Source organism: Bufo gargarizans, chromosome 8, assembly GCF_014858855.1.
Source record: "Bufo gargarizans isolate SCDJY-AF-19 chromosome 8, ASM1485885v1, whole genome shotgun sequence".
NCBI classification, from domain to species: Eukaryota; Metazoa; Chordata; class Amphibia; order Anura; family Bufonidae; genus Bufo; species Bufo gargarizans.
Genome location: NC_058087.1, coordinates 129,465,767 through 129,609,945, shown reverse-complemented (window position 1 = coordinate 129,609,945; position 144,179 = coordinate 129,465,767). Strand labels below are relative to the sequence as shown.

The window sequence follows — 144,179 nt, the reverse complement described above, 5'->3', positions numbered from 1 at the left end:
AGGTCCAAGACATATGCCAATTAGAAGAACTAACGAGTTGGGAATCGCTGTCACATGATAAATATTAATTGCATGGGGAAAATGGTTTGACTGGTATAAAAAATTCACTAGCTAGCAGTTTCTATATGTACTTATCTATAGATAAATTCACATTCTATGTTACCTGATCTACCGGGAAGAGTGGGTGGGATACGAATGCTTTACATCCACTATTGCTGTATCTAACCATGTACACAACAATAGACCTCACAATAAGTTAAGTCAGACATGAGGCTGGCCACATGCTTGCTTAAAAACAGAATTGTATATGTACGCTTGCTTATGAAAATGGACACTTACTCAACTGTGACCTTTAATGTACTTGGAGTAGTTTATTGTTACTTGTTACTATTTGAATAAGAGATGACATTTGCTAAAAATAATCAGTCAAAATTAAAATAAAGATTTGACAAAAAAAAAAGGGGGCTGATGCTGTGGAGGTCACTGTTAAAGGGGCAGACACTGTTGAGGTCACTGTTAAAGGGGCGGGCACTGTGGAGGTCACTGTTAAAGGGGCGGGAATTGTAGAGGTCACTGTTACAGGGGTCAGCGCTGTGGAGGTCACTATTAAAGGGGCGGGCACTGTGGATGTTACTGTTAAAGGTGCAGGGCGCTGTGGAGGTCACTGTTAAAGGGGCGGACACTGTGGCGGTCACTGTTTAAGGGGCGGGCACTGTGGAGGTCACTGTTAAAGAGGTGGGCATTGTGGAGGTCACTGTTAAAAGGGCAGGTACTGTGGAGGTCACTGTTAAAGAGGCTGGCACTGTGAAGGTCACTGTTAAAGGGGCAGGCCCCTGAGGAGGTTACTGTCAAGGAAGTAGGGTGCTGTGAAATTCACTGTTAAAGGGGCGGGCTGCTGTGAAGGCCAAAGTTAAGGGGATGGGCTGCTGTGTAGGTCCCATTTAAAAGTGATGGGGCACTGTGGGGGGTCAGTGTTAAGAGGTGGGGTACTGTGGAGTTCACTGTTAAAGGGGCGGGGTGCTGTAGAGGTTACTATTATGGGGGATACATTCAATATCTTTTAACGACACACACAAACATTAAATTAAATAGATTAATATACCCGTGCAAAGCCACGACCTTCTGCTAGTATATATATATAAAAATGAATTGCTGTCTGTTCTTTATGCGCGGCCAAACATCTGGACCGATCTCCAGCAAATTTGGCACACAGGTACATCAGGTGTCTGGGAAAGTTTTAGGCCGGTTCCCAGCTCTATAGGACACGCCGTTCCTGAGATATTCCCCAAAAAATGCAAATATGGCGCCATAACATGACCTGCATTAGCCAATTGAAGCCCAGAGGTCTTTCACTGATATTCCAACTGCCATACACACGGTCACATGACCCTTAGCCAATAGAAGCTCAAAGATCCTTCAGTCTTGACATGCGCACAGTTTTATACCAGGTTTCCATAACAACCCAGCCATTTTTCTTCACTGCTATAGGTCAACTTTAAAGGGGCAGGGCACTGTGGATGACACTAAAGGGAGCGGAGAGATGTAGAGGTCACAGTTAAGGGAACTGTCTGCTATGGAGGTTGATTGTTAAGGAGTAGGGTGCTGTAGAGGTCACTGTTAAGGGGATGTGTTATTGTGGAAATCACTGTTAAGGGGCAGGGTACTGTGGAGGTCACAAATAAAAGGGCGGCTGCTGTGGAGGTCACAAATAAAAGGGTGGCTGCTGTGGTGGTCGCTGTTAAAGAGGCAGGCGCTGTGGAGGTCACTGTTAAGGGGCAGGTCACTGTGGAGGTCACTGTTAAGGATGCATTACAACACTTTTCACAAGTCTCATACTATAAGTTAAACACTACCAAATCACAACTTCTGCCTTTGTTTATACCAGAGCAAACCAGGGGCCAAATACCGAACTCCTTCTGATTTCAGTGGGTTATTGACTCTATGAAATACTTGGGTATCCTGATAACTCCCCTCTATAAAGTCTATAGTAAAAGTCAACTGTAAAACCTTGCTTACAGAATTACAGAGGGATTATGAGGCATGCACTTCTCAACACTTGTCCTGGATTGCAAGGATCAATATAGCCAAGATGATGATTCTACACAAAATCCTATATACAGTAGATTCCGCTGCATACCATTAAAATTCCCTCTTCATGCCATGGGACAGCTTCAATCTGATATGCTTAGATTTATTTGGACCCAATCAGATCTAGGGTTTACAGGTCACCTCTATACCCACCGATGACTAAAGGAGGATTGCAAGTGCCAGATTTAAGATCCTATAATTGGGCAAATCTAATGGACCAGGTTAAAGAATGGTGGATCCCCTCAGAACCCAAAAGGTGGCTGCAAATATAAAATTCCCTCACTAAGAATTCCTCCCTTAGGCATTTTCTAGCTGCCCAGATATCGAAACATTCAATTACCCACTGCTCCTAGACACCAGGGGCACTGCAGTAGACAGCTGGAGATGGCTAAAACACACGTCCAGGCTCACTGAGGTAACTCAACTAATGGATCAACATAAGCAGCATAAGTTAATCTATCTACTTCGCAGTCCAGGATTAATGCACATAATCATGTGGTTACCGTGGATCTCTAGACCACATGCTTCTCCACTTCTGGGCTCAGTATGGTAAGCGATACCTATAGATTCCATGTTCATATGTGGGTAGACTATATGGTCTAAGGGAAAGGAGGTACAGGCAGAGACAGGGCATCACCATATCTTACTTTATTTAGCTTGTAAACTAGGCCCATGATTGGTAGAACTATACACTGTGTACCTTTATATGCTGTATATCTCCACGTCTACCCTTGTGTACTAATAAAAACTCAATAAAAATGTTATTGAAAAAAATATATATAAACATAATTGGCATCCGCAATGTCTCAATCGATTAAAATATCTCATTATTTAAACTGCATGGTGCAGACTATCCAAAATTATCCATAATGACAGAATTGTTAGTCACTTTGCCTCCTGAACAAAAATAGAATAAAATGATCAAAAGTTCCCATGAACAGTCGCGCATCCCAGCTGGCGTAGAGGCATGACGTAGGTTTGCCGCGCTCCTCCCCCGGCCGTCCTCTCCCTCCCTGCCTCGTTCCTTGATGTAGCCGAAGCTGCAGGAGATTGCCGCCCCCTGCCCAGACATGGTGAGCCGAACCCGGATGGAGTAGATGGGAGGTGGCTGGATCCTTACTCTCCGGCCTCCGGCGAATATCGGGCGAATATCGGGCGAATAACCGGGCGAATAACTGGGCGAATAACTGGTGAATATCCGGCGAATATCTGGTGGACTTTCATGCGCCGTGTTCCCTGTGTCCTGGCCTGATCCCCTGCTCTTGGTCGGCTGCAGGTGGGACTTGCTGTTTTCAAGCTGAATGGCGATTCGCTGTCCTGGAGGTGCTGGGCGTTGGGCCTAAGAACTGGTAAGCCACTTGGTAGATTGCGGCCCTGGCTTTATCCTGCTGCCTGATGTTTGCGGATATCTGGGGACCTGCTCTACACTGCCTGCTCTGTCATGTTTGCTCCGTCATCCGATGCTCATTTCTCTGATGTGATCTACTTCATGCTATCTGTGATGTGCTGGATGTCGGTGCTAAAGTAAGGCCTAGATAATTGGGCTACAACTTGTATGGATGGAGTAGGGGTTCGGTGCCAGATGCTTTGCGGATGAATTGGATGTCCTACTCCGAATGCGAATCTGCGAACCTGCGAAATTGCTGATATTATTGGTGATTGCTGGTGGATACCTCTGAGCCCTGGGGCTATCGTCTGTTTTATTTTCTGGTCGTTGGAATTTGAGGTTGTGTCTTCAGGGGAACTGCCCCCCCTCCCTCTTTCTATGGGATACGACAGGGTATGACGGAAAATTCAACAACTACCCTCTGTGCTCTACAAGCCTCATTGGCCCCTGCTTCCTTTTTTAGATGAACTGGCCCTCCTACAGCCAAAGTGTCAGTTGGAAAATCCTTGGGGCGCTCCGATATTGCTTCTGAGAGGGGAAAAATCCAAACTTTGGTGTCTGCAGACTGAACTTTAGAAGATGTGCTTATTGGGCATCCAGCAGGAAATATACTCTTCAAAGCAGAGTCTTGATAATATGTCTGGACTGTAACTGGGGTGTGCTCTATCTATACTTGTATTACCGCTATATATCGGTTGGTAATTATATTTTACTCTGTTGCCTGGGGGGAGTAACCAGATAGTTTGTACGGCCCAAGGGCTCCGGCTTTTTGCACTGTCTTGGCACTCATTTCTCTGTCTGTCCTGTATAGTTGATAAGTATCTGACCCTCCTAACTTTGAAGGGTGGGGCTCTGTAATTATATATATGAGATATTGCTGTTTGGGAATTCTCTATGTGGTAGCAATATATTGTCAGAGATAGAAATGCCGCCAAAATATCGTAAATCTGCTGGACTGACCTCCCCAAAAGGTGGATCTGGGGGGAGCCCACAGGCTCGATTAGATAAATTTTTGAAGTCACCACCACCCAAAACTAGAGGAGGGGTACAGAGATCGGTTCCTCAGGTGGAGGCAGGTCAGACAATACGGATCGGTCAGAACAGGTATTATTAAAGACCAGCTCCCCCCATAGTGAAGGCTTTGAGAGCATTAATAATAAATTGCAGGATATACTGGGAGTGGTAAACGCTACTAGTACTTCGGTTGCAGACCTGGCCTCTTCCCTCGCAGTGGTACAAGGGGACGTCACTATAATAAGAGACGAAATGACGAAGCTGAGGTTAAAGGTTAAGGAATTGGAAACTACAGTTAACTCTGTTACTGTAGAGAATGGGGTATTAAAGAACAGACTAGAAGAGGTTGATGAAGACCGTGCTTGGTTAAGAAGGAAAGTGGTAGAGCTGGAGGATAGGTCTCGTAGATATAATCTGAGATTAGTAGGCTTCCCAGAAGGGGTAGAACAGGATAACCCGCCGAACTTTGTTCAGAAGTGGTTGGTAGAAAGTTTGGGTTCAGACTATGACGTATCCTCCTTTTGTGTAGAAAGGGCCCATAGAATTCCTTTTAAAAAAAAAAACCCAGGTGCCCCCGCTAGAGCAATTTTAGCAAAATTTGTTTGTTCTAAGGATCGTGATTGGGTTCTTAGACGCAAAAGAGAAATTTCAGAATTGTTTTTTGATAGTAATCTGATATCAATATTTCCGGACTTCTCCCGAGAGACCCAAAACAAAAGAAGAACCTTCTTTGAAGTTAAAAAAAGATTGATTTCAGCTAAGATTAAGTATTCAATGTTATATCCTGCTAAATTAAGAGTGGTACACAATGATACTGTTCACTTTTTTATTACACAGGCGGAGGTGGCGCAATGGTTGGATTCTAGGGGTCTATGAAATAGTAGGAAGAGGGGGGGAGGAGGGGGGGTAGTGGGGGGAGGTGGTGGGGGGGAGGTTTGGTGGTAGGTGAGAGGTTGATGGGTATTGTAAAATGCCTTGTCAACCATGCAGGGGGGGGTTTGGGGGTGGGTTTTAGGGAGGGATTGGCTGCTGTTCTCTGTTATGTGGTTTTGCGTGCCTCTCCGCTGAGATTAGCGATACCTCTACTCATATCATATGCCGTGTAATATCTTATGTTGGAATGTGAGAGGGCTGGGAGACAGAGTGAAGAGGACGGTGGTCTTTGACCTTGTGGTCCGCCATCTGCCCGCAATTGTGGCACTAATAGAGACTCATGCAACAGCTGATAGGATTTATACATTGAAAAGGAAATGGGCCTCTTTGGAGTACCACGCTTGTTATTCCTCTTATGCAAGAGGTGTTAGTGTGTATATTCATCGAGGGATGGAGTTCCAGCCGCTAGATAGTTCCATTGATAAAGAAGGGCGATATGTATTTTTTACATGGGTATTGGAAAAGACAGGAGGTAATATTGGCGTTTATTAACATCCCCCCTCCATTTAAAGCAACGGTCTTTTCCCATTTAGGTCAATATATATCTACCAAAAATCAATGTTCTTTATTGGTGGTGGGGGATTTTAATGCAGTCCCGGACCCTGAGTTGGATCGGTTCTCTTCACTCTCTGGGCACGGTCGCAGTGGGTCCCCGTTAACTGCTGTGTGCCAGGAGCTGGCGCTGGTAGATATCTGGCGCTACCTATATGGCAATAAGAATTTTTTTTCATGTTTTAGCCAGTCATACGGGTCTATGTCCCGTATTGATTTGGCTTTTGCAAGCCGGGACCTGTGCGGTCGGATCCAGAGGATGAGGTATGAACCCCATGGAATCTCGGATCATTCCCCAGTTTTGATTGTGTTTGTGGAGGCTCCATCCGTAGGAAGAACTTTTAAATTGAATTCGCATTGGCTTGAGGTGATTGGGGAGCAATCCCGAATAGACCAGGATATTCAGGAATTTTGGGGCTTCAACGTAGGTTCAACTCATATTCATCATGTATGGGACGCGTTGAAGGCCCATATTAGGGGGTTGTATTTTAACAAAATTCATAGATTCAGAAAGGAAACACGACAGAGGGAAAATCAATTGACAGACACAGTAAGGAGTTTACGGGGCGCACTGATTGACAGTCATAATGAACATTTCATCACTCAATTAAAGGAGGCTAACTCTCAGCTTAAGACACTTTTATATAAAAAAGCACACCACAAGTTGTTATTTCAGGGCCAGAATCGTTTTTGCGAGTCTGGTAAAACGGGTAGGTTTTTGGCTCGTTTGGTGGCCAACCAGAGAGAGGATACTAGTATAAAAGAAATTAGGAACCTACAGGGAATTGGAGTGAGATCTGCAGAAGAGATTAGAGAAGAATTTGTGAAATATTACTCTACCCTCTATGAATCTGAGTCTATGTTTAGTCGTACTGATATGGATCAATATCTTCAACAACTGGCGCTTCCCCAATTAACTATTCAGGATAGAGAAATACTGGACTCCCCCATCCTTCTGGAGGAACTCCAAGCGGTTCTTCCGTCCTTAAAGTATAGTTCCTCTCCAGGACTAGATGGATTACCTTTCGAAATCTATAGGTACCATGCCAGGTCTCTCCTTCCAATCCTTCTTCGGGTCTTCAATGAATCCTGCGTACTTGGCTCTCTACCGCCATCATTCAGAGAGGCAGTGATGGTTTTGGTCCTAAAGAAGGATAAGGATCCATGCGATGTGGGGTCATATAGACCTATATCGCTTTTAAATACGGACTACAAGATTTTCGCCAAAATTCTTGCTTGTCGATTGAAGAGGGTTATAGCTGATCTGGTCCATCCTGACCAGACGGGCTTTATCCCGGGCCGCCATATCCAGTCCAGTATATATAGGGTGTTTTTGAATTTGTCTGTGGGGGGTGGTGTGGACCACTCCATCCTGTCATTAGACGCCGCGAAGGCGTTTGACAGGATGGAGTGGTCTTTTCTGTGGGCTACAATGTCTCATTTTGGTCTTGGGAACTCATTCTTGGGAATGACTCAAATGTTATATGAACAGCCGGCTGCATATATTAATATCAATGGTATTACTACTTCTCCTGTCATGATGCGGAGAGGGATGAGACAGGGTTGTCCCCTGTCTCCCCTCCTCTTCGCCCTCTTTATAGAACCGTTGGCTTGTCAGATCCGATTAGAGAGGGGTATAGACGGCTTTGGGGTGGCGGGAGTCAGCGATAAAATAAGCCTTTATGCAGATGACGTGATCCTGTTTTTAGATCAGGGTTGGAAAATCCTTCCGTATGTTATGGAGGTAATAGAATACTATGGTAAATTATCAGGATATATGATTAACTGGGCAAAGTCATCGCTCCTCCCGCTGAATCGGAAAGCTGTAGATGTAGAGAGCCGAGTTCGTGTTTTGGCCCCCAATGATACCTTAGATTATTTGGGGATTAAGATAGGGGTTCCCATAAGTAGATATTGTGAGCTCAATCTGGCCCCAGCGCTGGATAGGGTGAGGACTAAGGTTGGTGCCTGGCGGAAATTGATACTGGCACAGATAGACCGAATCGCACTGATCAGGATGGTTATTTTGCCCATGGTTTTGTTTCCGATGTGTGCTTCTCCCATTTGGATAGAGGATATTTTCTTTTATAGATTGGAGACTTTGATTAATGATCTAATTTGGGGCAGGAAGAGGGTGCGTATAAAGCAGAGATATCTATGGTTGTCGGAGGCAGATGGTGGGCTGTCACTTCCTTTTTTTCAAGGTTATTATTTTTGCACACAGATTCAGCGGTGTTGTAACTGGAAAGAGAGTTTACTTTTACGGTATTTGAATAAAGTCATGGACAAACCAATAGAAAATATTTTTTCATGTTTAGAAACTGGGTTTATGGGAATGAGAAAAACCTTGTTGATCCCTCTCTCAATACAGAGGGTGTGGAATAGGCTGAAGGAGCTTCTTAAAGTTTCCGGCCCATTTGTTTTCACCCCTCTGTGGGGGAATGGGGAGCTGGAGGAATTTTCAAAAATTACAGAGTTTGGTTATTGGACACGTAATGGCATCAATAGGGTGTCTCACCTATTTTATTTAGGTCGATTTAAATCACCTTCGGAATTTGGGTTGGTTGATGCTTCACCATTAGATTTATTCATGTATGCACGTTTGAAACATGTATTTGAAGCCTCTAGGAATAGGGGCCGTATATTTCCACAAGAGAATATTTTTTTTGATTATTGTGACGCTCAGAAGGACCAGAAGGTGAAACTATCTCGATTATATGCTAAACTCCGAATGGCACTGGCTACTGTAACACCTTTTAAGGCCCCAGGTAAATGGGAGCAAGAGTTGAATTGCCCCTCTTTACAGTGGCCTACTATCTACAGGAATGTGAGAAAGGCGTCAGTATCCAGTGCTCATAGATTGATCCAATTTAAGATCCTTCATAGACTGTATTATACGCCCAAAACCCAAGGAAAGTTCCCCCAAAATAGGGATCGGGACTGTTGTTGCCCTAAATGTGGTTACGTGAACGCTGATTTTGCACATATGCTTTGGAGTTGTAGTAAAATAAGAAAATATTGGGAAGAGGTTTTCTTTGCTTTACAAAAGGAATCCTCTATGAACTATAATCCGGGGATCCTGATAGTGATCTTTGGAGACTATACTTCGGAAACGGAAGTTCCCCATCAGGTTAGGCGGATTTGGATGAGGGGATTGATGGTAGCGAAAGCTATAGTGGTCAGGTATTGGGGCTCTGCTTCCCAGCCCTCGTCTAAGGAGTGGGGTTCATACCTTCAACAAATTAAAATTTACGAGGATAGTGAAAGGAATCGGAGAGTTGCACGCAGAGCCACATAGAAATATCTAATGTATGTGTTGTATGTTGTATTTTACTGAATTGAGGGGAACAGCAGCCAATGGGGGGGGGGGAAGGTTATTTATGATTCGTATATTCTATACATAGATGCGATGGATATGATGTTTATTGGTATAATTTTTATACTAGTGTGATTGATATTGGTCTATGTATTAACCTTATGTTTTTGTAAAACAAAATAAAGATTAATTTAAAAAAAAAAAAAAAAAAGTTCCCATGTAACCCAAAATGGCATCAATAAAAACTGTAGCTTGCCCTACAAAAAATGAGTCCAAGCATAGGTCCGTCAGTAGAAAAATAAAAATAAAATTATTGATATCAAAACTAAAATACTCAATAGTATTCTTCCCATATATATACACATGTGCAATGTACTGGTATCTACAGATATATCTCTGTATACACCAGGAAAAAAAAGAATAAAAGAAAAAGTTTTATTGCTTAGCAATTTTATGGTGCAAAATAGGTGATGCAGAATGCTAAGCTATTCTGTCCTGTGAATTTTTTATGAATTCAGTTTTTATTAATTGATTTTAAACACTATAAACAATTGTACACTCCAAAGAACATCAGTATACAATAGAAGAAGGTAATTAAATGTCACAGACAGCGTATAGGGATCCCTAAAGTCCTTCTAGAGACTTGTAAGCAAGAAAAAAAGAATTATTGGGGAGACCAAATTAGGAGAGAACGTATAGGGTTGTGTCCTCCCAAGATAAGCTGTCTTGGGCATTACAGTGACAAACAGAGTTAGTTAAGAAGTTAGGGTAGGGGAAAGATATAAAAGAGACTGAAGAAAATGGAGAAGATAGAGAGAAAGGGGAGGGTTGCACAAAGTGTTAATGTGATATTAATGTGATATCTGAAAATATCTAAAATACATGTGTGCTGGGTTTTCACATCTACATGGATATGATTAATGAAGAGTAAAAAACTAAAGATTGAAAACAAAGAATTAAAAGTGAAAAGCATGTCAAATGAGGGCAAGTTAAGTCAACTCAAAGTCATTCTCTAGGTATAAAGCTTCTTCTTGAAAGAAATTTCACATGAAGGACCCTGATCTGATCTGAAGTACAGTACATTAGGAACACATTTGAAACCCCTATATTCCTGCCACTTTCTTCAGACCTCCAGGAATTTGGAGCAGGAATCAAGTTCCCAGAGGGCTAATTCTTCAAAGCAGTAGATTTGATCTATCTTATCTATCCAAGATTGTATTGTAGGAGAGTGTGGGGATTTTAAAAGTAAAGTGTGACTAATGCAGGGGATCTAAATGCGAAGCTATACGGGGGTCCATGCAATCCACTGGATGCAGTTTAGTGGCTATTGGGGATTTTAGGAGAGGATGGGGGGCTAAAGCATGAGGAAGAGTAAAGATGGCACTGGGTACGAGCAAAGGGCGTGGCTTTAGGCAAAGGCCTTTTTCAGGACAAAAGGTCGAAGTTTAGGTGGGAAAACTAGTGTGGGGGTAGGTGACTATAAGGTGTGCAAAGGGGGCGGTTTAGGTGTATAAAAAGAGCAGGCCAGGTAAGGGAATTCAGATTAGTTTTTTGCAGCTTGCCCACCCTTTCTTCCTAAAGAAAAATTGATTTGTGCAACGATGTGTACTTATAATTGTGCAACGAAAATCGCAATCTCACTCGGTGCTCAGGCCGTTGGTTTCGGGGGCTTGTGGTAGTTAGAGCCCTGTTGTGCAATAGTTTGGTGGACTCGACTGGAAGCCAGGTGCAGGCATGGTCTGGCTGGAGGCGTGTTTTTAGCTGGATGGGGGGAGGGCATGATATTTTTGCATTGCTCCTTGATGAATTACAACTTTATGTTTCTAATAAATTGGTGGCCACAAAATGTTTACCAAGAAAATTATGTTGTCTTTTATTGGGTTTTAGTAAAATCAGACCTGATTTATCAGTTTCCCAATCTCTTGTCAAAATGTGTTTTTTTTCTGTACATGTCCACCTGTAGCTTGCCAGCTAAGACCTGTCCTAGGTTGCTAACATAGCTTATATGTTTATACAGCTAGACCTGCCAATAGCCTTAATACAGTTCCTATGTTTGTGTGTTAAAGACAAAAGCAGAGTTAGTGACTTCATGTATGGATGTCATATAACTGTTATATACAGTGGGATGATAAAGTTTGGGCAACCTTGTTAATTGTCATGATTTTCCTGTATAAATCGTTGGTTGTTACGATAAAAAATCATATAGGAGACACACACAGTGATATTTGAGAAGTGAAATGAAGTTTATTGGATTTACAGAAAGTGTGCTATAATTTTTGAAACAAAATTAGGCAGGTGCATAAATGTGGGCACTGTTGTCATTTTATTGATTCCAAAACCTTTAGAACTAATTATTGGAACTCAAATTGGCTTGGTAAGCTCAGTAACCCCTGACCTACATACACAGGTGAATCCAATGACTTAATGGGATGGAAGAACCCTTAAGGCTACCCCACACCTTTCCCGCAACCCCCTCTTCCAATAAGACTCCACCACCATCTTGTTGGTAAAATATGGCCGTAAAAGGCCACCTTTATTACTTAACCACTTCAGCCCCGCTAGGTGAAACCCCCTTCATGACCAGAGCACTTTTTACACTTCGGCACTACACTCCTTTCACCGTTTATCGCTCGGTCATGCAACTTACCACCCAAATGAATTGTGTCACACTTTTTTGCTGCCAAGGTGGGCAAAGGGGCACATATTCCAAAGTGCACCTTTCAGATTTTGCAGGCCATTTTTTACACATTTTGATTGCAAGGTACTTCTCACACATTTGGGCCCCTAAATTGCCAGGGCAGTATAACTACGCCACAAGTGACCCCATTTTGGAAAGAAGACACCCCCAAGGTATTCCGTGAGGGGCATGGCGAGTTCCTAGAATTTTTTATTTTTTGTCACAAGTTAGCGGAATATGATGATTTTTTTTTTTTCTCTTTTTTCCTTACAAAGTCTCATATTCCACTAACTTGCGACAAAAAATTAAAAATTCTAGGAACTCGCCATGCCCCTCACGGAATACCTTGGGGTGTCTTCTTTCCAAAATGGGGTCACTTGTGGCGTAGTTATACTGCCCTGGCAATTTAGGGGCCCAAATGTGTGAGAAGTACCTTGCAATCAAAATGTGTAAAAAATGGCCTGCAAAATCTGAAAGGTGCACTTTGGAATATGTGCCCCTTTGCCCACCTTGGCAGCAAAAAAGTGTGACACATCTGGTATCGCCGTACTCAGGAGAAGTTGGGGAATGTGTTTTGGGGTGTCATTTTACATATACCCATGCTGGATGAGAGAAATATCTTGGCAAAAGACAACTTTTCCCATTTTTTTTATACAAAGTTGGCATTTGACCAAGATATTTTTCTCACCCAGCATGGGTATATGTAAAATGACACCCCAAAACACATTCCCCAACTTCTCCTGAGTACGGCGATACCAGATGTGTGACACTTTTTTGCTGCCAAGGTGGGCAAAGGGGCACATATTCCAAAGTGCACCTTTTGGATTTCAGCCGGTCATTTTTTACACATTTTGATTGCAAAGTTACTTCTCACACATTTGGGCCCCTAAATTGCCAGGGCAGTATAACTACGCCACAAGTGACCCCATTTTGGGAAGAAGACACCCCAAGGTATTCCGTGAGGGGCATGGCGAGTTCCTAGAATCTTTTATTTTTTGTCGCAAGTTAGTGGAATATGAGACTTTGTAAGGAAAAAAAATGAAAAATCATCATTTTCCGCTAACTTGTGACAAAAAATAAAAAATTCTAGGAACTCGCCGTGCCCCTCACGGAATACCTTGGGGTGTTTTCTTTCCAAAATGGGGTCACTTGTGGCGTAGTTATACTGCCCTGGCAATTTAGGGGCCCAAATGTGTAAGAAGTACCTTGCAATCAAAATCTGTAAAAAATGGCCTGTGAAATCCGAAAGGTGCACTTTGGAATGTGTGCCCCTTTGCCCACCTTGGCTGCAAAAAAGTGTCACACATCTGGTATTGCCGTACTCAGGAGAAGTTGGGGAATGTGTTTTGGGGTGCCATTTTACATATAACCATGCTGGGTGAGAGAAATATCTTGGCAAACGACAACTTTTCCTATTTTTTTATACAAAGTTGGCATTTGACCATAATATTTTTCTCACCCAGCATGGGTATATGTAAAATGACACCCCAAAACACATTCCCCAACTTCTCCTGAGTACGGCGATACCAGATGTGTGACACTTTTTTGCAGCCTAGATGCGCAAAGGGGCCCAAATTCCTTTTAGATGGGCATTTTTAGACATTTGGATCCCAGACTTCTTCTCACACTTTCGGGCCCCTAAAAAGCCAGGGCAGTATAAATACCCCACATGTGACCCCACTTTGGAAAGAAGACACCCCAAGGTATTCAATGAGGGGCCTGGCGAGTTCCTAGAAATTTTTTATTTTTTGCATAAGTTAGCGGAAATTGATTTTTTTGTTTTTTTTCTCACAAAGTCTCACTTTCCGCTAACTTAGGACAAAAATTTCAATCTTTCATGGACTCAATATGCCCCTCAGCGAATACCTTGGGGTGTCTTCTTTCCGAAATGGGGTCACATGTGGGGTATTTATACTGCCCTGGCTTTTTAGGGGCCCTAAAGCGTGAGAAGAAGTCTGGAATATAAATGTCTAAAAATGTTTACGCATTTGGATTCCGTGAGGGGTATGCTGAGTTCATGTGAGATTTTATTTTTTGACACAAGTTAGTGGAATATGAGACTTAGTAAGAAAAAACAAAAACAAAAACAAACAAAAAATTTCCGCTAACTTGTGCCAAAAAAAATGTCTGGGGGGGGTGATCAATGACAGGGGGGTGATCAATGACAGGGGGGTGATCACCCATATAGACTCCCTGATCACCCCCCTGTCATTGATCACCCCCCTGGTAAGGCTCCATTCAGACGTCCGTATAATTTTTACGGATCCATGGATCGGATCCGCAAAACACATGCGGACGTCTGAATGGAGCCTTACAGGGGGGGTTATCAATGACAGAGGGTGATCAGGGTGATCACCCCCCTGTCACTGATCACCCCCCCTGTAAGGCTCCATTCAGACATCCGCATGATTTTTTACGGATCCATGGATACATGGATCGGATCCACAAAACACATGCGGACGTCTGAATGGAGCCTTACAGGGGGGTTATCAATGACAGGGGGTGATCAGGGTGATCAGGGTGATCACCCCCCTGTCACTGATCACCCCCCCTGTAAGGCTCCATTCAGACATCCGCATGATTTTTTACGGATCCATGGATACATGGATCGGATCCACAAAACACATGCGGACGTCTGAATGGAGCCTTACAGGGGGGTTATCAATGACAGGGGTGATCAGGGTGATCACCCCCCTGTCACTGATCACCCCCCCTGTAAGGCTCCATTCAGACATCCGCATGATTTTTTACGGATCCATGGATACATGGATCGGATCCACAAAACACATGCGGACGTCTGAATGGAGCCTTACAGGGGGGTTATCAATGACAGGGGGTGATCAGGGTGATCACCCCCCTGTCACTGATCACCCCCCCTGTAAGGCTCCATTCAGACATCCGCATGATTTTTTACGGATACATGGATACATGGATCGGGTCCACAAAACACATGCGGACGTCTGAATGGAGCCTTACACGGGGGTTATCAATGACAGGGGGTGATCAGGGTGATCACCCCCCTGTCACTGATCACCCCCCCCTGTAAGGCTCCATTCAGACATCCGCATGATTTTTTACGGATCCATGGATACATGGATCGGATCCACAAAACACATGCGGACGTCTGAATGGAGCCTTACAGGGGGGTTATCAATGACAGGGGGTGATCAGGGTGATCAGGGTGATCACCCCCCTGTCACTGATCACCCCCCCTGTAAGGCTCCATTCAGACATCCGCATGATTTTTTACGGATCCATGGATACATGGATCGGATCCACAAAACACATGCGGACGTCTGAATGGAGCCTTACAGGGGGGTGATCAATGACAGGGGGGTGATCAGGGAGTGTATATGGGTGATCACCCGCCTGTCATTGATCACCCCCTGTAAGGCTCCATTCAGACGTCCGCATGTGTTTTGCGGATCCGATCCATGTATCCATGGATCCGTAAAAATCATGCGGACTTCTGAATGGAGCCTTACAGGGGGGTGATCAATGACAGGGGGGTGATCAATGACAGGGGGTGATCAGGGAGTGTATATGGGTGATCACCCGCCTGTCATTGATCACCCCCCTGTAAGGCTCCATTTAGACGTCCGTATGCGTTTTGCGGATCCGATCCATGTATCCGTGGATCCGTAAAAATCATACGGACGTCTGAACGGAGCCTGACAGGGGGGTGATCAATGACAGGGCGGTGATCAATGACAGGGGGGTGATCAGGGAGTTTATATGGGGTGATCATGGGTGATCAGGGGTTTATAAGGGGTTAATAAGTGACGGGGGGGGGGGTGTAGTGTAGTGTGGTGTTTGGTGCGACTGTACTGACCTACCTGAGTCCTCTGGTGGTCGATCCTAACAAAAGGGACCACCAGAGGACCAGGTAGGAGGTATATTAGACGCTGTTATGAAAACAGCGTCTAATATACCTGTTAGGGGTTAAAAAATTCGGATCTCTAGCCTGCCAGCGAGCGATCGCCGCTGGCAGGCTGGAGATCCACTCGCTTACCTTCCGTTCCTGTGAGCGCGCGCGCCTGTGTGCGTGCGTTCACAGGAAATCCCGGCCCTCGCGAGATGACGCATATACGCGTAACTCTGCGCAGGGCCGCCACCTCCGGACCGCAGATCTGCGTTAGGCGGTCCGGAGGTGGTTAAACATGTAACTTAAAACCTTTCTTCCAAACATGCATATTATTACAACAATAATATCATAACATTATCTTCACATTTTCTTAACATTTTCCCGCTGTTAACCCTCCAAGAGATCCTGGGAGGCAACCCCAAAACACGTCTTATTCCCGATCTCCTTTTCTCATGACTTTCCTTGCCCTTGGCCGCGTTCGCCGACCCAAGGACACCAAATCCCCCAATTCCAAGTATACAGCTCCCCTAGGCCAACTTAGGCCGAACAGGAGGCGCATTAACCAGCTTTTAAAACTCCAATAGACGCGCATTCCACCATCTAACGCATCTCTTAACCATGAATTGCCCCCCAGGATCCCGCATCAGAAACTGCCACCGACGACCACCGGTGGCACCTCACCTGTGGGAGTCACGCCACACCTTGAAAGCCAATTCTAAACCGTCTCGGATCCCCAGAGCCCACATATCACTCCCCAGATCATTAAGATGGACTCCATCCGACCGCAGAAATTGAGGAGAAGCCGCCTCCAACTCCTGGTGCCGAACCACTAAGCCACCCTGACGCCGCACAAAACGCCCCACCTCCTTATTTAATTTTGCCCGGGCCTTATTAATTCGGTCCACTGACCACGCAAACCGCCATGATCTCCTGGCCACCACATCGGACCAGACCACAATCAGATCCGGGAACTGTGACAGCAATCGGAGCAGATCCAGCTTAATGTCTCTGATAACATCCCGTGACCTACGTACGCCCAAGTCGTTCCCCCCCACATGTATCACAACAATGTCAGTAGCCCGATCCAAGGCAACCTGCACCTGAAATTCCGGCAGCACACGACCCCACATGAGGCCGCGCAGCCCAATCCACCGTACTTGCAACTGCTCCGGGGGAAAACCCAAGCGACGGCCATTCCGCCGCACGTCCGCCCGCAAGGCGCCCCAGTAGACATAAGAGTGCCCGAAAATCCACGCCAAGCCCGTCACCGGTCCTGCAAAACAAAACAAACAACACACCGCGTACATTAAACAACCTGAACAGAAAATTCCTAAGGCTACATCTATCTAGCACCTCCTCATAACAAATGCGGTCGAACGTAAGACCGAAAACATGACGACTCCCACCGGCCAATCCTTTTGATAACAGTATCCCCCAAGCCCCACCGGGCCGCCTCTGTCGCAGCACCAATACGAAACGAATGCGACGCATACTCCAGGGCCGGCAACCCAGCCGCCCGCAAACAAGACCGAAACACCGCCACAAACTGAAAAACCGACAAACTAGAACCGTCCTGGTGCACCAGCAAAGGAGCGGAACCTCGCGGACGCACTGCCAAAAAATCCTCCACACAGCGAACCGGACAAAGCACAGACCCCGTCAACGGCCGCAACCACAACACCGCCCCTTTACCAACCTGATCCGTCTTGGACCTACGCAACCTACACCGCAATACCTCATCCCAAATACTAACATCCTCCCTCAACAAACCCCCGGACCCCTTCCGAGTAGCTGACACCAACTTTGAGATCCTAAACGCCCCAAAGAAAGCCAGAGAAAAAGTCACCCTAAACAACACAACCTCAAACGCCGAAACACAAATCACCCCGGCTTTCTCCCATAACTGCAACAAAACTTCAAACGACACTGGCCGCCGCGAATCCCTGCGAACCGCCCCGCGACGTTAAAGCCTGCCGCACCAAAAAAGTCTTGGTCACGTCCACCAAACCGCGCAAACGCAACCAAAAAGACACCGCAGCTAACCTCTTGTAAGCCACCGAAAAGGACACCCCCTCACTGAACGACACCCCTAACCAATACACCAACACGGACTGCCACTCCTCCACCGAATCACCCACCCCTACTTGCTCCAACAAACCTTCCCAAAGCGACCACACTGCCGAGTAAGACGACCACGTCCCTTTACTCACAGACCGCCGAATCAAGTCAGCCGAGACCCCAAGGCCACGCTCCAGAGCCACTGGGGACAGGACAGCCCGCGAACCTCCGCTTCCGGCGCCAATCCTCGAAAACGCTCCCACTGGAAACGAGAAAGAGAATCAGCTATGGAGTTCTCCACCCCTGGCAGGTGAACAGAAACAAAACAAGCGTTCAACCGCAAACCCTGTAACACCAGAAACCTGAGCAATCTCAACACCGGGGGCGACGAGGCCGATTGACTATTAATCACCTGCACCACCCCCAAGTTGTCACAGAAAAAACGTACCCGCTTGTTCCGAAACCTGTCCCCCCACAGAACCGTGGCCAACACAATCGGAAACAGCTCCAACAAGGCCAAGTTCCCAAGAAAACAAGCCTCCCGCCATTCCACCGGCCAAGGCCCCGCACTCCACTGTCCACCGCAATACACCCCATAACCTCCGGAACCAGATGCATCCGAAAATAACTCCAAGTCCACATTAGAGACAGGCGCCTCCATCCCAGCCCCAACGGCGACACCCAAAAATCCGGCAACGGCTGACAAGCAAAAGGACCAAGAACCCTACCCGCAGCAACCTCCTTAGCAATCTTCTCAGTCACCACCCCTGGACAACGCAACGCCGAGGACAGATTCCGCGGAACGGTCCCATCCCCAACCGACAGACACGGAATTTTGAAAACCTGCCAACAACAAAGCAGCCGCCTCCTTATTTGGGTACCTCTCTAAATACGGCGCCATCTCTCCCACCATCACCGGCGTCACCCCTCTTCGGCGCAACCTCAGGTCCCTTGCCTCTCCCCCTCTTGAAGCATTTGGACAAACTATGGGCGCCTCCGCAACCGGAGCACTCGTGTCTGAACCGACACTCGGCTATGAACCGACAATGGCCTTCATTGTATTGCCAGAAACAGCCCTTCCTCCCAACACCGTGCCCCTCACCGGCCGAGGATCCCCCGGCCCCCCCACGAAAGGGCATAGACCCCCCTTTTGGAGCCGTCATCAACTTCATCCAAAGACTAATGTCTTTATGATCCCATCGTATGCTCGGCCTGACCGCCTTCCTCTGCCTAAACTGCTCATCATATCTGAGCCACGCCACACCCCCATAAACCCGATGAGCCTCCCCGATGGAATCCATATAACCGAACAACGCCGAACAATGTTCCGGAGCCTTCTCCCCGACCACACTAGCAAAAATGGCAAAGGCCTGTAGCCAATTCTGAAACGTACGCGGAATGAGCCTATACCTCCGCTTCTCCTCCTCCTCCCGCTTACTGTCGTCTGGTTTCCCCCTATCCAAATTAAACTTCTCCAACGGAAGAAGGGAAAAAATCTCCACATACTCGTCCCTCCGTATCTTGTCCTTAACCTCCTGCTTCAAGTGCGCCCCCAACGGACCCTCGAAGCACACGTACACTTCACCCTTAGCCGCATCCGCCAACCGCACACCATCACCCAACACACTCCCCTGCCTAGCGGACTCCCCCACCGAAGGTCCAACAGACACCCCAGGCTGAGATCCCGCGCACTCCGCCCCAGCAACTGCCCCCGGACCACCGACACCCTGCACAGGCCCCCACACCGACCCTGGCGACACAGCCGTACCCTGCCCCCCTCTCGACAACAGAGCCAGCATCCCGGATAACAGTTCCTGCGCCAAAGCCATAGAACCCCCCCCACCACCTGACTAGGCCCAGCATCCCCAATCCCCGCCCCCACCGCAACATGTCCAGACGTCCTCTCACCTGGCCGTCCCTGGGAAGAAGACCCAGCAGCCGCCGCTCCACCAACCTGCGTCACCGATAGGCCTCCACCTGAAAATGGCACAGCGTCCGGCACCGCCACATCCTCCAAGACACCTGCCGCCTGGGAAGGATCCGCCTCCAACTCTCCCTCCTCCATCCCGATGAGGACCCACCGCTGGGACTTCTGGCGAGGGTGTGTGAACAGGACCCCCGGTTCCTGCCTCCACGTCGATCCGGTGAAACCGCTGGCCTCCTGGCCCCAGCCACCGCAGCCGCCTCTGTCCCACACGCAGCCGGCACCCTCTCCTCACCCGCTGAACCATCCCTGCCACACCGCCGCACAGGGGGAGGAAGCAACTCCGGCCCACTAGTCGGCGCTCCGTGCTCCAGTCGCCGGCCCACCTCCAGGGGCCGCGACGCGCTCCTCTCACTCCGGGACCCCGCCGCCGGACCTGGCGCACGTCCCCTCCTCCCGGCCTCCACTCGCGATCCAGCCACCGCCACCGCATCAAGCAAGGCCGCCGCTCCGCTCTCCGTCAGGACTCCCCCCACGTCCGCAGGTGAGTCCGTCACTCTCCGTCCATCCCTCCGTGGTCTCGACCCGCCGCGCGCCTCTCTCGCGGACCTGGGGGCAGGCTCAGCAGACGCCAGAGCCCCCCCCCGCCGACCCGGCCCGAGCCGCCACTGACCTGCCACTGCGCCGGGGCACCGAGCCAGACATCAAAGGGCCACGGGAAGGACTCCGCACCCGCCTCCTGACCCTCGGGGTCGCCTCAGGGCTGAGCCGCTCCGGGGGGACCGAACGACGGGTTCTGGTCCTCACCTCCACCGCCGCACTCGGAACAGGAACCCCCCACAGCGCTCCGGTAAGATGATCCTGCAGCCACGCCGTCCCGTGCTGCCGCGCCGCGTCCCTCACTGCCGACACCAAAGCCTCCAGGTCCGCCATAACTGCCTCGATCTCTGCAACTCCCCTAAGCTCCTCCTTTCCCTTTCTTTTATACTGCCCGCCAAAACCGTTCTCCAACTCCACCCCCTAACTGCTACCTCTCCTTCCCACACTCCCAATCTCTTAACCCTTACCTGCCTTAAGTCTCCCCCCCAAGTCAAGACGCATTCCGCTAGGTCTGCGCCCCCGCTGCATTGCTATTCTTATGAGAAAGAGTATTTAAGGGGGTCAATTGTAAGTTTCTCTCCTCTTTTAATTTCCTCTGAAGAGTAGCAACATGGGGGTCTCAAAACAACTCTCAAATGACCGGAAGACAAAGATTGTTCACCATCATGGTTTAGGGGAAGGATACAGAAAGCTGTCTCAGAGATTTCAACTGTCTGTTTCCACAGTTAGGAACATATTGAGGAAATGGAAGACCACAGGCTCAGTTCAAGTTAAGGCTCGAAGTGGCAGACCAATTAAAATCTCGGATAGACAGAAGCGACGAATGGTGAAAACAGTCAGAGACCAGCACCAACGACCTACAACATCATCTTGCTGCAGATGGAGTCACTGTGCATCGTTCAACCATTCGGCGCACTTTACACAAGGAGATGCTGTATGCGAGAGTGATGCAGAGAAAGCCTTTTCTCCGCCCACAGCACAAAAAGTGCCGCTTGAGGTGGGCTAAAGCACATTTGGACAAGCCAGCTTCATTTTGAAATAAGGTGCTGTGAACTAATGAAACTAAAATTGAGTTATTTGGCCATAACAAGGGGCGTTATGCATGGAGGAAAAAGAACACAGCATTCCAAGAAAAACACCTGCTACCTACAGTAAAATATGGTGGTGGTTCCATCATGCTGTGGGGCTGTGTGGCCAGTGCAGGGACTGGGAATCTTGTCAAAGTTGAGAGACGCATGGATTCCACTCAGTATCAGCAGATTCTGGAGACTAATGTCCAGGAATCAGTGACAAAGCTGAAGCTGCGCTGGAGCTGGATCTTTCAACAAGACAACGACCCTAAACACTGCTCAAAATCCACTAAGGCATTTATGCAGAGGAACAAGTACAACATTCTGGAATGGCCATCTCAGTCCCCAGATCTGAATGTAATTTAAAATCTGTGGTGTGACTTAAAGAGAGCTGTCCATGCTCGGAAGCCATCAAACCTGAATGAACTAAAGATGTTTTGTAAAGAGGAATGGTCCAAAATACCTTCAACCAGAATCCAGACTCTCATTGGAACCTACAGGAAGCGTTTAAAGGCTGTAATTTCTGCAAAAGGAGGATGTACTAAATATTGATTTCATTTCTTTTTTGTGGTGCCCAAATTTATGCACCTGCCTAATTTTGTTTAAACAATTATAGCACACTTTCTGTAAATCCAATTTACAGAACCAACTTCATTTCACTTCTCAAATATCACTGTGTGTGTCTCCTATATGATATATTTAACTGACATTTATTTATCGTAACATCCAACGATTTATACAGGAAAATCATGACGATTAACAAGGTTGCCCAAACTTTTGCATCCCACTGTATTATGTTCACAGAAGCAGAAAAGATAATATGTCTTTAAGATTTATTATATGGATGTGAGGTAAGCTCAATGACAAAGCAAAAACCACAGAAAGCATAGAGTTAAACTGTTGTTGCTGGGCAGGAGTCTTGACCAATCACAGCCAGCCTTACATAGCAGAAGTTTTGACCAATCACAGCCAGCCTCATGCACAGCCTGTGTGGGAAATCCCCCTAGCAGGAGCTGCTAGCATGATTACACCAGAGGAGAGAAGCCAAACAGACATTCACTCCACTACGAGCTGTTATGGAAGCAGAGAGGCCAAAATAGGTATTTAAAACAGTTATATAATGTTCCTACTGTTAATATAGTGATTAGAACTGTATACTGAACTAGTTATATATGCGTTTACTTACAGTTCCACCAATTGAAAACTACAAAGTTCACAATCCAAATTCCATATTGCAATCCAAATTGCATACAACCATACCAGATCATACTCAATCTGCAAATAGTTATTGCTAACTGCATACTGCACATTGCGACCAAATTCAGCAAGTAGAACTATTAGTTAGACCTCAGATATACCTCTCAGAGAGATCATAAAGTGCTTAAATAACTTAAAGTGCGAGTACATATACTGAAGAGAGAAATATATCCACCATTTTATGGTTGAATAACAAGATTGAACAGTTGAACCACCATCTTATGCATACTGCCATTTTATGAATCTTTATGCAACATGTGTTTTTTACATGGACTATCTGCTACGGAGGCGGCAGTGTTATATGAAGAAAAGTTGAAGTTAATAAAGAAGTTATTTCAAGCATTTGGTGTGCTCTTTAAACCTACTGTTTACATAGAACGGCGCTAGAGAAATTACAGAGTAATAGACAGTCTGGTTAGACTAAAAAGTCAGAGATATCAAAATTCTTCTAATGCCACAGCGCAAAAGGCACTTCATAGTGCTGCGCCTGCCACACCACCACATATGCAGGGATCTCAACTCTCCCGGAGGTTCAGGGAGTCTCCCGCTAGGCTCCCTGACACCTGCATGTGAAACAATATCTCCCGGAAAGGTTTATCTCAGTCAGATAGCAGAGCAGAGAGATAAGAGAAGTGACAGGACAGAGTTTAGATTACAGGTTGAATTAACCCTTTAGGGTCAAATTGGCTTCTCAAGGAGATATATATGTTAAAGGCATCCCTTCTGTCTCATTCAGTAGCTCTATAACTATTGAGAGAGATGCTTTTTTTTTTTTTTTTTTAATACATTTACACATTTAACCCTCCATTTTAATTATATTATTTACCCCAGTGTTAAATTCACACCTTATGGATGCTTTAATCATATATATAAATATGATAATTTGGGGCAGGGTAATGAGCCCGGTCCTCCACACCATAGAGAAAAGTGTGCAGATACTTCATATGTTTGGAAAATGTCATAAAAAGTTCGTGAAAAAAAACAAAAAAAAACCTCCCTGAAATGAGAAGTGCACCTCCCTGAAATGAGTTTTTGCAGGTTGGGATGTCTGCATATGTGAAAGTAAACCTTCCTCTAATTGTCATCTCCAACAGATACTTGAGATGTCTGGGTTAAGCATGTTCAGGAATGCAGGTGTCTTGATAATTTATAGGTGTTCTCTTGGATCCGTATGCAGTGGTTAAACCCAGCTTTCTATGACAAAAGTTTTTTCATCCTTAGGGCTGTTTCACACGAGCAGATGCCATGTGTGTCAACCGCAGCATGAATGACAGCCAAGCCGTGCTCTGGACAGCATGACTGATAATGCTCCATGCCTCTGTGTGATCTTTTTACTACAAAATCACAGAGATAAAGTTGTCACTGTGATTTTGTAGTAAAAAGATCACAGAGAGGCATGGAGCATTATAAATCATATTAATGCTCCGTGTCTCTGCTGTCCAGTGCAGGGCTTGGCTGTCATTCATGCTGTGGATAACATACACGGCATCCGCTTGTGTGAAATAACCCTTATACTGCCTGCTTCCCCCTGCACTTACCGCACCCACAGGCATCGCTCCCGGCGGCTGCTTCATTAGTCACCCGGGAGTGCAGGAGGAAAGCAGCACGCTGACAGCGCTGGCCACGCTGGTCAGTGAGTTTACAGAGCAAACAAGTGCATTATATTTAATAATAAGGGGAGCAGGCAGAAGCCCACAGCTCCCGCACAGCCTGTCTTTCCTATGCTAATAGAAGACGGATGGCCCTTAGCAACGCTCATTTGAGAGAGTGCTGCTAAGGGACATTTCAGCCCCAATTTCCTACTAAAAATAAACATTTCCCCCTAAATAAAGTATACTGTATTACAAAAATGTTTCCTGTCACTGTCCTTACACATTAGTAAAAAATAAATAAAAAGATATGTCAGTTATGCTTTAAATGGTAGTGAAAAGCATTGAAAATCTCAATGGGCAAGTTTTTGTAAAAGAGTAGCTGATTGAAAATGTCCCAATTGGGTGAATCTCCATTCTTAAAGGGGTTCTGCAGTTTTTTCAAGTGAACAGAGCTTAGTCCCGCCCAGGCCATTGATACTAGTCGTGAGGTCACTGTGCCTGCGGTAAACAGTGAGAAGGCCGCAGCACTACTGCCAGTGCCGCTGCCTTCTCAAGCAGCTGATCGGCGGGGGTCCTGGGTATCGGACCCTGACGATCAGATGCTGATGATCTATCCAGAGGATAGATCATTAGTTTAAAAAAACTGCAGAACCCCTTTAAGCCCCTGTCGCAGGGCGACCTCAAGGATATTAGACCAAATGGCAGTGATTTCCATAATCTGAGGGCTAAATATGTAGGAAGTAAGTTTCAAAGACGTTAAATTGTTTACAAAAGGAAGACCATATTGTTAGACAGGTGAAAAGCTCACTTTCAAGATCCATGCATATGGTTATTTTGGAGTTTGAGAGCAAGGAGACCCTGCAACCGAAATGAATGGCTTTTAATATACAGTAAATAATAATAATATAGAAGATTATGAAAAGTTTAATGTACTCCCTCTAATAAAAGAACTTAGAGCTAAAATACACATTTGGAAAAAATTACCAATGTCAATTCAGGGTCGGGTGAATTTAATAAAAATGATCTTTCTTCCAAAAATATTATACGTTCTACAAAATGCCCCAATATGGTTGCCAAAGAAAACTTTTAGGTTATTAGATAGTTTAATGGGGGATGTTTTTTTTTTATTATTTAATAACTCAATATAGCCAGATAAAAGGAAGTTTAAAAGGATTAGCGGGGAGGGAAGAATTAATAAAAATGGGGTGGATTGGCGACACAAATCACTTAGAGGTGTTGGAATCAGGAACACTGGGGAAAAATAGCACAGGAAATAGGATAATGAATTTAATGGAATATATATGGGTGGAATTGAAAAAAATACTGGAGATTAAAGGGTACTTGAAGCACACACCTATTTGAATTTAAAGGAAGTGCAAAATATTAGGCCTTATATAGACTGGGATAAAAAGGGAGTAAAATACTTAGCTCAAATATTTGCGGGAGACAAATTGAAGGACTTTGCTACCTTGGCAATGGAGTTCGGGATCCCCCAAAAGGATAGTTACAAATATTTCCAGCTTAAAAATGTTCTTCTTCACCTGGCGCCTGCGCTGCACTAAGTACTGGCACCGCACAGCTTTAGGACGTGATGTAGTGTGCATAGGAGCACACTATGACCTGATGCTTTGCAATATCAGGTAACAGTTAGTGCATGCCTCTGACACAGTATTGCCAGAAGACTGTAGGAGGAGAAGAGAGGTATTTAAAAAAAAAATTTTAGTCTGGTCTGAGGTCTGCATTAAGGGGTACGAGGGGGGAACTGTTCAAAAATTTGCTGTGGATCATAGTCAGTTCTAGGTACGGCACTGAAATGATGTAATAGAAGGTGAACCGAAAAGATTAATCAACACAGGCACTTTTGTGTCATGGTGTAGAACCGAATGGCTGGTGTTAATTCAGCAGTTAAAGGTTTTTTTTTCGAGATTTTAATACTGATGACCTATACTCTGGATAAGTCCTCACTATCCAGGGGCGAATTGGCAATGTACCCTACAGGGAAACTTCCCAGTGGGCTAATTGCCCACAGTATGCTCTGGACCAGCGGTGACCTTTTCTTTAAATATTATGGCATAATGATAAGATTACAGCAGGGCCAGCTGCGGCCCGGCGCCCTCACTACAACACACCTTGCCGGCTGTAGTAAGCCCTGATGCAATCTCATTATCATGCCACTGTCATAATAATGAGATTGCAGCAGGGCTACTGACGGCCACAATGTGTATTGTAGTGAGGGCTATGGCCACGTCTGGATCATCATGCCATAATGCGCCCACCCCTCCCCCTGATCACTGCCCGCCTGTACCTCAAGCTGTCAGGTCCTTTGACACTGGATTGCAGGACAAAATCACTACTCTGCTCTCCAGGTGCCAAAGGACCTATGGTTCTTTCCACTCCCAGCATCTAGATACCTCTGATGATGTGGTGTTCTCCATACCCCTCCTGTTCAGGGACTCAAACTGTAGGACAGAAGAGGCTGTGGCATGTATCACAGACTAATGCAGGGAGCGGTACTTTTTTCTTTACCAGCCACTTGACCATAGGGGGCACGGGGGGAGTGGCATTACTGTGGGCATTATAGTGACATTACTGGGGGAAGGGGGGCATTACTGTAGGCACTATTGGGACATTACTGGAAGCGGGGGGAATTACTCTGGGCACTTGGGGAACATTACTGGGGGCAGGGGGACATTACTCTGGGCACTATGGGGACATTTGGGGGGCAGAGGGGGTATGACTGTGGGCACTACTGGGACACTACTGTGGGCAGGAGGCACTATAGGGACATTATTGCAGGCAAGAGGGGCATTACTGTGGGCACTATAGCTACATTACTGGGGGCATTATAGGGACATTAATAGGGTTGAGGGGGATTACTGTGGGCATTATTTTTAATACTGGGGCATTATTAATACTGGGGGAACTGTGGAGACATTATTAATACTGGGGGCACTGTGGGGACATTATTATTACTGGGGGAATTTTGGGGGCATTATTATTATTACTGGGGGAATTATAGGGGCCACTATAGGGAGCATTATTATTACTGGAGGCAAAATACATAATATGATTATTACAGGGGGCATTATTATTGCTTGAAGCACTATTATTTAGGACATTATTATTACTGGGGGCACTAAGGTGGCATTTTTAACACTGGGGCATTGTTAATACTGACGGATTTTCTTTCTACAGTTTATTATTTGGGGGCATTGGTGTGCATAGTGGGCACAGTATTAAAGGTAGCAGCAGGATACCGATGTTGGAGTGCCATGTTGGGAAGGATGATGGAAATTTGAGGACTGTAAGATGTCTGTGTGTCAAACTCTGCAGAGACAGAACATGCCTAGAAGATGTCATCATGTGTTGTCTGGTCCTAATGCAGAAGATGAGGAAAAAGAACATTTACATCACTGAAAGAAGTCATCATGGCAGTTTGATCCGAATTAAATAGTTGAGGAAAGAGAACATCTACATCAGAGGTAACTGGAGGTAAGTGGAATGTTGTGCTGTATTTTCCTGTATGTATGGTAACGCTGAGAGACCAGGCAGAATATTGATGGTAGAGCTGGCCGTGAGCCTTTGTCTGTGTTTCACCTCCTCATTAGAGATGTTGTGAACATAAAATTTTCCGTTCGCGAACGGCGAACTCTAATTTCCACAAATGTTCGCGAACAGACGAACCGCAATAGACTTCAATAGGCAGGCGAATTTTAAAACCCACAGGGACTCTTTCTGGCCACAATAGTGATGGAAAAGTTGTTTCAATGTGACTAACACCTGGACTGTGGCATGCCGGAGGGGGATCCGTGGCAAAACTCCCATGGAAAATTACGTAGTTGACGCAGAGTCGGGTTTTAATCCATAAAGGGCTTAAATCACCTAACATTCCTAAATTGTTTGGAATAACGTGCTTTAAAACATCCAGTGTGTGTATACAATCAGGTATGATGTTGTATCGATCAGGTAGTGCAAGGGTTATGCCCGCTTCACAGTGACAGACCAAACTCTGACAGACCAAACTCCCCGTTTAATGCACCGCAAACAACCGCAAACAGTCCATTTGCACAACCGCAAACTCCATTTGCACAAGGTTGGATACCAAGCTATCCATGTCCCATTCCTTGTCCTCACTGATGTTATTGAAGGTCTCTTCCTCCACCCAGCCACGTACAACACCAAGGGTCCCCAAAAGGTGACAACAAGCGCCCTGGGATGCCTGCTGTGGTTGGTCTTCCACCTCCTCAAAGCCACCTTCCTCCTCTGACTCCTCTTCTTCAGACTCCTCTCTCTGCGTTGCCTCAGGTCCAGCAATCGACGACGACAAGGCTGCTTCTAGTGGTGATGGTGACCACAACTCTTCCTCTTCTTGCTCATCTTCGGCCTGATCCAGCACTCTTCGCAGGGCACGCTCCAGAAAAAACGCATATGGGATGAGGTCGATGATGTTGCCTTGGGTTTGACTGACCAGGTTTGTCACCTCCGCAAAAGGACGCATGAGCCTACAGCCATTGTGCATGAGCGCTCAGTAACGCGGCCAAAAAATACCCAGCTCCGCAGAGGCTGTCCGCTTTTTTTTTTATAATTATAAAAAAAAATCTGTTCTTACCAGTTTAATCTCTGTTTTGTCCCCTATCAGGGGCCGGTGTATGGAATAGATTTTAGGAACCGGGAGATGGAAAAAGATTTTTGGTCGTTCCTCTTACTTCAAATATAGGGCACGGCGCGTGCGCCGTGCAATGTATTGTGCCATCCCAATATGAGTGGTATGTTAAGTAGTACTATTCCTATCAGTTTAATCCCTGTTACGTCCCCTATCAGGGGACGTGTATCGAATAGATTTTAGACAACCGCAAAGAGTTGTCAATAGGTGACACACTCATGACATAAATTTTATTCCTCTATGCGTCAATCTTGGTGTAGTGATGACTGTGCTCGTGCACACGTTTGGGAGATTGCAGGTGATGGCGGTTTTTCAAAGCCTATGGTCGTGCTGAGGTAGTTCAGTGACAGTTAAGTGACCCAGAAAACAATGATTCTGCAGTGTGGGCCCATTGTTGGCCTAGTAGGCTTTAGTGATCACCTTAGATGATCACAAAGAAAATTAATGTTTGTCTATGCAAAATTATCCAGCCGATCACTTTTGGTCTGTTCACAATGAAGCAACGACCTTATCATCTGGGGTGTGCCAACATTGCCATTGCCAACACACTCATAGAGGCGATCGCTTCGTTGTGATATGCAAGCCCCTTCACCACAACAAGGTAACGATCACGAAGGGGAATTGACACATATATGTGCCTTTTTTTTGTTTTGTTTTTGCAGCCACAGTGCAGCACCAGAGGCCAGAAAAATTAGGCATGTACACATGCCTGAAAAATTAGGTATTGTTGCAGCCGCTGCTGTAGCATTGATGTTTTCCAGGCAGAAAGTGACTAATACATTGCGACTTGAACCCTAGTTGGTTGCGGAGAAGTCACGCAAGTCATCCGGCATGCAAAGATAAAATACAGCAGCGTGTGGACCATTTTTAGCCCAAGGCAGCTCATCTCATCAGGCCTTTTTTAGTCAAATGTATCGCCCACTGTCAGTCCCTTCAGGAGCCATCCCTCATTCATCTTAATAAAGGTGAGGTAATCTAGACTTTTTTGACCTAGGCAACTTCTTTTCTCAGTGACAATACCTCCTGCTGCACTGAAGGTCCTTTCTGACAGGACACTTGAAGCGGGGCAGGCCAGAAGTTCTATCGCAAATTGGGATAGCTCAGGCCACAGGTGAAGCCTGCACACCCAGTAGTCAAGGGGTTCATTGCTTTTCAGAGTGTCGATATCTGCAGTTAAGGCGAGGTAGTCTGCTACCTGTCGGTCAAGTCGTTCCCTGAGGGTGGACCCCGAAGGGCTGTGGCGATGCGTAGGACTTAAAAAGCTCTGCATGTCCTCCATCAACAACACGTCTGTAAAGCGTCCTGTCCTTGCCGGCGTGGTCGCGGTAGGAGGAGGATTACTTTCACCTCTTCTCCTGTTAGATTCCTGTTGTGCTGTGACATCACCCTTATACGCTGTGTAAAGCATACTTTTTAACTTGTTTTGGAAATGCTGCATCATTTCCGACTTACAGTAATTCGGTAACATTTCAGGCACTTTCTGCTTATACCAGGGGTCTAGTAGCGTGGCCGACCAGTACAGGTCGTTCTCCTTCAGCCTTTTTATACGAGGCACGACAGCATGAAAGACCCCATTTGCACAAGGTTGGATGCCGAGATACTCATGTCCCGTTCCTCGTCCTCACTGATCTCACTGAAGGTCTGTTCTTCCCCCCAGCCACGTACAACACCACGGGTACCAGATAGGTGACAACGAACACCCTGGGATGCCTGCTGTGGTTGGTCTTCCTCCTCCTCAAAGCCACATTCCTCCTCTGACTCCTCTTCCTCAGACTCCTCTTCCAGCATTGCCGCAGGTCCAGCAAGCGATGCTGATAAGGCTGTTTCTGGTGGTGATGGTGACCACAACTCTTCCTCTTCACGCTCATCTATGGCCTTATCCAGCACTCTTCGCAGGGCACGCTCCAGGAAGAAAACAAATGGGATGATGTCGCTGATGGTGCCTTCGGTGCGACTGACTAGGTTTGTCACCTCCTCAAAAGGACGCATGAGCCTACAGGCATTGCGCATGAGCGTCCAGTAACGTGGCAAAAAAATACCCAGCTCCGCAGAGGCTGTCCTAGCACCCCGGTCATACAAATACTCGTTGACGGCTTTTTCTTGTTGGAGCAGGCGGTCGAACATTAGGAGTGTTGAATTCCAACGTGTCGGGCTGTCGCAAATCAAGCGCCTCACTGGCATGTTGTTTCGCCGCTGAATATCTGAAGAGTGCGCCATGGCCGTGTAGGAACACCTGAAATGGCCACACACCTTCCTGGCCTGCTTGAGGTCGTCCTTTAAGCCTGGGTACTTATGCACAAAGCGTTGTACAATCAGATTACACACATGTGCCATGCACGGCACATGGGTCAAATTCAATGCCGCCAACAAATTGCTTTCGTTGTCACACACCACTTTGCCGATCTCCAGTTGGTGCGGAGTCAGCCACTGATCCACCTGTGCGTTCAGGGTGGACAGGAGTGCTGGTCCAGTGTGACTCTCTGCTTTCAGGCAAGTCAACCCCAAGACGGCGTGACGGCGTATCCGGGATGTGGAAAAGCCCCTGGGGACCTGGGGGGGTGCAGTTGATGTGGAGCAAGATGCAGCAGCAGAAGATGACTCAGCCGAGGAGGTTAGCGAAGAGGATGGAGTAGGAGGAGTAGAGGAGGTGGCAGCAGGCCTGCCTGCAAGTCGTGGCGGTGTCACCATCTCCTCTGCAGAGCCACGCATTCCATGATTGGCAGCCGTCAGAAGGTTTACCCAGTGCGCAGTGTACGTGATATACCTGCGCTGACCGTGCTTTGCAGGTATCAGTGGTCAGATGGACCCTTGCCCCAACACTGTGTGCCAGACATGCCATGACTTCCTTTTCCACAATAGAGTACAGGTTTGGGATTGCCTTTTGTGAAAAGACATTTCGACCGGGTACCTTCCACTGCGGTGTCCCAATAGCTACAAATTTTTTGAAGGCCTCAGACTCCACCAGCTTGTATGGTTAAAGCTGGCGGGCTAAGAGTTCCGACAAGCCAGCTGTCAGACGCCGGGCAAGGGGGTGACTCTGTGACATTGGCTTCTTACGCTCAAACATTTCCTTGACAGACACCTGACTGTGGGCAGCGAGAGGCGGAGTGGCGGGTGGTTGAGAGGGGGCAAGGAGGACAGCAGTGGTTGACGTGGCTGAAGATGCTGGACCAGGAGGAGGATGGTGGCTTTGAGTTTGTGTGCTGCTTGTACTCGTCATCATGTGTTGATCCCATAGGCGTTTGTGATGTTAGATCAAGTGCCTCCGCAAAGCAGTTGTACATAGGTGGGTGTTGGACTTCCCACAACTCAGTTTCTTTTGGCACAGGTTGCAAATGGCATCGATGTTATCAGAGGCAGACACACACAAAAAATGGCACACTGCTGAGCTTTGCAATGACGGCATTCTGGTGGTGGCAACAGCATGCGTTGATTGGCGTGCTGTCTGGCTGACTCTGGGTGCCGATACATGCTGTCTGACTGTGCCACTAGCTCCTTGCGACAACCTCCCCCTGCTTCCAACTCGTCTCCTTCTCTCTGTCTCCCCATTTGAACTTTTCCCCTGTTCTTCTTCTCTTCGAGTGAGCACCCACGTGACATCCACGGACACATCGTCATCATAAACCGCTTCACTTGTATCTGACAACTCAGCAAAGGAAACAGCAGCAGGTACAACAAGCTGTGGAAGATTGGGTGTCGTGTGTTAGCCAGTCAACTATGTCCTCAGAACTTTTCGAGTTCAGGGTACGTGGCCTCTGAACACTGGGCATTATTCTAGGGCCAAAGGAAATCACAGCACCACAACCACGACGGCCCCTGCGGGGTGGCCTACCTCTGCCTGTTATTTTTTTTAGATTTAGTAGATAAGCTACTGTGACACCAGATATGAGTGGTGGCACTGTGCACTGGCAGTAGTTGGCACAGTACACGCTGGCGCTGTAGGCCTGACACACACGCTTGCAGGCAACTAACTGCAATTATATTACAGTCAAAATTTTATTTTATTTTTTTATGTAATCTACTATGACACCAGATATGAGTGGCACTGGTGGCACTGTGCACTGGCAGTAGTTGGCACAGTACATGCTGTAGGCCTGACACACACGCTTGCAGACAACTAACTGCAATTATATTACAATCAAAATATATATATTTTTTTTTTTTTTATGTAATCTACTATGACACCAGATATGAGTGGCACTGGTGGCACTGTGCACTGGCAGTAGTTGGCACAGTACACGCTGTAGGCCTGACACGCACGCTTGCAGGCAACTAACTGCAATTATATTACAGTCAAAAAAGTTGTTGTTTTTTTAAAATGTAATCTACTGTGACACCAGATATGCGTGGCACTGTGCACTGGCTGTAGTTGGCACAGTACACACTGACGCTGTAGGTCTGACACACACACTTGCAGGCAACTAACTGCAATTATATTACAATAAAAAAGTATATATATTTTTTTAAACGCAAGCTACTGTGACACTGAATACACTGGCCTAGCTATCGATTCCCTATTAAATCAGCAGCAGCTGCACTGTCCCTCCTCTCACTAACAGTGCAGCTCCCGAATGAATCTAAGATGGGTGCTGTCCTTGCTTTTTGCTAGGAGGTGGGAGGGTCTGGGAGGGTATGCTGTGATTGGCTGGAATGTGTCTGCTGACTGTGATGTACAGGGTCAAAGTTTGCTCAATGATGACAAATAGGGGGCGGACCGAACATTGCATATGTTTCCCCGCCGCGGCGAACGCGAACAAGCGATGTTCGCCGGCGAATAGTTTGGGACATATCTACTGAGGGGTCTGTAGACAGCTTTATTACCACTAGGATAACAATAGGGGGGCCTTAGTTCTACTAGGGGCAAAGCAGGACTTTATTAATACCGGAGGGCTCTTCTACTCTTGGGGAGCACTATCACTGTTGGGGGCACTGTAGGGGGCAGTTTTACTAATGAGGGCATTCTAGAAGGGAATTACTATTGGTGGGACTATGAGTAGTATTATTACTATGAGGGGCACTCATTTTTCTTCAGGACAGTATTTGGGGGTAGAGAAAGATGAGCTAAGATGTCTATGTTTCACACTTTGCAGAGACGAGGCACCGCTGAAAGAAGTTGTCTGGACCGAATGGAGAAGATGATAACAGAGAAGATCTACATCAGAGTAGACATCACCTGGGAGGCACTGGATGTGAAAGGTATGTGCTGTTGTAAAGCTGTATAGTAAGTACAATAAAATGTCTAGTGTTTGCAGCAGGAGGGGTTGGGGGGGAGCGTTTGGTTGACTTCGAGAATTGGGCGATATTCATTGGGGCTTGGGCCCCCGGATCTTTTGAGACCCTAGCAACGCCCCTGGACAGTAGCGACATTATCTGCGCTACATCTCCTGTATAACGTTAACCGCTGTTGACTGCAGCAACATTACCTGCGCTACATTTTCTGTATAACGTTAGCCGCTGGTGACAGCAGCGACATTACCTGTGCTACATCTTCTGTATAACGTTTGCACATCCTAAATATCAGTAACATTCAGTTTAATTTATTTGCGCAGACACTTACAAAACCTGTGCTATTGTACGTGTGACATACTTGCAAGCATATATACCATTTAATATGCAGAAGGTGAGCAGTAAAGGATGGGGAAGTGGCCGTGCTGCTGATGCTGCACGCAGAGGCCATGGCCCTGGAGACGGTGAAACTGTGCCTGCTACCAGAGCACAATAAACACACTCATCCACAATACCTAGCTTCATGTCCCAGTTTGCAGGGCGGCGCAGGACACCACTCTCGAAGTCAGACCAGTGCGACCAGGTGGTCAGTTGGATTGCAGCAGATAATGCTTCCAGTCAGTTAAGCACCACCCTGTCTTCCACAAAGTCCAGTCTCAGTAGCCAAGAGTCTGGTCAACAGAATCCTCACCCTGATCCTCCTTCCTCCTACCAAGGAGAGTCTTGCCAAACAAGTGATCCCATACTTGGATATTCCGAGGAGCTCTTTTTATTGCCATTCCTTGATTTGGGCCTCTCCCCAAGCCTGCCTGAAGAGGAACATGAGGAGATCGTGTGCACTGATGCCAAAACTCTTGAGCATCCACAGTTACAAGAAGATGGCGGTGGGGAACGGCAATTAGTGTTTCACGAGGTGGATGATGATTATGGGACACAGTTGCCAATAAGTCAACGGCAAATAGTGTCTCAAGAGGTTGATTATGAGGATGAGACACAGTTGTCAATAAGTGAGGTTGTTGTTAGGTCAACAAGTCAGGAGGATGACCAGAGTGAGGAAGTGGAAGAGGAGGTGGTGGACGATGAAATCACTGACCCAACCTGGGAAGGTGGCAAGCCGAGTGATGACAGCAGTAAAGAGGGGAAGGGATCCACAGCACCACAACAGGCTGGAAGAGAAGGTGGGGTAGCAAAACGGGAGAAGGCGGGCCACACCAAACAGGCCCACAACTGTTCCCCGGAGCACCCCCTTGCGGCAATCTCCCTTGCCAAGGGGTAGGTTTTCCGCAGTCTGGCGCTTTTTTGAGGAAAGTGCAGACGATAAAAGATTTGTCATTTGCAACCTGTGTCATACCAAAATGAGCAGGGGTGTGAACACTAGCAATCTTACCACCACCAGCATGATCCGCCACATGGCATAAAAGCACCCTAATAGGTGGGCTGAACACCTGGGTCCACAATCAGTGTCTGCGGTTCACACCACTGCCTCCTCTTCCCCTGTTACGTGCTGGTGGTGGTAAGGTTGTCCAAGACGCAGGCTCGGATGCCTCCCACCCTGTACCTGGACCTTCGCAAACACCATCAGCTAGCACATCCACCTCTGTGTCCCAGCGCAGCGTACAGCTGTCCATACTCCAGGCCTTTGAACGAAAGCACAAATACCCAGCCGCACACCCACAGGCCATAGCACAAAATTTTCACCTTTCCAAATTGATGACTCTGGAAATGTTGCTATTTAGGCTTGTGCACACTGAAGCTTTCGCAGCCTGATGGCAGCAGCTGCCCCTCGTTACTCAGTCCCCAGCCACCACCATTTTTCCCGGTGTCCCGTCCCTGCCTTACACCAGCATGTGTCCCGTAACTTCACACGTGCCATGAATAACGCAGTTATTGGGAAGGTCCACTTAACGACATTGACGACACATGGACAAGTGCTTTTGGCCAGGGACGCTACATTTCCCTGACTGCACACTGGGTGAACGTTGTGGAGGCCGGGAGCGAGTCGTACCCTGGGATGGCACAGGTGCTACTGACGCCAAGGATTGCGGGCCCTAGTTCCATTAGGATTTCCGCCCACCACCTACATTAGTGGCTGCAACACCCCTTTCTCCTCCTCCACCTCCTCCTCCACTTCCACCTCTGAATTCTCATCTTGCAGTACCAGTCAGCCATCAATCGCTGGAAGCAGTGTAGCACTGCAGTGGGGAAGTGGCATCAGGCCTTGCTGAAACTAATTTGCTTAGGTGACAAACAGCACACTGCCGCAGAGCTTTGGCAGGGTATAAGGTACTAGACTGAGCTCTGGCTTTCGCCACTAAACCTACAACCAGGCATGGCTGTGTCTGATAATGGTCGTAACTTGGTGGCGGCTTTGGAGCCCGGCAAGCTCACACACATACCATTGCCTAGCCCAAGTTTCAACATAGTAGTTCAGCGGTTTCTCAAAACCTACCCAATTTGCCTGCGCTACTGGTGAGAGTGCGCCACCTGTGTGCCCATTTCCGAAAGTCATCTACAGCTGCCGCCGGTCTGGCAACGCTGCAGCAGCGCTTGCAATTGCCAGCTCACCGACTGCTGTGCGACGTGAGCACGCGCTGGAACTCCGCGTTCCACATGTTGGCCAGGCTTTGTTAGGGCTCTTTCACACTTGCGTTCTTTTCTTCCGGCATAGAGTTCCGTCGTCGGGGCTCTATGCCGGAAGAATCCTGATCAGTTTTATCCTAATGCATTCTAAATGGAGAGAAATCCGTTCAGGATGCATCAGGATGTCTTCAGTTACGGACCGGAACGTTTTTTGGCCGGAGAAAATACCGCAGCATGCTGCGCTTTTTGCTCCGGCCAAAAAACCTGAAGACTTGCTGCAAGGCCGGATCCGGAATTAATGCCCATTGAAAGGCATTGATCCGGACTTAAGCTAAACGTTGTTTCGGCGCATTCCCGGATACAACGTTTAGCTTTTTCTGAATGGTTACCATGGCTGCCGGGACGCTAAAGTCCTGGCAGCCATGGTAAAGTATAGTGGGGAGCGGGGGAGCAGTATACTTACCGTCCGTGCGGCTCCCGGGGCGCTCCAGAGTGACGTCAGGGCGCCCCAAGCGCATGGATCACGTGATCGCATGGCACGTCATCCATGCGCATGGGGCGGTCTGACGTCATTCTGGAGCGCCCCGGGAGCCGCACGGACTGTAAGTATGCTGCTCCCCCGCACCCCATTATTACTATGGCAACCAGGACTTTAATAGCGTCCTGGCTGCCATAGTAACACTGAAAGTTCACTTGCATTTTTCCGGATCCGGCGTGTAATTCCGGCAAGTGGAGTACACGCCGGATCCGGACAACGCAAGTGTGAAAGAGGCCTTAGCAGGAGAGAGCAATAGTGGAATACCAGCTGCAACATGGTTGTCGCCTTTCCAGTCAGCTTCCGCTCTTCACAAGCGGTGAGTGGGCATGGATGTCTGACCTCTGTGAGGATTTACGCAACTTTGAGGAATCAACACAGATGGTTAGCGGCGATGCCGCTATTATCAGTATAATTATTTCACGTCTGTGTCTACTGAACCGCTCGCTACTCACAATGAAGGTGGACACTTTGCATGTGGAAAAGGTGGAAATGGGGGAAGATAGTACACAGGGTTATAGCCAGACCACCCTCCGTTCGTCTTCTCAGCGCGAATTGGATGATGATGAGGAGGAGGAGGAGGAGGAGGAGGAGCAGGAGATGGTTACCTCCGCTACAAAGGGTAGCACCCACAGCAAGTTTATTCCATCTGTTCAGCGTGGATGGGCCGAAGAGGATGAGGAGATAGAGAGTCATCCTCCTGATGAGGACAGCGAAGTCTTGTATGTTGGGACACACATGGCTGACGTTAAGTTATGCTACCTTTGCCGTGACCCTCGAGTTATACGCATTTTGGCAAACACCGATTACTGGTTGTTCACCCTTCTCGACCCCCGCTACAAAGAAAACTTCTCATCTCTCATTCCTGTGGTGGAGAGGACTAGTAAAATGTTCCAATGCCAGAAGGTCTTCTTGGAAAAATTGCTCAAAAACTGACAGCGCTGGCAGCAGAGTATGTAGTTCCTTGGGCAACTGAGGAGGAGAGACGAGGGGAACACACAGCAGTTCCAACAGAGGAAAGGCAACACTCTCCAAGGCCTGGGACAGTTTCATGACACCCTACCAGCAACCTTACCCTGATGCGCGGCCTAGTGTCACAAGCAGAGAAAGTTTTAGAAGATGGTGAAGTAGTACATAGCAGACCATATTAGCGTCCTCAATGATCCCTCTGTGCCTTACAACTATTGGGTGTTTCAGCTGGACACGTAGAATATTGCATTTTTGGTAGGTGGGCCAGGACAAAGGAAGATGACAGTGCCCGTAGTTTAATAGACATAATACAGGAGACTAAAAAAGACGTAGTGGCATTTGAGTCTAGACTACGGACAGTGTGGACGGACATGGGTTGGGATACCACTGGACCTATGAGACAGAAGTTACTGACATCTGCTTCCATAGAGGGACTGAGACCTGCCCTCCAGGCAAAACTGAAGGCATGTGAGCCTGTATGGAGGGTGACAGCACTACCTCAGTTAGTTGCTGCTGCTAAGGGTTTGGAACTAGACAAGTCCACTACCAAATCCTCAAAAATCAATATGGTACAAGGACAAGAGAGACCATGGTCTGGTCAACAGGGACAGACCAGACAGAGGAGGGGTGACTTCAGGAGTTACAATTGTGGCAAACCTGCTCACATATGCAGAAATTGCCAGTTACCCCCTCAAGGACATAGTAACATAGTAACATAGTACATAAGGCCGAAAAAATACATTTGTCCATCCAGTTCGGCCTGTCATCCTGCAAGTTGATCCAGAGGAAGGTATAAAACCCCTGTGAGGTAGAAGCCAATTTTCCTCACTTTAGGGGAATAAAAATTCCTTCCCGACTCCAATCAGGCAATCAGAATAAATCCCTGGATCAACGACCCCTCTCTAGTAGCTATATCCTGTAATATTATTACACTCCAGAAATACATCCAGTCCCCTCTTGAATTCCTTTATTGTACTCACCATCACCACCTCCTCAGGCAGAGAGTTCCATATTCTCACTGCTCTTACCGTAAAGAATCCTCTTCTATGTTTGTGTACAAACCTTCTTTCCTCCAGTCGCAGAGGATGTCCCCTCGTCACAGTCACAGTCCTGGGAATGAATAGATGATGGGATAGATCTCTGTACTGACCCCTGATATATTTATACATATTAATTAGATCTCCTCTCAGTTGTCTTTTTTTCTAAAGTGAATAACCCTAATTTTGATAATCTTTCAGGGTACTGTAGTTGCCCCATTCCAGTTATTACTTTAGTTGCCCTCCTCTGGACCCTCTCCAGCTCTGCTATGTCTGCTTTGTTCACTGGAGCCCAGAACTGTACACAGTACTCCATGTGTGGTCTGACTAATGATTTGTAAAGTGGTAGGACTATGTTCTCATCACGGGCATCTATGCCCCTTTTGATGCAACCCATTATCTTATTGGCCTTGGCAGCAGCTGCCTGACACCGTTTTTTGCAGCTTAGTTTGCTGTTTATTAAAATTCCTAGATTCTTTTCCATGTCACTGTTACCGAGTGTTTTACCATTTAATAAGTACGGGTGACTTGCATTATTCCTTCCCATGTGCATAACTTTACATTTGTGGTCGGGACTACCCCTGAACTGGGACCCTAACCAGTAGTTAACTAAACGGTTTGATTTGTGCCGTAACCGCAACATCGTAGGGATGACTGAAGGAGGCCAAAAGAGCAAGCCACCAGAAACTTTATTTACGAACCGCATTTGTAGTACGAGATTCTGACAGGCGTGAGACATTTCAATGTTCGGGTGAGGTATGTATCGTGAATAACAGGAGGAGTGCCAGCACCCTAATTTCCTGATGACGTGAGCAGGAACTCTGTTCTTGGAAGCTGCAGAAGCGGCGCCAATCCGGAAGGAGTGGCCGGAGACAGATGCCGGGTCTAAGCCTAGGTTGGCCATCAGGGAGCGAACACGTGAAACAAGTTGGGAGCTTGTGAGGTGTGCGGCATTGAAAGGCAACAGTGGCCTCTGAGGTGACGAACTGTCAATACTACTTAACAACTGATGAAATACTTGAACGGGGCACCAGCGGTGAGTGGTTGGGTAGTACGTGACCTGGGTAGGAGGGCCTGTCTGTGAAGTTTTGGTGCACATGAGCGAGAGAATGAAATTATCTGTGTCAGTCTTCAGTTGTCCGACAGTCAGATACCTGCGGCTGCTACGGGCTGAGGTAAACTCTCCTGGTCTCAGGAAGCCGTAGAAAGCCAGGTATATGGCTGCTTTTATCACTAGACTTTGCTGGGCTCCGAAAGGGCTATGGTCTAACATGTCGGACAGCTGACAAAATATTTGCCCGGTGATGGCCTGGCGGCCCGGCCGCGTGTTAGGATTACATTTCTCAAGTCCCCTGAGTCCGCCTTGACTACGTGAATGGAGAACAGTGAGGGAGCTTGCGGTTGACTAGAGGCTCGGAAATGCTGTACACCGGCTAAGTAAGACTTGACTGTGGAGTACGACAAATTCAACTCAGAGTGACAATAACCAATGAAGGCCAGGATGTAGTTGGTAAAATTGAGGACGCCTTGGGGAAATTTGTCTTGAAATTTAAGAAATGCCCTCCATCCTGTTTGATAAGCCCTGGCCGTGTTGGGTGACAGGGACTTGGCCAGTAGAGAACGAGCTGTAGCTAAGTGAGAGTTTATGTCCAAACCAGTGAAGGGAACGGAGGGACTGTGGCTCCGCTCGCGTCTGCGTCGGGAAATACCTGCGAGAAAAGGCCAAAATTAGCTCTAGACAGCACATCAGCTGCGACATTTTCTGTCCTGATATATGTGAGCATGTGTAACGAAACTGGTATTGAAATGAAAAAAGCACTAGCCGTCTGAGGAATGGCAACACCTGCGGGGATTTAGATAATCCGTAATTTAGGATATCCATAACTGCTGCATTGTCGGAAATGAACAACACTGTGTGACCGGTCCACTCGCGACCCCACACATGAGCGGCTGCGACTAAGGGGTAAATCTCACAGGAAGCTGAAGACTGAAGAAACCCTGGCAGTATCTTGACTTCGTCAGGCCATACGTCCGCTAGCCAATGTGTGCCAAAAATGGCTGCGAATCCAGAACTGGGAGCTGCATAAGAAAAGACTATAGGGGAACTATTGGACACCACCGGGATAAGGAAAGAAATACCATTTCAGTTATAAGAAAATAATCCCACATGGCTAAGTCGGCAACTATTTGGTCGTCAAGGCATACGAGGCTGTCTTGGGAGGGAGCTGAAGGAAGGAGAGCTAGCAGTCGTGACACGAACGGCCTACCTTTGGGTATGACTCGCACGGCAAAATTTAACATGCCTAAAAGAGACTGTAATTACAATTTTTTTTTTTTTTTTTTTTTTTAACGGTCCTGGTCTGTGTGAAATTGTGGAGGGTGAACCTAACCCTGTCCAGTTTGTTTTCCGGTAATTTAGCGACCATGTTTACTGTGTCCAGAACGATACCTAAGAAAGTAATAACTGGGGACGGACCTTCCACCTTTTTAGGGGGCTGACAATAAATTCCTGCACTCATAAGACGATTCAGGCAAGGCGACTAGGCCAGTTTGGAAACCTGATCTAAACCCTGAAATGAGGAACTGAACGAAGCTAGGGTCGTGGTGGTTGCGTAGGAAGTGCAGCAGACAATCAACGTTACGGACACTGAGGTACGACTTATCCGCTTTTAATGTACAGACTAACTTGGGATGGGCTCTAAAACAATTCACACACACATGTAACAGCCTACACTGGCTATAATTGCAGGAGGAAAAGTTAAAATTATTGCAGATCTGTGATCTGCCGAGATATTGAAAGGGCCTTCCCAACTTGTCTACTAAACCAGGGGCATGCAGGGGATCAGGGTGCCTAGACGGCTGTGCGGGAGGGCTAATATCGGCACTAGAGGCGGCTTTGTGACACCATTCTGCTGTGTGGTAGATGGATTGACACAGAGAACAAGCAGGAGCCCTAAGACCAGCAAAGTGTCTGCAAAATATCTCAGTGTCGATATTAGCCCAGTTTGTGAGAAACTGAAATTGACTGAGGGCCGCCGCGGCTTTAGCTGAAAAGGAGCAGTGATAATCGTAAAATGAGCTACCACCATATTTGTACCCCAATTCGGTCACTCTAAACAAATAAAGATCTAGCTCTTCCCTGCGATCAGGCCGTATGGAACAAATTACGTCTCTATACAGGCTGAAAGCTAAAAGGAACTCCGGGATGGTAAGCTTCCTGTTTAGCCTGAGATCGCGGCCCCTGAGTACTACTGAGACATCGCCGCACGCGATGACTTTGCTGTCAGAGAAATCCCGAGTAGCAATCAACAGGGAAGCCAGGTTGACGTCCCTGCCTTCCAGAATATCTTTCCTGATGTTGGCTGGTATGAAATGAGCGGGGGTGATATTATGAACAGATACTGTCGTACCGGAACACCCCGCAGCGGATGTGGACGGGATGGCCAGCTCTGGACCCGAAGGAGTGAGAACGGCACCCCGGGATTCGACTGTGTCCAGTCTGGATTGGATGTCCGTGACAGATGACGTAAGATTATTTAGCATGAGGTGAATTTGAGCGAGCGAGGTCTGGACTGTGGCCATCGAGACTTTCTCCTGATGTTGAGGACTTGCAGAAGACATGAGTAGGCGGTATAATTCCGCTTTTCTGGCCGATGCTGTAAACGGGATACCCCTCTTGGACAGCTCTGCCATCAACCTTGGCACGGTCCAACTCCGTAGTGACGGGATGCTACCTGCTTCGGACAACCTGGCTGTATTTTCGTTGACCGAGGCCTCCATGATGTCAGAGGCGTGAGACATGATCCTGTAGATACAGTACGTGAGAATGAGGCACAGGCACGGGACCCGGGACTGGACACCAGTGACAACCCTACCACCGAACAATGTGGTGTGCGTGCGCATGCCATCATGGACAACGTCACCTCGTGATCAATGATTACCGCCACCGACAACTGAGCTGACTTACCCACAGCACGGAAGAAGCAAATAGCGGGAATGAGGAGAGTATCTAAATAAAACCGTGAGATTTTTTTAAACGACAAAATGAGAAGGTGAACTAGTACTGAAACGTTCCCTATACTACCTGTTGGATATGATACTGGGTCACTGAGAAACGATGGTAGACCTGAAAAGAAGTAACGTTCCTGGAGAGAAATGGAGAAAACATAAAACAGACAAGGAACGGCTATACACGACTTGAGATGTGGACGAGATTGACGAACAAATATGCGTATGATGCGTAAACTACGGAGGTTTGAAAATGAACTGACGTAGTGAATGCGTACTTGAGGCGACTGAACATGACCTGAAAAATGTGCAGGGCATTTCTTTCCCCTTTTTTCTTTTTGTTGAAACACACGCATATATATATATATATATATATATATATATATATATATACACCCCATCGTGTAGTGAGCTCCCCGTCCTGCATTCTCAGATGCGGCCACCGGGGGCGAATGGAGCCAGACAGGAAGGAGCCTGGGACGCCGAGTGAAGTGAAGCAAGCAGCCGGCAGCAGCAGGAGAAGACACAGAGGTAAGTACAGCAAATATAACCAAATAACCTGCCTCACTAATGGCACGGCGGCCCGTGCCAGACATTTGCGAACGATTTCGGGACCACGCTGACCCCTGCACCCTGCCTATACTGCCGTGTGGGATCCAATGCATCCAGGCAGTTCGCTCCGGTGCAGCGTGACTCCCCCTTACCTGGGGAGCCGGCGCTGCCGACCGGACTTTAAGCAACGGGCCGCTGACTGAGGCGGCAACTTACCTGGGAAGGCGGGCGAATGAGTTTGGATGTAGAAACGGTGGGCACAGCGCACGGTGCGAATAAGGAGCAGTAAGGCAACTGACCAGACGCACATGGATATGGCCACGATCTGTGTTGAGCAGACGTAGGATGTAGGGGAGGGGGAACAGAGCCTAAATAGCGTGGCATAGCCCCTCCCACAAATACAGGCCAATAAATCGGCCTTAAAACTTGTCAGTGTTAAACCTCATCTGCCACTTATCTGCCCAAGCCTCCAATCTATCCAGATCGCTCTGTAGTAGTATACTGTCCTCATCAGTGTTAATTACTTTACACAGTTTAGTGTCATCTGCGAAAATTGATATTTTACTATGCAAGCCTTCTACAAGATCATTAATAAATATATTGAAGAGAATAGGGCCCAATACTGACCCCTGAGGTGCTCCACTAGTGACTGTGACCCAATCTGAGTGTGTACCATTAATAACCACCCTCTGTTTTCTATCATTGAGCCAGTTACTTACCCACATACAGACGTTTTCTCCCAGTCCGACCATTCTCATTTTATATACTAACCTTTTATGTGGTACAGTGTCAAATGCTTTGGAGAACTCCAGATACACGACATCCATTGATTCGCCGCTGTCAAGTTTAGAACTTACCTCCTCATAGAAACTGATTAAATTTGTTTGACATGACCGATCCCTCACGAAGCCATGCTGATATGGCGTTATTTGCTTACTTCCGTTAAGATGCTCTAACATAGCATCTCTCAGAAAACCTTCAAACAGTTTACCCACAACAGATGTTAAACTTACCGGCCTATACAGTTGCAAGAAAAAGTATGTGAACCCTTTGGAATGATTTGGATTTCTACACAAATTGGTCATAAAATGTGATCTGATCTTCATCTAAGTCACAACAATAGACAATCACAGTCTGCTTAACTAATAACACACAAAGAGTTAAATGTTACCATGTTTTTATTGAACACACCATGTAAACATTTACAGTGCAGGTGGAAAAAGTATGTGAACCCTTGGACTTAATAACTGGTTGAACCTCCTTTGGCAGCAATAACTTCAGCCAAACGTTTTCTGTAGTTGCAGATCAGACGTGCACAACGGTCAGGAGTAATTCTTGACCATTCCTCTTTACAGAACTGTTTCAGTTCGGCAATACTCTTGGGATGTCTGGTGTGAATCGCTTTCTTGAGGTCCTGGCACAGCATCTCAATCGCGTTGAGGTCAGGACTCTGACTGGGCCACTCCAGAAGGCGTATTTTCTTCTGTTTAGGCCATTCTGTTGTTGATTTACTTCTATGCTTTGGGTCGTTGTCCTGTTGCAACACTCATCTTCTGTTGAGCTTCAGCTGGTGGACAGATGGCCTTATGTTCTCCTGCAAAATGTCTTGATAAACTTGGGAATTCATTTTTCCTTCGATGATAGCAATCCGTCCAGGCCCTGACACAGCAAAGCAGCCCCAAACCATGATGCCCCCACCACCATACGTCACAGTTGGGATGAGGTTTTGATGTTGGTGTGGTGTGCCTCTTTTTCTCCACACATAGTGTTGTGTGTTTCTTCCAAACAACTCAACTTTGGTTTCATCTGTCCACAGAATATTTTGCCAGTACTGCTGTGGAACATCCAGGTGCTCTTGTGCAATCTGTAAATGTGCAGCAATGTTTTTTTGGACAGCAGTGGCTTCCTCTGTGGTGTCCTCCCATGAGATCCATTCTTGTTTAGTGTTTCACGTATCGTAGCTCCGCTAACAGGGATGTTAGCATATGCCAGAGACTTCTGTAAGTCTTTAGCTGACACTCTAGGATTCTTCTTCACCTCATTGAGCAGTCTGCGCTGTGCTCTTGCAGTCATCTTTACAGGACGGACATTCATAGGGAGAGTAGCAGCAGTGCTGAACTTTCCCCATTTATAGACAGTTTGTCTTACCATGGACTGATAAACAGCAAGGATTTTGGAGATACTTTTATAACCCTTTCCAGCTTTATGCAAGTCAACAATTTTTAATCGTAGGTCTTCTAAAAGCTCGTTTGTGCGAGGCATCATTCACATCAGGCAATGCTTCTTGTGAAAAGCAAACCCAGAACTGGTGTGTGTTTTTTATAGGGAAGGGCAGCTGTAACCAACACCTCCAATCTCATCTCATTGATTGGACTCCAGTTGGCTGACACCTCACTCTAATTAGCTCTTGGAGGTGTTATTAGTCTAGGGGTTCACATACTTTTTCCACCTGCACTGTGAATGTTTACATGGTGTGTTCAATAAAAACATGGTAACATTTAATTCTTTGTGTGTTATTAGTTTAAGCAGACTGTGATTGTCTATTGTTGTGACTTAGATGAAGATCAGATCACATTTTATGACCAATTTGTGCAAAAATCCATATCATTCCAAAGGGTTCACATACTTTTTCTTGCAACTGTAGTTTCCAGGCTCTGTTTTTGTACCCTTTTTGAATATTGGCACCACATTTCCCATGCGCCAATCCTGTGGGACATTTCCTGTCAATATATAATCTGCAAATATCAGAAATAAGGGTCTCACAGAACCAGGGTTCAGTGCACACCCCTGGTCCGGTGACCTCACAATAGGAAGCTGTCAATCCCATGTCCTTATCTGCCATGACTGCAGCAGCCGTGGGCTGCCAAATTGACATACCAGTCCAGGTAGACAACCAACAAGTTCCTTTCCTAATAGACACGGGGGCAGCCAAGACAGTGATCAATCCAAACACATGCAATCTGCCATCTTAACTGACAAGTCCGGCGAGGCACAGGTAAGTCCTTACCTGTGCCTGTGCGCGAGCCGGTCTGAAATGAAATGCGGTGTCCGGGAGCAGGCTGTTCCGAGAACGGCACCCGGAGGCTGTTCTCGGAACTGCCTGCTCCCGGAGACCGCATTTCATTTCAGACCGGTTCGCTCACACGCACAGGTAAGGACTTACCTGTGCTTCACCGGACTTGTCAGTTAAGATGGCAGATAGCATGTGTTCGCAGGCGAACACTGCGAACTGGCCATCACTGATAAGCACACAGTGTGTCCCCGCATCAGGGTTTACAGGGGAAGTAGTCTTCATCCCAGAGACCATACCTATGAAGTTAAAAATCAAAGACAGTACAGTGGTGACTCAGTTGTTAGTAAAATAAAATATCCCATTCAATTTGTTGGGTACTGACGTCCTGCAGGCACTGGGGGCTCATATTCACTTTAATGAGGATGGTACCACACATGTAGATATTGACACCCCTGATGATGTTTTAACCCGGGTTCTAGCTTTACACCTGGAGCCGGACCAAACATCCTGTGTGGTACAATTGAAGCAGGACCTGCAGCCAGTCCCCAACAAATTGTGGGCAAAGGGTAAAACTGATATTGGCAGAATGGATGTCACTTTCATGGTACATTTAAAACCAGGATGTACACCACCCCGAGTCCATCAGTATCCCTTGAGTCATGCACAAGAACAATCTGTGGTCACTCAGATTGACCAGTATGTTCAAATGGGGGTACTGGTGGTGACTAATTCTTCTGCAAACACCCCCCTGTTTACGGTAAGAAAGAAAGCAGTAAAAGGCCAGCCTGTGACTTATAGGATGGTGCATGATTAAGGGAAGTCAATAAGGTCACTGTCCTGCAGACTCCAATTGTCCCGAACCCACACACCTTGTTGTCACAGGTCCCTCCGAGGGCATCGTGTTAGGCTTCATGCACACAACAGTTTCTTTTTGGGTCTGCAAAAACGTGTTGAGTAGTTCAGTGATCCGTGTCTATTTTTTTTTCCGTGGGTCTTCCTTGATTTTTGGAGGATCAACGTACATGAAGGAAAAAGTCGTTTTTGTGTCCGCCTGGCCGTGTGGAGCCAAACGGATCCGTCCTGACTTACAATGCAAGTCAATGGGGATGAATCAGTTTGACGTTGACACAATATGGTGCAATTGCAAACGGATCCGTCCCCCATTGCGGCACCTGAGGGGTTAATTGTGCATATCATAGCTCCCTGTAAGAGATCAGGGGCTGCCAGGCAGCAGGGGGCAGACCCCCTCCCTCCCTCCCCGGTATTACATTCATTGGTGGCCAGTGCGGCCCTCCCTCCCTTTACTGTATTAATTTCATTGGTGGCCAGTGCGCCCCCCCCCCCCCCCCCCCCCCCATTATTGCCCAGATAGCAAGTAATTGTGCTGCAAGTTTGAAAATGACTTGCTAAGCTATTGCCAGACTTGCAAGAGTCACAAGTATGTTGCAAACTTGCAGCAAGTCTGCTTTGCAAGTCTCTAGATTAACTTGCTTTTGCAAACTTGCTGCAAGTTCTCGTTAAGTTATGTGTGCAATAGTCATCCCACCACAGGGGTCACTGTGGCTGAATATTCTTTCCATGCTCCCTGCTGTAAGATTTTTCTTTCATTGGTCTTGGCAGCCATTTTACATTAACTTTGGCAGTCGTGTGAGGTAAGATGAGTGGAAACTGAGGTCTGATATAAAGTTCAGTGAGGTAGAAATCATGGATTTACTAAGCATGATATGATAGACTCAGACACACCCCCTCTACACAGAACTGCTGTCTGAGGAGAGAGACTGCAGCGTGCTGTCTGAGGAGAGAGACTGCAGCGTGCTGTCTGAGGAGAGAGACTGCAGCGTGCTGTCTGAGGAGAGAGACTGCAGCGTGCTGTCTGAGGAGAGAGACTGCAGAGTGCTGTCTGAGGAGAGAGACTGCAGCTTGCACCTTCCTGTCTCCTATTGCTGCCCTGCACAGACCTTCTGCCCCTACTTCTTATATGAATCCCCCTCAGGGCTCCTTCCACCTACTTGCTGTGTCCACCCTTCCTGTGCATCCAGGGCCCCCTGCCCCTGTCTCACTACTATGCCTGTTATTATGGGGGCATCTCAACCTTCTAATGTCACAGGGTCATGTGGGGGGACCCTGTACTGTGCCCCTTACCTTGTATTGTGTCCATTTACACCCTGCATTGTGCCCTCTTAACACACCTTGTACAGTGCCCCTATGGCGGTGTTATCACTGGATGGCAGTGGTATCCAATAACTGGATGGCCATAACTGCATCCCTTTCCCTGCCCACAACACCTTTATTAGACCTGGCATGAACAGGAAAAATATGCAAATTGCGGGGCTAAGGACCTTTGCTCGACAATTTGTTTAAAAAATACGCCTAACATAGACGTATTTCTGTATAATAAATGCCCCCTAATTGTATTATTATTCGGGGGTAAGGCTAATCTCTTCATATCTTATAGATTCTAGTGTATTATACTGTGCCCTGTATTTCCCAGTAGATAAATGATCCTTGGGACACAGTCCTCACCCCTGACCACCAGGACCAGGCAGCGCTCTGTCAGTACATGGCGGCCTCCCCTCCGCTGTGTACTGGGGCTTATTCTGACCCTAGGACTTGGTTCACATGACATTTTTGACAAAAAATATATACATTAACACATGCCTGGAGTGCTGCACATTGTATACATAAAACCAATATGAAAAACATGACGTGAACACACTGGGAGGGGGGATGCTAAAATTTTCTGTGGGGACCAGTCAGTTTTAGCTACATCACTGCACAGCTCCTTCTCTCCTCCAGGCCCGGCCCAGCGGTGACGTTGTGACATGTGTCTCACTGCTGAAGCGGGCCAGAGGAGAGGAGGTTAGTGAATGACAGGACCGCCGGCTCCCATGGGCTCCAGCAATGATAGGTATGTGAGGGGGCCACTAGGGGATCATTAGATTGTGCAGGCCCCTTACACAGTATATTGACCCCCAGTGCCCCCATTTAGTATAACGATCCCTATACAGTATAACTCCCAGTGTGGGGGTGACTGGGGGTTAATATTCTGAATGGAGGGCCACTGTGGGGTCATTATACTGTGTGTAGGAGGGGGCATTAGAGGGTATTTATACTGTGTGAGGGGCCACTAGTGGTCATTATACTGTATTGTGGCCACTGGGGGTCATTATACCGTGAGGGGGTCACAGGGGGACATGTAAATGTAAAAAAATGCCTCAAGGGGGCCCACTTGGATTTATTGCCCAAAGGCCCACATGAACCTGGAGCCAGCCCTGTTGACGGGACATGCTTCCCATCTGAGAAAACTGTCCTATTCTAAAAGAGCTATGTATTATTACAGTTCCAAGATCCAAGCATTGTAGTACAAACCGGATTCCCAAAAAGTTGGGACACTAAACAAATTGTGAATAAAAACTGAATGCAATGATGTGGAGATGGCAAATGTTAATATTTTATTTGTAATAGAACGTAGATGACAGATCAAACGTTTAATCCGAGTAAATGTATCATTTTAAAGGAAAAATACGTTGATTCAAATTTTCACGGTGTCAACAAATCCCCAAAAAGTTCGGACAAGTAGCAATAAGAGGCTGGAAAAAGTAAATTTGAGCATAACGAAGAGCTGGAAGACCAATTAACACTAATTAGGTCAATTGGCAACATGATTGGGTATAAAAAGAGCTTCTCAGCGTGGCAGTGTCTCTCAGAAGCCAAGATGGGTAGAGGATCACCAATTCCCACAATGTTGCACAGAAAGATAGTGGAGCAATATCAGAAAGGTGTTACCCAGCGAAAAATTGCAAAGACTTTGCATCTATCATCATCAACCGTGCATAACATCATCCGAAGATTCAGAGAATCTGGAACAATCTCTGTGCGTAAGGGTCAAGGCCGTAAAACCATACTGGATGCCTGTGATCTCCGGGCCCTTAAACGACACTGCACCACAAACAGGAATGCTACTGTGAAGGAAATCACAGAATGGGCTCAGGAATACTTCCAGAAACCATTGTCAGTGAACACAATCCACCGTGCCATCCGCCGTTGCCAGCTGAAACTCTACAGTGCAAAGAAGAAGCCATTTCCAAGCAAGATCCACAAGCTCAGGCGTTTTCACTGGGCCAGGGATCATTTAAAATGGATTGTGGCAAAATGGAAGACTGTTCTGTGGTCAGACGAGTCACGATTCGAAGTTCTTTTTGGAAATCTGGGACGCCATGTCATCCGGACCAAAGAGGACAAGGACAACCCAAGTTGTTATCAACGCTCAGTTCAGAAGCCTGCATCTCTGATGGTATGAGGTTGCATGAGTGCGTGTGGCATGGGCAGCTTGCATGTCTGGAAAGGCACCATTAATGCTGAAAAATATATTCAGGTTCTAGAACAACATATGCTCCCATCCAGACGTCATCTCTTTCAGGGAAGACCCTGCATTTTTCAACAAGATAATGCCAGACCACATTCTGCATCAATCACAACATCATGGCTGCGTAGGAGAAGGATCCGGGTACTGAAATGGCCAGTCTGCAGTCCAGATCTTTCACCTATAGAGGACATTTGGCGCATCATAAAGAGGAAGGTGCAACAAAGAAGGCCCAAGACGATTGAACAGTTAGAGGCCTGTTTTAGACAAGAATGGGAGAGCATTCCTATTTCAAAACTTGAGAAACTGGTCTCCTCGGTCCCCAGACGTCTGTTGAGTGTTGTAAGAAGAAGGGGAGATGCCACACAGTGGTGAAAATAGCCTTGTCCCAACTGTTTGGGGATTTGTTGACACCATGAAATTCAGATTCAACATATTTTCCCCTTAAAATGGTACATTTTCTCAGTTTACACTTTTGTTCCGTGATTTATGTTCTATTCTGAATAAAATATTAGAAGTTGGCACCTCCACATCATTGCATTCAGTTTTTATTCACGATTTGTATAGTGTCCCAACTTTTTTGGAATCTGGTTTGTATGAAGTCTGCCAGCAGGACAAGGTATACTCCTTTGAGCAGGACCCTACACTAAGGCTACTTTCACACTAGCGTTCGGGCGGATCCGTTCTGAACGGATCCGCCCATAATAATGCAGACGGAGGCTCCGTTCAGAACGGATCCGTCGGCATTATATTAGCTAAAAAAAGCTAAGTGTGAAAATAGCCTGGGACGGATCCGTCCAGACTTTCAATGTAAAGTCAATGGGGGACGGATCCGCTTGAAGATTGAGCCACATTGTGGCATCTTCAAACGGATCCGTCCCCATTGACTTACATTGAAAGTCTGGACGGATCCGCACGGATCCGCACGCCTCCGAACGGCCAGGCGGACACCCGAACGCTGCAAGCAGCGTTCAGCTGTCCGCCTGTCCGTGCGGAGGCGAGCGGAGCGGAGGCTGAACGCCACCAGACTGATGCAGTCTGAGCGGATCCGCCTCCATTCAGACTGCATCAGGGCTGGACGGCTGCGTTCGGGTCCGCTCGTGAGCTCCTTCAAACGGAGCTCACGAACGGAAACCCGAACGCTAGTGTGAAAGCAGCCTAACACTACTACCTTTTCAGTACTAGAATGCTGCACAGGAATGATGGCTGACTGAACAAGGCACCCTTCTCTGCTCCAGCTGTTCTTTCAACCAGTGGCATGTGGGCACTTATAGCCCCCACAGGCTGCACAACATCTGCTTATCTCATCAGCTCAGTGCACTATCGCTCCCAGCTTGCTCTGCACTGTGAAAGGCAATCTCAGTAAGGCAGCAGGAGTCCAACTCTCCATGCAGCCTTCCATATTACAGAACTGGTTTCCCTTGTAATAAATCACACCAAGATATTTTGGAATTGATCAGAAGTGTTATTTTATTTTAACACATGTGGCTTAACATGCAGCCATAAAGCATGTGAACATTTTCGGCAAGAATACCTTCGTCAGACAATGTGCCTCAGTCTAGAATAGGGTCAGGAAAAAGTGCACCAAGATGTGTCCTAGGGCACCAAGGGCCTGTACAGTAGAAAAGCTGTTCTATGTAGAGAAGTTGATGCCTATTTCATTCGTTTTAAATAAAATTTACTTCAGGGCCTGTATTTCCTATTTTAAAATGCTTGAGAGTTTAGCATGAATTTTCACTTGCTGATCCTGGCAGTAACACACGTTCTGTCCAAGAATGACAACACTTACTCATCCCTCCTTTCAATGCAAGGGTGAGGGTTAGGAGTGAGAGTGCATAGTGCACGGACTCCACCTCACCGCCCTTCTAGGTGCAATCAGTATGCACACCCCCCTTTCAATAATTAGTTGTCCACATCAGAGTGCCAGCTTACATTAGCTGTAATCATCAGTGTGCTCTCTGCCAGGGCAGTATAACTACGCCACAAGTGACCCCATTTTGGAAAGAAGACACCCCAAGGTATTCCGTGAGGGGCATGGCGAGTTCCTAGAATTTTTAATTTTTTGTCACAAGTTAGCGGAAAATGCAGATTTTTATTTTTTTATTTTTTCCTTACAATGTCTCATATTCCACTAACTTGCGACAAAAAAAAAAAAATTTTAGGAACTCGCCATGCCCCTCACGGAATACCTTGGGGTGTCTTCTTTCCAAAATGGGGTCACTTGTGGCGTAGTTATACTGCCCTGGCAATTTAGGGGCCCATATGTGTGAGAAGTAGTTTGCAATCGAAATCTGTAAAAAATGACCGGTGAAATCCGAAAGGTGCACTTTGGAATGTGGGTCCCTTTGCCCACCTAGGCTGCAAAAAAGTGTCACACATCTGGTATCGCCGTACTCAGGAGAAGTTGGGGAATGTGTTTTGGGGTGTCATTTTACATATAACCATGCTGGGTGAGAGAAATATCTTGGCAAAAGACAACTTTTCCATTTTTTTTATACAAAGTTGGCATTTGACCAAGATATTTTTCTCACCCAGCATGGGTATATGTAAAATGACACCCCAAAACACATTCCCCAATTTCTCCTGAGTACGGCGATACCAGATGTGTGACACTTTTTTGCAGCCAAGGTGGGCAAAGAGGCACATATTCCAAAGTGCACCTTTTGGATTTCGCAGGCCATTTTTTACACATTTTGATTGCAAAGTACTTCTCACACATTTGGGCCCCTAAATTGCCAGGGCAGTATAACTACCCCACAAGTGACCCCATTTTGGAAAGAAGACACCCCAAGGTATTCTGTGAGGGGCATGGCGAGTTCCTAGAATTTTTTATTTTTTGTCACAAGTTAGTGGAAAATGATGATTTTTATTTTATTTTTTTCCTTACAAAGTCTCATATTCCACTAACTTGCGACAAAAAAAAAAATTCTAGGAACTCGCCATGCCCCTCACGGAATACCTTGGGGTGTCTTCTTTCCAAAATGGGGTCACTTGTGGGGTAGTTATACTGCCCTGGCAATTTAGGGGCCCAAATGTGTGAGAAGTACTTTGCAATCAAAATGTGTAAAAAAATGGCCTGCGAAATCCGAAAGGTGCACTTTGGAATGTGGGTCCCTTTGCCCACCTAGGCTGCAAAAAAGTGTCACACATCTGGTATCGCTGTACTCAGGAGAAGTTGGGGAATGTGTTTTGGGGTGTCATTTTACATATACCCATGCTGGGTGAGAGAAATATCTTGGCAAAAGACAACTTTTCCCATTTTTTTATACAAAGTTGGCATTTGACCAAGATATTTATCTCACCCAGCATGGGTATATGTAAAATGACACCACAAAACACATTCCCCAACTTCTCCTGAGTACGGCGATTCCAGATGTGTGACACTTTTGCGCATCTAGGCTGCAAAAGTGCCCAAATTCCTTTTAGGAGGGCATTTTTAGACATTTGGATCCCAGACTTCTTCTCACGCTTTAGGGCCCATAAAAAGCCAGGGCAGTATAAATACCCCACATGTGACCCCACTTTGGAAAGAAGACACCCCAAGATATTCAATGAGGGGCATGGCGAGTTCATAGAAATGTATTTTTTTGGCATAAGTTAGCGGAAATTGATTTTTTTTTTGTTTTTTCTCACAAAGTCTCCCTTTCTGCTAACTTAGGACAAAATGTTTAATCTTTCATGGACTCAATATGCCCCTCAGCGAATACCTTGGGGTGTCTTATTTCCAAAATGGGGTCAGTTGTGGGGTGTTTGTACTGCCCTGGCATTTGAGGGTCTCCGCAATCATTACATGTATGGCCAGCATTAGGAGTTTCTGCTATTCTCCTTATATTGAGCATACGGGCAATGAGATTTTTTTTTTTCCGTTCAGCCTCTGGGCTGAAAGAAAAAAATGAACGGCACAGATTTCTTCATTCGCATCGATCAATGTGGATGAAAAAATCTCTGCCCAAAAAAAAAAAAAGGAGGGGAAAGGCGTCTGCCAGGACATAGGAGCTCCGCCCAACATCCATACCCACTTAGCTCGTATGCCCTGGCAAACCAGATTTCTCCATTCACATCAATCGATGTGGATGAATAAATCATTGCCGGGATTGTTTTTTTTTTTTTTCTACATACAAAGTGTTTGCCAAAGCATAGGAACGCCGCCTCCTCCTCAGCTCGTATGCCTCGGCAAACGTATCTGTTACTGCAGAGTAGAAATCTCGTCTTGCAGCGCCGCATACACCGACTTGCATGTAATCAATCGGTTGGTCCACCTGCAAGGTAAAAAAAAAACAAAAAAAAAAAAAACAGGCCACAACGCAATAATTTTATTAACTTTGGAACAGAACATATAAACTTTAACTTTTTGAACTAAACATTAACATTTTTGCTTACTGGTGTTTTTTTTGTTTTTTGTTTTTTTACCTTTATAGAACAAACCTCTCCTTCCCCATGGGTCAATGTGCAAAGCGCAAATCGCCCAAAGATGTGGCGAAGTGCGTTATGTACTTTGTCCCAGGTGAAAGGAGACATTTGCAGCAGCTGTGTGAGTGAATGGGCCCTAATAGCCATGTGTGCCTGTCCTGGTGAGATGATCCCTATGCTAGGTGTACCTGTGTGTGGTACTTCTGGAAACACTCCCCTAAGCATAGGGCAGGGTGGTCAGGACAGTCAGGACAGAAATAGCGGGTGTCACGCCTTATTCTATTCCTGCTACAGACACGACATCTTTTTCGGGGTGACGGTTGGGTTGAGGTACCAGCAACGACATTGGGGAAATGTCGCTCGTGTAGACGGCTAACTACACTGGTGGATGGAGCCACGGAACCTCCTGGGTACAGGAGGTTCGCGATGATCTCTTCCTGAAATTTGAGGAAGGATCCAGTTCTCCCAGCCTTACTGTAGAGAACAAAACTATTATACAGAGCCAATTGAATTAAATATACAGACACCTTCTTATACCAGCGTCTGGTTCTGCGGGAAACTAAATACCGAGACAACATCTGGTCATTGAAGTCCACCCCTCCCATGTGAAGGTTATAGTCGTGGACTGAAAGGGGCTTTTCAATGACACGGGTTGCTCGCTCAATTTGTATTGTCGTGTCTGCGTGAATGGAGGAGAGCATGTAAACGTCACGCTTGTCTCTCCATTTCACCGCGAGCAGTTCTTCGTTACACAGTGCGGCCCTCTGCCCCCTTGCAAGACGGGTGCTAACGAGCCGTTGGGGGAAGCCCGCGCGACTAGTTCGCGCGGTACCACAGGCGCCAATCCGTTCTAGAAACAAATGCCTAAAGAGGGCCACACTTGTGTAGAAATTGTCCACATAAAGATGGTACCCCTTGCCGAATAAGGGTGACACCAAGTCCCAGACTATCTTCCCACTGCTCCCCAGGTAGTCAGGGCAACCGACCGGCTCCAGGGTCTGATCTTTTCCCTCATAGACACGAAATTTGTGGGTATAGCCTGTGGCCCTTTCACAGAGCTTATACAATTTGACCCCATACCGGGCGCGCTTGCTTGGGATGTATTGTTTGAAGCCAAGGCGCCCGGTAAAATGTATCAGGGACTCGTCTACGCAGATGTTTTGCTCTGGGGTATACAAATCTGCAAATTTCAGGTTGAAATGGTCTATGAGGGGCCGAATTTTGTGGAGCCGGTCAAAAGCAGGGTGGCCTCTGGGACGGGAGGTGCTGTTATCACTAAAGTGCAGGAAACGCAGGGTGGTCTCAAATCGTGTCCTGGACATAGCAGCAGAGAACATGGGCATGTGATGAATTGGGTTCGTGGACCAATATGACCACAATTCATGCTTTTTAGTTAGACCCATGTTGAGGAGAAGGCCCCAAAAAATTTTAATTTCGGAAACTTGGACTGGTTTCCACCGGAAAGGCTGGGCATAAAAGCTTCCCGGGTTAGCGGTTATAAATTGTGTGGCATACTGGTTTGTCTCTGCCACAACTAAGTCTAAGAGCTCCGCAGTCAAGAACAGCTCAAAAAATCCCAGGGCCGAACCGATCTGAGCTGTCTCAACCCGAACTCCAGACTGGGCGGTGAAAGGGGGAACTACAGGTGCGGCTGAAGTTGGGGACTGCCAATCAGGGTTTGACAGCACCTCAGGGATTCTAGGGGCTCTACGGGCACGTCTTTGCGGTGGCTGCGACGGGGTCACTACTGCACGTGCCACCGTACCAGCTTCAACTGCCCTTCTAGTGCTCGCTACTTCACCATGTTCTACGGCAGTGCTGGTACTAGGTCCAGGAAGGGCTGCGCTGCTGGTGTATGCCTCACCACGTAATCCGACAGCACCAGCCCCACTCTGCTGCTCTTGAAGCGGATCCTGCACAACCTGCGGTCTAGCAACACGGGGCCGGGTACGCCTGGTGCTATCAGGGACCTCAGCCTCCTCGTCCGAACTTTGGGTCAGAGAGCCACTGCTTTCTACAGGTTCGTATTCTGACCCGCTAGATTCATCAGATGAGGGTTCCCATTCCTCATCCGACTGGGTCAGAAGCCTGTAGGCCTCTTCAGAAGAATACCCCCTGTTTGACATGTGGGCAACTAAATTTAGGGGTATTCCCTGAGACTACCCAAGAAAAAAAAGCAAGCCTGTCTTACAAATGGGAGGCTAGCGAAGTACCGGAGGCCGCTGCGGTTGATAAAAAATATCAAAACTGATGTTTTTATCGCCGCAGCGCGTGTAAAGTGAATGTGCAGTGATAAAAAAAAAATATTTTTTGTCACTGCGGTGGTCACGGGCGTGGGTGAACGCACGTGTGGGCGAGCGATCAGGCCTGATCGGGCAAACACTGCGTTTTGGGTGGAGGGCGAACCTAAAGTGACACTAATACAATTATAGATCTGACCGTGATCAGTTTTGATCACTTCCAGATACTATAAAAGTACAAATGCTGATTAGCGATACGCTAATCAGCGAATCAGTGACTGCGGTGCGGTGGGCTGGGCGCTAACTGATCCCTAAACTACCTAACCAATGGGCCTAAACTATACCTAAAACCTAACGGTCAATACCAGTGAAAAAAAAAAGTGACAGTTTGCACTGATCACTTTTTTCCTTTCACTAGTGAATGACAGGGGCGATCAAAGGGGTGATCAAAGGGTTAATTGGGGTTCAGGGGGGTGATCTGGGGCTAGTATGTGGTGTTGGTGTACTCACTGTGTAGCCTGCTTCTCTGCTGGATCCAACCGACGAAAAGAACCAGCAGAGGAGCAGGCCAGCCATATAACAGATCATATTTACTGTTATCTGGCACTCTGATTGGTTTTTTTTAAAAATCAGCAACCTGCCAGCCCGATCATTGGCTGGCAGGTTGCTGACAGAATACTCCTTGACGAAATGCCGGCCCGTGATGCGCATGCGCGGGCCGGCTGTGACGAAATCTCGCGTCTCGCGAGATGACGCACCGATGCGTCCAGGAGGAGTAAATCAACCACCTCCCAGACGCATCGGTGCGTTAGGCGGTCGGGAGGTGGTTAAAGAAGAACTATGAGGTGACAGATTTTCACCCTCCTTATAGTTTTAGCCGACCTATGACAATGAGACTGTCACAGGTCGGCTCAGTAGATCAGGAAATGGGCTCTCTGCTGTGACAGGGGAGGGACTGGGTTCCCCCCTCCCTGCTCCGATCCTTCAGCACTGACTGGCGGAAAGGACGGGGCAGGGGGCGGGTATAGCTAACTCTGCCTCTCGATAGGCAGAACCAGTTGTCACTCACGCAGATGGGCGGATCCAGACATAATTGTAGCGTCTCTGCGGTATAATGTGGCATCTCAGTATACCGAGAGCTGTAGCTTGCTGTATACTGAGCTTAGGGTGACAGGAGGACGCTAGTTTGTGTCCTCCCGTTACCCTAAGGAGAACTATGTGGAAAAGCCCTAATCCCATAGTTCTCCTTTAGGACTGCCAATTTCCTAATCATTTACTAGTTGCATCTAAGAGTTAATGTGTCTATTGATTAAAATACTTATGTAAAACTAAAATTGAGCTACTGTTAGATAGTACTGTTTAGCTGTAGAAATGAATTTTGGTGATATGTAATAATTGTTTTTGTTTTTATTTTAACAGGCCAGTTCCAAATTCAAGTCCATAGGACAGAAAAAAATTATCTATTTTTACCATTTTATTGTACCTATTTGTACCATGTTAGTATTGGTTTTGTAAATATTATTTTTCATGTTTTGTTAACTGTTCAACATAATAAAAAAAAGTTTGTAAGATATAATGCAGTGATATGTATTGATTTTATTATGTTTTAATGATAATTTTTATTTAGATCAGTTCTATCTCAAGGCACTCAGTGAATCCAGGTGAATTGTCAGGGAAATTGAAAAATATGGGCCAAAGTAGGTTGAATATTTGAATAGAAGATTATTTCTTCTACTTCAGTCACTTTGGGCTGGATTTTGCAGTTCACCTGACATTCACCTCTTTACTTTTTAGTGAATAGGCCCTATAAAAACTGAGAGTTACAAAACTCTTGCCGTAGAATTACAGGTCTCTTGCCGTAGACTTGCAGGGCTCTTGCCGTAGACTTGCAAAACTCACTGAGACTTGCAGAGCTCTTGCTGTAGACTCGCTACTGCAACTTTGCTCTTGCTAGAGACTTTCCAAGCAAATTTGCTGCAAGTTGAAAAAGTGTCAACTAGAACTTGTGCTGCAAGTTCTCTGCAAGTGTACAACTTACCAGAGAATGTTTGCAGCAAGTTAACAAGACTTACAATTTAACCCTGCCACAAGTTTGTGGCAAGTTATCCTTGCTATCTGGGTGGTGGCAGCGGAGAGTTCCGATCGGAGTCCCAGTTTAATCACTGGGGCTCCGATCGGTAACCATGGCAACCAGGACGCTACTGCTGCCTTGGTTGCCATGGTTACTTAGCAATATTAGAAGCATTCTACTTACCTGCTGCGCTGTCTGTGACCGGCTGGGAGCTCCTCCTACTGGTAAGTGACAGGTCTGTGCGGCGCATTGCTTAAAGCACAGACCTGTCACTTACAGACTATGCGGCACCTGAGGGTTTAATTGTGCTGATCACAGCCCACTGTAAGAGATCAGGTGCTGCCAGGCAGCAGGGGGCAGTCATGTACGCAGTTCGTAGAATATTCTAACTTGAAGCGTCCCCATCACTATGGGAACGCCTCTGTGTTAGAATATACTGTCGGATCTGAGTTTTCACGAAGTGAAAACTTAGATCTGAAAAAGCTTTTATGCAGACGGATCTTCGGATCCGTCTGTATGAAAGTAGCCTACAGACACGGATCACTGACGCGGATGACAATCTTGTATGCATCCGTGGTTTTTCACGGACCCATTGATTTGAGTGGGTCCGTGAACCGTTGTCCGTCAAAAAAATAGGACAGGTCTTATTTTTTTGACGGACAGGAGACACGGATCACGGCCGCGGATGAACAACGGTGCATTTTCCGAGTTTTCAACAGACCCATTGAAAGTCAATGGGTCCACAGGAAATCACGGAAAACGGAACAACGGCCACGGATGCACACAACGGTCGTGTGCATGAGGCCTTATACTGTGATTGACCTTGCAAATGCATTTTTCAGTGTCCCGATCCACATGACACATTTAAGGGTAAACAGTATACATGGACGGTATTGCTGCAGGGAGCTCAAAACTCACCCACCATGTATACTCAAGCCCTCCAATCAGTCCTGACAGGTTGGCGGGTTCCTGATCAGGTTGTTTTGTTACAATATGTTGATGATCTATTGTTATGTGCTCCTGATTATGACACTTGTAAAAATGCATCTGTCACTGTTCTGGCAGAAAATGGGTGTAAGTCTTCCAAAGACAAGCTGCAGTTTTGCCAATCCTGTGTCACTTTCCTCGGTCACTGTTTGTCAGAAGGTGCCTGGCCTCCCATTTTTTGGGGACTGGTGTCCTATAGCAGACCTTGGATCCGGAATGCATCCATGTTCATGCAAACGCTTTATGACTGCTTGGCCTCAGACCCTTTTTCAATCAGCGGCCCTGCAGGGGATTATTTTTACTCACTCAAATTGGCAATCCTGTCAGCACCGGACTAGGCATACCAGACTATGACCAGCCTTTTAACCTGTTCTGCTCAGAACTGAGTGGCCATAGTACCTCAGTCCTGACCCAGAAACATGTGGATAGACAAAGGCCAATTGCCTATTTTTCTGCCAGCTTAGATCCAGTCTCAAGCGGCACCCCCTCCTGTGTCAGGACGGTCGCAGTAGTACAGCTGATGGTGGAAAAAGCGTCTGAAGTTGTACTTGACTATCCTCTGGTGGTACAGACCCCTCATGACATCCAAGGTATCCTAAGTCAGGTGCAACCAAAGCACATATCCATGGCACGCCAACTACGGTTGCAATGTTCTTTACTCATGCCTGAGTCCATTACTTTCAAGAGATGTACTACTCTGAATCCTGCAACTCTCCTACCAATTTCAGATTCAGAAATGGGGGAAGGGGGAACAGGCCCTCCTTTATTAAAATACCAAGATACTGGTGAACAATTTATAAGACTAGAAACTTCTGTCTTTTCAAATGTACATGATCCAACCCATACCTAATCCTGATTTTGAGTTTTTTGTAGATGGCAGTAGATACATGGGTGAAGATGGCTGATTTCATACTGGATATGCAACATGAGGTAGTAATGGCTAAACCACTCCCTCCTCACATGTCAGCACATTGAGGAGATTGTTGAAGGCAATCTCTGAAGCGTGTAAAATGGCACAAGGTAAACGAGCAAATATTTTTACAGACTCCAGGTACGGGTTTGGTATTGCACATGATTATGGCCCTATTTGGAGAGCCAGTGATTCCCTTACCTCTGCAGGTCAACCTATAAAGAACAAAGACTCAGTGTTTGAACTAATGAACTCACTACTACTAGCCATTGTCAAGGTTAAAGGGGTATTCCCATCTTGTTAAATCAGCCTGAGCTGCAGTTACAGCAGAATTCACTTCCTGGTTTTCAGCTTCTAAAGCTGGGCGGGCTTAGGCAGCTAGAGTGAAGGCCAGCCACACCTCCTTATGACATCACACTGAGAACTCAGTCCTTGCGTGCTAGTTCATGTGAAGAGTATGACTCATCAGTCTGGCAGCCTGCAGTGTCTGTGAGGCCCCTCCCCCTTCTGGGGAATCAGAGAGCCATGTGAAGTGAGCTCAGTGTACAGTAACAGGTTGCTGTTCTGCACAGTTTTACACACAAAATCTCAGTCTGATCTTTTACAAACCAATTCTGTGCATCAAAAACTATAATTCCATATTATACATTAGCTCAAAATCTTGACCAACCCCCACCCACCAGCACTGATGCAGATTTGTTTCCATTACAGCTGTACTCCAGTTGTGTATAAACCTTACACTATGTACCTTTATAGATGCATATACAGCCCAGCTACATGTGTCTTCTCCAGTCCCCTAACATCACTTTGGCTGAATGGCTTTCCATACAGCCCTGCTACACCTTTATTCTACTCCCTCAGTAGCACTGTGTCTGAAAAGCTTCATATACAGCTCTGCTACATCTATCTGTTTATCTCTTCAACCAGCACTGTGTCAGAACAGTCGTATATTCAGCCCTGCTACATCTGTTTCTCTGATCCACCAGCATTGATGCTGACCCGCCAAATATACAGCTCTGCTACATCAGTTTCTCTCTTCCACCAGCATTGATGCTGACCCGACACATATACAGCACTGCTACATCTGTTTCTCTCTTCCACCAGCATTAATGCTGACTCGCCACATATACAGCTCTGCTACATCAGTTTCTCACTTCCACCAGCATTGATGCTGACCCGCCACATATACAACTCTGCTACATCTGTCTGTTCCTTTCCCCACTAGAACTATGGCTGAACAGCAGCATATTCAGCTCTTCTACATCCGTCAGCCCCTCCATATGCCTCCATCAACCTCCAAGTGCCTCCATCAGCCCCCATATGCATCCAACAGCCCCCATATGCCTCCATAAGCCCCCATATGCCTCCATCAGCCCCATATGCCTCAAACACCCCAATATGCCTCCATCAGCCCCCAAATGCCTCGAACAATCCCCCATATGCCTCAAACAGCCCCCATATGCCTCAAACAGCCCCCCATATGCCTCAAATAGCCCCCCATATAGCTCAAACAGCCCTCAAGTGCCTCCATCAGCCCACCCAAGTGCCTCCAACAGCCCCCAAGTGCCTCCATCCGCCCCCATATGCCTTCTTCAGCCCCCCATATGCCTCCATCAGCCACAAGTGCCTCCATCAGCCCCCATATGCCTCAAACAGCCCCCCAAGTGCCTCTATCAGCCCCCCAAATGCCTCCATCAGCCCCCCATATGCCTCCATCAGCCCCAAGTGCCTCCATCAGCCCCCGTATGCCTCAAACAGCCCCCATATGCCTCCATCAACCCCCATATCCCTCAAACAGTCCCCATATGCCTCCATCACCCCCAAAATGCCTAAATAAAATGCTATATGCCTCAAACAGCCCCCCATATGCCTCAAACAGCCCCCCATATTCCTCAAACAGACCCTCATATGCCTCAAACAGACCCTCATATGCCTCCATCAGCCCCCATATGCCTCTATCAGGCCCCATATGACTCCATAAGCCCCCATATGCCTCCATCAGCCTTCATCACCCCCATATGCCTCAAACAGCCCCCATATGCCTCCATCATCCCCCAAATGTCTAAAACAACTCCCATATGCCTCCATCGGCCTCAAACAGCCCCATATGCCTCCATCAGCCCCCGTATACCTCAAACAACCCCCCATATGCCTCAATCAGCCCCATATGCCTCAAACAACCACCCATATGCCTCAAATAGCCCACCATATGCCTCAAACAGCCCTCCAAGTGCATCCATCAGCCCCCAAGTGCCTCCATCAGCCCCCAAGTGCCTCCATAAGCCCCCAAGTGCCTCAAACAGCCCCCCATAGGCCTCAAATAGCCCCCCATATGCCTCAAACAGACCCTCATATGCCTCAATCAGCCCCATATGCCTCAAACAGCCACCCATATGCCTCAAACAGCCCTCCAAGTGCCTCCATCAGCCCCCCAAGTGCCTCCAACAGCCCCCAAGTGCCTCCAACAGCCCCCAAGTGCCTCCATCAGCCCCCAAGTGCCTCCATCAGCCCCCCATATGCCTCAAACAGCCCCCCAAGTGCCTCTATCAGCCCCCCAAATGCCTCCATCAGCCCCCCATATGCCTCCATCAGCCCCAAGTGCCTCCATCAGCCCCCGTATGACTCAAACAGCCCCCATATGCCTCCATCAACCCCCATATCCCTCAAACAGTCCCCATATGCCTCCATCACCCCCAAAATGCCTAAATAAAATGCCATATGCCTCAAACAGCCCCCCATATGCCTCAAATAGCCCCCCATATGCCTCAAACAGACCCTCATATGCCTCAAACAGACCCTCATATGCCTCCATCACCCCCCAAATGCCTCAAACAACCCCCCATATGCCTCCATCGGCCTCAAACAGCCCCCACATGCCTCCATCAGCCCCCGTATACCTCAAACAACCCCCCAAATGCCTCAAATACCCCACAACATGCCTCAAACAGCCCTCCAAGTGCCTCCATCAGCCCCCAAAGTGCCTCCATCAGCCCCCAAGTGCCTCAAACAGCCCCCCATATGCCTCAAACAGCCCCCATATACCTCAAACAGCCCCCATATGCCTCAAACACCACCCAAATGCCTCAAACAGCTCCCCATATGCCTCAAACATCCCCCAAATACCTCCATAAGCCCCCATATGCCTCCATAAGCCCCCCATATGCCTCCATCAGCCCCCCTATGCCTCCATCAGCCCCCCTATGCCTCCATCAGCCCCCAAGTGCCTCCATCAGCCCACCAAGTGCCCCTCCATCAGCCCACCAAGTGCCTCCATCAGCCCCCAATCGTTGGTGGAATTGGTGGTGCATGTAAAAATAATACTCACCCACCGCTTATGAAGTTGTCTCCCAGTCCTCCTTTCTGACACTGTCCGGACTTGTCTCTTCCATGCACGAACTGTTCGAGTGGCTCTCTTTTCGATGTGTCTCAAAAGAAAATCAATACACGCATCATGCGCGCTCACAGTGTGAGTGAGAGGTCGGCCGCAGCATCAAAAAGAAAACTACTGCGCAATTGCGACCCATGGATGTGGCCGGCGAGCGGTGGCTGTATCAATGGGCAGCGAAGATAAACAATGAGTTTTGAAAATTCGATTTAAAAGAAAATAGTTTTTTTTTTATGATATATATTTAGAAAAAAGTTAAATGGAGGATAAATAATTTTATCAAAGATGATTAATAAGATGGGAATACTCCTTTAAGGCACATACCACACAACAGACTCTTGAGTCTAGGGGCAACAACAGGGCAGATGGGGCTGCAAAAGAGGCAGCAGTGAAGCCTTGGAAACCTGAGGTAATCCCTGTTGGCATCCTGGAGCCTCACCACATGTCTGAAGATGTGTTAATTAAACTGTCTGCACAGGCAGATGAAGGAGAAAAGACCTCCTGGACTCAGAGAGGAGCAGTGCCGAATGGGCAGGGACTCTGGGAAGTGTCAGGATGCCTACCCAGAGCCCTCTATCCTATGATGGCACAGGAGGCCCACAGGCCCACACACCAAGCAAAGGGTCCTATGGCAAGCACGGTACTGAAGAGATGGGTCGCACCTGGTTTCTCCACTATTGCCAGTAGATTTGTACAAGGCTGTATGATCTGTGCACTAAACCACAGACAGGTAGTTAAGACACCTAAGAAACATACACCTAGGCCATTTTACCCATTCCAGAGACTGCAAATAGACTATATACAGTTACCGAAGGTAGGAACATACGAATATGAATATGTGCTTGTGTGCGTTGATCTCTTTTTAGGATGGCCGGAGGCTTACCCTGTATCCACTGCAAATGCCAAGAATACTGCAAAGAAACTGGTCAGTGAACTTGTGTGCAGGTATGGAGTCCATGAAGTGATAGAATCAGACAGAGGAAGCCATTTCACAGGGGAGGTGATGAGGGAGGTGATGGGGGTCTTGGGGGTCACTCAGACCTTTCACACGGTCTATCACCCACAGTCCAGTGGCCATGTGGAGAGACTGAACGGCACTATTAAATAAAAAATCCAGAAGCCTATGAAGGAGACCGGGAAGCCCTGGAGTGCCTCTCCCTTGCCTTGTACTCCATATGCACTACTCCAGGGAAAAGGTCTGGCCTATCCACATATGAAATCTTGTTTGGTTCTGTACCCAAACTGGGGCTGTATTTTCCTCAACAGTTGCAGCTCCAGACTGACAGCATGGTCAGTTACATGAAGGCCCTCATCCGCAGGTTGGCGCACAATCATAAACAAGTGTTTGCTTCCATTCCATATCCAGAATCAGTGGAAGGGACGCACCCCCTGGTGCCTGGTGATTGGGTTGTCATAAAAAGGCACGTGAGAAAGACATTTGAGCCCAGAGTTGATGGGCCCTTCCAAGTTTTGTTAAAGACTGAGACTGCTGTAAAAGTTAATGGAAAATCCAACTGGATACACGCTTCTCACTGCAAGAAAGTCTTGGAACCACAGGATAAGGGGGGCCTTCTGTTGGCAGTGGCTCTGACCTTGAGTGTGTCAGCAGTGTTTCATCCACTGAATGATGAATGGGACAATGCTTTGATACGGCACCATCAATTTTGAGACTGTTGGATCTGTACTCACAGTCCTGTGAGTTCAGCCAATATGACCTATTTCGCCGTGCCCCTCAGCTTTTCTGAACTAACAGAACTTGCCAACTCTACTATCTTTTTCATAGGCATGATGCAGGTTAAGTCCAAAACTAAAAACAAGGAGGTACCCTTACCCATTGCAGGATGGGCTGAGCCCCCCTGGCTCATGGTAAACATATCAGGGCCACCAGTTGATTATAGCTCTACCCCCTGGAATGAGAACATGTGGTGCAATGTGTCATCTTTTCCAAGTTGGTCACACTGTCATTTCTTGCAAATACAGTCGAAAGGTATGTCTTTTAGTCCTCATGACAAATTCGGCTGCAATGACTCTAACCCGAACAGCCTGGTGCAGTGTGTTGGTATAGATTCTGTAAAGGGTAAGTACCTTAGTTGATTTAATTGGTGGAATGACCTCTAACTCCTCAGAGTCAGGAAAAGGGACAAAAACTGGCGGAAGGTGTCCTGCTGGCCAAATTGATAACTCAGCTGTTTAATAGTACGGAATTTGCAGTCCCAGAAAGTATATACCTAGTCTGTGGGCATAAGGCATACAAGTGGTTGCCCAGAAATGTCACTGGTTTATGTACAATTGCCCGACTTACTCCTGCAACCTTTATAATATCCCATTCTGACATAGATATAAACACTGTACCAAAATATACTTTGTATCGAAGGACTAAGGACAATACACCCAGACCAAATGGTAAGCCACATGTTGTAGAAATGAGCATTTCTAATAACATTTTTAGTAGTCTTTTCATATATCCCATGATAGTGCAGATGTGGGATCATTCGGTTGCGGCAACTGATTATCTAGATGATCAAATATGGGAAGTGATGAGACTTATGAATACCTGGAACATTGTGCAAAACCAGTTGATAATTGTCACCAACCAACACACATTAGTTCTAGATGGGACCCGCTTGTTGTCATTACATAGACCCGCAGGGTAATTTGCAAGTTAAGATGGGTCTAGAGAAAATGGCGGATCTAAGGGATAAATGGTTAGATGCACATAAAGATGATAAAGACTCATGGTGGGGAGACACCATTTCCTTTCTCAATCCTGCCAACTGGTTTTAAGGGCTAGGTGGCTGGCTAATTGGGCTTATTCAGACAGTAGTACAAGTAGTGCTACTTATACTAGTCATTTACATTATAATCAAGCTTATGCTTATGTGTATCAATAAAGTTTGTAAAAGAAGAAGAAACAATGTTGAGATTATTGAGAGTATCTGTGGTACTGTTTCCCACCCTGGAAGGGATCCCAAAGGACAGAATGGGATTAGCTTGTTCTGAAGTACTTCTGGGCGGTGTCAGTCCACAAGTCCATCTTGAATATTTGTATCACTGCTTGTTGTTATAATTTTGCTTGTAATAGTGGTATATTGTATTCTGCCATGTATTATAAGACTGCTTGAAAAGACTATAGACAGAAGTAACTTTTTACCAATTCCGTAGTGAGACCATGGATGAGCTTTGAACCCTGGTTCAAGTAAACTTTGCATGGCTGCCGGCAGATGTACATTTCATCCATGAGGTGAAATATTTAGGGTACGTCCGGCCAGATCTTACGGGCTCACCATCGTCTCAAATGGGGGAAATGTGAGGGATAGGAGATCTTTTCTTCTCTTATGTCAGCCATCTTAAAAGGTTGAAGTGCTTGTGATTATTTTAAAATAATGGTTACATATTTCACATACTTCCTCTTCTGTCTTTTTCATTTTTAAATGTCATTGCAGTTTTAGCTCTCTGCACCTGGTGTCATTTCCTCTTATAATTTTCCGAGAAACTAGGTTCCTAATTTGTGGCAAAGCTGATATCTGCAATTCTGGTTGTTCATATTTTCTGTTTCTATAAGCACATATATGTACAAATATGGTCATGACCTTCATGAGATGTGTGTGGATGGCTTTTCCATCCCCTCCTCGCCAAGACAGTATATTATCTGCATTTTGTTTGACTAAACAGAGACTTGTTTGATCACTGAATGTCGGTCAATCAATCCTCAATGGGTACCCACTACTAAATCTATGGGTAATGAAGATTTGGAACACAGCATAAATTAGAGTAAGGGGTCTTTGCCCCCACACTTTACAAAGGAAGAGGTTCTAAGTCAGTTGTCTAAAATTAATACAAATATGTCACAGGGGCCTGATGGGATACACCCAAAGCTATTAAAAGAGCTTAGCGATGTACCAGCAAAACCATTACCAGATTTATTTAACCAATCACTGGCAACAGGAGTCGTCCCAGAAGATTGGAAATTAACAAATGTTGTGCCCATTCACAAGAAAGGTAGTAGAGAGGAATCGGGCAACTATAGGCCAGTAAGCCTGACATCAATAGTTGAGAAATTAATGGAAACCATACGTAAGGATAGGCTTGTGGAACATCTAAAATCCCATGGATTGAAAGATAAAAAAAACAGCATGGGTTTACTTCAGGGAGATCATGTCAAACTAATATTATAGATTTTTTTGATTGGGTGACTAAAATAATAGATGGCAAAGGTGCAGTAGACATCGCTTATCTAGACTTTAGTAAGGCTTTTGATACTGTCCCACATAGAAGGCTTATCAATAAACTGCAGTCTTTGGGCTTGGACTCCCATATTGTTGAATGGATTAGGCAGTGGCTGAGGGACAGACAACAGAGGGTTGTAGTCAATGGAGTATATTCAGACCATGGTCTTGTTACCAGTGGGGTACCTCAGGGATCTGTTCTGGGACCCATATTGCTTAATATCTTTATCAGCGAAATTGCAGAAGGCCTCGATGGTAAGGTGTGTCTTTTTGCTGATGACACAAAGATTTGTAACAGGGTTGATGTTCCTGGAGGGATACACCAATTGGAAAAGGATTTAGGAAAACTAGAGGAAGGGTCAAAATTCTGGCAACTAAAATGTAATGTTGATAAGTGCAAGACAATGCACCTGGGGTGTAAAAACCCAAGGGCAGAATATAAAATCAGTGATACAGTCCTAACCTCAGTATTTGAAGAAAGGGATTTAGGGGTCATTATTTCAGAAGACTTAAAGGGAACCTGTCACTGGGATTTTGTGTATAGAGCTGAGGACATGGGTTGCTAGATGGCCACTAGCACATCTGCAATACCCGATCCCCATAGCTCTGTGTGCTTTTATTGTGTAAAAAAAATGATTTGATACATATGCAATTATCCTGAGATGAGTCCTGTCCCTGACTCATCTCACGTACAGGACTCATCTCAGGTTAATTTGCATATGTATCAAATCGTTTTTTTTACACAATAAAAGCACACAGAGCTATGGGGACTGGATATTTCGGATGTGCTAGCGGCCATCTAGCAACCCATGTCCTCAGCTCTATACACAAAGTCCCGGTGACAGGTTCCCTTTAAAGGTAGGCAGACAATGTCATAGAGCAGTAGGAAATGCTAGCAGAATGCTTGAGTGTATAGGGAGAGGCATTACCAGTAGAAAGAAGGCGGTGCTCATGCAGCTCTACAGAGCACTAGTGAGACCTCATTTGGAGTATTGTGCTCAGTACTGGAGACCATATCTCCAGAAGGAAATTGATACTTTGGAGAGAGTTCAGAGAAGAGCTAGTAAACTGGTACATGGATTGCAGGATAAAACTTACCAGGAAAGATTAAAGGACCTTAACATGTATAGCTTGGAAGAAAGACGAGACAGAGGGGATATGATAGAAACTTTTAAATACATAAAGGGAATTAACACAGTAAAAGAGGAGAAAAAATTTAAAAGAAGAAAAACTGCTTCAAGAGGACATAGTTTTAAATTAGAGGGGCAAAGGTTTAAAAGTAATATCAGGAAGTATTACTTTACTGAGAGAGTAGTGGATGCATGGAATAGCCTTCCTGCAGAAGTGGTAGCTGCAAATACAGTGAAGGAGTTTAAGCATGCATGGGATAGGCATAAGGCCATCCTTCATATAAGATAGGGCCAGGGGCTATTCATAGTATTCAGTATATTGGGCAGACTAGATGGGCCAAATGGTTCTTATCTGCCGACACATTCTATGTTTCTAGAACAAAACAAACACGCACCACGTGCAGTAGCCGGGTCTCAATACCCCAGCTACATCAGCCTCACCACCGCAACAGCATTGCCTAACCAAGTATATCAGAAAAGCCACAGCGCTTCAGCCACATCTATTTCATCTCTGGCAAAGCATTGTACATTGTCAGGAAAAGTGACCGGGGAGCATTAAACAAACAGCAAACATCCAGCTGCACCTGCAGCTGCAGCACACCAGACTTGATAAAGGGGTCATGCGCACCCCGAAACGCGTTGTCTCTCAATAAACCCGTACTTGTCAAAATCGGTTGTGATTTGCGCCTTACGTCCACCAGCTTGCCAGACCACATAGGTCGTGACAGGCACTGTCAGTATTTCTAGTATTCAACGAAGTGGCGACTTGGCCCTCGCCCTTTGGTTCCTTTGGACGCGGCAGCTCCAACCTGACACCTAGCTAATCCAGCGGACCTTCATCACGGTTGCACCCAATCGGTGCAACCTAAACAGGTGAGCAGCACATACTCATCTTAAATTGAAGAACGCTGTTTCATCTTTACCTATTTACCCTATGAGCGCCTTTCTCATCCTGTGGCCACAAAGTTAACCCTGACAGGACCGTGCTAAGGATCCAATGAGCTACCATATTCCTGACTGTTGGTCTAAGCCTAACTGCTGCTTTTAGGAACCTGGCTATCCAGGAAAACGCTGCCAGACTAGTATTATATAAAGCCCCTAATGCTGAAACTTGAACCCTTAGGGCAGGCATGTCCAAACTGTGGCCCTCCAGCTTTTGCAAAACTACAACTCCCAGCATGCCCTAATAGCTGTAAGCTATCCAGGCATGCTGGGAGTTGTAGTTTTGGAACAGCTGGAGGGCCGCAGTTTGGACATGCCTGCCTTAGGGTATTAGGAGAAAGACCTAGGTCTAATCCGTCCTTAAGAAAATCTAAGATCGTCACTATGTTGGGTCTAAATTGATCAAACGAATCTCCACACCAAGAAGCGAATTTTCTCCAAACTTTGAATCTGCCTTCGTATTTAAAGATCCCTTTAGGACTTTAGGTGAACTGCCGAGATTGAGATCATAGTTTGTTCTGCCCAAGAAAATATTTGTTTGCTAGATACTGAAGTGGATGGTGTCTCGTCGCTCCCTGATGCTGAATGAAGGATACTGCTGTTGAATTGTCCAAATAAATTAAAACATGTATTTTTTTGATAAATGTGATGTTTTCTTCAGCACTTCCCAAATTGCTTGTAATTGTAAGTTTGAGGATTGTTGTCTTATAAGGAGTGGCCATTTGCCCTGGTAGCTTTCCTGCTGAACTACAGCCCCTCAACCCTGAAGACTGGCGTCCGTTGTGATTACAAGGGGGATGTTCCTGGTTCCAGTATATTCCCTTCTCTAGGTTGTTGTCTATGAACCACCACCTTAGAGAGTTTTTTACGTTTCCCTCTAGAAATATCTGTTTGTCTAGGGTGACTTGTGACCGATTCCACCTGGATAGAATGAGTTTCTAAAGGGCTCTTAAACTAAATTGAGCCAAAGCGACTGCTGGGATACATAATGAGAGACTGCCTAGAATCTTCATTGCTGCCGAGATAGAGCAGAACCTTCTCTTTTTTAATTCTTTTATCTGTTTTTTAATTTCTTCATTTTGGTAAAAGGGGGGAATGATCTTTGAGAAACCAAATCCAAAGATATGCCTAGAAATATTTTCCGGCTGCTTGGGGAAAGAGCTTTGTTGTCTGCTATCACTAGAAGATCGTCCATATACGGGATGACGTTGATTGATTCTTGTCTTAGAGCCGCTACTACCTCTTGGTGAAGAGTCTTGGTGCTGAGGAAATTCCAAAAAGGAGACATACAAATTGATAATGATGGATGTGAGCCCTCGTCTGTATTGCAAATCTCCTAGCTGATTTTCTGAGACAGGTTCTATTGCCCCTAATTTTAGCAAATCTTCTACGCCTGTCATTAAGGTAACTTGTTAAGGGGGAGGAAGAGTAGTAATACATTTTTCTGGAGGCGAAGACTCTAATTCCACACCGTTATGATGTTTAGGATTTATGAATTTGATGTTGCAGCTTCTTAAAAGAGAGCTGAGTCTTCCACCTACTTGTATGGCGTCATTGTTTGGGATTTAAGGAGGAGCTCTCCCCTCTGTTAGGGTTAAAAAGGAAATTTCTTCCCTTACCCCTTTTTGCATAACTCCACCTCCCTGTTTTCCCCTTATCTCTCTTTTGTTCCGAATGGTATTGACAGCCACGAAGATTTTGTCTTTTTGATTTAAATCTCTCTTCTGGAAAACCTTTCTTTTTGTCAGTGGCGTTTTCTAAGATCTTGTCTAGATCTGGTCCAAAAACGTATTGGCCATGAAAGGGAAGGGAAATGAGCTTGTTTTTGGATGTAATATCCCCTGCCCAGTCTTTGAGCCATAGAACCCGTCTGGCTGTGTTAGATAAAACTGCCATGCATGCTGAAAGTTTTACAGATTCAGCTGCAGCATCTGCTAAGAAACTAGTTGCCATTTTTAGTAATGGAATGCTCTCCGGAATCTGATCTCTTGGCATTTTATTGCTTAGATGACTTCCCAATTGCTCTAACCACAAATTAAGGGTTCTAGCTATACAAGTAGAAGACACCCCTGGCTTAAGAAGAGCTGCCGTAGCCTCCCTGGTTTTCCGTAGTAGGCTTTCCTATCCATGGGGTCTTTAAGTTGCACCGAATCCTCAAATGGTAGGGTGGTATGTTTTGCTACCTTAGCCACAGGAGAGTCTACTCTGGGAATGGAATCCCAATCGGCACAATCCTCATTGTTAGAAGGATAGCGCCTCTTGACACCCCTAGGAATGAAAGATCCTTTATCCAGCATCTGCAATTCTGACCTGATTAACTTTTGAATATTGTCTGGAACTGGGAAAACGGACTTTCTCCTTGGCCACAGCCCCCCAAATATCTCTTCCTGCACCAACTTATGGAAGGCTTCTTAGGTACCTCCATCTGTATTGTGGCTCTAATAGCTTTTATAAGCTCATCAATGTGTCACAACCAGACAGCTGAGAAGCTCTGACAGAAGCCTTTCAGAACCTCCTCCTTGAGTTTTCTTTGTTGTGATGTTCAGTTCCTCATCTCGTTAGCCTCTCTCAGCTGTCATGTAGTTGGACTGATTGCTTCCCTTTAAATTCCTCCCCATAATGCATTACTGGGCGGCTTATACTACTTCCTGGAATGTGTGTGCATGCTGATCCTGTTTTCCAGTCTGCTACAAAGTTAAGTGCTGAATATTTATCTGTTATTTTCTGTTTGCTGGATTCCAGGTGACCCTGACTCCCTCCGTGTCTGGTGTAGGGAGCCGGTGGTCGTGTCCCCTCACTATTGTAGGGTGTTCAGGGGTTATATAGTCGAGGTACGTGGATATGCAACCATCCACCTCTGGGATCTTTGCATAGGCTGAGCAGCCAGGGAAAGTCTCAGGTCTTGTGCAGGGGTCTCCCTTTTGGTTCCTTAGCTTTGGATCCAGTGAGTCATATATGCATGTTGCTTTGTCTTGTTTCCTGTACACCGTCCGTGACATTATAAGTCGCCAAAACCGTATCAAGCATGGATCCGGTTTCACTTTTGGCTGAACGCTTCCAGGGTCTTTCATTGGAGGTAGCTGATCTCCGTAAGACTTTTTCTCAGCTTCAAGTGACCGGTTCAGCTTGCGTTCATGGAGTTTGTTCTGAGCCTAAGATCTCGCTCCCGGATACGTTCTCCGGGGGTAGTGAGAATTGTGCGTTTTAGAGAGGCTTGCAAACTCCATTTTCGCCTTCTTCCCCATTCCTCTGGTGATGAGAAACGGAGGGTGGGGATCATTATATCGCTGCTCAGGGGTAACGCTCAGTCTTGGGCCTTTTCGCTGCCGGAGGGGGCACGGCCTCTCCGTTCAGTGGATGAATTCTTTTTAGCCCTGGGTCAGATATATGATGATCCGGATCGTATTGCTCTGGCTGAGTCTAGACTACGTCTATTGTGCCAGGGTAAACAATCCGCAGAAATATACTGCTCAGAATTTCGGAGATGGGCAGCTGATACTGGTTGGAATGATGCTGCAGTCCGAAGTTAATTTTGCCATGGTCTTTCAGAGGGATTGAAAGATGCATTTGCCTTTCATGAGAGGCCTATTTCTTTGCTATGTCTCAGGCCGTTCGTATTGACAGGCGTCTTAGAGAGAGAGGAGAGATGTCCCCTTCCTGTCATACTCAGTCCCAGGACAGTGCAGCGGTCTCTTTCTGTGCGCAGGGGTCTCAGTCGCTGTCAGCCCCTTCTGAGCAGGAGCCCATGCAGCTGGGGTTGATTGCTTCTGACAATAGAAGATTCAGCTCGCATGGGAGGGTTTGTTTTTGTTGTGGAGGCATAAATCATTTGGCAAATGTTTGTCCCTCTAGGAGATTCAGGCAGTTTTCTGGGAGTAATAAAGAAACAAACAGGAAAAAATCTTTTAAAAATGTTCCGTCTGTTACTATGGCAGGGTTGGGGCGGAAATTGAAAGTTTTCCGTTTGCTTGTAGTTCCCGTTTTGTCCTGCCGGCTAGGGTGGCGCTAGAGAGCAAGAACATTTTTTGTGAGATTTTTGTGGATAGTGGAGCAGCTGTCAATCTCATTGATAATCAATTTGCAATAACTCATGGTTTCCAGGTGCGCACTTTGGGAAATGATATTCCTGTTTTTGCTATTGATTCCGCTCCACTTTCTCAGAAATCATTAAAGGGCATAGTTCACAATATCCGTTTAATTGTGAGTGATGCTCATGTTGAGGATGTGTCATGTTTCGTCCTTAGCGGTTTGCCTACTCCTCTAGTGTTGGGGCTACCCTGGCTCACTAAATATAACCCCACCATTGATTGGCAAGCGAGGCAAATAAATGGTTGGAGTGACTTTTGCAGAGAGAATTGCCTCACGACATCTGTTTCTGAGGTTGCTACTAAGACTGTACCATCTTTTCTCTCTGAATTTTCGGATGTCTTCTCTGAGAGTGGAGTTCAGGATTTGCCCCCGCACAGGGAGTACGATTGCCCTATTAATCTCATCCCAGGCGCCAAACTGCCTAAATCTCGTTTATACAATCTTTCCCAACCTGAGAGGATCGCTATGGGTGCTTATAGCTCTGAGAGTCTGAGAAAAGGACACATACGACCCTCGAAGTCACCTGTTGCCGCTGGTTTTTTCTTTGTTAAGAAAAAAGATGGTTCTTTAAGACCTTGTCTGGATTTCAGGGAGCTGAACAGTATCACTATTCGTGACCCTTATCCGCTTCCTCTGATCCCGGACCTGTTTAACCAGGTTGTTGGGGCTAAAGTCTTTTCCAAATTAGATCTAAGAGGGGCACACAACCTGGTCAGGGTCAGAGAGGGAGATGAATGGAAAACGGCCTTCAATACCCCTGAGGGCCATTTTGAGAATTTGGTTATGCCTTTTGGTTTGATGAATGCCCCAGCCGTTTTTCAGCATTTCGTGAACAGCATTTTTTATCATTTGATGGGAAAATTTGTATTAGTGTATTTGGATGACATTTTGATTTTTTCTCCTGATTTCAAAACTCATAAGGAACATTTACGTCAGGTCTTGCTCATCCTGCGGGAGAATAAATTATATGCGAAACTGGAAAAATGTGTGTTTGCAGTTCCAGAAATTCAATTTCTGGGGTTTCTTCTCTCCGCTTCTGGTTTTTGCATGGACCCCGAGAAGGTCCGCGCTGTGCTTGAGTGGGAGCTTCCTGAGAATCAGAAGGCGCTGATGCGTTTTTTGGGCTTTGCCAATTATTACAGGAAGTTTATTTTGAATTATTCCTCTATTGTTAAACCAATCACTGATATGACCAGAAAGGGGGTAGATTTTTCTTCTTGGTCAGTAGAGGCACGTAAGGCTTTTTCTAATATCAAGGAGAGTTTTGCTTCCGCTCCCATCTTGGTGCAACCTGATATTTCTTTACCCTTCATAGTTGAGGTTGATGCTTCTGAGGTGGGTGTGGGGGCGGTCTTGTCTCAGGGTTCCTCTCCTGCCAAATGGCGACCGTGTGCCTTTTTCTCGAAAAAACTCTCCTCCGCAGAGAGAAATTACGATGTGGGAGATAGGGAATTGTTGGCCATCAAGTTGGCTTTTGAGGAATGGCGCCGTTGGATAGAGGGAGCCAGACACCCTATTACCGTATTTACTGACCATAAAAATCTGGCCTACTTGGAGTCAGCCAAGCGTCTGAACCCGAGACAGGCCAGATGGTCTTTGTTCTTTTCTAGGTTTAATTTTGTTGTCACGTTCCGCCCTGGAGTTAAGAATGTGAAGGCAGATGCCCTGTCACGTTGTTTTCCGGGAGGCGGGAATTTTGAAGACCCGGGTCCCATTTTGGCTGAAGGTGTGGTGGTCTCTGCTCTTTTTTCTGAATTGGAGGCAGAGGTGCAGGAAGCCCAGTCAGAGGCTCCTGATCTTTGTCCTCCTGGAAGGTTGTTTGTGCCTCTCGCTTTAAGACACAAGATTTTTAAGGAACACCACGATACGGTCCTTGCTGGGCACCCGGGGGCAAGAGCCACACTGGATCTCATCGCTCGGAGATTCTGGTGGCCTGCGCTTCGTAAGTCGGTTGAGGGTTTTGTGGCAGCCTGCGAGACTTGCGCTCGTGCCAAAGTCCCTCATTCACGGCCATCAGGTCCTCTCCTTCCCTTACCAATTCCTTCCCGTCCTTGGACACATCTGTCCATGGACTTTATAACGGACCTGCCTCGTTCCTCGGGGAAGACTGTGATTCTGGTGGTGGTGGACCGTTTTAGAAAAATGGTGCATTTCATCCCTTTTCCTGGTTTGCCCAATGCTAAGATGCTGGCGCAGGCATTTATTGATCACATTGTCAAATTGCACGGTATTCCTTCAGACATAGTCTCTGATAGGGGCACGCAGTTTGTTTCCAGATTCTGGAAGGCTTTCTGTTCTCGCTTGGGGGTTCGGTTGTCATTCTCTTCTGCTTTCCACCCGCAGTCGAATGGCCAGACAGAGCGCGTCAATCAGAATCTGGAGACATATCTGCGCTGTTTTGTGGCGGAGAATCAAGAGGATTGGTGTTCTTTTTTGTCCCTTGCTGAGTTTGCTTTAAATAACCGTCGTCAGGAGTCCTCTGATAAGTCACCATTTTTTGGTGCATATGGGTTTCATCCGCAGTTTGGGACTTTCTCGGGAGAGGGGTCTTCTGGTTTACCTGATGAGGACAGATTCTCCTCGTCTTTGTCATCTATTTGGCAAAAGATTCAGGATAATCTAAAGAGCATGAGTGAGAGATATAAGCGTGTGGCAGATAAGAGACGTGTGCTTGGTCCGGACCTGAATGTTGGTGATCTGGTGTGGTTGTCTACCAAGAATATCAAATTGAAGGTTCCCTCCTGGAAGTTGGGTCCTAGGTTTATTGGGCCTTACAAAATCCTTTCTGTCATCAATCCTGTTGCCTACCGTCTTGATCTTCCTCAGACTTGGAAGATCCATAATGTTTTTCATAAGTCCTTATTGAAACCTTATGTTCAACCCATTGTACCCTCGCCTTTGCCTCCTCCTCCGATTATGGTTGATGGGAATCTTGAATTTCAGGTCTCTAGGATTGTGGATTCTCGTCTCGTCCGCGGTTCTCTTCAGTACCTTGTTCATTGGGAGGGTTATGGTCCTGAGGAGAGGATGTGGGTCCCAGTGACGGACATTAAGGCCTCTCGTCTCATCAGGGCTTTCCATAGGTCCCATCCTGAGAAGGTGGGCTCTGAGTGTCCGGAGTCCACTCATAGAGGGAGGGGTACTGTCACAACCAGACAGCTGAGAAGCTCTGACAGAAGCCTTTCAGAACCTCCTCCTTGAGTTTTCTTTGTTGTGATGTTCAGTTCCTCATCTCGTTAGCCTCTCTCAGCTGTCATGTAGTTGGACTGATTGCTTCCCTTTAAATTCCTCCCCATAATGCATTACTGGGCGGCTTATACTACTTCCTGGAGTGTGTGTGCATGCTGATCCTGTTTCCCAGTCTGCTACATTTATCTGTTATTTTCTGTTTGCTGGATCCCAGGTGACCCTGACTCCCTCCGTGTCTGGTGTAGGGAGCCGGTGGTCGTGTCCCCTCACTATTGTAGGGTGTTCAGTGGTTATATAGTCGAGGTACGTGGATATGCAACCATCCACCTCTGGGATCTTTGCATAGGCTGAGCAGCCAGGGAAAGTCTCAGGTCTTGTGCAGGGGTCTCCCTTTTGGTTCCTTAGCTTTCGATCCAGAGTCATATATGCATGTTGCTTTGTCTTGTTTCCTGTACACCGTCCGTGACACAATGTCATCCAGATTAAATAAAAACCGGCGTCCGAACCTCCCAAAATGTCAGAATTTGAGTCATACACTGGATTATCACAGATGACCTGAGGAGGGTTAGGGGGAGCTTGATCCCGGGAAGCTAGTGCGGACTGAACTTCTTCTTTAACTAATGTCCTGATATCTTCCAGGAAACTAGAGGATTCAGCTTTTACCACATTAGAACTACATTCTTTACATAAGGGTTTAGCTCCTGTGCTGGGTAAACTCTTATAACATATTAAACATTCCCTCGTCTTTTCAGGAGCTGAAGCAGAATCCTTTTCTCCCTGAAAGATGTAAGGGAGAGAAGGATCAGCTAACCAGGGTATAGGGGTGGTACAGCATATGCCTGATACCAGGCTACTCACAACTCCCAGATTTGCTGCAGGCTCGGCTCCAGAGCCCGGCGTGATGGGGGCACTTATCTGGAAAAGCTCCCATCTGCCAGCAGTTGCACTGTTCCTCCTCCAGTGAAAAGGATTGCACTGTCCGGAGGCCAGTGAGCAGGTCCTGCAGTCTTTTATACTTCCTGTGACCTGCAGCGCCCGGAGATGACATCATGCGCCGGAGGGAACGCATCTCAGTGTCGCTCTAGCCGCCATCTTCCTTCCCCTCTGCATGAAGCCCACCTGGACCACCGCAGGGGAATATTCGCATGGGATAGCAACACTCTGCGCCTGTGCACAGTCCACCAGAAGACGAGGGAGAGCCGCACTGCGGATCCGACCTCGGCCTGCATATATGCCTTACAGGTGGGCCCCAAAAGAGCCTCCATGCACCTCTCCTGGTAGAACAGGAAAAACACTTGTGATGGAGGGGAAGGGGTGGGATTTAAACTTCTCTGTTTTTCCTGTCCTATCAGAGGAAGTCAGTCTCAGGATGTGGTGTCATAGAGACCACTAGGGAAATATACAGTTGCAAGAAAAAGTATGTGAACCCTTTGGAATGATATGGATTTCTGCACAAATTGGTCATACAATGTGATCTGATCTTCATCTAGGTCACAACAATAGACAATCACAGTCTGCTTAAACTAATAACACACAAAGAATTAAATGTTACCATGTTTTTATTGAACATACCATGTAAACATTCACAGTGCACGTGGAAAAAGTATGTGAAAATCTCCAAGAGCTAATTGGAGTGAGGTGTCAGCCAACTGGAGTCCAATCAATGAGATGAGATTGGAGGTGTTTGTTACAGCTGCCCTGCCCTATAAAAAAAAAAAAAAAAACACACCAGTTCTGGGTTTGCTTTTCACAAGAAGCATTGCCTGATGTGAATGATGCCTCGCACAAAAGAGCTCTCAGAAGACCTACGATTAAGAATTGTTGACTTGCATAAAGCTGGAAAGGGTTATAAAAGTATTTCCAAAAGCCTTGCTGTTCATCAGTCCACAGTAAGACAGATTGTCTATAAATGGAGAAAGTTCAGCACTGCTGCTACTCTCCCTAGGAGTGGCCATCCTGTAAAGATGACTGCAAGAGCACAGCACAGACTGCTCAATGAGGTGAAGAAGAATCCTAGAGTGTCAGTTAAAGACTTACAAAAGTCTCTGGCATATGCTAACATCCCTGTTAGAGAATCTATGATACGTAAAACACTAAACAAGAATGGATTTCATGGGAGGATACCACAGAGGAATCCACTGCTATCCAAAAAAAACATTGCTGCACGTTTACAGTTTGTACAAGAGCACCTGGATGTTCCACAGCAGTACTGGCAAAATATTCTGTGGACAGATGAAACCAAATTTGAGTTGTTTGGAAGAAACATACAACACTATGTGTGGAGAAAAAGAGGCTCAGCACACCAACATCAAAACCTCATCCCAACTGTAAAGTATGGTGGTGGGGGCATCATGGTTTGGGGCTGCTTTGCTGCGTCAGGGCCTGGATGGATTGCTATCATCGAAGGAAAAATGAATTTCCAATTTTATCAAGACATTTTGCAGGAGAACTTAAGTCCATCTGTCCACCAGCTGAAGCTCAACAGAAGATGGGTGTTGCAACAGGACAACGACCCAAAGCATAGAAGTAAATCAACAACAGAATGGCTTAAACATAAGAAAATACGCCTTCTGGAGTGGCCCAGTCATTAGCCTGAGTCCTGACCTCAACCCGATTGAGATGCTGTGGTATGACCTCAAGAAAGCGATTCACACCAGACATCCCAAGAATATTGCCGAATTGAAACAGTTCTGTAAAGAGGAATGGTCAAGAATTACAACTGACCGTTGTGCACGTCTTATCTGCAACTACAGGAAATGTTTGGTTGAAGTTTTGCTGTCAAAAGAGGTTCAACCAGTTATTAAATCCAAGGGTTCACATACTTTTTCCACCTGCACTGTGAATGTTTACATGGTGTGTTCAAAAAAACATGGTACCATTTAATTCTTTTATGTGTTATTAGTTTAAGCAGACTGTGATTGTCTATTGTTGTGACTTAGGCTCCTTTCACACCTGCGTTCAGGTGTCCGCTCGTGAGCTCCGTTTGAAGGGGCTCACAAGCGGCCCTGAACGCAGCCGTCTGGCCCTAATGCATTCTCAGTGGAGGCGGATCCACTGAGAATACATCCGCCTGCCAGCGCTCAGCCTCCGCTCCGCTCCGTGAACGGACACCTGAACGCTGCAAGCAGCGTTCGGGTGTCCGCCTGGCCGTGCGGATCCGTTCCGACTTACAATGTAAGTCAATGGGGACGGATCCGCTTGAAGGTGACACCATATGGCTCAATCTTCAAGCGGATCCGTCCCCCATTGACTTTCAATGTAAAGTCTGAACGGATCCACTCAGGCTACTTTGACACTTAGAAAATTTTTCTAAGTTATAATGCAGACGGATCCGTTCTGAACGGAGCCACCGTCTGCATTAATATGAGCGGATCCGTTCAGAACGGATCCGATCGAACGTAGGTGTGAAAGTAGCCTTAGATGAAGATCAGATCACATTTTATGACCAATTTATGCAGAAATCCATATCATTCCAAAGGGTTCACATACTTTTTCTTGCAACTGTATATATTATACACACACACAGTATTTCCCAAAAGTGAGTACGCCCCTCACATTTTTGTAAATATTTTATTGTATCTGTTCATGGGACAACATTGAAGATATGACACTTCTAAATGAATATAGACTCTTAAAGGGGATGATCTGGGAGTTTCATATTGATGGCCCATCCTCAAGATATCTGATTGGTGGGGGTCCAACTCCCAGCCCCCCTGCCAATCTGCTGTTTGAAAAGACTGACACTCAGATGAGGCTTGCAGCCTATTTCTAGGCCAGTCATGTCACGTTCATTGGTTACATGGTCTAAGTGGAGCTCAGTCCCATTCAAGTTAATGGGCCTGCCCTGAGAACCAAGGTGCTATACAATGTACAGTGCTGTACTTGGTATACGGTGAGGAGGCCGCCGTGCTGTCATCATATATTGATGACCTATCCTGAGGATACACCATCAATATTAAACTTTCGGTAAACCTCTTATTCTCACAATCTAAAGAAATAATTACATAACATCACACGGCAATATTAATGTAATTAAACAAAGTACATGGACAAAACAAAGGGATCAATCTCTCCATCGGTGGCCACACTGTGCATTGCAACACTTGTAAAATGTAGTCATTGGCTCATCAGCTGATCTGGTCTGAATCTGCATAAAATAAGCTCTAGGATGCTCGCATTTTGGACAAGGTTCTGAAATGACAAGAATGTCAACAAATTACATAACAACCACACAATTATTTTTTTTAAATAAAATAAAAAATTAAATCCTAAAGTAATATTTTTATGGAACATTATTATAATCATAAAGCCATAAAAGTACCTCACATTAACCCCAGGCTGTCCATTATGTAAGGAGGTGCATGAAGGGGTTACTATTAATGTGAGGCACATGGCATTATTAATTTGGACCTCAACATGTGCCTCACATGAATAGTAAGTAACCCCATCCTGTACCTCACATAGAAAAAACAGAATGTGTCGGCAGATAAGAACCATTTGGCCCATATAGCCTACTCCATTTTGTCCATGATGTGACTAGGTACTCAGGGGTGCACCACCAATGAGGCGAGGCCATTGCCTCAGGTGGCACCAGGAAGGGACAAGTGGAGGGCAGCGGAAGGGGCCATAGAAAACGGAAGCGCTCACCTCTGCATATTCAACTGCATCACTATTCTCTGCCTGTAGCCTATCAGAAGCCAGTGTCACCATCATCACACTGCCTGAGGCAGGATGCATACAGCGCAGGGCACAGACCGGATGGGGTGTGTCCTGCACCGCATCACTGACAGTAAAATGGAGGTAAGTGTACGAGTTTGTTATTTTTATTTGGTAGCATGCTGTTGGGCCACAATTGGGGAGGGGGGCTTATTTTGTAATTGGGGGAAGAAGAATGGAGATATTGGGGGCTCAAAAAAGAGGCGTTTTTGTACTGGCACACATTACCTTTAGAGGCATATTCATTCCGTCATAATAGAAGTCTATGGGCTGCAACACGGATCTGTCCCGTTTCCGTTATGTAGGGAAGGACTCCCCTGCATAACGGAAACGGGACGGATCTGTTTTGCAGCCCATAGACTTCTATTATGACGGAATGAAAAACAGAATGCCTCTAAAGGCATTTCGTTATGCATTTGGTCATAGAATTGCGTTATAGTAGTCCATGGTCCATAACGCAATTCATCTTTTACCACCAAACGAAGCGTTAACGAATTTCGTAAGCGGAAACTTGCTCATCTCTACTTATAATGGAGCATTTTTTGTATTGGCACTTACAAAGGCTTTTTTGTACTGGCACACATTATAAGGGAACATTTTTGTACTAGCACACATTGTAAGGGGGATTTTTTTTTTTACTGGCAAACATACGGGGACATTTTTTGTTCTGGTACACAATATAAGGGGGAATTATTACTACTGATGGCATTATGTTTGGTTTTATTACTACTGGGGGACTACATGGAACATTATTACTAGTATGGGCACTATGGAGGCATTATTACTTTTGGGGCAAAATGAGGGACATTATTACTACTGTTACTACATAGTACACTCTGGCAGAGAAGTATTGGTGAGACTTTTGGGAGGACGGGTACAGTAGAGGGTCCCTTGGTAGGCACTCTTCATCTCTCCTGTGAACTCTGATGTGGTCATCATTAGTACCAGACGGGAACCTGCTTCCATTGCTGCACCCTATTGTTTGCTATTGATGGTCGCATCAGAGCAGCTGAGGATGAAACAGCTGCTGCAGGTCCAAGTTCAGCAGGACTTATGGAGTCCATGATTCTACCCTATACTTGCACTTATTTGTGACTCAATGTGAACAGGCAGTGACACTGACCACTCAACCTGAATATTATGGGTTAATACTGAAAACATTATTTGACTATAACTCTTACCTGCAGTCGAGTCCACGTTTTCCCACGCTGCAGAGCCTCCCAGAACATCATCAACCTCCTTGAGTTTGGTGTATTTTCTGCTGGTTACCTAATAGAAAAAGCACAACTATGACTACATAAGATTACTGCTCAATGGATGCAGTGACAGCGTGCATGTTATCACTTACTGTTGCCCCATTCAAATGGGGGGCTCGAGACCACAATTCTTATGGTAGGACCCCAGCAATCAAACACTTGTGTATTGTATGTAGCACAAGTATGTACTTGTGTAACGCTACGGATCTCCGAGAATATAAGGAATTTGCTTTTACGACAATCCTTATATCTAAGCTCATTTTAAAGTGAGGTTTTAACAAAATATCTGAAAGGTCAAGCTTGCTGCTTCCGCCTCCTCATATCACTTCTGAAAGCACTTGCCCTGGAGAAAGGGGTGAGGTTATGTCAGTTTTACAGACTGGGGTGCAATTATTAACGTTCACTTAGCATTGCACCTCTGCTAGTGTTATCTTAATTCTTAAGAACGTGTCTTGAGACAGTCATCCAACATCTCACAAATAGGTGATGGGTAGGGATGAATGAACTTTCGTTTTCAAGTTCGGCGTACAAGGTTTGGTTCATCTAAGAATTCCGTTATAGATTCCGCTACCACAGACCATAACGGAATTCTATTACAGCATGCACCATGGAAGCCTGCAAGAGGCATTCCATCATAATAGACGTCTATGGCCAGCATAGACTTCTATTATAGGCTTCAGTGGTGCATGCAGTCATAGAATTCCGTTATGGTCTGGGGTAGCGGAATCCATAACGGGTTTCTTAGATAACGCAAACGTTGAACTTGAAAACACAAGTTTGCTCATTCCTAGTGGTGGGGGTTGAGCCTAATTTTGAAACCAAGCAGTTTGGATGTCCTCATAATCAAATGAAGTTACCCCTAAATTATCCTTGAGGCACATACGAAGTGTAAGACACACCTGACCCTGCTACTGAGGTAGAAGGGATGCAGGCGGTTCAGAAGTATCCAGTTCTCCAGAAGCACAAGGGCCTAAAGTAGTCACTTATTAGCTTCATGAACGGTTGCTAGGCAACATCAGATCCATAAGCAAGAGCTGACTAGGAAATACAGTAGTTATTGTATGGCTTCTCTAAGACAACTAGGATTAATACACGACTATAACTAACGTCAATAAATAACTAAGCTCAATACAGAAAACCATAAATAAACCATATACCTTGCGATTAATATTGTGCACATAGGGGCAGGTATTGCAGGCGAACCTGTAGCATTTCTGCCCCTTCCTCCACAATCAGCACATTGCCACAGGTTGGGCAGAAGAGCAGCATGTTCTCACACAGCAACCTGAAACAGGAACTTCCGCCAATACTTCAGTCAGCAGTCTCACGTGGTGACGTGTTTCCGCCCGTAGGTCAGCTTGGGGATGTGCTTCCGGTGCTCGCTGTGTATTATGGACAGTTTATCGTAGGAGGTTTCCAGTTAAGGACATATAATCTGTAGTGGCAGGTTAGTGGGTGTTGTAAATGTGCGTTACTGCACCGTATGGCAAAATCTGAAAGCGCCTCAACATGTCTATTGCGCTGCACTGCTCAGTTATCAGCCACTTCATGTAGTGGAATTGCTTCCATGTTTACTATGCTGCTCATAAGATAAGAAGCCTTCTATTATCAGGAACACTCAGCCAATCAGCCTGCACTGCACTAAAGGGGCATTCTGACTATTCACACGTGCCAGAAATGACCTACATTTAAAGGGGATTTCAGGTCATCAGTATCTGAACGGTGGTGGGTAGAGATGAGCAAACTAGTGTTTTCAAGTTTGGCCTACAAGGTTCGGGTTATCTAAGCATTCCGTTATGGATTCCGCCTCCATGGACCGTAAGTTATAGTCTGTGGTAGCGGAATCCATAACGGATTTCTCAGCTAACTCGAACCTGTTCGCTCATGCCTAGTGGTGGTCTGACACCCGGGATCCCCACCAATCAGCTGTTACAGAAGGCACCTTGCTCCTGTGAGCACTGTGACCTTCTCCTTGCTCACCAAGCACAGCATGGTACATAGTATAGCGGCTATGCTTGGTATCGCAGCTCAGCCCCATAAAAGTGAGCGTATGGTGCTTAGTACACTGAAAGAAGGCAGCTGCTGCTCTCTCAAACAGCTGATCGGCGAGCGTCCTAGGTGTCGGACCGCCACCGATCAGTAGTAAAATCCCAGAAAACCCCTTCAACCTTAGGGACCCTTTCTGTAGAACGGTGGTCCCTCCACAAGGCATAGGATGGTGACCATCAGGGATTGTCTAAGAGTACTTTGATGAACACCACAAGGAACATTTCCACCTGTGTCCTGAGAAAAAGTCTCCAAATCAAGTACACGGCCTATAAGTGGCTGGCAAAGGGGAAAACATGGGCTGCGGCAGCCTACATATAGCCATTAAAGGGTATACCCATCTCAGAATGCCCCGCACCTCCTTCCACCTGGATGTGGCAGACAGAGGTGGCCAGGACTACAGAAGCATCCAAGCATACTGTACTACGCTGTTTTCACAAATCTCATTCCTTAGTTCTGACCACCTCTAGCAGCTGCATGCAGGCGGAAGGGGCTATTCTAGAGATACCTGTGGGTGATGGATGTAGATATGCCGTAAATGCTTGAGATTGGAATGTCCCTTTAAATGGTGCACATTAGGAAGACGGAACATTAGATCTGGCAGGTCTGGTAAACAATACTAGGGGGCCCTTAGTGTGCAGATTCAAGGTTACATTAGGGCTTCTGTTGCAGATTCCAGATAAAAAGCAGGACAGAATAAAGCTGATGCAGCAATATATTGTCCAGCGGAATGATGGAGCGCCAGAATGTAAACCCAACGGCACCCATTATAGTCAGTAGGGACTGTTGGGCACCGCTGGTGTTCAGCGTATGCTGGATCTAGCGCTGCAGTTTTTTTCATGTTGTTTTTCTCGCTGCAGTTTTTTTCCGTAGTTTTTCTGTTTCTGTGCCTCTTAAAAGTGCTGCATCTATGAACCTAGCTTTACCAGTCATTGAATCTCCATATCTTCTGGAAGCCCTGGTGTTCATGACTAGAGATGAGAAAATTTCTCAAAAATTCGATTTGTCTGCTTCGCTGAATTCTTTGAAAAAATTTGCTTCGATCTGAATTTATTTGAGGCGTAATCGCGTTAAAAACTGGCTTATTCCTGTCTGCACAGAGCCTTTATATTGGCGTAGAACACTGTGCCTTGCAGAAACACGCATAGGGAGTGTGCTGTGGTAGTGAAATAATACTGTGTCAGTATGACATGCAGATAACAGGCGTCGCTCTTACGCTGGGTTCACACCTGAGCGTTCTGAAAGGAGCGCTCTGTATGCGCGATTGTACCGGCGTTTGCAATCGCGCATACAGAGACAAGCGAACGCCCATTTGTCACGCGTTCCCAAAAGTCTATGTACGGGAACGCGCGACAAGACGCCCCAAAGAAGCTCATGTACTTCTTGGGGCGTTGGGCGTTTTACAGCGCGATCGTACGCGCTGTAAAACGCCCAGGTGAGAACCATGCCGATAGGGAAGCATTGGTTTCTCCTTGTTGAGCGTTTTACAGCAACAAGTGTAGGAACGCGCTGTAAAACGCTCAGGTGTGAACCCAGCCTTAGAATCACTGCACACTTCACTTATTTGGGCAGTCACAGGGCCAAAACTGACCAAATAACTCAAGTATGAACTCAGCCTTAGGCCTCATGCACATGACAGTATTTTTTCACTGTCCGCAAAACGGGGTTCCGTTGGTCCATGATCCTGTGACCGTTTTTTCGTCCGTGGGTCTTCCTTGATTTTTGGAGGATCCACGGACATATACAAAATACGTTTTGGTGTCCGCCTGGCCGTGCAGAGCCAAACGAATCCGTCCTGAATTACAATGCAAGTCAATGGGGACGGATCCGTTTGACGTTGACACAATATGGTGCAATTGCAAACGGATCCGTCCCCCATTGACTTTCAATGTAAAGTCAGGAGTCCCTATTATAAGATCGGAGTTTTCTCCAATCCGATAGTATATTTTAACTTGAAGCGTCCCCATCACCATGGGAACGCCTCTATGTTAGAATATACCATCGGATTTGAGTTACATCGTGAAAACTCATATCCGACAGTATATTCTAACACAGAGGCGTTCCCATGGTGAATATACTACAAACTGTGTACATGACTGCTGCCTGGCAGCACCAGGCAGCAGTCTGCCCCCTGCTGCCTGGTAGCCCGATCTCTTACAGGGGGCCGTGATCAGCATAATTAACACCTCAGGTGCCGCACCTGAAGGGGTTAATTGTGCGTATCATAGCCCCCTGTAAGAGATCAGGGCTACCAGGCAGCAGGGGGCAGACCCCCCTCCCTCCCCAGTTTGAATATCATTGATGGCCAGTGCGGCCCCCTCCCTCCCTCTATTGTAGTAATACGTTGGTGGCCAGTGTGCGCCGGCCCCCCCCCCTCCCTCTATTGTATTAATAACATCGGTGGCACAGTGTGCGCCCCCCCCTCCCTCCCTCTATTGTATTAATAACATTGGTGGCCAGTGTGCGGCCTCCCCCCCCTCCCCCGATCATTGGTGGCAGCGGAGTTCCGATCGGAGTCCCAGTTTAATTGCTGGGTCTCCAATCGGTAACCATGGCACCCAGGACTCTACTGCAGTCCTGGTTGCCATGGTTACTTAGCAATAGTAGAAGCATCATACTTACCTGCTGGCTGCTGCGCTGTCTGTGACCGGCCAGGGAGCATAGTGACATAGATGTAGAGGTGACAGCAGCATCAGGGGACCACAGAGTGGCAAGGTGACATAGTGTGGAGGTGGCAGCAGCATAAGGAGACCACAGAGTGACCCGGTGACAGAGTAGGAAGGTGGGTGGCAATACGAGTACCAGCTGAAGATGGTGGGTGAAAGAAGGAGCGCTTGGCATCAGATGTGTGGCATCAGGCGGGTGGCAGCATCAGAATAGTAGCTGAGGCAGGTAGCCAGAAGTAACTGGTCTCTTTTGTCAAAGTCACAATAACAGTAGGATATCTTCCTGGTATATAGCTCGGCTTGCTATACCACTTAGCTGCTAGATATACTTAATAATACATAGCCGGTTGTATATTAATCATGCAATTCAATTTATTTCTATACAATGTACAAAAGGATCCAAGTAATTATTGCAATAAAAACTAATAAAATAGCACATAAAATAATGAGACCATATATAGTCACAGTCCTTCTATTGTTGCTTAGTGCAGAGCTCACACACTATTCCACATTTATTGACTACCGCAGCAAGTCTATCGGCGTTTGCAAGTGTCTTATTATAATGTTCTCACTTTGCTCAATATGAGACTATTTGTGGCTAAATTTGTAACAAGTTGGTGCTGTTACAGAGTCTTGTAATCGCCACTCTTTAGATTAGATTCACACAAAGTAGGCTGTTTCGAAACGCGTCTGGTGATCTGAGAACGCAAACATCAATTATAAGAAATCAGCCACACAGAGAAAGAACGCAGCCAGCGTTGTACAGCCGCTAACTCGCATGCGCTGGAGGAGGTGCTGGCACCAGCGCACACACGAAGTACGCGACCAAGCGGTGAGAAAGACGCATGGTCTACACCTAACTGAAGTCACGTATGTAACGATCATCAATGAACACAGTGATTTCTGGTAAGCAGATAACTCTATAAATCATGAGTGAAAATATGTAATAACTGAATTGTTTGCTGAATGCATTGTTCGATAAATGACTGTAAAGGACATCCAATAATTACAGCATACTTTGTGTGGATCTAATCTAAAGAGTGGCGATTACAAGACTCGTATCGAGCAAAGTGAGAACATTATAATTCGATACTTGCAAATGCCGATAGACTTGCTGCTGCAGTCAATGAATGTGGAAAAGTGTGTGAGCTCCGCACTAAGCAACAATAGAAGGACTGTGACTATATATGGTCTCATTATTTTATGTGTTATTTTATTAGTTTTTATCGTAATAATTACTGGGATTCTTTTGTACATTGTATAGAAATAAATTAAATTGCATGATTAATATACAGCTTGCTATGTATTATTAAGTATATCTTTTGTCAAAGTGTTGGTGTGGCACCATGCATGATCTAGTCCAGTGGTGGCGAACCTATGGCACTGGTGCCAGAGGTGGCACTCGGAGCCCTCTCTGTGGGCACCCACACCCTGTAAAGAGTCTATGGTGTACCAGTATGCCTTAGACTTTTCCTACCATTCATCAGCGCAGGGCGCACTATGAACGGCACAGGCAGCACCCTGAATGTAGGCAGGCTATTATAGATAAATGATAAAGTACATGGAAGATATACTGTATTGGTATTCAGGTTAAATTGCCATGTTGGCACTTTGCGATAAATAAGTGGGTTTTGGGTTGCAGTTTCGGCACTTAGTCTGTAAAAGGTTCTCCATCACTGATCTAGTCTGATGCATCAGGCATTGGTAGGTGGAAATCCTGGCTGATCCACGCCTTCATCTTGACAAAGGTCAGTCTCTCCACATTTTGGGTGGACAGGCAAATTCTTCTTGGGGTAACTATGGCCCCCGCCGCACTAAACACCCACTCTGATGCCATACTACTGGCCGGGCAGGACAGCTTTTCCAGGGCAAACTCTGCTAGCAGCCATGGCAGAGGAACGTGAGCGCTGAGGGCCCCCCCGGTCAGGGGTGCGAGAGGATGGACGATGGGGCAGATTGGGAAGTGGCCAACTGACTACACAACTCCAGACAGCTCCACACGTCGGCGCTGCCGTGCACTTTGTGTGTGCAGGGCTGGTACTGCCTTTTTTTCAAAAAAAAAAAAGACGGCTTGGCACTCTCCATCTCGGCTCGGCACAGGCCATCAGTTCTCTGAAAGATGCAGAGTCCACCATTTGGAAAGGGAGGGACTGCAGCACCAGCAACTTGGACAGGAGCACATTCAGCTTCTGCGCCATTGGATGAGTGCACGAATACTGTTGTCTCTTAGCAATCAATTCGGTGATCGTTTGCTGACGGAATGACTGACTAGGAGGAGCAGGAGCATCAGGACCAGCAGATGATGGGAAGGACAGACAGCTCCCTTCGGCTGAGGTTGTGGAGCCTTGACTGCCTGAAACCGGGTGCGTGCCACTTGGTGATGCAGCGGTTGCTGCAGGCAGGCTGGACCACCACATCGGAGCCACTGTTCTCCCAGGCCACTTTATGGTGATGCTGCATATGTTGAAGCAGGGCCGTGGTGCCAACATTGGCACCTGGCCACGCTTCACCTTCTGCCCACAAATTCTACATATGGCCATGTTCACCTCTTCCGGGGCTTAACAAAAAACTGCCACACCGCCGAGTAGGTGATTTTACCCCTAACACTATGCACTAACTGACTGCTGCCGCCGCTGCTTCCGTGAACTCGTGCATCACTATTTTCCAGGCAGCTAGGCTCCTGCGAACCCGGGCACGTTTAGCTACCTACCTCCCCCTGCTGACTCCCGGCCACACTAGCGACTTGCTGGCTCCGCCGCTGCCATTGCCACCCTCTTCTCCCGATGATGATGATGAAGCCACTATTTCACCCTGCTCCCAAGTACGATCAGCTACATCATCATCATCGGGTACTGTCTGCACGTCACTGATGTCCTCCTCAACGATCTCTGGGTCAGGAGCCTCGCAACACCAGCTCCCACGCCACTTTCCTCATCACTATTTGCCCACCTACCGGAGGAAGCAGTGGATGTCTCCTCCACATCTTGGCTGGCCAGTAGCTGCTGACTGTCCTCTAGTAGCTCATCCTCACTGTATAGCCTCGCAGCCCCTGAGCCCACAGCATTCAATACTTCTCTGGCTGAGGGATCAGAAAAGGCCAGAGGCAGGTTGAGGACAGGTGAGGGCACAAGGCCTGCTCCCAGGCCATGCCAACTAATGGTTGTGTCTGACGAACCCACCGACTCTTGGCTGGGGGTGTCTGATGTCACTTGGGACGAAGTAGATGACAGATTCAACCATTCAAGAACTGCTGGGTTGCTGGTCAAGACACGACCGCCAGATGACACCGTGAACTCAGGCCTCTCACTGCGACTCCTGCTGCCGCGCCCCCTTACTCTGCTTACCTCTGCCTGCGCCAGAAACATTTAGGCTTCTGCCACTCCCCTGTTCAGGGCCTGGCACTTCTCTGTCTGACATACTGTTAGTTCAGATAAATAAATAAAAAGAAAATTAAAACGCCCCAAAAAAGTGCTGTCATTTTCTCACTTCACCCCACAACTGCAAATACTTTTTTCTGCCACTAATACATGATAAAAGGGCTTTAGAACATATAACTGCACCGCTGAACGGCAACTATATTTTTATATTTTACACTAATACACGACAAAAAGGGCTTTAGAAAATATATAACTGCACTGCTGAACATACTAGCAGAAGGACCCGGCTTCGCATGGGTATATTTCATCTATTACATTTAATGTCTGTGTGTGTGTCGTTAAAAGATATAGACAGTATCCCCCATAACAGTGACCTCTACAGCACCCGCCCCTTTAACAGTGAACTCCACAGTCCTCCACCCCTTAACACTGACCCCCCCAGCGTTCTGCCACTTTAAAATGGGACCTTCACAGCAGCCCATCCCCTTAACTTTGACCTTCACAGCAATGCACCCCTTTAACAGTGAGTTTCACAGCACCCCACTACCTTGACAGTGACCTCCTTAGGGGCCCGACCCCTTAACAGTAACCTCCTCAGTACACTGCTGCCTTAACAGTGACCTCACAGTACCCTGCCCCCTTAACGGTGACCTCTACAGTGAACGCCTCTTTATCAATGACCTCCACAGTGCCCGCTACTTTAACAGTGACCTCCACAGCGCCCTGCCTCTTTAATGCTAGGGCTACACAACGACATGTGTCGCGCTACATTTTGTCTCAACAATTTTTATGATGATAGGCCATAGTGTCGCACTGCGATATGTAACATACTGTGACACGACAGTTTCAAAAAATCCATCCAAGATGGATTTTTCTGCTACTGTCGCAGTTGCAGCTTTTCACATGTCGCAGTGCAACACCATAGTCTATCATTATAAAAATTGTCACGCGACACATGTAGCAGTGTAGTCGTGCCCTAGGTGTCATGCTTATTGTCGTTGTGTAGCCCTAGCCTAAAACTGACCTACAGCAGTGAAGAAAAATGGCTGGGTTGTTATGGAAACCTGGAGTAAAACTGTGTGTATGTGGAGACCAAGGACCTGTGAGCTTCTATTGGCTGATAAGGGACATATGACCGTGTGTATGGCAGTTGGGATATGAAGAGAAAGACTTGCAGGCTTGTGTTGGTTAATGCAGGTAAGTCCTAGAGAGCTGAGACCCGGTCTAAAACCTTCCCGGACACCTGATGTACCTGTGTCCAAATTTGGTGAAGATCGGTCCAGTCGTTTGGTCGTTCATAAAGAACGGACAGACAGAAACTCAATGTGTACCGGCCTGTTACCTCCACAGTATTCTTTCCCAGATAGTAAGTGATATGTGTAGCAAGTTTAGTAGAAATTGATCGATGAGTTTTTGATTTACAGAACAATATGTGTGTAGCAAAAACATTTGGAGCATACAAACTCCATGCAGCTGCTGTGTAGGGGCGTATGACCCCCACAAGATTTCTTTCCAGGTAGCAAGGGATGTGTATACCAAGTTTCGTTGAAATCGATGGTTGCGTTTCTGAGTGATCGTGGAACATACATGCACCTATCATCCACGATGATTCCTTGTACCTTCTTACACCTCCCATGCTGAACCCTGTTCTACATAAATGCTATGGAACGATTCCTTCCTATCCTTTCCCTACACCTTGAATAATCTTTCCCTGAACTTGTAAATTGTTTCTTTAGCACAATGAAGTCTTTCCTAGCACTGTCCCTAGCGCCTGCTGACGTCTCTCCCTGCACTAAGTACACTGGAAAATGGCTGAGGCTATTTATACGGCTGTAACACCACAGGGCTGGCTGGATGCTGATTGGCTGCATGCATGACATTATGGGTGATCCTGCGTTCCCAGAGTTCCTTGCTCTATGTCCTCACACGTTCCGCAGCCATTTTAGGAAAAAATATGATTCGTTACCATGAAGCGTGAGGAAATTCGGATTCGATTCACTCATCTCTAGTCATGACATTGGCTGGCTTTTCAAGGTTCTGCTTATTTGTTGTCCCTGTCCTCTTCCTAAATAATCAATAATTTGATCTTTTCCTTCACTGTTCGTTTTTAGGAAATGGATCTGAAAGTGAAATATGAGACTGATTTGGACCAGCCAGGAGATGCAATTAAAGAAGAAGATGTGGAGGAGGAGCTGCCACATGCAGAAGTCATAGACATATTCCAGGAAGGACTTGCAATGTTAGTCCAGGACCCATTATTATGTGACCTGCCCATACAGGTAAGGCTCTGTTCACATTGGTATTGCGATTTCCTATGTTAACGCAAACCTTGATACACAGTTGGATCAATTCATGACATTACCACCCATGCCCAGTGGATCCTATTCACTTACAGTGGGCTCTGTTCTGGTTTCCATCTTTGGATGGGAATAACATCTCTTCATGTGACGTTATTCTTCCTGAATCTGCAGACCTCTGAGTGCAGTGTGAACATAGCCCAAGGAATTGCAACCAGATGACAGAACAATCTCTTACAATGTGCTCCTTCCCATGTGTCCGCTCTATGGGTGCTGCATATATCATTATAGAACCAGTGTAGAGCTACTGGAGACTGCAGCGGTCCCCCTAGCTAAGAATGGCAAGCAATACGGATTGTGTCAGGATCTGTTCAGGAAAAAACTGATGGTTTTGTCTGCGATTACGTTCAGTGTTAAAGTTTTTTCCCATGTGGGTCAGCTTTTGATCGGTTTTTGATGCGCTTAAAAAAATGAGAATAACTATCTACATCTACCAACCATGATTGAAAAACACATTGCATCCCGATGCAGTGCGTTTTTCACTGAAGCCCCATTCGGTTGTATGGAGCCAGAGCTGCGTGAAAACCACAGAATATAAAACATGCTGCGATGTTTCCTGAACGCAGAATTGGTGCTTGAAAAGCGATGCTCATGAGCACAGACTCATTGAAATGAGAGGATCGGGATTCAAGGGGTTCTTTGGGCTTTTATATCAGATCAGCGGGGGTCCGACAAATGGCACCTCCACCGATCAGCTGTGTGAGGAGACGTTGTTGTCTCCTTTCTCTCTTCCTGCTCGCTGCTGTTTTGCCATAGACAGCAGTGGTGAGCACGAAGAGAGAAAGCTTGTGCGCACTGCGCGCTCTGTCTCCTCATACAGCTGATCGGCGGGAGTGCCGGGTATCAGATCCCGCCGATCTTATATTGATGACCTATCCTGAGGGTAGCGAAAAACAAGATTGGCACCGGCAGCATCTCACATCATCCGAATTTTATTGCGACCTCAAGACATAGTACAACAAATACAGCAAGGTTTCGGCTGATACTCAGCCTTTGTCAAGCCTAATGACATCATCACAATTACACATATATATATATACCCCACATATAAAAACACACACCCTCACAATCACCAATAATCATTGCTGGATACTCATAAATATGTTGAGGAAATTTCCAGACAGGTAGGAGACGGTGAAGTATATGAGATATTACCTAAGGATCCCAAATGGGATATAGCGGATATCATAGGGGTGATATTGGATGAGGCCTTGAGTAAAGGAATCATCGAGGATGATTTGAACAGTTATTTGCGTGTAGGCCATCCGATCACCCCTGTGATATACGTATTACCGAAGATCCACAAGAGTTTAGTGGATCCCCCTGGCCGTCCAATCGTGTAGGGCAGGGGTTCCATCTTTAATACTGTCTCTATCTTTCTGGACAAAATCCTATGGATCCATGCAACCACGACCCCCTCCTATATCAGGGATACTAGTCATTTCCTAACCAAACTGAGTTTGCTTAAAATGCCAGATAGTTATGTGTTGGTCAGTTTAGATGTTGTATCACTCTATACGTCCATTGACCACACATATGGTCTTAATGTCGTCGATGTGGCCCTGGCCAGCACAGATCTCTCTCTTGGGGCTCGCCGGCTGATCCTCGCCCTCCTGGAGGTGGTCCTGAGGAGGAATTATTTCCTCTTTGGGGACACCTTCTACCAGCAAAAGCAGGGTGTGGCCATGGGGTCGAATGTGGCCCCCACCTACGCAAACATCTTTATGGCGGAGGTCGAGGATCGGCTGGTATATCGCTCCAGATTTGCTGAGAGAGTTCTGTGCTGGTGGCGCTACATCAACGACATATTTTTAATCTGGACGGGTACCACATCGGAACTTGATGAATTTCATGTACACCTGAATTCTGGGGTCCGGGGCCTGCAGTTCACGGTGACACAATTTGTCAGTGAGCTGCAGTTCCTCGATGTCTGAATCCTGGTTCAGGAGGGGAAGATCAAAACTGATCTGTTCCAAAAACCCACAGATAAAAATACTTTGTTGATGTATGATAGTAGCCATGGAGTCAGCTGCTTAGGGTACGACGTATTGTATCTGATGAAGATCAGTTTGAGTATAGAGTGGAGGAAATGTGTAGGAAGTTCAGTAATAGAGAGTATCCTAAAAAATTGATCCAACGCACTAGACAGAAAATTGTGACTACCGATCGTGGTTCTACCTTTACAAGGAGGTCCCATAAGCAAGAGGTATCTCGGATTCCCTTTGTGTCCATTTATGGGGGAGATAGTGGAAATATTGCCGCCATTCTTAGACAAGAATGGCAAATTCTGCATAAAGGATTACCTAATGTTATTGAATTTACGGCTCCCCCAATGATGGCTTATAAGAGAAGTCCGAACCTACGCGATAAAATTGTCAAAGCAGATGTAGGGGATAAAGATGTAGAAAGACAGAAGAGGTTGGCACCATTGAGAGGTGGCAATTTCCCTTGCCTTTCATGTTGCAACTGTAGTGGCATCATGAAAGGCGATGGTTTTGCGCACCCATATAGTGGTAAATTGTTCAAAATTAGCGGACACTATACATGTAGATCCACGGATGTGGTATACATGATACAGTGCCCATGCAGCTTGATCTACGTGGGTGAGACCACGATGGAATTGAGAGAAAGAATTAATAAACACAAAAGTACAATAAGAAAGGGTGCATTGGATAAACCGGTTGCAAAACATTTCATTGAACATAATCATTCCATAAATCAATTAAGGTTTCGTGCTATTGATAGTGTAGGATATTTGAGACGGGGTGGGGACAGAAAGAGAATCCTGAGAAGAAAGGAACTAAAATGGATTCACACCCTTAGGTCTCTACAACCATTTGGCCTTAATATAGAATTTAACGTCACCTCCATTGATTGAGATAAGTTTGTAGTATGTCCCTTGGATATTGGGACATCTTGTTTTTATAATGTTACATGTAAATTTTTGATGATTCATCCCCTGCTCCCTGAGGTGATCATAGGCCTTTTAATTGATCTGGTGTGTCATACTCCGCGAATAGGGGATGTGTACAATGTATTGATGGCCCTGATAATGCCGTTGATGTAAATAATTTGTTGTATGTATCAAATGCTATATGACCATGTAGACTAGGCGGTTCTTTCAGCTGTGATAATTGGAGTTGCTCCATGCGATCTACAGGTTTGTCGATCCAAATGGATCCATCCTGATATAGCTGGGTCAATGATTCTCTTTGAATTATTATATTTAGGATGCGTCCCGTTACCATGACACTGTGGATGCTGCGCTGTAATGACGCCGTGCATGAGCGCTGATTACGTGCTATGGTCATCGGACGCGCAGTTGCGCATCTTGATGACGTCAGTGGGCGCATCACATGACCGCGTGCGTCATGATGTGATTGTGGATACAGGGATACACCCTATTAAGTAAGTGCAGCTGTGCGCATTTGCGCACATCACATGTGGCAACGCCGACATAGCTAATACCGCCACACCATGCTCGAGATCAGGTGAAAGGTAATAACCTATTAGGCTAATACATAGGAGATGGCGATTGGTAAATGACATGACCAGCGATGATTATTGGTGATTGTGAGGGTGTGTGTTTTTATATGTGGTGTATATATATGTGTGATTGTGATGCTGTCATTAGGCTTGACAAAGGCTGAGTATCAGCCGAAACGTTGCTGTATTTGTTGTACTATGTCTTGAGGTCGCAATAAAATTCGGATGATGTGAGATGCTGCCGGTGCCAATCTTGTTTTTCGCTTATCTCATGGCCTGCTGGATTGTGGGTCAATGGTGAGGCTGTTGCATCATGTGGTGCTGCTTCTTTCTACCTATGTTTCACTGCTATCCTGAGGGTAGGTCATCAATATTAAAAGCCAGTAGAACCCCTTTCAGACTGGGTGCTTCACGCATTGCACCCTGACTGAAAAATCGTTTGCGTGAAAGAGGCCTTAAGAGATTGTGCAGCTTTTGGTTCCTCCAGAAATGTCAGTAATATCAGATCGGTGGAAGTCCAAAACCCGGCACCCCCCCCCCCCCCCTTCCCAGTCAGCTGGTTTTAGCAGCCTCCAGAAACATGACCGTAGATGGACCTAGTAGAAGCATAGATGTGGCGGTATACTGCTTTCTAGTGAATGGCTGGAACCTGCTTCTGGCTTTATCCACTGTTATTATTCCACTTCTGGGCTGCTCAAAACAGCAGAGCGGTGGGAGTGCAGGGTGTCAAACGTCCACCGATCTGGTATTGATGACCTCTATGTATCCAAAAACTGGAAAAACCCCTTTAAAGGCGATGTGTGGGATTAGAAAAAATGTGTGGTGATATATTATTTTACATTATCCAGTGTACTTACTGGTGTTTGATTTCTCCATTCATGCAGGTTACATTAGAAGAAATAAATTCCCAAATTGCACTTGAATTTGGTCAAGCAATGACAGTCCGGGTTTGTAAGGCTGACGGCGAAGTGATGCGTAAGTGTTACACATTCTAATATCATATATAGAGAAGTAAGTGAAGTCTCATAGCAGCACATTTTAATTTAATTCAGCACAGAATGCCTATTGTATTGCATGTGGACATTAAAATAGTGCTGCTGTAGTCTCCTTCCAATCGTTGATGAAACTGATGTTACACAAACTGCAGTGCACTGACTGATAGTAATAGCAGCTTCTCGTCTTTTTGCTGTACACAGGAAGACTGAAAAATCCATATAACATGCAGTGTAACAATTCACCACTAGAGGGCATTAAAGTCAAACTCTTCTATTGTCTATATTTATTTCAATGGGTCCGCAAAAAAAAAAAAACTGAATCGACTTGGTGTGCATTCCATTTCCGTATGTCCGCATTTCCCTTCCGCAAAAAAATCGAACATCTCCTATTTTTGTCTGTTTTGCTGATAAGGACAGGCATTATTACAATGGCTCCGCAAATCTCTGGAACGGAGATGTGAACGCAGCCTTATATAGCACCGACACATTTTGCAGTGCTGTATAGATATTGCTATCAGCATGAGATATTATTTGTGCGAGAGGGAACTGCACAAATATGAGGAGAACATGTAAAAGCCATGCAGATATATATTTTTTCTTTATTATTAACTTTTTTTTTTTTTTACATTTTTAAGTGAACAAGGTCACAAAATTTATGATGAAAAGGGTCCTCTCACTTCAGCAAGTGGCATTTATTTTGTAGAGAGAGATATTATAAGCCACTTACCGTACTAATGTATTATGATTATCCATATGGCTTCCTTCGCTGGCGGGATTCATTTTTCCAGCACATTAAATATGTTGTCCTGGTTCAGAGCTGAACCCGGACATACCTCCATTTTCACCCTGGCAGCCCTCCTGACTTGAGCATCGGAGCAGTTCATGCTCCGATGCTCTCCTTTGCCCTGCGCTAAGTCGCGCAGGGCAAAGGCATTTTCAGGAGTTCCGGTGACGAATCGTGCTCTCCATGGAGCTGCCAGGAAGCCATTAAAACGGCTAGGGCAGCGCTAAAGCCCGCCCATCAAAGCCGGTGATGTCACCGATCACACTGCCTGGGGAAAGCCTCCGCCCGGCAGTATGTTATTGTAAGCAAAAGAGACCGTGCCCTGCGCGATCTAGCGGAGGGCAAGGGAGCACATCGGAGCATGAGATACTCTGATGCTAACATCAGGGGGGATGCCTGGGTTAAAATATGGGTATGTCCGGGTTCAGAGCTGCTTGTTTGCATGGTTATGACCACCCTGCCATCCAGCAGCAGTGACCATGCTTGGACACTATAGGAAAAAGCATCAGCCTATGTGAGTTCCCGTGGTGTCTGCCACCAAAGAGGCCTGCACTTTGCCTATAATGTGCAAGCATGACCACCACTGCCGGGTTTTGGGGTGGTCATAACCATGGAAATGAGCAGTGTATAATGTGATGGAAAAATGAATCCAACCAGCAAAGGCGGCAATATGGATAATAACACATCAGTAAGTGGCTTGTATTAACTGTCTCTACATGATAAATGCCACTTGCTGATGTGACACAACCCTTTTAAGAGAAAGCAAATATTAAAGGGGTTCTCAGGGCTTTTAATATTGATGACCTATCCTTAGGATAGGTCATCAATATCAGATCGGCGGGGGTCAGACACATGGCACCTCCACCGATCAGCTGTGTGAGGAGACAGTGTCAGCGAGAAGGTAAACAGTGAAGAGGAGGCAGGGCTGGCACGGCGCGCGCCTCCTCTTCAAACAGCTGATTGACGGGGGTGCCAGGTGTCGGACACCCGCCGTTCTGATATTGATGACCTATCCTGAGGCTAGGTCATCAATATTAAAAGCCTGGAGAACCTCTCTAAAAAAATATATATTTAGTGTAGAATACAAAGGGCTTGATTGATACATTTCAGGACAAGTCAGTTGTTTAAAGGGGATGTCTCATTCCAGCAAATGTAGAGAAACCTAATACAAGGCACTTACTAATGTATTGTCATTATCCATATTGCCTCTTGATACACTGCTCATATCCAGGGGTTATGAACACCGTTGCAGCGGAGATACAAGATGGCCACCAGAGAGGCTGGTTCTCTTTCCTACAGTGTGCAAGCATGGCCACCACTGATGGATTGTAGGGTGGTCTGTAACCATGGAAACGAGCAGTGTATAATGTGATGGAAACATGAATCCAGCCAGCAGAGGAAGCATTATGGATAATAACAATACATTAGTAAGTGGCTTGTATTAGCTTTATCTACATAATAAATGCAATTTGCTGAAGGGAGGCATCCACTTTAAGTAGATTTTCCTCCCTTTTGGTATGAGAATGATTCTAAAATATTTGCTCAAATGTGTGGGGTACCTTTCATTAGAACACAATTCTTGGTTACATATAAATAGTGCCTTGTTACAGACAGGATAGTTTGTGTAATCCCTCTTAACCATTTTATAACTTCAGAAGTCCCAAGTGCTGTACTATATAAACTGATGACTGCACGGTACTAGTATTATGTACTGTACTATGTCGCCATCTGTTGGTGGATCCGTGTAATGCTGTGAAAATTATTATTTTCAATGTAACGCAATAGTCATATGATTTCATACATAATTTGTTTCAATGCAAATGCCATAATATTATTAATAACATATTTTTGCCTTTTGCTTGCAGCTGTCGTTGTTGTCCAGAATGCTACAGTTCTCGATTTAAAACGAGCCATTCAGCGATTTGTTCAGCTGAAGCACCAGAGGGAAGGAGGGATACAGCATATCAGCTGGTGAGCTTTCTATGCATTCTTTATAACACTATCCTCAGTGGTGTAATAACTGACAGATTTTCTGCTTACTAGGAAATATGTCTGGAGAACCTACCAATTGTCCTTTTCTGGAGAGAAGCTTGAAAATGAAGAAAAAAGTCTTCGAGAGTAAGTTGTAGAATATCTTAGTATCCTGAGACGACGTACAGTGACAGCGGCTTTCTGTAGAGATGGGATGCATTTTATGGGTTTCACTGACATCTTGTTTCGACAACAGACCATTGTTTGTCTCTGAAATATATGTGATGTCCAAAAGTGTATAATGTGGGGGTAGAGATCACTTTGGATATTTTACTCTATCCCATTAATTTCAGTGGAGATTGATCTGTTCTCTGTATTCCCAGTTGTTGGACCATGAGATCACACCTTTTACAGCAGGTTTTATTAACGCCCCATAAAATTGTGTTATCACCTTCATAGGCTTCACATCCGTATGTATAAACCTTAAAGAAGCACTCCCACCAATATATTATTATTATTTATTATTAAAGCGCCATTCATTCCATAGCGCTGTACATATGATAAGGAGTGCACATACATAACATAGACAATTGCACTAATCATAAACAAGATAAGCTACAAACTGGTACAGAAGGAGAGAGGGCCCTGCCCGTGAGGGCTTACAGTCTATATGGTATGGGAGAAGGACACAGTAGGTGCGGGTGAAGTTGGTCATGGTGGTATAGAGGCAGCAGGGTCACTGGTTGTAGGCTTGTCTGAAGAGGTGGGTTTTCAGGTTTCTTTTGAAGGATTCCACTGTAGGTGAGAGTCTGATATGTTGGGGTAGCGAGTTCCAGAGTATGGGGGATGCACGGGAGAAATCTTGGAGTCGATTGTGGGAAGAGGCAATAAGCGGAGAGGAGAGAAGGAGGTCTTGTGAGGATCGGAGAGTGTGTGTGGGGATGTATTCGGGAAGTAGCTCAGAGATGTAGTGAGGGGACAGGTTATGGACGGCCTTGTATGTATTTGTTAGTACTTTGAAGTGAATTTGTTGGGCAATGGGGAGCCAGTGAAGGGATTGGCAGAGGGGAGAGGCAGAGGAGTAATAGGGTGAGAGGTGGATTAGACGGCCAGCAGAGTTGAGAATAGATTTGAGGGGTGCGAGGGTGCTAGATGGAAGGCCACAGAGGAGAGTGTTGCAGTAGTCTAGGCAGGAGATGATGAGGGCATGTACAAGCATTTTCGTAGATTCAAAGTTAAGGAAAGCGTGGATGCGGGAGATGTTTTTGAGTTGGAGGCGGCAGGTGGTGGAAAGGGCTTGGATGTCCGGTCTGAAGGACAGGGCAGAATCCAAGTTCACTCCAAGGCAGCGGACCTGGTTGACCGGGGAGAGTGTGCAGCCATTGATCATGATAGATAGGTTTGTTGGGGGGGTTGAGCAAGATGGGGAAAGATGATGAATTCTGTTTTATCCATGTTAAGTTTTAGAAAGCGAAAGGCGAATATATTTATTTATGCTCTGGTCTGTTAGAAAGGCACATGATGTAAATTATAGTGAAGGCAGTCTCCCTACTGGTTGCTGTAGTTGTGAATTGTTCTCTCCCTTCGTGACTCTCCAACTGACAAAGCTTCTTATGTGTGGACAGGAAGTCAGTTTCTCTATTCATTCCTATGAGACTGACATTGAGGCTTCCCTACGAATACATAGAGAAACTGACTTCCTGTCCTCACGTGCTGTGTCAGTTGGAGAGTCAAAATATAATAACTAGCGAATACAGCCACAAGTAAGATTGCCTTCACTATAATTTACATCATGCAGTAAAAATAGTAAATGAGGCACACAGGAACACACAAGGACCAACCAGAGGTGCACTCAGTAAAGTGGACTCACCCAGTCCACTAAAATGGCATAAAACTTGTAATGGATGAACTGGGCACTCTCAGGATATAGGGATCATACAGATATTTATTAATGTGTAAGACAATAAAAAGAGAGAGAATATGGCCCTCCTTTTGGAAATCTATGTACTAAACAACACTTTCTCACTATAACTAGCACTCTGAATCTAGATAAGTACTAATCACTTTTTATGGCATATTCTTGAAATAAAACGGCAATAAAATGGTACAATCGATCGCTAAATCACAAATTATTCACACAATAAAAACCGCATAAATAGCGTAGACGCTGAATGTTCACTGGGAAAACTACAAATGTCACTGTTGCGAGTTATTCCCAAACTCACTGATAAAGTTCTGAAGCTCCAAAGTAAGTTATAAAAGGCACCGGAACCGGAAAGGTTCTCCTCGCCACTTCGCTGCACACCGTCGCTCTGCTGGGTCGCGTTTTTATAAATTACCTCCAGACTTTTTTGAGCGGTCCGGTTGTTGAAATCCCACGTAGGTAAAAGTTTGGCATGTGCAGCCCGGTCTCTGCTGTAGGCTGTCACGGATTCCTTATACTTTAACCTTATCGTGGTGTTGAGCAGTGTGGTACGAGGTTCCGGCACTATCTATTGGTCCCAAGTTCGGGGTCCTGTTAGAGCTAGACGCAACAACCTGACCGCTCAAAAAAGTCTGGAGGTAATTTATAAAAACGCGACCCAGCAGAGCGACGGTGTTCAGCGAAGTGGTGAGGAGAACCTTTCCGGTTCCGGTGCCTTTTATAACTGTTACTTTGGATCTTCAGAACTTTATCAGTGAGTTTGGGAATAACTCGCAACAGTGACATTTGTAGTTTTTCCAAGTGAACATTCAGCGTCTACGCTATTTATGCGTTTTTTATTGTGTGAATAATTTGTGATTTAGCGATCGATTGTACCATTTTATTGCCGTTTTATTTCAAGAATATGCCATAAAAAGTTAGTACTTATCTAGATTCAGAGTGCTAGTTATAGTGAGGAAGTGCTGTTTAGTACATAGATTTCCAAAAGGAGGGCCATATTCTCTCTTTTCATTGTCCTTTTTTATTGTCTTACACATTAATAAATATCTGTATGATCCCTATATCCTGAGAGTGCCCAGTTCATTCATTATAATTTACATCATGTGTCTTTCTAATATAACATTTTTGTGGGACTGCTTCTTTAAAGAGGTTGTCCCAGAATGACCACTTATCGCCTACAGGTTGGAGTCCAACCCCTGAGGCCCCCACAGTCATGAAAACCACTGTTTGAATGGAGCTGCAGTTGAACATGCATGCTACTCTGCCCTTCAAACTCTGTGGGACTGCCAGAGTTATGCTTCATTCCCAGGTCAGTGATTTCCATCAGTGATTCTGAGCCAAAACCAGGTGCAGATCTTTCCCTTATACCTTATGTCTGTGGAGGCTCCAATCCTGATTTTGGCGCACAATAACTGATGGAAATCACTGACCAAAACGCTGACGTGTGAATGAGGCCTTAGTTGAACGCTATGTTGTACATCAACTATCCTGTAGATGAGTTCTACGTTTTCATTCTTGGACAAGCCCTTTAACCACTACAGAACCGCCGCACGCAGGATTGCGTCCTGGCGGCGGGCCTGTTATTCCTCCTGGACGCGCAGGCGCGCGCATTTACAGGATCGGCAGGTAAACGAGTGGATCTACAGCCTGCCAGCAGCGATCATTCGCTGGCAGGCTGTAGATGCGATTTTTTTAACCCCTAAAAGGTATATTAGACGCTGTTTTGATAACAGCGTCTAATATACCTGCTACCTGTCCTCTGGTGGTCCCTTTTGCTTGGATCGACCACCAGAGGACACAGGCAGCTCTGTAAAGTAGCACCACTACACTACACCCCCCCCCCGTCACTTATTAACCCCTGATCACCCCATATAGACTCCCTGATAACCCCCCTGTCATTGATCACCCCCCTGTAAGGCTCCATTCAGACGTCCGTATGTGTTTTGCGGATCTGCAAAACAAATACGGATGTCTGAATGGAGCCTTACAGGGGGGTGATCACCCCATATAGACTCCCTGATCACCCCCCTGTCATTGATCACCCTCCTGTAAGGCTCCATTCAGACATCCGTATGTGTTTTACGGATCCGCGGATCCGCAAAACACATACGGACGTCTGAATGGAGCCTTACAGGGGGGTGATCACCCCATATAGACTCCCTGATCACCCCCCTGTCATTGATCACCCTCCTGTAAGGCTCCATTCAGACATCCGTATGTGTTTTACGGATCCGCGGATCCGCAAAACACATACGGACGTCTGAATGGAGCCTTACAGGGGGGTGATCACCCCATATAGACTCTCTGATCACCCCCCTGTCATTGATCACCCCCCTGTAAGGCTCCATTCAGACGTCCATATGTGTTTTGCGGATCCGCAAATCCACGAATCCGCAAAACACGGACACCAGCAATGTGCTTTCCGCATTTTGCGGATCCGCACATTGCCAGAACTATATAGAAAATGCCTTTTCTTGTCCGTAATTGCAGACAAGAATAGGACATGTTCTATGGGCTCTACAAAAAACGCAGTGTTCGCCCAATCAGGCCTGATCTTGTGCGCACACTTGCATTCAGTCTGCCCCACCGCAGTGACAGACTTATTTTTTTCTGATCACTGCAAAAACACCGTAAAATCGCTGCAGCGCTATAAAAAGATCACTTTTGAGAGGCATAGCGAGTTCATAGAAGATTTTTTTTTTTTTGGGCACAAGTTAGCAGAAATTGTTTTTTTTTTTCTTCTTACAAAGTCTCATATTCCACTAACTTGTGACAAAAAATAAAATCTCACATGAACTCACCATACCCCTCACAGAATCCAAATGCGTAAACATTTTTAGACATTTATATTCCAGACTTCTTCTCATGCTTTAGTGCCCCTAAAATGCCAGGGCAGTATAAATACCCCACAAATGACCCCATTTCGGAAACAAGACACCCCAAGGTATTCGCTGAGGGGCATAGTGAGTCCATGAAAGATTGAATTTTTTTATCACAAGTTAGCAGAAAGGGAGCATTTGTGAGAAAAAAAATATATACATATCAATTTCCACTAACTAGTGACAAAAAAAAAAAATTCTATGAACTCGCCATGCCCCTCACGGAATACCTTGGGGTGTCTTCTTTCCAAAATGGGGTCACATGTGGGGTATTTATACTGCTCTGGCATTTTAAGGGCCCTAAAGCGTGAGAAGAAGTCTGGAATCCAAATGTCTAAAAATGCCCTCCTAAAGGGAATTTGGGCCCCTTTGCGCACCTAGGCTGCAAAAACGTGTCACACATGTGGTATCGCTGTACTCAGAAGAAGTAGTGCAATGTGTTTTGGGGTGTCTTTTTACATATACCCATGCTGGATGAGAGAAATATCTCTCTATAATGACAACTTTGTATAAAAAAAAATTGGAAAAGTTGACTCTTAGAGAGATATTTCTCTCACCCAGCATGGGTATATGTAAAAATACACCCCAAAACACGTTGCCCTACTTCTCCTGAGTACGGCGATACCACATGTGTGACACTTTTTTGCAGCCTAGGCGCCAAAAGGGGCCCAAATTCTAAAGAGCACCTTTAGGATTTCACAGGGCATTTTTTACGCATTTGGATTCCAAACTACTCACGCTTTAAGTCCCCTAAAATGCCAGGGCAGTATAAATACCCCACAAGTGACCCCATTTTGGAAAGAAGACACCCCAAGGTATTTCGTGATGGGCATAGTGAGTTCATGGAAGTTTTTATTTTTTGTCACAAGTTAGTGGAATATGAGACTTTGTAAGAAAAAAAAAAAAAAAAAAAAAATCATAATTTTCCGCTAACTTGTGACAAAAAAAATATAAACTTCTATGAACTCACTATGCCCATCAGCGTCATTTGTGCAGTGTTTGTACTGTCTGGGCATTGTATAACCTCAGGAAACATGACAGGTGCTCAGAAAGTCAGAGCTGCTTCAAAATGCGGAAATTCACATTTATGTACCATAGTTTGTAAACGCTATAACTTTTACCCAAACCAATAAATATACACATATTGCATTTTTTTTTTTATCAAAGACATGTAGAACAATAAATTTAGAGAAAAATTTATATAGACATATAGTTAAAAAAAATATAATTACAACCGAAAGTGAAAAATTGCATTTTTTTGCAAAAATTTCGGTAAATTTCGATTAATATAAAAAAAGTAAAAATGTCAGCAGCAATGAAATGCCACCAAATGAAAGCTCTATTAGTGAGAAGAAAAGGAGGTAAAATTAATTTGGGTGGTAAGTTGTATGACCGAGCAATAAACCGTGAAAGTAGTGTAGTGCAGAATTGTAAAAAGTGGTCTGGTCATTAAGGGGGTTTAAGCTAGGGGGGCTGAGCTGGTTAATAGCAACCTGACAGCAGAGCTAGTCCAGCATTCTCAGGGCTGTGGCGGATTATGACATTCCACATTCCAACAGATGCCAATGGTTATATCGGGTAAATTCATGTGCCAGATTTTTGGGATTTCTAGAGCAGAAAAATACTGTATTAAAAATGCTAGATCATGCCAGACTGCAGCTTGTAGCTGTACCGCTGGTGATCATAGACTGTATGTCCCCTATATCAAAATGGTCATAACAGAAAGGAGGTGTAGTTTAAAAAAATATTTTTGTTGTGCTATAAAATGTGAATATCTTTTTACATTTTCCCTGGTGTAAAAAAAACACTAAAATAAAAATAGTCCTATATGTCACTGAAAGAGGTGAAAGAATGATTTAAACAACAAATGGAAAAACAAGTGTGCCTGGCCAGGAAAGGGGGGTGGGGTCTTGAACTGGTTAATGAGGCCATCATTGCTGTACCCAATCACTAAACTATATGTTGTCTTTTAGATATGGTATTAAAAACAGAGATGAAGTGGTGTTCGTGAAGAAACTGAAAAAGAAATAATCATCTGGTAAGTGTCAGTTAAAGATTGTAGCCCGATTTAACAGGCGATTGTTGGGAAGGAAGCGTTCCTTTCCGGCAATCGTGTGTTCGCTAGCGGAAGAGACCGCTGCTGTGACATGCAGCTATCTCCACCTCGGTATAGGGAGGAGCTCATCTCTATACTGAATCATTGTTTGCCAGCAGCAGATTGTGATTAGGCGCCACGATCTGCTGCCTGCAAACCTGTCAAAAGATTTGGATTGCCGGATGGATGTGAGTTTTCTCGTTCTTCAGGCAATCAGCGGCAGTATTAGCCTGTCAGATGATCACTAACAAGCATTACTACGAACACCGAAAAATCTTCAGGTGTAATACACCCTTAAGAGGGAAAGTGGAACAGCTGACCTGTGGTTCTAATTCAGAGAATAGTAATACACAAGAAATACTGTCTGGTTTATAAGCTGTAGTATCTCCCTAAGGCTACTTTCACACTAGCGTTCGAGCGGATCCGTTCTGAACGGATCCGCTCATATTAATGCAGACGGTGGCTCCGTTCAGAACAGATCTGTCTGCATTATAACTTAGAAAAATGTTCTAAGTGTGAAAGTAGCCTGAGCGGATTGGTTCAGACTTTACATTGAAAGTCAATGGGGGACGGATCCGCTTGAAGATTGAGCCATATGGTGTCATCTTCAAGCGGATCCGTCCCCATTGACTTCCATTATAAGTCGGAACGGATCCGCTCGCCTCCGCACGGCCAGGCGGACACCCGAACGCTGAGCGGAGCGGAGGCTGAGCGCTGGCAGGCGGATGCATTCTCAGTGGATCCGCCTCCACTGAGAATGCATTAGGGCCAGACGGCTGCGTTCAGGGCCGCTTGTGAGCCCCTTCAAACGGAGCTCACGAGCGGACACCTGAACGCAGGTGTGAAAGGAGCCTTAATCCTCATGTTTGTACTAGGAAGTCAAAATCAGTCCATTGAGCCTGGAACGGGGAGAAAAGTAATTGATGGCAGTCTCCACTGGTTTGTCTGCTTCCAGCTTCCAAGCATCAAGCTGGGGGGGCAGCCCCGAAAACTCTCTCATTCCTAGCTCATTTTTAAACTATGTTAAACCTAAAGAGCAAGGCCAATTTCCTCTAAGCGTTTTCAGTCTTGGGAACTTGCTTTGTGTGATGTCGGATTTTCTGGACTGAACACTGCCCCTCTGACGAGCATTAACATTTCTGACTATGTGTGCTACTTCCTTACCACAGGTCTACTAAACTGTATTCACTGCATTATGTAGAACCTGAGTCAGGCAGGAACACACACAGTCAGAAATCATTGTGATTCTGTTAGTTCACATCCGAGGAGCAGGGTTCAGTTTGGTTTATACCGCCGTCATGTGGCGAGTGTTTCCCGGACTGAATACACTGCTCTTTGTAACCAGGGAGCCTGTCACTATATCATGATGCCTGGGATGCAGTCACCGTCAAGTTCTGGACTGGTTCCCTTTAGGGGTTGTATTAGCTGCTTCCAGAAACACTGCCACTCATCTCTGTTTACTTAACCCTTAGGATACCGGAGGCTTTTTCGTTTTTGCGTTTTCATTTTTCTTCCCTATTATCCTTGAGCCATAACTTTTTTATATTTCTGGTCATGAGGGCTTATTATTTGGCGGGACAAGTTGTACTTTCTAATGCCACCGTTAATTATGGAATAAAATGTAGTGGGAAGCTGTAAAAAAATTCCAAATGGGGTGGAATTGGAAAAAAATGCAATTTCTCAATTTTTTCGGGTTTTGTTTCCACAGTGTCTCGTTTCTGGCAAAACTGACCCATGCCCTTCATTCTCTGGGTCAGTATGATTACAACGATACCCCATATGTATAGGTTTTTATGTCTAAATAGTGTAAAAATAAATTTAAACGTTGATAAAAAACGTTTTTACATCACCATATTGTGACTTTTTTTATAATTATGTCTATTGAGACGTTTAGGGGCTCATTTTTTGCGGGCCAATCTCTACTTTTTATTGATACAATTTTGAAGTGTGCATGACTTTTTGATCACATTTAATTACATTGTTTTGGGTAAGAGAAGCAATGAAAAAATGGCAAATTGGCCATTTTGACCCTTTTTTCCATTTTGCCTTTCACCGTATTGGAATTATTTTTTTAATAGTATGGGCGTTTTCGGTCGCGATGATGTTTATATTACTTTTTATTTAGGTATTTATTTTTTGATTATACGGAAAGGGGGGTGATTTAAACCTTTTATATTTTTTAATTTTTTTGTGATTTTGAAGCACATATATAAGCCTATAAATAATGTTTTTTTTAATTTTTGATTTTGTTCTATCAGGGATTTTTAAAATGAGATTTACACTAGAAATTACTCATTTCTTATCCTGTCCTGCCATCAGGTGGCCAAAATAAGAATTGCAGCATGAACACTTAAAGCCTCGTCAGCGAGGCTTACAGTGTTCAGCGCAACTACCGTTGCCCACATTGGCTGCAGGGTTTTTGCGCATTTAGATACTGTGATCTCACTTGATCGCGGCATCTAAAGGCCTTTAATTACCGCGATCGGTATTTATTGCCGGTCACTGTAATTAGCCGCAGGTGTCTGCTGTTTGAAACAGCAGAGATCTGCCAGCCGTGACGCCCGCTGCACGTGCGAGCGGGCGCAATGTTTACACATGGCTCCAGCTCCGTACAGGTAGCGAACGGGTTAAAGGTTATGTACATCTTTAAAACAAAATGTAACTGATTAATAAAGTGCTCAGTGAATAGCCCAGGGAGTAGAGGGTATTGTAGACAACAACTGGGACCTCCTTCTAAAGTGTTGTAAAACTTAACTTTTACTATAACAATTAAAATCTTCAAATAGAGTCATATTTTGTGCTGGCAGATCATGAAGGGTTAAGTGTCAGGTCTCAATACAGATAAAATTAGCTGGTCGGGGTAAATATAGTTTTAGTGGCAGTTCATCATAACAAAGGCAGTGCTATTGGTATGCTAGCCTACTTGTACTTTCCCTATTAAGCCCTAGTCTAGCAAGGGGGAGCACCCGTCCTGAGAAGCGCAACCCCCAGCCAGCTGGAACCTTGGACCTATTTAGAAAACCCTCAGAGTATAAGCCCTAATCCACCAACGTGTTTTGCGGCGACGGATCCAGCAAATACACTAGTGTGAAAGTAGCTTTACAGCCGAAGGTGTACATATCCTTTAAAGAAGTAGAACGGCAGTACCAGGGAGTGGGCATCGCTGTTACTGGGAAAATACTGCCAATTTTTATTTATTTTTTTGCTCTCCAGTATGAGAGCGGAACGGAATTCTTTTTGGAGCATTCCGTTCTGTTCAGTTACATTTTGTCACCATTGACAATGAATGGGGACAAAACTAAAGTGCTTTAGAGATAAGATAAGAGATATGACAGATCTCAGTACCAGAAAATAGAAACACTAGTGTGAAAGTAGCCTAAGGATCTCTTTTAATGCAGCATACATCTTTTACCTTTTTTTCAAATATGTTTAGAGGATGACATGTGAAGGGATCAGGAATGTAGGAATCATCTCGCTGTTCAGCGTAGACTAATGTTAAAGACTATGTACACCTTTGGAGGCAATTTTTGTTTATTATTGCATTTTACTCATGTTTGCCATTCTGTCACAAAGGGTTAACTGTTTTTCTAACTGTGTGATTGGCACTTTCACTTTGAGCAGGTCATCTAATAACTCTCATCTCGTATCTCTAAACCACTAAGAGGTCATAAATAGGGTTGAGCGGGTTTGCCTGGTTCGGCCGAACTTCGGGTCAAAGTTTGGTTTCGGGACCCGAACACCATTGAAGTCAATGGGGACCCGAACTTTGGTGCACTAAAATGGCTGTAAAATAGTCATAGTAAGGGCTAGAGGGCTGCAAAAGGAAGCAAATGGGGGGTAAGAGGAGGACAATTGCCCTGCAAACAAATGTGGATAGGGAAAAAAATAATTATCTTGAACTAGGAGGCGGAGGTCAAAGTGGAGTAGGAGGTTGAGGAAGTGGTGGACGTGGCGGTGTAGGTGGAAGCGGCGGTGGAGGTAGCCAACACTGTTTTTGTTGTGTACATGTACGGCGCTGGCTGGGTCTTTAAGATGGCGCCCGCTCCTGAGCGCTGCTGGCGCTATGGCCGCGGGTGGCCGCCTGCTTCTTATAGCAGAAACCCGCGGCCCATGTCCACAACCAGCAGCAATGCCGATCGCAGACATTTAACCCCTCAGATGCCGTGGTCCATCGCTTCCGGTTATGCTCCGGTCCCCCGTGCGGTGATCGGAGGAGCCAGAGCGTGTGTGCAGCAGCCCCTGTATTTGTGAATGACACAAGGCTGCTGCATAGGGTTTCCTGAGGACCCCTTGCCTGTATTAGGGCTCCATAAGATAAGAAAATAGTAAAATCATCATAGATTCCAATACAAGTGCATTAGAGTCTAGGATAATAGCAATCTAATGATTGATTGTTATAGTTCTCTATGGGGAATAAAAAAAGTTAAAAAAAATATATATATTCAAATCACCCCCCTTTTCCCAAAATAAAAATAAAAGATTATTATTATTTTTTAAATACACATCATTTGTGTTGCGATGAGCGAAAACGCCCATAGTATAAAAATATATTCCCCACACGGCGAACAGCAAAACTGAAAAAAGCTTCCAAATGGCCGATTTTAACGTTTTTGGTCGCTTCACTTTCTACAAATTTTTTTTTATAAAAAGTCATACACACCCCAGAATGGTATCAAAGAGAACTTCAGATCTCCCTGCCAAAAATGACCCCCATACAGCTCCGTAGACATAATTACAAAAAAGTTCTAGGGGTCAAAAAATAAAACAGATTTTTTTTCCTACTTTTATTTTTTTTTTATCACTATCAAAACGCAAGAAAAAACTGCACATATAAGGTATCGCTGGATTCATACTCGCCTGTAGAATAAAAGTAACTGGTCAGTTTTAGCGTACATTGAACATCGTAAATAAAAAAAACGTAAAACTGTGGTGGAATTGCATAATTTTGTTTTGCAATTTCACCCCATTTGAAATCTTTTTCCCGCTTCCCAATACATCATATGCAATATTAAATGGTGGCGTTGGAAAGTGCAACTTGTCCCGCAGAAAACAAAACAAAGGTGCAATTTTTTTTTTAAACCGGGCCTGAAAGGGTTAATTCTTTTTATTTATTATTATTTATTTATTATACATTTCGGAAGACCCCTAAACATTGGGAAATAGAATAGAGAATACAAAGAGAAAGTGCGCTGGAGTATAACAATGTCTTGGCGAGGCCGGTATACTTCTATTCAGCACAAGGTACAGACAAGTCCTGAGGGATCCATGCCTGGTTCATTTTAATGAACGTAAGCTTATCCACGTTGACTGTGGACGTGCTTAACACGCTCAGACAATACACTGGCTGCAGGGCAGGCCAGCACCTCCAGGGCGTGAAGGGCAAGCTCAGGCCATGTTCCCAATTTGGAGACCCAGAAGTTGAAGGGGGCAGACCCGTCTTTCAGTACACATACTGCTTCAACATGTTGGCGAAATGCTGCCTCCTGCTAAGACATTCTGTATCAGCTGGTGGTGCTGGTTGTTGTGGCGTGCTGACAAAGCTTTTCCACATTTCGGCCATGCTAACCCTCCCTTCTAAGGTGCTGGAGGTGCCCCAGCTGCGTTGGCGACTTCATCCTTCTCCTCTACCTTCACCTTGTGCTTCCACTATGCCCCCGCTGCCTTTAGCAGCGCGTCTATCAGCGTGCACTTGTACTCGCGCATCTTCCGATCACGCTCCAGTGACAGAATTAAAGACGGCATGTTGTCCTTGTAGCAGGGATCCAGCAGGGTGGCCACCCAGTAATCACCACTAGTTAGAATGTGGGCAACTCTGTGGTCGTTGCGTAGGCACTGCAGCATGTAGTCGCTCATGTGTGCCAGACTGCTCAGAGGTAAGGACAAGCTGTCCTCTGTAGGAGGTCTATCGTCTGTGTCCTTTGTATCCCCCCAGCCATGTTCCAGTGATGGCCATGAGCTGCTTTGGGTGCCATCCTGCTGTTAAACAGGTTCCTGCTCATCATCATCATCATCCTCATAATCATCCTCCAGAACTGTGTTGTGTACCTGGAACCCACCCTCCGAGCCACTTGTGAATGACTGGCCTGATAACCGTGGAAATGGATAACCTCCTCTTCCTCTTGTGCCACATACTCTTCCATCGTCGCCCGAAGCTTTTTTTCAAGGAGACATAGAAGTGGGATAGTAATGCTTTGTATGGCGTCATTGGCACTGGCCATGTTAGTGGAGTACTCGAAACAGCGCAACAAGGCACACACGTCCCCCATTGGGCCCACTCGGTGGTGAAGTGGTGCTGTTCTGCAGAGCGACTCACCCTTGCGTGCTGCAGGTGCCACTGTCACTTCAGAGGGGGGGGGGGGGGCCGAGACTGCAGCAGAAGAGGGACCAGGAGGTCTTTTGTGGTTTTTGAGGTGTGTACTCCACTGCAGCTCGTGCTTTGCATTTAGATACCTGGTCATGCAGGTGGTGCTCAGGTTTAAAACATTTATGCCTCGCTTCAGGCTCTGATTGCACAGCGTGCAAGCCACTCGCGTCTTGTCGTCAGCGTATTGTCTGAAGAACTGCCATGCCAGGGAACTCCTTGGAGCTGGCTTTGGTGTGCTCAGTCCCTGGGTGCGGTGGCAGTAGCAGGCGTACTGACTAGGGGACGGCCACTCTGCTTTTGCACCCTGCTCCCTCTTTTGCTGTGAGGCTGGCACTGTTACCAACACCTCTTCCTCCCAGCTGCACACGTCAGTCGCATGACCTTGATTCCATGTGGGGGTCTAGGACCTCATCATCCTCCACTTTATCTTCTACCCACTCCTCATCCCTGCCCTCCTTGCCGGTCTGCACATTACAGAAAGCCACAGCAGTTGGCACCTGTGTTTAGTCATCATCAAAGACGTGCTGCGGTGGTCCTCCCATGTCCACATCCTGAAACATAAGTGGTTGCGCATAGTGCACTCAATCTTTTTCACTTCTGGGGCAGGGCTAGGTGGATGGCCCACGGAAACCCTGCCAGCAGAGTCATCAAAAAGCAGAAGAGACTGCTGCATGACTTGGTGCCAACTCTGCGCTTTCAGCAGGAGACTGGGTGGGAGACAATGTGAAGGAACTGGAGGCATTGTCAGCAACCCAATCTACTATCACTTGTACTTGTTCTGGCTTCACCATTCGTACACGAGTATTCGGACCTACAAAATAACGCTTGGCGTTCTGTCACCTAGGTGCACCTGAGGAAGTTGTTTCATTTGGGCATGTAGCTGGCACAGATAGACCACGTCCTCTCCCTGCAACCAGAGCTCCGCCAACACCAGCAGCACCACGACCAGGGCCAAGTCACTTATTTGATGCTCTCCTCATTCTTTAAAGGTCACCCACGGAACTAACAGATGGATTAACTAGATTTAGGCTACTTTCACACCTGCGTTCGATCGGATCCGTTCTGAACGGATCCGCTCATATTAATGCAGACGGTGGCTCCGTTCAGAACGAATCCGTCTGCATTATAACTTAGAAAAATTTTCTAAGTGTGAAAGTAGCCTGAGCGGATCCGTTCAGACTTTACATTGAAAGTCAATGGGGGACAGATCCGCTTGAAGATTGAGCCATATGGTGTCATCTTCAAGCGGATCCGTCCCCATTGACTTACATTGTAAGTCGGAACGGATCCGCTCGCCTCCGCACGGCCAGGCGGACACCCGAACGCTGCTTGCAGCGTTCAGGTGTCCGCTCACTGAGCGGAGCGGAGGCTGAGCGCTGGCAGGCGGATGCATTCTCAGTGGATCCGCCTCCACTGAGAATGCATTAGGGCCAGACGGCTGCGTTCAGGGCCGCTTGTGAGCCCCTTCAAACGGAGCTCACGAGCGGACACCTGAACGCAGGTATGAAAGGAGCCTTATTTCCCTGTCACGTATGCAGTGCAGGTGTACATCTCATAAACAATTGGTATGTGTCACCTACCGAACTAACAGATGGATTAACTAGATTTACAGTGGATATAAAAAGTCTACACACCCCTGTTAAAATGTCAGGTTTCTGTGATGTAAAAAAATGAGTCAAAGATAAATCATTTCAGAACTTTTTCCACCTTTAATGTGACCTATAAACTGTACAACTCAATTGAAAAACAAACTAAAATCTTTTAGGTGGAGGGAAGAAAACAAAAAAAAAACTGAACTAATGTGGTTGCATAAATGTGCACACCCTCTTATAACTGGGGCTGTGTTCAGAATTAAGCAATCACATTCAAAATCATGTTAAATAGGAGTCAGCATACACCTTACATCATTTAAAGTGCCTCTGATTCTCCCGCCTCTGATTCTCCCGTATTCTTCATATGTCTGGGCTATGGGGAGTGGCAAAACGAAAGTCCTTTCTTACGAAGAAAAACATCCAAGCCAGGCTACATTTTGCAAAAACACATCTGAAGTCTCCCAAAAGCATGTTGGAAAAGGTGTTATGGTCTGATGAAACCAAGGTTGAACTTTTTGGCCATAATGCCAAAAGATATGTTTGGTGCAAAAACTACACTGCACATCACCAAAAGAACACCATCCCCACAGTGAAGCATGGTGGTGGCAGCATCATGCTTTGGGACTGTTTTTCTTCAGCTGGACCTGGGCCTTAGTTAAGCTAGAGGGAATTATGAACCGTTCCAAATACCAGTCAATATTGGCACAAAACCTTCTGGCTTCTGCTAGAAAGCTGAACATGAAGAGGAACTTCATCTTTCAGCATGACAGTGACCCAAAGCATACATCCAAATCAACAGAGGAATGGCTTCACCAGAAGAAGATTAAAGTTTTGGAATGGCCCAGCCAGAGCCCAGACCTGAATCCGATTGAAAATCTGTGGGGTGATCTGAAGAGGGCTGTGCACAGATTTGGAGTGTTTTTGCAAAGAGTGGGCAAATCTTGCCAAGTCAAAATGTGCCATGCTGATAGACTCCTACCCAAAAAGACTGAGTGCTGTAATAAAAGCAAAAGGTGCTTCAACAAAGTATTAGGTTAAGAATGTGCACACTTATGCAGCCATATTATTTTATTTTTATATTTTTTCTTCCCTCTACCTAAAAGATTTCAGTTTGTTTTTCAATTGAGTTGTACAGTTTATAGGTCACATTAAAGGTGTAAAAAGTTCTGAAATGATTTATCTTTGTCTAATCACAGAAACCTGACATTTTAAAAGGGGTGTGTAGACTTTTTATATCCACTGTATTTCCCTGTCACGCATGCAGTGCAGGTGTACCTCACACAAACAATGGGAATATGTCACCCACTGAACTAACAGACAGATTAACTATTATATTTTTGTGTCAGGGGTACAAATATGGTACATTGCACCCACAAAAAAATCACTATAGGTCACCCACAGAATTTATAGCCAGATTAAATATTAAATTTCTGTGTCAGGGGTGCCAAGATGGTGCATTGTAAAAGATCGCTATAGGTCACCCACAGAATTAACAGCCAGACTATTTACAGTTCGGGTTCGCTCAACACTAGTCATAAACACTTATTTAAGCCACATTCTTATCAGTAAGTTAAGAACTGAACTTTAATGAGTGTTTATGATGTCAGAGAGCAGAGATAAGTCTCCCCAGATAAGGAAGACAGAAAATCTACAGGCAGCTAGTTGAGCATCTTGGCTATGTACACAAAAAAGGATTCCATATTTTTAACCCCTTCCCGCATAATCACGTACATGTACGTGAGGGAATGCGGTTTCTTGCTGCAGCCTCACGTGCATGTAAATGATGTGATCAGGCGGGTGCAGGAGCTGCACCCGCCCGATCAGCAGCACTGGCCCTGCTGTTACTGATAGCCGGGCCCCTGCTGCATCTGCCGGCAATACTGTATGTGACGATGCTGGCGGATTAACCCTTTCACATGCTGCGGTCAGCGCTGACCACGGCATGTGCAAGAGGGCTCCCTCTAACTCCATCGGCCCCCCGCGCTATGGTGACAGGGGGCCGATGGTTGCCATGGTATCTGTGTAAGGCACTGGAGCCTTCCAGCTACTAAAGCCCAGGAGATCCAGTCTGCAGGCTCAGTCTCCTAGGCAACTGTTAGTGTCTTACTGTGTAAGACTCTGACAGTTCAGTTCAGTGCAATACAGTGTACTGAATTGAAACAAGGATCAAACCCTGAAAAGTTGAAGTCCCGCCGTGGGACAAATATAAAAAGTAAAAACAAATAGTGTTTTTTTGTAAAGAAAAAAAAGCCCACTCCCCGTAAAATTCAATAAAAAACAGACATATTAGGTATCTCCGCATTCGTAACGACCTGCTCTATAAAAATGTCACATAGTCTACCACCTCAGATGAACGCCGTAAAAGAAAAAAGAAATAAATAAGCAAAAAAATGCCATGCCATTTTTTTGTCATCACAAAAAGTGTAATTCCAAGCGATCAAAAAGACGTATGTAGCCCAAAATAGTACCAAAAGATAGTTTTTTCTTAAAAAATGTTTTTATAGTGTAAGGCTACTTTCACACTAGCGTTTTGGCTTTCCATTTCTTAGATCCATCATGGGTGGTCCAAAACAGATCAGTTTTGCCCTGATACATTCTGAATGGAAAAGGATGCGCTCAGAATGCATCAGTTTGCCTACGTTCATTCACCATTCCGTTCTAGAGGCGGACACCAAAACACTGCTTGCAGCGTTTTTTCTGTCCGTCCTGGGATGCATCCTGACACACAATGTAAGTCAATGGGGACGGATCCATTTTCTCTGACACAATAGAAAACTGATCTATCGACCATTGATTTTCAATGGAGTTCATGACTGATTCGTCTTGGCTATATAAGACATAATACAACTGGATCCATTCATGACAGATGCATGCAGTTGTATTATTGTAGCGGAAGCGTTTTTGCAGATCCATGATGGATCCGCAAAAAACTCTAGTGTGAAAGTAGCCTAAAACTGAAACAAATTTAAAAAAGTAGACCTATTCGGTATTGCTACGTCCCTAACAACCAGCTGCAAAAGACAAATGCCCCCCAAAAAATGGAAAAATATAGCTTTCAGAAAATGGAGACGCTAAAACATTTTGTTTTTCTTCAAAAATGCTTTTATAGTGTAAAACTGAAAGAATTTTTTTTAAAGTAGACATATTAGGTATCACTGCATCCGTAATGACCTGCTCTATAAAAATATTATACCCCCTAAAATATTATACCCCCTAAGGTGAATTCCATAAAAAAATAAAATAAAAACTCTGCCAAAACAACCTATTTTTTCCCTTCCCCCACAACAGCACCGCAGAGATGATCCGCCCCCAGGAGGAAAGGAAACCTACAGAATAAAAAGGTGGAGCCTCTCTCCCATCTCAGTGGTTTCCTGTCCCTGGAGTGGAAGACCTACAATACTTCTTTCCTACAGGTCACCTTACCGCTGGTCTTAATTTTACCCAGGGAATCACTAGGGGGCCAGTGGTATCCTGCCGGGGTCTATCGCACGGTACCTTCCAGTTGTCACTGGGTAGAGTCGCGGGTATAAATATAGAGCGGAGGTTCACCCCCTGAGCTGCCACCCTGTCCCTGCCTACTTGCACCACCCGCCCCAGGGGACGGGGTGCAACTGGGCGACCTGAATAAGTGCAAACAGAGAGATAGAGACGGCAGGGAAGCGGACAGCCAATGAGAGGTAGCACTAGAGCGGACAGAGATGTGGAACAAGCAAAGTACCACCAAAATAGGAAGGGCGAGGCGGGTCAACTAGCCGGGGTCAGTCCAGGAGGTCACGTCAGTACAAGAGAAGAGGCAAAGACAAAATCCAAAAGCAAGCCGAGGTCAAAATCCGAGAGGTAGCGTCAAGGTTCAGGGAGCAGGCAGAAGAGGTGTCAGGAAGCAGACCAAGGGTCAAATCCAAAGGTAAGCTAAATAACAATAATAATACACAGCCTAAGGGACCAAAATCACAGGCAACCCGCAGCCAGCAGGTTGCCTGTATTTATAGTGGGGAGTGAGTGTCATGTGACGTGGCCAGCGTCACATGACCGACAGACAAGCAAGTCGAGCACCGAGTGATCAGCTCAGCGCTCAAGGCAGACCTAGGAGCAGGGAGCCTCCCAGCTAGCAAAGCCGCCCTGGGAACAAGGCTCAACACAGATCCTCGCTCCCGAAGCTAAGCAGCTGGTCTGCAGCTGATGGGAGACCGAGTGTGCCTTCGGTGCCCCGTTACACCAGTGGTTAGGACCCTCTCTTGGGGTTTTGCAGCAGGCGCGTGGGCTCCTCCGGCTGAGTGAAGCCACACTATGGATGTTCGGAATTACGGCTACAGAAGGAGGCCGGAGGATGCTAGGTTACTTCCAGGTTCGGCGTGGGATTAGAAACACAGGTGACTCACTTCCGGTCTTTGGCACATTTGAACTCCTTCGGCGTGCAGGAACGTCGATGCAGCATACAGACCTAAGGCTCCAGTGGCGCAGAGCAGCTGTAAGAAAGCAAGGTTAAGATGGCCCTGGAGCTCCCCTGACTACCTCTCCTTCCTTCACCCTGTATTAACAGGGTTGAAGTTGAAATATTTATGCTCTATGAGATGAGCTTTTCCTTTTTGTGCCTAAGTAGATCCTGGAATAGGAATCAAATAGTCATGGAGGATGACAAAAGAAATTATTTAACAGAAAGGGAAAGTGCGACTCCCATATTGGTACATGCGGCATGAGTGCATTTGGTGAGTGGTCATACATAAGACATTTTTTACACTTATTACCTCATATATGGTTTATATTTTCAGGCCAAACCTAAGAAAGCATTAATTAACAAGAAAATTAAGGAATGGCTTGGCTGCTGAACTGAATGGCCGCATGAAGTAAGAGCTCCTCTACAGTATAGCTCTAAAAGCGACTTAAACTCGACTTTAGCTTCGAAATGGACCATTTCTACAGCATTAAGAGATCCAGGCACTCAGGGATCAAGAAATCCAAGAATTCCGATCGTTCTATCAGAAGAAATAGATCGTTTTCCAGCCATGAGCAGGCCGACCGGGACGACGCTGGGACAGTGTCTGATGCCTCATCAGGCTCCAGCTATAAGAGGGCCCCTGCGTCTGAAAGAAGATCGATTTATTCTACACCGATCAATACTGTGAGAAAGATGCCGCATCTGCCTCCCTGTACCCTGTTTAAAAAGGGGAAATCGACTGAACGATCGATGGAATTATCGAGTGCAGCACCCGGCTTATGTGAAACCCCACCCGGATCGAACAAAGGAAAGAGCGTGGAGGGAGCCGCGGCGGCTGCTGCGAGCCAAAATCCCCAGTCATCCGACTCACTGGAACTCAGCGACCGTGAGCAGGGAGAGCTCACCCAGGATACTAAGGATATAATCAAAACTTTGCCGTCAGCTCGTCCACAGAGACAGGAGGATAAAACGCAACAGGACCAGAGCACAGTGAGTACCGATCATATAACTGAGAAAAACCCTGATACTTTTGAAAGTTTTCAAGCGACAGACAAAGAGTTGTCAGCGGTACTGATTAAAGACATGCTCTTGGCACTAAGAAGCTCCATTAATAGCGATTTCAAATCATCTATTTTACCCATTCAACAAGCAGTTGAGGAGATTGGAGACAGGGTATCGCATGTAGAAAATAAAATGGGGGAATTTGCAACATCACAGAACGAAATAAAAGACCGACATAATGTAATTGAGGACACGGTGGAATCATTGCAAGCTAAAATAACAGACCTAGAAGACCGCAGCAGGAGGAACAACATTAAGTTCAGAGGAGTCCCTGAATCGGTTTCCAACAGGGACCTGGTCCCCTACATTACGGATTTAATTAAAATACTGATCCCTCATGCTAAAGAATTTGAGCTCAGCATTGACAGGGCTCATAGATTGCCCAAACCATCATTTTTACACAAAGATGTACCCAGGGACGTTTTGGCAAGGTTCACTTTTTATCATGTAAAAGAACTAATGTTGAGAGAAATGAGGAAGAATCCTTCTCTCCCAGAGCAGTTTGCTGGTTTAAAGCTGTTTGCCGACCTCTCTGCGGCCACTATTAAAGCCAGGAAGGACTTTGCTGTGATCACCAGAACTTTGGCTGCCAACGGCATAATTTACAGATGGGGTTTCCCTGTAAAAGTTCTGGTTTTTAAAGATGGCGACTTATATGTGCTAAAGTCACCTGAAACAGCACTAACTACATTGAAAGATTGGAATCTGAAGATAGAGCAACTACCCCACTATCAGGACAGGAATTCCAGAAGGCCGCAGGAGAGCCAACACCCTGCCAAATCACATGACCATAAAAGAACAATGACTCATCAAAGACAAAGGGACGACGCCTGAAGCAGCTACAAAGAGCTTGCTTTAATGTAGAGGAGAAAATCTTCATGTTTGCCGGACTTACCCGCCCTAAAACCCTTTATAGATGACACCGGATCATCTACCCTTTTTTGCCCTGTTTGCTCTAGGGCTATTTGTTTCAATATCTACTCTTAACGTTTCAGTTTTAACAATTGTTTGTTAATGTTATGTTATCGTTGCAGGGATGTACATCTACCTTTATACTACTGTCCATCTATATTGTCCTGGATCCTGGCACCTAAACAAAGAATGTGATGCAACCTTAAATGTATGCGGCTGGTACAGTGACCTGGAGGTATTGAAATACTCAGCAATGTCTAATTTACAACTATGGCTATCACCTTAACCTCGATTAATGTAAGGGGTTTAAATTCCCCGTTTAAGCGACACCAATTATGGAATGAGGCACTAAAGAGGAAATGTGACATACTGTATGCCCAGGAGACTCATATCGCTGAAAATAGCACTCCACAATTACGACACAAAAAGTTTCCAAAAATAATTTACACCACCTATAAAAAGAAGAAAAGGGGAGTCCCTATAGCGTTTAAAGATACCATTTCAGTGGATGTTCAAGAGCAGTATTTAGACCCAGCAGGGAGATTCATTATATTGGTAGCCCAAATTTATAATAGACTCTACACCCTAGTTAATGTGTATGCCCCCAATCTGGGACAAACTAAATTCTTGAAAAAATTACTGAAAAAAATAAACTCTATGAAAAAAGGTTCCTTAATAATAGGAGGGGATTTTAATGCAGTCCCCAACTCTGTGTTAGACACCACTCATGGTAGTAGATACAGAGATTCAGCATTTCAAAAACTGATAGAACACACCGATCTCTTTGATATCTGGAGACTACAGCACGCGTCAGAAAGGGACTATACTCACTTCTCAAACAAATGTAATTCATATTCTAGGATTGACTATTTTCTGATTGAAAAACCTCTTATAGACTTAGTATCCAAATCTGAGATTGGTAATATTGTTTGGTCTGACCATGCTCCTATCACCCTGACTATTTCTACAAATCGACAACAATCTAACGATTATATATGGAGAGTTAATCCATTCATATTAAATAATGAAAAATCAGCCAACTCCATTGAATCTGACCTGAAGGAATATTTTAATCTTAATGATACCCCTGACGTAGACCCTTTCATCATCTGGTCTGCGCATAAAGCTAAAATCGGGGCACTTTCATGTCTATTGGTTCATATATTAAAAAACAGAGGGAAAAAGAAATCAATGAAGCTTTAAAACTTATCAAAATTCTGGAAACTAAAAATAAAATAAACCCGTCCTATAGTATTACTGAGGAATTACAAAAAGTAAGGTTCAAACTTTACAATTTGTTATTATACAAATACGAGAAATCTCTCAGACAAACTAAAATTAATTTCTACTCGCATGACAATAAAGCAGGAGCTCTTCTTGCAAGACGTTTGAAAGCAAGGATACAAAAGACTAAAATCCGCCATATCATACACCCAAGTACCAAACAGACTAAATTGGCCCCTAGAGAAATAGCAAACGCTTTTAAACATTATTATGATGATTTATACAATCTAGCTCCAAACTCACAATTGGTAAATGAAATAGATATTGAAAACTTCTTAAACAAACTGAATCTGCCGAAAATCAAATCAGAACAGCTCCAACAATTGAACCTCCCAATTTCTTTGGTTGAGATTTCTAAAGCGATAAAAACATCTCCCAATCAAAAGTTCCCAGGCCCTGATGGGTTTTCAGCCGAGTATTATAAAAAATTCATAGATATACTACTACCTTATTTACATAAAATATATAATATGGCATTTTCAACTGGTAATTTTCCCAAAGACATGCTGAGGGCCACAATTGTGACAATTCCGAAACCAGGTAAAGACCCTTCAAATGTTAAAAACTATAGGCCGATATCCTTATTGAATGTGGATATTAAAATATATGCCAAAATCATAGCAGGCAGGTTTCAAAATATTCTCCCTGGACTAATACATAAAGGCAAAAATAGGCAAGGACCTGACAATACTAGACGTATCATATCCCTACTTCAATATTGTGAGAAACTTAAATTACCATCCATTTTTCTAACAATAGACGCTGAGAAAGCGTTTGACCGCATTAATTGGTCTTACGCTTTCAAGGTGTTGGAGGAATTTGGGATAACCGGGCCTATATATTCTGGCAACGGAGCACTCTACAGCAATCCCTCTGCTAATGTATACGTAAATAGCTCCTTATCAGAGTCTTTCAATATTACCAATGGCACTAGGCAAGGTTGCCCTTTCTCCCCCTTACTGTTTATACTCTCAATAGAACCATTGGCTATGGCAATTAGACGACACCCAGATATACATGGTATTAAATTACCTAATCAAGAGTATAAACTAGCTCTATTCGCTGACGACATCATATTGTCATTAACTAACCCTCAAACCTCACTGAAGGCTTTCTTTGATACTTCACAACTATTTGGAAAATTATCTTACTACAAAATAAATCAGGATAAGTCTCAAGCTCTGTCACTCAACATCACCTCAACTCTGTTAGAAGATCTCAAACAAAAATATAGACTTGATTGGCAACAGTCGGAAATAACTTACTTGGGCATACAGGTGTCACATCCCTCATCAAAATTATTTGAAAATAATTATCCTAGGTTGGCCTCAGAAATGAATAAAGACATGGCTGAATATTCAAAGAACACTATCTCTTGGCTAGGCAGGATAGCGGCATATAAGACGCTGCTTCTGCCGAGGCTATTATACCTCTTCAGGTCACTGCCAGTTGAAATACCTCAATCATTTTTCACATCTTTGAACGCCAAGCTTAGGCTGTTTGTCTGGAATTATAAAAAACCTAGAGTGGCATTTAAAACCATTATTAGACACCAGAAAAAGGGCGGTTTGGGAGTTACACACATTAAATTTTACTATTCCTCAGCTATACTGGACCAACTGTCCCACTGGTGGTCAGACAACTCAGAAAAATTATGGGTTCAAATAGAGAAACACATCTGCGGTCTCCATACATTAAGAACCAGGCTGCTAGCTCCCATGCTAGGCTTTCCACCCTCTTCACCTCCTATCAAGGTAATTAAAATCTCGGATGAAATATGGAAAGAATTCATTAGATTGAGAAAAGGTAAATTACATCTACCACTCTCTGAATGCAATTTAGAATCCCTACTAGATCAGGTAGATTTGATCCCGGTTCAAGAATGGAAAGCATCAGGAATCAGCTCCCTTCAAGATTTTTATACTGATGGGATGTTCACATCATTCTCGCATCTCAAAGCCCGATTTAATGTAGGAAGAGATGATTTTTATAGATTTTTGAATGTCAGAGATTTTGCTAATAAGCGCTCTATAACAGATAGGGTACCTTTACCACATATGATCATGGTTCCAACGCTGTTTAAGAAAAAGAAAGGTATTTCCACATTCTACACTCAATTGACAGACTCGCTTAATTCATCTACCAATAAGCACATAGATAAATGGCAGCAAGATCTGCAGATCAAAATAGAACTGTCAGATTGGCATACTTCCTTTTCCAACATACCTAAATTTTTCCATAGCACCAACCACAAAGAGGTGCTATATAAAACATATCTAAGGTGGTATCATACACCAAGCAAATTACATCTGATATTTCCTGATACATCTGACAGATGCTGGAGACAGTGCGGAGCCAAAGGCACGCTTATACACACGCTTTGGGAATGTACCACTATACGACCACTTTGGAAAGCAGCGGAAATTGTCTTGAATTCCATCCTAAACATACGTCTTACATTAACACCACAACTGGCTTTGTTATTACTAGGACTTGAAGATCTTCCGAACGACTTCAGGTCAATAGTGGCTCATGTAGTTATGGCTACGAAACTAGTAATAACGAGACACTGGAAGTCAAAAGATACCCCACATATAAAAGAAGTATGGCAAGCTGTAAACACCACCTGTTCATTTGAACAGACGATCGCAAGGATCCAGGACAAAACTCCAACGTTTAATTATAGGTGGGACAGATGGTTAAACAGTAATTATTATCCCTCTCAATCTTGAGAGATACTCCTGCATAGTTTAGTTTTGATGTGTTAGTTATGTTATTTGTTTGTTTTTCTGTTTTCACATCCCTAAGGTAGATACAATTTTTATAGGAAGAATGTTTACTGATAATCAATACATCTTGGTTACAATCGTTTCTTCACAATGCAAACTATTATACTAATCGTTTACAATATGTTTCTCATTTGACATTGTGAAAATTTTCTATGTTTATTTTCTCATATCTTCCACGCGACTTAGAAAACAATTTTTGTTCTTTTGTTCTATTTGTTTGTTTATAAAAATTTTAATAAAAAGAATTTCACAAGAAAAATAAGGAACTTGCCCCATCTTCCGCATACGATTGTGCCAGCAATGCATTAAAAAAAGGTGTCAGAAGCATCCCCTTTCTTTTTGAAAATTATTAAGACTCTCATTAATTCAAAATTAGGGGTACTTTAAAATCTGGGGAAAAAAGGAAGGTGATTTCTATGGAAGATAGTAACATATTTCAGGATGATTCTTCAGAAGAAAGCTGCTCTTTGGTGAAGAACTTTCTTTCAGAGAATTCATAGTCATCTGATGAAGCTTGTTTTCCACCAGAAGATACAGAAAATCTTTTAAAAGCGATTAAATCCACCATGAATTTGGAAGACGTTAGGAAAAATCTGTTATAGATATTATGTTTGAAGGCTTACAGGAAAAGAAACAGATGTTTTCCAATGCATATGAATGTTTTAGTCTTAATAAAAAAAATAATGGAAAAGGCATGACAGGTTTTTATCTCAAAGAGTTTTAAACGGAAATATCCCTTTGAAGCTGCTTCTTCTTAGGATAAGGCACCACAAATTAATGTGGCTATTTCTTAAATTTCAACAACAAAAAATCCTCCCTTCCCTTCGAGTACACTGGAGTTCTCAGAGATCCTCTAGATAAAAAAGTCCTAAAAGAGTCCTTCTTAAAAGGATTTTAACAGATTTTAGCTTCCCTGCCTACTGTACAAAAAACAGCTGATTTTCTGGCGGATGCTTCTGTGGATGCAGTTAGGTTGGGAGCACGGGCATCCTCATTAGCTAATTCTGCTCGTAGAAATCTATGGCTTAAAAATTGATTGGAGTGGGGGTGATATTGAGTCTAAACAAAAGCTATGCTGGATCCTTGTCAGGGTAAATTCTTATTTGGACCTTGATGAATTACTTGAAAAAGCGGCTGATAGGAAGAAGAGGTTTTCTAGTTTTTACCCTTTCTTATCTTCTTCCTACTTCAGATCCATAGGGTCCATTCGGACCTCGTCCGGTTTTAGAGGGAGACGACAGAACAGAGATCAGTAATTTAGACCTCGGGGCTTTACGGGAAAGGGCTTCCTATTTGGAGGTTCCTCCTCAACAAACAAAAAGCAATCCCAGCAATGACACCATATTAGTGGTGGGGGGAAGGCTACAGTTTTTTCTTAACACCTGGGGGGAGTTTTCAGGAAAATGGGTTCTAAATATTATCAGAAAGTGCCTAAAATTAGAATTCCGTTCCATCCCTCCAAAAAGATTTACAGCAAGGAACATAAGTATTTGAACACCCTGTGATTTTGCAAGTTTTCCCACTTAGAAATCATGGAGGGGTCTGAAATTCACATTGTAGGTGCATTCCAACTCTGAGAGACAGAATTAAAAAATAAATAAATCAGGAAATCACATTGTATGAATTTTAAATAATTTATTTGTCTTGCACTGCTGAACACCTAAAAAAACAGCAAAAATTCTGGCTCTCAAAGACCTGTTACTGTGCCTGTAAAAGGCCACCCCTACTCCATTTACTTTAAGCTAACTTAGTAGCACCTGTCTGAGCTCTTTAACCGCCTCCGGACCGCCTAACGCAGATCTGCGGTCCGGAGGCGGCAGCTCTGCGCAGAGTGACGCATATAAGCGTCATCTCGCGAGAGCCGAGACTTCCTGTGAACGCGCACGTTCACAGGAACTGAAGGTAAGCGAGTGGATCTCCAGCCTGCCAGCGGCGATCGTTTGCTGGCAGGTTGGAGATGTGATTTTTTTTTACCCCTAACAGGTATATTAGACGCTGTTTTGATAACAGCGTCTAATATACCTGCTACCTGGTCCTCTGGTGGTCACTTTTGTTTGGATCGACCACCAGAGGACACAGGTAGCTGTGCAAAGTACCACCAAACACCACTACACTACACCCCCCCCCCCCCCCCGTCACTTATTAACCCCTTATGAACCACTGATCACCCCATACGGACTCCCTGATCACCCCCCTGTCATTGATCACCCCCCTGTCAGGCTCTGTTCAGACGTCCGTATGATTTTTACGGATCCACGGATACATGGAGCGGATCCGCAAAACACATACGGACGTCTGAATGGAGCCTTACAGGGGGGTGATCAATGACAGGCGGGTGATCACCCATATAGATTCCCTGATCACCCCCCTGTCATTGATCACCCCCCTGTAAGGCTCCATTCAGATGTCCGTATGATTTTTACGGATCCACGGATACATGGATCGGATCCGCAAAACACATACGGACGTCTGAATGGAGCCTTACAGGGGGGTGATCAATGACAGGCGGGTGATCACCCATATAGATTCCCTGATCACCCCCTGTCATTGATCACCCCCCTGTCATTGATCACCCCCCTGTAAGGCTCCATTCAGATGTCCGAATAATTTCTACGGATCCACGGATACATGGATCGGATCCACAAAACACATACGGATGTCTGAATGGAGCCTTACAGGGGGGTGATCAATGACAGGCGGGTGATCACCCATATAGATTCCCTGATCACCCCCCTGTCATTGATCACCCCCCTGTATGGCTCCATTCAGACGTCCGTATGCGTTTTGCGGATCCGATCCGTGGATCTGTAAAAATCATACAGATGTCTGAATGGAGCCTTACAGGGGGGTGATCAATGACAGGGTGGTGATCACCCCATATAGACTCCCTGATCACCCCCCTGTCATTGATCACCCCCTGTAAGGCTCCATTCAGACATTTTTTTTGGCCCAAGTTAGCGGAAATTTTTTTGTTTTTGTTTTTTCTTACTAAGTCTCATATTCTAGAAAGCAGACTTATAAAGGTTGAAGTTGAAGATATACTACACGTACAAAATTTAAGTTTTAAAGAGTATAGAATTTAACGTGCTTAAATTTAAAACGATACCTTTATTATTCAACTGGGTTATAGAGCAAAAGGAGGTTTGCTTCAAGTGATATCCCGACTATGATACATACATTGGGACAAAGACTCCTCTTATAGAAAGGGAATAGATTCTAACATACGGTCAATAAAGTACCGACTTGGTAAAAAAGAATGGGGGTGGTGGGTAGATGGATGGGAAAATACTCTTTCCCTAGATGACCCTCAATATCTAAGATCCTGTGCCCAGGGTTGTCCCCTGATGGTGGAGACACCCTGTCCCCGTACCTAAGTCTCTTTATTGCCCTAAAAAGGCCCTACTGGAAGACCTGGATTGAAAGCAAATAAATCCAGGGAAAAAAACACACATATACAGATGAAATCATGTGTAAACAATAAAACAACCCCAACGCGTTTCAGCTGCAGATGGCAGCTAACGCGTTTCAGCTGCAGATGGCAGCTCATCAGGAGGTGATGTGAACGTAGGGAACAACAAAAATAAACAGATAACGTAAAATGATACTTAGCTCCTATATAATATATATAACCTGTTAGGTTCTAATAACGATGATGAGCAACCTCTGTCAAGGGAGACATTACCTGTGGGTAAAGACACAATAAATCAGATATAAGTTACATGGTGGAGGACAAGTAAATACCTCTCACCATTTCAGAGAAAAAAAGTGCTCACCGATCAGAGGGGGGCCTTTGGAGAAGATGCATCCAAGGTATAGGAGGCTGGAGGGCTCAGGTGGGGCTGGCTGTATCCAGAATTTAAGCGGCGGCGTGTGGTGACACTTCCGGACGCCGAGAAAATAAACTTCCAGTTGGTGGAACGCATAGCAGTGATGCGATACGTCACTTCCGGTATTTGGAACGCACGTTGGAACGCATCGGACCCGGAAGTGCGGCCAGACAGCCTGGGAGATCGTCAGGGCTCAGATAAAGGGTTTAGATGTATGTATAATATAAAAAATTAGTGAACAGCCAATCCTGGCCCCCACTATTTATAGGCCAAGGACAAAAGACCTCCCCAGGAAGTTTTTTTTTTTATATATACCCATATATATATCTTCCTATTGAGCCCTCATATAGAGGAATAGGAGGAGTCAGCCAACTGAAATGGCAGAAATATTTTACCCCACCTCCTACACAATCCAACAATATATGACTGGAATATATGTATATGGGGCAAAGATATAGTGACAATAATATGTGTCACTACTAAAGTAATGGTGCTTCCCGCACCCGCATGGTGAAAAGGGACATAGTTACAGATATCCAAAAGAGCGGAGGTTGGGACTAATTCAGAGACAAAGGAAAGAACAACGGGCCGTGTATTATGGCATTGTCAAATAAAACATGTATATGTCAGCCGTTCGTTTAGGCCTCCCGGTGACTGGGATCGGAAGCGATAAATCCACTCTGACTCCTTTTGGAGTATCCTCCGGTCCCAGTCACCTCCCCTCGGGGGGAAGGGAACGACTTCGAGTACAGAGAACTTGATGGAACCAGGATCACCTCCATGTTGATCGTTGACATGATTGGCTATGGAGGTGTCCTTTTTTTTGGGCTATATCATTTAAATGTTCACATACTCTGCGTCTAAGTTCTCTGTATGTTTTGCCAATATAGTCCTTGGGGCAGGAACACTGGCAAATGTACACAACCCCCCGTGTTTTGCAGTTAGCAAAGGTGCCGATGGTGTGGACAAAATTAGTCATCGAGCAAGTGATTGTTTTGGAGGTACATATAAATTTACAGGTCCCGCATCTAAAAAACCCTTTTGGTTGTCTGTCAATAGGTTATATATATTATATAGGAGCTAAGTATCATTTTACGTTATCTGTTTATTTTTGTTGTTCCCTACGTTCACATCACCTCCTGATGAGCTGCCATCTGCAACTGAAACGCGTTAGCTGCCATCTGCAGCTGAAACGCGTTGGGGTTGTTTTATTGTTTACACTTGATTTCATCTGTATATGTGTGTTTTTTTCCCTGGATTTATTTGCTTTCAATCCAGGTCTTCCAGTAGGGCCTTTTTAGGGCAATAAAGAGACTTAGGTACGGGGACAGGGTGTCTCCACCATCAGGGGACAACCCTGGGCACAGGATCTTAGATATTGAGGGTCATCTAGGGAAAGAGTATTTTCCCATCCATCTACCCACCACCCCCATTCTTTTTTACCAAGTCGGTACTTTATTGACCGTATGTTAGAATCTATTACCTTTCTATAAGAGGAGTCTTTGTCCCAATGTATGTATCATAGTCGGGATATCACTTGGAGTAAGTCTCATATTCCACTAACTTGTGTCAAAAAATAAAATCTCACATGAACTCACCATACCCCTCACGGAATCCAAATGCGTAAATTTTTTTTGACATTTATATTCCAGACTTCTCACGCTTTAGGGCCCCTAAAATGCCAGGGCAGTATAAATACTCCACATGTGACCCCATTTCGGAAAGAAGACACCCCAAGGTATTCCGTGAGGGGCATATTGAGTCCATGAAAGATTGAAATTTTTGTCCCAAGTTAGCGGAAAGGGAGACTTTGTGAGAAAATACAAAAAAAAAAAACAATTTCCGCTAACTTGTGCCCAAAAAAAATAATTCTATGAACTCGCCATGCCCCTCATTGAATACCTTGGGGTGTCTTCTTTCCAAAATGGGGTCACGTGGGGTATTTATACTGCCCTGGCATTTTAGGGGCCCGAAAGCGTGAGAAGAAGTCTGGGATCCAAATGTCTAAAAATGCCCTCCTAAAAGGAATTTGGGCCGCTTTGCGCATCTAGGCTGCAAAAAAGTGTCACACATCTGGTATCGCCGTACTCAGGAGAAGTTGGGGAATGTGTTTTGGGGTGTCATTTTACATATACCCATGCTGGGTGAGATAAATATCTTGGTCAAATGCCAACTTTGTATAAAAAAAATGGGAAAAGTTGTCTTTTGCCAAGATATTTCTCTCACCCAGCATGGGTATATGTAAAATGACACCCCAAAACACATCCCCTAACTTCTCTTGAGTACGGCGATACCAGATGTGTGACACTTTTTTTGCAGCCTAGGTGGGCAAAGGGGCACACATTCCAAAGAGCACCTTTAGGATTTCACCGGTCATTTTTTACACATTTTGATTTCAAACTACTTACCACACATTAGGGCCCCTAGAATGCTAGGGCAGTATAACTACCCCACAAGTGACCCCATTTTGGAAAGAAGACACCCCAAGGTATTCCGTGAGGGGCATGGCGAGTTCCTGGAATTTTTTATTTTCTGTCACAAGTTAGCGGAAAATGATGATTTATTTTTTATTTTATTTTTTCTTACAAAGTCTCATATTCCACTAACTTGTGACAAAAAATAAAAATTCTAGGAACTCGCTATGCCCCTCATGGAATACCTTGGGGTGTCTTCTTTCCAAAATGGGGTCACTTGTGGCGTAGTTATACTGCCCTGGCAATTTAGGGGCCCAAATGTGTGAGAAGTAGTTTGCAATCAAAATGTGTAAAAAATGGCCTGCGAAATCCGAAAGGTGCACTTTGGAATATGTGCCCCTTTGCCCACCTTGGCTGCAAAAAAGTGTCACACATGTGGTATCGCCGTACTCAGGAGAAGTTGGGGAATGTGTTTTGGGGTGTCATTTTACATATACCCATGCTGGGTGATATAAATATCTTGGTCAAATTCCAACTGTGTATAAAAAAATTGGAAAAGTTGTCTTTTGCCAAGATATTTCTCTCACCCAGCATGGTTATATGTAAAATGACACCCCAAAACACATTCCCCAACTTTTCCTGAGTACGGCGATACCAGATGTGTGACACTTTTTTGCAGCCTAGGTGGGCAAAGGGACCCACATTCCAAAGTGCACCTTTCGGATTTCACCGGTCATTTTTTACAGATTTTGATTGCAAACTACTTCTCACACATATGGGCCCCTAAATTGCCAGGGCAGTATAACTACGCCACAAGTGACCCCATTTTGGAAAGAAGACACCCCAAGGTATTTTGTGATGGGCATAGTGAGTTCATGGAAGTTTTTATTTTTTGTCACAAGTTAGTGGAATATGAGACTTTGTAATAAAAAAATAATAATAAAACAAAAATCATCATTTTCCGCTAACTTGTGACAAAAAAATAAAAAGTTCTATGAACTCACTATGCCCATCAACGAATACCTTAGGGTGTCTACTTTCCGAAATGGGGTCATTTGTGGGGGTTTTCTACTGTCTGGGCATTGTAGAACCTCAGGAAACATGACAGGTGCTCAGAAAGTCAGAGCTGCTTAAAAAAGCGGAAATTCACATTTTTGTACCATAGTTTGTAAATGCTATAACTTTTACCCAAACCCTTTTTTTTTTTTTTTTTGCCCAAACATTCTTTTTTTTATCAAAGACATGTAGAACAATAAATTTAGCGAAAAATGTATATATGGATGTCGTTTTTTGCAAAATTTTACAGCTGAAAGTGAAAAATGTCATTTTTTTGCAAAAAAATCATTACATTTTGATTAATAACAATAAAAGTAAAAATGTCAGCAGCAATGAAATACCACCAAATGAAAGCTCTATTAGTGAGAAGAAAAGGATGTAAAATTCATTTGGGTGGTAAGTTGCATGACCAAGCAATAAATGGTGAAAGTAGTGTAGTGCAGAAGTGTAAAAAGTGGCCTGGTCATTAAGGGGGTTTCAGCTAGCGGGGTTGAAGTGGTTAAAGACACCTGTCCACCGCACAGTCAGTCAGACGCCAACTACTACCATGGGCAAGGACCAAAGAGCCATCAAAAGACACCAGAGACAAAATTGTGGACCTCCACAAGGCTGGAAAAGGCTACGGGGCAATTGCCAAGCAGCTTGGTGAAAATAGATCAACTGTTGGAGCAATTGTTAGAAAATGGAAGAGATTAAAGGCGACTGTTAGTCTACCTCGGACTGGGGCTCCATGCAAGATCTCACCTCGTATGTTATCACTGATGATAAGAAAGGTGAGGAATCGGCCCGGAAATACAAGGGAGGAGCTGGTCAATGACATGAAGAGAGCTAGGGCCACAGTTTCAAAGGTCACTGTCGGTAAAACACTACGCAGTCATGCTTTCAAATCATGCTTTGCACGGAAGGTTCCCTTGCTCAAGTCATCACATGTCCAGGCCCGTCTCAAGTTTACCAATGACCATCTGGATGATCCAGAGGAGGCATGGGAGAAAGTCATTTGGTCAGATGAGACCAAAGTAGAACTTTTTGGGTCTAAACTTCACTCGTCGTGTTTGGAGGAAAATGAAGGATGAGTTTAATCCCAAGAACACCATCTCTACTGTGAAGCATGGGAGTGGTAACATGCTTCAGTGGTGCTTTTCCGCGAAGGAGACAGGACGACTGTACTGTATTAGGCCGGTCCGTGGTATGCCGGGCTGGATTCCTGTTCAGAGCAGGAGCGCACGGCATCATTGGTTGCTATGACGCCTTGCGCTTCATGTCGCCACTGCACTACAGTAATACACTATACGAGTCTATTACTGTAGTGCAGCGGCGGCATGAAGCGCACAGCGTCATAGCAACCAATGACGCCGTGCGTTCCTGCTCTGAACAGGAATCCAGCCCGGCGTACCACGGGCCGCTCTCGGCCGTGTGCATTCGGCCTTAAGGAGAGGATGAGCAACAACTTCCTTCCCTTAGTCAGAGCATTGATGGGCCGTGGCTGGGTCTTCAAACATGACAACACTGAAGCACACAGCCAGGATAACCAATGAGTGGCTCCGTAAGAAGCATATCAAGATTCTGGAGTGGCCTGGCCTAAATCCAATAGAACATCTTTGGAGGGAGCTGAAACTCTGTGTTGCTCAGCGACAGCCCCGAAACCTGACAGATCTAGAGGAGATCTGTGTGGAGGAGTGGGCCAAAATCCCTGTTGCAGTGTGTGCAAACCTGGTCAAGAACCACAGGAAACATTTGACCTCTGTAATTGCAAACAAAGGCTTCTGTACCAAATATTAACACTGATTTTCTCAGGTGTTCAAATGCTTATGTCCAGCAGTGCAAGACAAATAAAAATCATACAATGTGATTCCTGAATTTAAAAAAAATAATCTCTCAGAGTGGGAATGCGCCTACATTGTGAATTTCAGACCCCTCCATGATTTCTAAGTGAGGAGGAGTCAGGAGATTTCAGAGGGTTATTACTAGAAATGAGCGAAACAAAGCTGACGAAGTGGAATTCGTTACGAATTTCAGGAACAATTCGATTTGCACCGAATGCGAATTTCCTCATGCTTCGTAGTAACCAATCGCATTTTTCCTAAAATGGCTGCTGCACGTGTGAGGACATGGAGAAAGGAAGTCTGGGAAAGCGGGATCACCCACACTGACATGCATGCAGCCAATCAGCAGACAGCCAGCCCTGAGCTGTCACAGCCATATAAATACGGCAGCCATCTTAGATTCTGCCATTCACCAGCATACTTAGTGCAGGGAGAGAAGTGTCTGCTGGTGCTAGGGACAATGATCGTCATTGTGCTAAAAAAAAAAAGAAGATTTACAAGTGCAGGGAAAGATTTTTCAAGGTGTAGGGAAAGGATAGGAAGGAATCATTCCACTGCCTTTTGGTTGAACAGGGTTCAGTTGGGGAGGTGACAGCCTGGGTAATAGGAGCATTCCTATTAGACCTTGACAGCCTGGGTAATAGGAACATTCCTATTAGACCTTGACAGCCTGGGTAATAGGAGCATTCCTATTAGACCTTGACAGCCTGGGTAATAGGAGCATTCCTATTAGACCTTGACAGCCTGGGTAATAGGAACATTCCTATTAGACCTTGACAGCCTGGGTAATAGGAGCATTCCTATTAGACCTTGACAGCCTGGGTAATAGGAACATTCCTATTAGACCTTGACAGCCTGGGTAATAGGAGCATTCCTATTAGACCTTGACAGCCTGGGTAATAGGAACATTCCTATTAGACCTTGACAGCCTGGGTAATAGGAACATTCCTATTAGACCTTGACAGCCTGGGTAATAGGAACATTCCTATTAGACCTTAAATAAAAATGAAATATAATAACAGGCACTCGCCAACTGAAACCACCTAGAGATATCCTTACAAACAGTCGTTATTTATTAACACCTTATACTGTAGCAGCATAACAATAACAAATTAAAATATTAAAAACGTATATAAAAACATATCTATCCCTAACCAATTTACTTACAAAAATGTGTGTGATGCATGGATCGCAGACAACCACTGATAAGGAGACCAAGTGAATGTTTAACATCCATTCAATTCACATCGCTATTTGCATAAATCCATTAATATAGGAAAGATGATTAACAATACTTCCCTGACTACCATGTAAACTCATAGATATGTCCTCTTATATAGGAGGTTGCAAATGTTTAATATTCATATTGAATCCTCCTTCATCCACCACAATTGTAGCAGACTTTAATAATGAAATGCTGCGTGGTTTGTGAAACACCAGTATATCTCCCGGAATTATATATCATCCCCAGGGTGCCCGCAAGTTTTTAAGTCCCATCAATAGTTAAACTAAATACTCTGTATGGGTTTGTATGATACAATGTAAAGAACATTACCATACATTCATATAGTGTGAAATAGTTGTTCTCATTGAAGTAGTAGAGGTGTTAGTTTTTGTTAGCAAGACTGATATCTGCCGCTACACCATGGCGTCCCACGTGGCGGTCAGTAGTGAAGTAAGTTTTACCTCTTTCCTGAAGAGAACGCTAGACGCGATACCTTATCTTCCTGCTGTGTCGTTCCTCGAGGTCCATGCTCGGCGTACCACATGGCTCGTTGATTCAGAGCTTGACGTCTCACGTGTGCCAGCGTTCCTCTCTCGATCTCGCAGCTTGTGAATGAAGGGATGGGAGAAGGATTGTAAGTTCTATACAGCATTTATCTTTTAGCTTGGCAAGATGTTAACATTGATCTTTATCCATGGATACTCAAAGTGGGTCTTCAGATATGCAGGTATCATATAAACCAGACATGTTTCGGAGTATTAACTCCTTCATCAGTGGGGATTATTATTAACTATCGACTGGATATTAAGTATGATTAACCCCTGCGAGCACCCTGGGGACGACATATAATTTCAGGAGATATACTGGTGTTTCACAAACCACGCAGCATTTCATTATTAAAGTCTGCTACAATTGCGGTGAATCAAGTTGGATTTAATATGAACATTAAACATCTGCAACCTCCTATATAAGAGAACATATCTATAAGTTTACATGGTGGTCAAGGAAGTATTGTTAATCATCTTTCCTATATTGGTGGATTTATGCAAATAGCGATGTGAATTGCATGGACATTCACTTGGTCTCCTTATCAGTGGTTGTCTGCGACCCATGCATCACACACATTTTTGTATGTAAATTGGTTAGGGATAGATACATTTTTATATAGGTATTTAAAAAATGTTTATAGTTATGCTGCTATAAGGTGTTAATAAATAACTGTTTGTAAGGATATATCTGGGTGGTTTCAGTTGGTGAGTGCCTGTTACCATATTCCATTTTTACTTAACCCTTTTATGACCAAGGGTCATTGATGCCCCAGTGTCCAGGTCAAAATTAACAAATCTGACATGTGTCACTTTATGTGGTAATAGCTTTGGAACACTTTTACTTATCCACGCCATTCTGAGATTGTTTTCTCGTGACACATTGTACTTCATGATAGTCATATATTTGAGTCAATATATTTCACCTTTATTTATGAAAAAATCCCAAATTTACCCAAAATTTGGAAAAATTCTCAATTTTTCAAATTTCAATTTCTCTGCTTCTAAAACAGAAAGTCATACCTAATAAAATATTTATTACTTAACATTCCCCATATGTCTATTTTATGTTGGCATCATTTTGGAAATTTCATTTTATTTTTTTAGGACGTTAGAAGGCTTAGAAGTTTAGAAGCAATTCTTACAATTTTTAAGAAAATTTCCAAAACCCACTTTTTAAGGACCAGTTCAGGTCTGAAGTCCCTTTGTAGTGCTTACATAGTGGAAACCCCCATAAATGACCCCATTATAGAAACTACACCCCTCAAGTTACTCAAAACTGATTTTACAAACTTTGTTAACCCTTTAGGCGTTCCACAAGAATTAAAGGAAGATGGAGATGAAATTGAAAAATTTCACTTTTTTGGCAGATTTTCCATTTAATATATATTTTTTCTTTAACACATTGAGGGTTAACAGCCAAACAAAACTCAATATTTATTACCCTGATTCCGCGGTTTACAGAAACACCCCACATGTGGTCGTAAACTGCTGTACGGGCATACGGCAGGGCGCAGAAGGAAAGGAATGCCATACGGTTTTTGGAAGGTAGATTGTGCTGGATTGGTTTTCTGAACGCCATATGTTTTTTATTTTTCTGCCGATCGTCTTGTGCAGGGGCTCATTTTTTGCAGAAAGTGTTGAGGTTTTTATTGGTACCATTTTTGGGTACATAGGATTTTTTGATCATTCATTATTACACTTTATGGGGCAAGGTGACCCAAAAATTGGCTGTTTTGGAACAGTTTTCATTTATTTATTTTTACAGCGTTCATCTGAGGAGTTAGGTCATGTGATAGTTTTATAGAGAAGATCGTTACGGACGTGGCAATACCTAATATGTATACTTTTTCTTATTTATTTAAGTTTTACACAATAATAGCATTTCTGAAACCAAATAAATGATGTTTTAGTGTCTCTATAGTCTGAGAGCCATTGCTTTTTTATTTTTTGGGCAATTGTCTTAAATAGGGTATCATTTTTTGCGGGACCAGGTGACGGTTTGATTGGTACTATTTTGGGGGTCATAAGCCTTTTTGATCGCTTGCTGTTGCACTTTCTGTGATGTAAGGTGACAAAAATAGTTTTTTGGGCACAGTTTTTTTAATTTAATTTTTATGTTGTTCATCGGACGGGGTCCATCATGTGATATATTTATAGAGACGGTCGTTACGGACGCGGTGACACCTAATATGTGTATTTTTTTTTTATTTTTTTATAGGAAAAGGCAATGTCTTTTTTTATTTACATTTTTATTTATTTATTGATTTATTTTTGCTTTTATTATTTTCACTTTTTTTTATCAGTTCCCTCTTGGATCTTGAAGATCCAAGTGGGGCTGATAGTTGTACTATACTTTGCAATGCTCTTGCATTGCAAAGTATAATACTTCCAGATTGCCTGTAGGTGGCAGGACTGGACGCCTTTGCCATGGCAACCATCGGGTGCTGCAATCACAGCGCTGCAGCCCCGATGGTGGAGAGAGGGAGCTCCCTCCCTCTGTTAACCCCATGGATGCCGCAACCGCAGCATCTATGGGGTTACAGGGGAGTGTCAGCCTAGAGCTGACACTCTCTGCTGATGGCGGCGGCTCAGGAATGGTGCCGCCGCCATCACACACAGAATGGGGAATCGGGGGCAGCGCTGGAAGGGGGGAGGGGGGTACAGACTACAATGGGGCAGGAGGGGCGGCTAGAAAATTAATGCATGGGGCGGGGAGGGGGCGGATCGCATGCCATCAGGGCAGGAAGGAGATGAGCGCAGGAGAGGGGCACAGATCGGCGGGGCACAGATCGGGGGGGGGGCACAGAGGGGCACCAAGGGCTTGGAGTGGCACAGATCGGGGGGGGTGGGCATGAGGAACACTATCGGCTTTCAGGCTCTGATCTGCAGAACGCAGATCAGAGCCTGAAACCGGCATTTTAACACTGCCGCGATCCGATTGGTTAGTCTGCACAGACTAACCAATCGGATCGATTGCTGGCAAGGGGCCACTCTGGTCCCTTGCCGGCATTACTGCACTGCTGAAGCCTTCTTAAGAAGTCGCAATCTCACTCCATTAGGAGAGTGAAGTAGAATAACTTGAGGAGCTTTTATAAACAAAAGTGTTAGGTTTAAGGATGAGACAAATTTATCAAATTCAAACTTTCTAATCATGATAAATTCCCCCATTGTCTTTGTTTTCACAGACTGCTTCATGTATCAAGAGCATCCAGTGACAGAACCTCAGTGGTGGATGTCGGGTCATGAACAGCGCTGATGTCTGCTGGCAGATTATTCGCAATTGATATTTATTATATATTTTTTTTTTTTAAAGATGTCACTTTCACAATCTTGTATATTAAAAATGCGGAACATATTTTTAATTCTTTTATGGATGTGTATTATGATCAGTTTTTATGTTATGAATTCAAGAATTCAACACTAGGGCACAGAGGCATAAACAAGCTGATCAAAAAGACGTATGTACCCCAAAATGATACCAATAAAAACTACAGCCTGTCTCACAAAAAACAAGCCCCCACACAGCTACATTGGTGAAAAAATAAAAATGTTATAGATGTTATAGTATATCGTGATGCAAAAAGTATGCTGAAAAAGTAGTAAAACCCAAAAAAACTATACATTTGGTATCGTTATAACCGTACAACCCACAGAATAAAATTATATATTTACCGCAAGAGGAACTCCATAAAAAACACTGACAGAATTGACATTTTTACCCACTTCACCTCCACATTATTATTTTTTTTTTAAAGTGATCAAAAGGATACCAATAAAAATTACAGGCCATCTAGCAAAAAACAAGCCCTAACACAGCTACATTGGTGAAAGAAAAAAATGTGATGGTCCCTAAGAACAATATCAGCAAATTACATGTTAGAAAATCCCAGAAGCCGCTCCTTCCCTTCTGAATGCTGCTGTGTTTCCAAACAGCAGTTTACGACCACATATAGGCCCCTTTCACACGGGCGACTATTCCGCGCGGATGCGAGAGTTGAACGCATTGCACCCGCACTGAATACAGACCCATTCATTTTTATGGGGCTCTTCACATGAGCGGTGATTTTCACGCATCACTTGTGCGTTGCGTGAAAATCGCAGCATGCTCTATATTCTGCGTTTTTTACGTAACGCAGGCCCCATGGAAGTGAATAGGGTTGTGTGAAAATCGCAAGCATCCGCTAGCAAGTGTGGATGCGGTGCGATTTTCACGCACAGTTGCTAGGTGATGATTGGGATGGAGACCCGATCATTATTATTTTCCCTTATAACATGGTTATAAGGGAAAATAATAGCATTCTGAATACAGAATGCATAGTAAAATAGCGCTGAAGGGGTTAAAAAATAAAAATTTAACTCACCTTAATGCACTTGCTCGCGCAGCCTGGCATCTCCTTCTGTCTTGATCTTAGCTCTGTGTAGCAACAAGGACCTTTGGTGACGTCACAGTCATCACATGATCCATCACATGATCTTTTACCATGGTGATGGATCATGTTATGACCGGAGTGACGTCACCACAGGTCCTGTTGCTACACAAAGCTAAGATGAAGACAGGAGATGCCGGCTACGCGAGCAAGTGGACTAAGGTGAGTTACATTTTATTTATTTTTTTCTTAACCCCTCCAGCGCTATTTTACTATGCATTCTGTATTCAGAATGCTATTATTTTCCCTTATAACCATGTTATAAGGGAAAATAATAGCAATCTACAGAACACCTAACCCAAACACGAACTTCTGTGAAGAAGTTCGGGTTTGGGTACCAAACACGCGCGATTTTTCTCACGCGAGTGCAAAACGCATTACAATGTTTTGCACTTGCGTGGAAAAATCGCGGGTGTTCCCGCAACGCACCCGCACATTTTCCCGCAACGCCCGTCTGAAAGAGGCCATATAGTGTTGCCAAATTCAGGAAAAAATGCATTACACATTGTGGGGTGCATTTTCTCCTTTTACTCCTTGTGAAAATAATACATTTGGGGCAAGGCAACATTATATTGGAAATAAAAGTTAATTTTTCATTTCCACAGCCATGTTTTTCTAAATTCTATGAAACGCTTGTTGGGTCAAAGCATTCACTTGACCCCTAGATTTATTCCTTGAGGGGTCTAGTTTCTAAAATGGGGTCCCTTTTGGGGGTTTTCTTTCTAGGGGTACCTCAGGGGCTCTTGAACTGTGACATAGCACCGGAAAATTCCAGCAAAATCTGCCCTCCATTAACAATATGGCGCTCCCTTCCTTCTGTGCCCTGCCGTGTGCCCATACAGCAGGTTACGACCACATATGGGGTGTTTCTGTTAACTGCAGAATCAGAGTAATCAATATAATAAATATTGAGGTTTGTTTGTTAACCCTTGCTTTGTTACCGGAAAAATTGATTAAAATGGAAAATTTAAAGGGTTAACAAAGTGTGTATGGGTGGTTTCTACTATGTAA

General features: G+C 45.2%; 2 protein-coding genes across 4 annotated transcripts; one reads left to right on the top strand and one right to left on the bottom strand.

Annotated features, from left to right (window-relative positions):
* Positions 1-82,409: 82,409 nt before the first annotated feature.
* On the bottom strand, positions 82,410-86,114 carry POLR3K (RNA polymerase III subunit K). Its single transcript, XM_044303916.1, is given in 4 exon segments — positions 82,410-83,049; positions 84,756-84,843; positions 85,988-86,050; positions 86,052-86,114. Coding segments are annotated over 4 exon segments (327 nt in total). The 5' UTR covers positions 86,100-86,114; the 3' UTR covers positions 82,410-82,921.
* SNRNP25 (small nuclear ribonucleoprotein U11/U12 subunit 25) lies at positions 85,991-142,735 on the top strand. 3 transcript variants are annotated; one of them, XR_006391089.1, is made up of 8 exons: positions 85,991-86,277; positions 95,031-95,198; positions 99,647-99,737; positions 102,407-102,512; positions 102,585-102,659; positions 109,289-109,353; positions 111,119-111,162; positions 122,136-122,213. XR_006391089.1 is itself a non-coding variant. In XM_044303913.1 (7 exons), the coding sequence occupies exons 2-6, from the start codon at positions 95,034-95,036 to the stop codon at positions 109,344-109,346; spliced, it is 495 nt and encodes a 164-aa protein (XP_044159848.1). In that variant the 5' UTR covers positions 85,991-86,277; positions 95,031-95,033; the 3' UTR covers positions 109,347-109,353; positions 141,927-142,735. The 3 variants fall into 3 exon arrangements, 2 of the variants coding, with proteins under 2 accessions (XP_044159848.1, XP_044159849.1); XM_044303913.1 differs by lacking the exons at positions 111,119-111,162; positions 122,136-122,213 and adding an exon at positions 141,927-142,735; XM_044303914.1 differs by lacking the exon at positions 111,119-111,162 and having other exon boundaries at positions 122,136-122,272.
* The last annotated feature ends 1,444 nt before the right edge of the window (positions 142,736-144,179 follow it).

What these genes read in the sequence shown, in the direction of transcription:
- SNRNP25 (XM_044303913.1), top strand. Translation starts at nt 95,034, where the DNA reads ATGGATCTGAAAGTGAAATATGAGACTGATTTGGACCAGCCAGGAGAT. An exon ending in GGCTGACGGCGAAGTGATGC is followed by an intron (nt 99,738 to 102,406) that starts GTAAGTGTTACA and finishes TTTTGCTTGCAG; the next exon opens with CTGTCGTTGTTGTCCAGAAT. An exon ending in GAAGAAAAAAGTCTTCGAGA is followed by an intron (nt 102,660 to 109,288) that starts GTAAGTTGTAGA and finishes GTTGTCTTTTAG; the next exon opens with ATATGGTATTAAAAACAGAG.